Source organism: Pinus tabuliformis, chromosome 3_2, assembly GCF_031772625.1.
Source record: "Pinus tabuliformis cultivar Carrire ecotype Pingquan chromosome 3_2, CPIR1, whole genome shotgun sequence".
NCBI classification, from domain to species: domain Eukaryota; kingdom Viridiplantae; phylum Streptophyta; class Pinopsida; order Pinales; family Pinaceae; genus Pinus; species Pinus tabuliformis.
In genome coordinates this window covers 498,215,218-498,359,396 of record NC_142302.1, presented here as the reverse complement: position 1 = coordinate 498,359,396, position 144,179 = coordinate 498,215,218, and positions in this window count along the sequence as shown.

Genomic DNA, 144,179 nt, shown 5'->3' with positions numbered 1-144,179 from the left:
ACTTCCAGGCCTTGGACTGCACACTACGCGCTACGCCCGCAAGATGGTGGGGTACGCACAAGGGAAGCTTTGATGATTTTCACGAATGTAGGAGGATGATGAGAACATGATTTGGGAAGCCTAAGATGTGACTAAAAGAAAAGTACGATGGGAAGACTGATTCGTGTGCGCATCTGGCCAAATGGACACAGGCTTATGGAGAAAAGCCCCAACCTGAGTGGGTGCACCTGTTTTGTCATACCGTGGATGTTATCCCAATGAATTGGTATATATAAATAGAGCTCTGCCATGGGACAGGTGAATGGGATATCCTACGTGAAGGATTCATGATGACATTCAGTTTTGAGGACGGGTTTGAAAATATTGATGAAGCACTACAAGAGGTGAAAGCAGCTATCTTTAGGATACCGCAGGATCCTTAGACTTGATTCATCCTTAATGGGCTACTCAGCTGAGTCACACACTTGAATGTTATAATATCACTGCTGAAGTAGAGGATGAGGATCCACAAAAGATTAACATTCCAGAAACAGAAGGCCACCACGAGGTTCAAGGACCGCAGATTGAGAACCCTGATATAAATGCGCCAGTGAAAACAAAACAAGTGAACATTAGTACGGAGGCAAAACCTAAATTCGCAAAGATTGGAGACTACTGGGATGACGCAACGATGGATAAGGTCACTGAATTGCTCTACGAATACCAGGACTTATTCCCTACCAAGTTTACGGATTTGAAAGGAATAATCATATACCTAGGAGTGATGAAGATCACATTAAAGCCCGATGTGAAGCTAGTTAAGCAGAGGCCTTACCACCTCAATCCGAAATACAAGGAGAAGGTCCACTTAGAGCTAGACAAGATGCTAGCAGTAGGCATCATTGAGCTTGTGGAAGAATCTGATTGGGTAAGCCCAATGGTGGTGCAAGAGAAGAAGCAAAAGGATGAGATAAGGATATGTGTGGATCTCAGGAAACTGAATGACGCCTATGTGCATTATCCTTTCCCGACTCCGTTCATGGATGAAGTGTTGGATAATGTAGGTGGCCAAGAAGCATATTCCTTCACTGATGGGTTCTCTGGGTACCACCAAATCAAAATCGCACCAGAGGATAGGAGAAAGACAACCTTTGCGACTGAGTGGGGTTGTTTTCAATACATTGTGATGTTGTTTGGAGTGAAGCGCCTGCAATCGTTTTGCGTGTGGTTGTTGCGGCATTCAAGGAATTTATTCATAAGTTCCTGGAGGTATATTTTGATGAATGGATTGTATTTGGGCTAGTTAAGTTCCATGTAGTGAGCTTGCGCTTAATGTTGGATACCTGTCGAAGATACCAGATCGTGCTCAATCTCAAGAAGTGTCTGTTTTGCATTCCTTTTGGGAACCTATTGGGGCATGTGGTTTGAAGAGAAGACTAGTGGTAGACCCTCCAAATATCACATGATACTGAACTTGGAAGCACTGAGGAATGTGAAACATCTGCGCGCTACTTTGGGACATACAGGTTACAAAAAGTTTATCAAAAGCTATGCCCAGATCACCACGTCGATGGAAGTATTTTTGAAGAAGGATGTCACATTCTGCTGGAATGATGACTGTAAGAAAATCATGGATATATTGAAAGAAAATATGGCTACCCTGTCGATTCTAGTCTTCCCAGACTGGAAGAAATAGTTTCATGTACATGTCGAGGCATCAAGTACAGCGCTGGGGGTAGTACTAACACAAGATGGCGGAGAAGGCTTGGACCATCCTATCACATTCGCAAGCCATAGACTATCCAAAGCAGAGAAGAACTATTCTACCACTGAATGCGAGGGGCTAGCTATGGTGTATGTGCTCCAGAAGTATCGACACTACTTGCTAGGAGGCCATTTTAAGATGTATATGGATCACTCCATGCTGAAGTACCTGGTCAATAAGCCTGTGTTGGGGGGGCGAATCTACAGATGGCTCTTATTGTTCCAAGAGTATGATTTTGAAGTTGTTTTGAAGCCTAGACAATTGAACGCGGGACTAGACCATCTGTCGCACATCGAAACAGGGGAGGAACCTACTAACTTGGAAGAAGGATTGTCTGACATGTAGCTATTTGTAGTGCGTGTTGCGGATGGCCATTTTAAGGATATAATACACTTCCTAACAACAAAACTGCACCGGAAGGATACTCTGTCTAGCAAAAGAAGGAATTAGTGGTGTGCGTGGAAGATTTCTCTGTCATTGTTGGGCATCTATACAAGATGGGGACTGATGAGATATTTCGACGGTATGTACCTGAGTTCGAATGAAGCAGCATCCTTATGGATGCTCATGGGGGTGCCACGGGAGGACATTATGCAAGGAGAGAAACCACGTAGAAGATTCTACGCGCAGGGTTGTGGTGGCCAACCCTTCATCAAGATTCAAAAGCATATTACAAGGCATGTGATGTATGTCAAAGAACAGGTAGACCATCGTAGAGAGATGAAATGCCTTTGAATCTAAAAATAATATTGCAACCCTTTGAGAAGTGGGCAATAGATTTTGTAGGACCCATTCAGCCACAAGGGAAGACAAGTGCAAGGTTCATTATCACTGTGATGGAGTATTTCACTCGTTGGACAGAAGTGCAACCGGAGAAGGATTGCACAGGCACGATGGCTGCAAAGTTCTTATTTGAGCGTGTACTAATGCAATTTAGATGTGCAAGGATCCTAATGAGTGATCATGGTACACACTTTCTGAATGAGACGATAAGTGCACTAACGGAGGAATTTCAAGTATATCACCAGAAGAGCACACCCTATAACCCACGGGCTAACAGGACAATGGAGGCGTTCAACAAAGTGCTTGAAAACACCCTGAACAAGGTTTACAATGCTCAACGAAGTGATTGGGACCTACGCATACCTGCAGTATTGTGGGCTTATCGAACAACATCCAAGAAGCTGACAGGACAAACCCCTTTTAGGCTTGTCTATGGTGTGGAAGTCGTAATTCCTATAGAATACATCTTGCCTAGTCTATTCATAGCAGCAATCACGGTTATGATGGATCGCAGAGCCCTGGAAGAGAGGCTCGCACAGCTGGATGAGCTTGAAGAAGAAATATTTTTGGCTGGATTTCACCAACAGGTCCAAAAGCATCAAGAAAAGGCATGGCATGATCAACACATCAAGCTCGCACATTTAAGGTAAATGATCTGGTTTTGTTGTATGATAGTAAGTTTGATTTCCAGGAAAATTCAAGATGCATTCCTTAGTGCCTTATGTTATTAAGGAGATTATCGATGGAGCAGTGGTACAGCTAGTCAAGTTAAATGGAGAACCCTTCCCAGGAAAGGTGAATGGCAGTCGCTTGAAGCCATACACTGGCGGTCCATCTAGGTGACTAGATTAAAGTAGCACAGTCTTAGTACTCCAGGCAACTGAAAGGAGGCGCAGGACTATAAACTACACTGCATAGGTTGGGGAGCTACGCGATTGGAAGATGGTGCGAAGCAAGGACGTGTCACTAGGTCTGTGACAGCACGGAGGGAGTTGCGCTACCTAGGGAGAAATCATGCAGGTCGACTGGAAAGTGACCATTAAAGTCACTGTTCATGAAAAGATGGAAAAAGTGAGGGAAAATGGAGCGGGCGGCCAGCATTTAAGACAAAATTCATGGCTTAGATCCTTGAAAATCTGTCACCATTCCAGCGTTAATGAACCAATTTCGGGGGAAACGGTCGGATTTGAATTCAAATTGCCCTATAAATTACAAGTGGCAGTCTAGCAAGAAACACTTGCATTTTTAGTTTTCAGCTGTTGAGCTCTCAAACGCCAATGGACCCAGAGTTTTTCACAGCTCTCAAATAGACCCCTGCATTTGTGAAATTTCCTGAGATATCACGAGTACTGATAGAGAGTGTTATGTCATCACCCCCAAAAGTTATCAATACATAGCAAGTGGTAGAAGATTTGACACAAGAGATGGAGAAACATGCCGAAGAAGCTGCCCCAAAAGTAGCTAAAGTATTGGCGGAGGTCCCTAAATCTCCGAGAATGCCGAGACCAAAGCCAACCCCAGCCAAGGAGAGCATGAAAGATAAGAAGGACAAGCAGTCTTCCATCATAGTGTGCATGTCACCGAGATGAAACCCAACCAAGCCCACTGCACAAGAGAAAGGCAAGGCTATAAACCTAGAGCCAGAAGAGGAGGATATCGAAGACATCCCCATGGACAATGAGGATGTGGGAGTGGAAATAGAGGAGATTGAAGCCCAGGGTTTGGACCCTATTACACGGTTGTCAGAGTATGTCCCTCTGTGAAAGCCTAAGTCCAAGGTCCCCAAGGACATTGATGAAAGAAAGACTCCCCTGCAAACCCCATTGCTACCAGATGAGATCACTTTTGATGATCCATGTTTAGCATGGGTGTCAATTTTGAAGCTTGAAGAATGGGACTTGGTAGACCATGAGAAGTTCCTGAACTTGGTGCTCAAACATTTGATGCACCATGTCATAGACACATAGATGGGGATGACTGCACTGGAGCGACGAAAGTGGCTCAGAGGAGTAGAGAAGGTGGGATTACTCAACCTCCTTTGGGTGCCGCACTATAACCGCACCCCTGTGACGATTTTAGTCATCAAGCAGCTGTTGTTCTTGGTGCATGATGGGTGTCTGTGGGTGGAGGAGCTGATACCCATCACCAATATGTTGATTCACCACATCACATGCCTGTCGTATATAGACGAAAATCCATCGATGATTTTTAGTGGAAAGGGTGGCGATCTGGTGCTTGCAGAATCGATGAAAGAGAAGTTTAAATTGGTGAAGAAGTCATGCGGGTACGCAATCTCCAGCATCTATGACCCCACTGTGAAGGTGGAAACACAAATCCTTGCAGGGAAGGTGATGTGCAAGTGTCACACCAACGAGGTGTCGGGGCCTGTCATCATGCTCACACAGCATTGCGCAGAAGGAGTCCAATTTAACTGGTCAGACTACCTTTGCAGCGAGTTCTTATCCAACTGCTGCGAAACATAGGAGCAAAGCAAGACGTTCCACTACGCATGGCTCTTGCTCTCGATTATGCTTGTAGCGTGGGAGCTACTGGAAGAAAGAAAATTCCTCTCGGTCGCACCTGACCTCCCTAAAGTGCGAAGTACGCTTTGTTGTGGGAAACAAAGGATGCGGGGCATGTTCACGATAGAAAAATCTTCTAGATCCTAATGGAAATGAATATCAGGATGGCTATCAATCACAAGCCATGATTGTCGCCCACGGTATATGCTAACCTGCAAAGCTATGCCGAATTCAAAGTGGATTTCCATCGGATCTCAATCAGGGCACAAAGGACCCTGTGCAGAAGTGGTACGACTTACCATACCTAGCCATAGATGATGCCATTGATGCAGTGTTGGATAAATGGCCAGCAGAGTGGTGCACCTCCACGGACTTGGCTATGGGTGGAAGCAAGTCTGCCACACAAAATAAGAAGGATGAGGCCAAGTTGAAGATGGTGTAGTTGGTCGAGAAGAGGAAGAAGGAGGCTATTGAGAAGGCTAAGGCAGAGCAGACAGGAAAGGAGGCAAGAAAACAATAAAGAGGCATAGAGTGGGGCTCTGACAAAGGTGTGTGGTTGCCTTCACCTACAACGGAAGAAGAGGACATAGAGCAGCATAGTGTGGACCGTCAGGAGACTTCCGTTCATATTAAGCACCCGAGAGAGCCGGAAAAGGGGGGGTCCAGAAAGAAGTCCAAGGCGACCAAGACCTCGCTGGACCCCATCACATTAACAAAGGGAGACTTATACGACATTGGTGACATAGTCAGAGATGTCACCGCCGAGGCCCTGCAACAATTTGAAAAGCAACAACAGATCGTCCTAAGGGCCATCCAGACTAGACTGCAGGAGTTGCAAGCCCACGCGTCACAAGTTGGTACGACGTCTACCAACTTGGTTATCGTCACATCAGAGGCTACCGATATGCTGCGCATGAAGGCTTCTAATGTACTAGTGCTGCCGAATGGAGCACTGAGAACAGAAAATGAGGCTGACAGGCCCACTGTCAGTGCCTTGAAGGGAGTAGGATTGAACTTGGCAGTGCTCCCACGTGAAGCACTCCACTCCTTACATGATGGAGTAATTGCCAAGTTGAGGGCCCGTGAGCACCGTGCCCTCCAAGTGACCAGCGAGTAGAGGATAAACAATGAGCATATGGCCTTATAGAGGAATTTTGCCATCGTTGAGGATGAGGCGATGAGCTAGAGTAAGAAGATCATATAGATCGTAGAGGAGGCCTGCAGAATGGTCCTAGAATTGGCCATTCCGAAGGAGGAGCCAGTCGAGGTCTGCATCCGTAAATAGGCCATAAGGGTGCGCAAGACACGGACGGAGATGGCACGAGTTCAGTTGGAGCTAAACTACCAGATTACAGAGCTCCGGTTGTGGGCTCAGCCTTCGACACCACCGCAGGTAAAGGAACAATAGGTGGTTGTTGTCATAGAAGCAGTCATGGTAGTGGAGAGTGCAGTAGCAGACTGCACACAATTGTTTGAATAATCATTTGAGGTCCTCACTGACTTGCAAGAGGACCCAAACATCCAGAGGCTCAAGACAGAAGCATGCAAACTCCAACACTGTTGTGACAAAGTTAAGGGCATAGCGTGAACTATCGCACTGACACAGAGGTTAGCCAAGTTGCAGGAAACCAAGCAGCTGAAGGAATAGGTGGACGCAATGCTACATAAGGAAGCAGTGATGAAGGCGCGACTAAAGCCCTAGCTGGAGGAAGCTTATGCAATTACAGGAAACATTGAAGGCAAGCTTTTGACTCTGCAAGCAATGCAACAATAGCTTCAGGCCGACAACGGAGGAGCAGTAACTAAGAATACAGTCGAAGATGCGAAGCAGGCAATAGCTCAATGCACAACCAAATTTGTGGTCATCAAGGTTGAACTAAACGAGCTTTGTGCAAAGATCTTCACACCTACCAAGTGACTCAAGGGCAAGTCATGATGTTTGTGTTGGGGGCCTATTGGGAGCGGGATCCCCCAAGGGCAATTTTGGGGCTAAAAGCCCATGTTTTTGTAATATTATTGTAAATATTCCACGTTTTGTGGTCGCGGAGCACGAAGGTATTATGTGACACAAAGGGTAGTATGCCCTTAGTTTTGTAAAGCAAAGTCGGTTGTAAGAGATCTACACATGGTTCGCGGACCATGGGATTGTATAAAAAGAGCTAAGCTCTAAGTAGTTAGGAGGATAACACGAGGAAGAGAGTCATAGCTTTAGAGCAAGAAGTCTAAGTCCTAGGTTGTAGTGTAGGTAGAGGCTATGCAACTGAGTTTGCCAAGGCCTAGGGTAGAAGTCCACAGCTGAGTGCGCGGACCCCTGCAGCTATGTGTGCAGGGTGAACATATTCTGTAATACTTGGAAGATATTAATAAAAGGAGTTATTCTACAATTTCTTTGTATTTGTTCTGTTGACAGGTTTGGATATTTTGTGTATGAATTTCCATTATTATGCTTATATGATGTGCGAATGAATGCAGTTATACTGAATAATTGAACGCAATCATGAATATATGCTTACGCAGTGATAACTTTAAGTATTTGACAAGATAATAAAATCACTTAGGATAATTGAGGAATCTGCATGGCACATTGCTATAGCAGCACGAGAGTACCTGAACTATAGGTTAAAGCTATGCGAAGTTCGATTGTGTACTTACGCGAAGGTATTGAAAGCCAGAACAAAGGTTTTGTCTCACAAGCCCTAGAGCAAGATCACATGTGCGAAGGCAGGGATATAAGTGATCAAATGACATCACAACCATCTCAAGGGTGTGGAAACTTGGTTCCAGCATCCCCCCATACTGCTTCGGGTGAGACTTCGGTCCACACTCCATGGGCTAATGCCAAAAGGCCTAGTAGTGTAGGGATTTTTTTGGCTAATTAACGTTGAACCCGGGTTAGGCCCCCTCAAGCCAACAGTCACCCCACCCTTTGTTATGAATAGAACCTCATAAATCATAGAACGGGATTTTTGGGAGCCATGCTTTTGGCTAGGCTTAGGCTTAGAAAAGGCTTGGGATTATTGTGACGAGCCATGGCTTCTTCACGGCATAGAGAGAGTATACTTCTTTGGAGGAGTAGGTGTTCTTGACTATAATGTTCCACTATTGGAGCTAATGGTCGTCAATGGTGTATGTATGGATGAAACTTTCACTTATAATAATAATATTAGAACCATCACGTTTTCATGCATATGTTGTTATTGTATTTGGACTATTCTGGTTGCTCTAGAAATGTATGTTGTTTAACTTACACATTTTATTATGAACTACTTTGTATGCAATTGTACAGATCTTGTTGCATGCATGTTGTTGGTTTAATTGATCACTTTAATTTTTGGACTACTCTTCAATTTAGCTTGTGATGTAATTTCTCTCATGTGTTCCTCCCAAGTTGTGTGTTATTACAGGATTCTAAGGGGTGGACTTCCTTTTCCCCTCCGTGTGTTAGAACCTCCATGCATCGCACTTGACTCTCTGTAGGGTCACACACTTTATCTCACCCAAAGTTATCTTAGTTACCTCTGCGAGCTACATGGTCAAAGCATTACACTACCATTGATTGTTGGGACTCCTACTCCAAATCGTTTGAGGTTCTAGTTGGGACTTCATATCCAGGAGATCCCCTAAATGTTGGTGGGTCTAGCACCATCAACACAAAGTAAAATCAAGTCAAAAAGGCAATCGCAAGTATGAAAACAACACTTATGAAAGAGAAAATGTATAAAAGACAAAAATTGAGAAAACTCACCAAAATAGAAGTAGAAATGCAACCAAGTGAGGGAGATTTCCGATGAAATTGTGCATTGACTGTCATCATGAGTTGAAAAATGCACATGAATTATCTCGATTGATGGTGCTATGCCTGTTCAAGGTTGCATAAAGGAAGTGTTCCCATGAAATTGTTAAAGACTATGCATGTGAGTGAAAGTGAATTGACATTTAAAACTTCTAAGAATACTTAAATACTTTACAAAACATCAATCGACCATGGAACGACAAATCGGAGGATCCTCAATAGGTTCAAAAATTCAAGTGAGAGTAAAATTTTGGAGGGTGTTGATCGCAATGACAACAGGATGTTCAACTAACATTTGTAATTTGTATATATTTTCATATGGAAATTTTATTGATACATTCATTATTTCAATGTATGGATTATTATTAATCTTGTTTATGGATGTTCATCAATTTTTGAAGTTTATGGATCTATTAATTACTTCGCTAGTTTAATATTTTTTTCTATTTAGAATAACTTTCTCTAAAAAATATAGAAATTTTTATTTCTATTTTCATAAACTAAGAAAATAAGTACAATCTTAAGCTATGATGCAAGTCACTTTAATACTTAGAATGAACTAAAATATATGATGGTTGAATTAAAAAACACAAATAGGATTGAAATAAGTTTTAAATTCAATTTTAAAAGATGTCTGGTAAACAACAAATAAGCTTTATTCAATTTAATCTCTTTTGAGGTCATCTATATCTATATATCCATCCATCTCTCCTTATTTTCCTCTCTTTCTCACCCCCCAAACACACATGCTCTCTCTCTTCATATCTATCTATCTCTCCCTCCCTCCCTTTATCTTTCTCTTCTTCCCTCTCTTCCCCTTCCATCTATATCTCTACCTCCCTCTACCTCTCCTTCTTTGTCTATTTATATCACCCCACAAACATACACATTGTTTATCCATATATATTTATATCTCCCTCCCTCTCTCTCTTCCCCTTCTCTCCCTCTCTCTCTCTTCCCCTTCTCTCCCTCTATCTCCCCTTCTATCTCTCTCCCCTACGACTCTCCTCTCTCCCTTTCTCTCAATATCCCTTTTCACTCCCTCTCTCTCTCTCTCCAACTTTATCTCTCTATGTCTTTCTTCTTACCTCCCTCTCTCTCCCCATCCAACTCCATCTCTCTCTCCCCCTCCCTCTCTCCTTCTCTCTCTCAATTCCCCTCTCACTTCCTTCATCTCTATCCCTTTCTCTCCCACCTCCCTTTGTCTCTCTCTCTCTCTCTTCGTCCTCCAACTTTGTCACTATATCCCTCCCTCTCTCATTCTCTCTCCCCCGTCTCTCCATCTCTCCCTGTTTGTCTTTCTATCTCACCCCCAAAACATATGCACTCTCTCTCCATCTCTCTCTTATCACTCCCTCTCTCTTTTTATGTCTTTCTCACATATTTCTTCTTCCCTCCCTATCTTTTCCTCCAACTCCATCTTTCTCTCCCTCTCTTTCTCCTCAACTCTCTCCTCGTCTCCCCAGCACCATCAACACAAAGTAAAAGCAAGTCAAAAATACAGTTACGAGTATGAAAACAACACTTGTGAAAAAGAAAATTTCTAAAAGACAACAATTGAGAAAACTCACCAAAATAGAAGTACAAATGCAACCAAGTGAGGGATATTTCCAATGAAAGTGTGCATTGAATGTCGTCATGATTTGAACAATGCACATGAATTATCTTGATGGATGGTGCTATGCCTGTTCAAGCTTGCATAAAGGAAGTGTTCCCATGAAATCATTAAATACTATGCATGTGAGTGCAAGTTAATTGACATTTAAAACTTATAAGAAGACTTAAATACTTTACAAACATAAATAAACCATGGAATGACAAATGGTAGGATCCTCAGTTGGTTCAAAAATTCAAGTGTGAGTAAAATTTTGGAGGGTGTTGATCGTAGTGACAACAGGATGTTCAGCTAACATTTGTAATTTGTATATATTTTCATATGTAAAATTTATTGATACATTCATTATTTCAGTGTATGGATTATTATTAATCTTTTTTATGGATGTTCATTAATTTTTGAAGTTTATGGATCTCTTAATTATTTCGCTTGTTTAACATGTTTTTCTATATAGAATAACTTTCTTTAAAAAATATAACAATTTTGATTTGTAGTTTCATAAACTAAGAAAATAAGTACAATCTTAAGTCATGATGTAAGTCACTTTGATACTTAGAATGAACTAAAATATATGATGGTTGAATTAAAAAACATAAATAGGATTGAAATAAGTTTTAAATTCAATTTTAAGAGATGTCTGGTAAACAAAAAATACGTTTTATTCAATTTAATTTCTTTTGAGGTCATCTATATCTATATATCCATCCATCTCTCCTTCTTTGCCTCGCTATCTCACCCCCCAAAACACACATGCTCTCTCTCTTCATATATATCTATCTCTCCCTCCCTCCCTCTATCTCTCTCCTCTTCCCTCTCTCCCCCTTCCATCTATATCTCTATCTGCCTCTCCTTCTTTGTCTATTTATATCACCCCACAAACATACACATTGTTTATCCATAAATATTTATATCTCTCTCCCTCTCTCTCTTCCCCTTATTTCCCTCTCTCTCTCTCTCTCCACCTTTCTCTCTCTGTCTTTCTTCTTACCTCCCTCTCTCTCCCCATCCAACTCCATCTCTCTCTCTCCCTCCCTCTCTCCTTCTCTCTCTCAATTCCTCTCTCTCTTCCTTCATCTCTATCCCTTTCTCTCCCACCTACCTTTGTCTCTCCCCCTCATCTCTCTCTCTCTCTCTCTCTCTCTCTCTCTCTCTCTCTCTCTCTCTCTCCCCCCCAACCAACTTTGTCACTATATCCCTCCCTCTCTCATTCTCTCTCCCCCATCTCTCCATCTCTCCATGTTTATATTTCTATCTCACCCCAAAACATATGCACTCTCTCTCCATCTCTCTCTTGTCACTCCCTCTTTCTCATTCTTCTTCCCTCCCTATCTTTTCCTCGAACTCCATTTCTCTCTCCCTCTATCTATCCTCCATTCTCTCCTCCTCTCTCCTAATTACTCTCTCTCATTCTTCATCTCTCTTTATTTCTCTCCTGCCTCCCTCTCCCCCCACCCCCTTCCTGAACCTCTCTCTCTCTCTCTCTGCCCTCCAACCCTGTGACTATATCCTCCTTGTCTCCTTGCCCCACCCCCCAAAAAACCTCCATATTTGTGTCTCTGTCTCTGTCTCCTCTCCTTCTCTCTTTCTTCGCTCCTCCTCTTCTCTATCCCTCACTTTATCTCTATCTCTCCCTTTTCACTACCTCTATGTCTCCACCTCTATCACTCTAGGTCTTTTTTCTTCCCTCCCATATATATTTGGAGCTAATATACATCCTAATATATTAATATATATTTTAATATAAATTTTTTTATATTATATTAATCCAAAATTATTAAATTTAATAATATAAATATTATATTTTTATATTAATATCAGATTTCATAGTAATAATAATATTTTTTAAATATTAATATTAGATTTAATGATGTTTTTACATGACATGATAACAAAAATTATAATAAAATTACATCAAATTAATATTTTCAAATATGACAACTTTTATTACAACTTTGACCTGAAAATATTTTGTCTCAAAAGTTTTAATATATCCATAAGAGGTGGTTTTGCCTTTATAAGATTCATCTTATAAAGTTTTAATTAAAAGAAACATTAAAATATTTTGGGGCCATGTTATATAAAACTTAAAGGATTTTTTTATTCTTTGTTATAAATTAACTATTTTCTTTTGACTTAAGAAATAGTATTGACTTTAGTAAAGAGTAGATGTTTAAAATTTTACATAATTTGGAATTTCAATATAGCAAAAACTTTTGTGGAAGGTAAATTTATTATCCATTCATATTCAAGGTATGTGATAAGGTATATTTTGAGCACGAACAGACATACTTATACATTTCCCCCATACTGCGTTGTAGAATATGCTTCTCGACGCAGTAATATAATAAAATTTATAATGTTGTTCATAACCTAGATCTAATTGAATTTCCATTTTAAATAAAATAATATCATATCAACTTGGTTAAATTATTAATGGATTAAATTTTAAATCTTTCTTGATTCTAAATCTATGGGATTCACATAAGGATCTTATCCTTAAAAATAAAACCTCCTTGAAGTTTCGAAAACTTTATTTTTACAAAGGCTCGATTGAGCCTTATAGCTTGATTGAGCACCTGGTTAACCATGTAAACGGATTGATATAGTGTTTCCTAAACCCTTGATCGAGCTATTTGAATTTATAATTTAAGTGCTCAATCAAGTGTTTCAATCACTCAATCGAGCTTCTAACGCCCTAAAATCCACAATTTTTGCACCCCTTCTGCAGATTTCTCTACAAAGCCATTTAGTACCCTAGCAAATTTAGGGAAAAAAATTCCCTTAAGTATTGGAGTTGATCATGTTGGATTCATGAAGGAATCCTCTATCCAATGGCATAGGAGTTTGACATTTTCGAATTCATATAATATTTTTCATCTAATTTATTTTAAACATAATGCTTCAAATTTGTTGGGATAGTTTCAAGGAGGCTGAATTAAAAATCAATAATATAAAATATACACAACAACAACAAAAAATTCAAAAAATACCACTATCTTCATATTGGAGTCCTCTTCAAAATGGTACTCTCAGTTTTTCAATTTATTTAAATAGTTCAAAGAAAACTTACATGAACATGTGTCTTCAAAATTTAATTGAAATATTACTTCGCCAACTTCGAAAAATAATAAAAAAAATATAATTCTGCATAAAAAGTAAATTTTTAATATGAAAAACTTAGTTCTCTCCATGTAGATCATGCTCCACACACGCACGCGCGCGCACACGCACACACATATCAAATTACACATTTTAGACCAAGTTATGTTAGGCAAACACATGCATACCTCTTAAGATGTGCGAAAATTTGCAAGGACAAGCATTTCATTTAATGAAAAATTGACATATTATACGACAGTAAATTTTTTTGCAAAAAATATCACTAGGACAACAATATAATTCTCCACAAACTGTCTTTTTATTCTGAATCAAAATTCACAATGCTTATATGAATTTTGAGGGCTTCAATTCAATAAAAGGGTGAAATTTTGATTTTTTATCGCCAAATTTGACCCAAAAGTGTAACCCATCTTCATGCATTCACCTAGCAGCAAGGGAGAAATGGTAGCTAGAAGGCTCAAACATAGTATCAATCTAGTCTCCAACACAAATGGGCTCTGTTATTCAGAGAAATGAGCTCCAATGATCTCGATTAGATCGTCATATTATTTGTAATCCATCTCAATGCATTCATAGTGGAAGAAGTGGAGGAATCAACTCACACGACTATTTTTACTAGTGGGACCTAGTTTGGAAAATTGGGGTTTGAAACCTTTTGAGAGCATTTTGAGGCATAAAAAAAAATGGGAGGGGGGGGGAAGGGGGGTGTGGTGGTGTGTAAAACGTTTACACTTTAATGCCACATATTATTTTCTTATTCTACACGCAAAGAAATTTCCAATGGCACAAGAATCGCCTCAATTAGAGCCATATGAAAAATTTATGTCACTCAGAAGTTACTTCATATTTTCCCCACATAATTCATGAGGATGCCACATTAGTTTCATTAATCATGGAAAATGGGTTATCCATGTGATAATGATGAATAATACTCTATAAGGGTCCATATTGTAACTCTAGTTAAGAGTTGAAGGAGTCAAACCTAACTAGTAGTCTATCGAGTTGTGTTATAACCGAGCCACTAGGAGGAAAAGGGGTGCAATTCATTTCAAGGGAATTTTTTTCCATAGATGAGCATAGTAACCAATAAGGTTCGGGAAAGAGTACACAAAGAGGATTTGTGCACTATAGTAGTCCACAGGCTATAAGCATTACTTCTGTTACTTGCATTCTTTTTCTATTTAGAAAAGTAGAGCAGAGAAACCTCGCTTTTCAGATGGGTTTTCTCCCAAATGGGTTTCCCAAGATATATCTTGTGCCAACTATGGTTTGTGATATTTTATTTCATTGTTCTCTATTTTCTGCATAATTAATTTGCATTCATACACAATTAACAATGCTTTTTAGGTCCATAAATCTAGAGAGAATAAACTCTCATAGTGTAGATTTTGGATTTCTAAGTATATTTTATCAGATCTATTGTGATGAATCATCTAGTGGAATATCCACAGTAGTTTACATATCATCCAAGAAACTCAAATAGATCATAGATTTTGTAAATACCTATTCCTTCTTTCATAACATTATATGTACACCCCTTTTAATTTATCTATAGAAGGTTTCTTAGGGAGTGAATTTTTGCCAATTACCTCTATGCAAGAATAATTCTAGCTATAAATCACATGTTGGGAGCCCTAAAAATAGTTGAGAAATAAGGAAAATATTTTCCCTAAGCCCATAGTTCCCAATAATACCATGTCCCCCATAGTAGCATGGTACATCCCATTCAATTCCCTTTACTAGCGATCTAAATGGAAAACCACATCCACCAATGATAGTTACCCATGTTATCCACTCATGGTAATTACCCATGGTATTGTAACTCAAAAGGCTATAAAGTTGGGCCTCACATTGTGAAAGGACATATTTGTCCACACAATGTGGTTGTAGTAGTCTCTCTGGTTTAATAAAGAGCCCTCTTCCCATGAATATTGTGTGTTTTCCTTTCTCTTTATGAAGAAATTAAAATCTCTTTGATCTTGGCCTCCCCACGATCTGGATCAGTGGTATCGAAGCAAGTTACGACTTAGTGGGAATCAAGGTTTTATTAAGGTTTCCAAGGTGAATCTGTCGACTTCCTACCCTAAATTGTTTTAATCTGCAAGGTTTTGGAAACCCCTCACCTTCATCATCGTGGTGGTCTATGTATGCTACACCTCGAAGTTCTTGCAATCACTTATTTGCATCTCCTCTACTGCAACAAGTTTGAATTGGTGAGCAATGAAGCGTGAAGTTTCTAGTTTGGGTTTGGAGTTATGGCATAAGTGCTAAATATGATGGCCTTTGATCTATATGATACAATGATTGAACCCCTCGCTCTAGGGATTTTTCTTTGAGACAATTAAAATAAAACAATATACAGAAGCTCAACCACGGGCGGGTGACCGAAGCAGTGTGTTTCTTTTCTCTTCCATGCAAATTGTATTTCGATGGAGCTAGTCAAACCCAATTCGGTCCATTTAGTTCAAGAGGTATCCAAGTTTGAGGGTCTAGCGGGCCAAGTTAATGTGTAGGTTGTGTGAATGGAACAATTATTAGAAGTAACAAAGAATAAAACTACAAGACTTCCACACACTTATTCAAGGTCCATTTCGATGCTTCCTCTCTAATTTATTTGCTATGCCTTGAGCCACAAGTTACCCATGCAAATTTGACCTCTCAAATCTATTTAATTTAGTTCCATAGCCATTTATCACACACAATTAGTCCATTAAACTGTCACTTGCATGTTTGCTTTGAAATGTAAATGAATTCCATGCTTGCTTCAGGAAGCTCTTAGTGTCAATTTCTTAAATAGTCAGCTCACTAGTTTATTGATTTATACTCCTCATGTGGAAAGGAAGAAAAGATGGAGTACACAAGAATGTCAACAGAATGAGAGGACTTGATCCACCAGCAATAGCAAGAAGTAGCAGAAGCATAACACCTCATTGGATAGTGAGGATTTACAAAGATAAGCCACCAGATAAGCCATCATATTTCTACAAGGCAGAGCAAGAAGAAAACTATAAGGTGGAGCAACAAGTAAACTATGTCAAAGTCCATTTTCTAGGTCATACATTGTCAGCATCATAGTTGGCCACAAGCATTACAGGGTATCTCTATCCTCGAATCTTCATTCATCGTGATTACGGGTCAACCACACAAAACCCTTGTCATCGAAGTCCATTCACTATGCTACACATTTTCACTATCACACTTGGCTCACAAGAATTACATGGTATCTCTATCCTCGGATCTTTGTTCATCATGGTTATAGGTCATCCACAAACCCATGGTTATGGATCAACCATGTAAAACCCTTGTCTTCAACAACACTTGGTTATGGGTCCACCACACAAAACCCTTCTCTTCATTGGCTCGTGTTCAATAAAAGCTTTTCAGGAGGGAATTCTACGCAATGGGGACTATTGCTTCCTAAGGAGAGAGGAATGATCTATATGGAAAGCCACATCCACCCATTATAGTTACCCATGGTATTTACTCATGGTATCCGCCCATGATAACTACCCATGGTATTGTAACTCAAAAGGATATAAATTTGTGCCTGACTTTGTAAAATGATGGATTCGCCCACACAATGTAGTTGTAGCAATCTCTCTGGTTTAATAAATATTTTTCTTCCTGTGAATATTGTGTGGTTTCCTTTCTATTCCTGAAGAAATTAAAATATCTTTGATCTTGCACCCCCAATATTTGGATCAATTAGCTACAAAAAAGAGCTACAACTAGCTTATTAATTAACAAAACACCAATCCCCAATATGTCTCTAGCTTATTCTATCCTCATGCCCATGGGTTCACCCTAGCTTATTCTATCCTCATGCTCGTGGATTCACCCTCAATTGTAAGAATGACAAGCATGGATTCCCATACAAAATCTCTCGCAACCATGAGATTCATAATTCACAATGGTTCCATATTGAATGGGATAAAGGAAAAATAAATGAAGCTTTTGTTGTTTCTTGAATTTTTCATTGAAAAAGAAGAATACCAAGACAACTTCAGAGGAAAATTCCCTCCTTTCCTTAAGCTAGTTGAAGGATTCTAGTAGCCATAGTGGGTAACCCTCAAAAGTATTTTTTTATATGAATTTTCTCTTAATAACATGAAAAATGTTATAGAAGTTGAGATATGAAACTTCAGTTGTGAGATTGAATATAGCAAAAATATTTTGTTACTAAAAGGAGAAACTAACTCAAACATGCTTTCTCATTTTCAAAGTGCAGTAAAAAATGTTGGTAATGGAACCATTTTCCTTTCAAAAAATATTTACTAAAGATAAGGAACTTTGTTAGGGAAAATGCAATATAACATAAGATGGAACATAATTAATAATATTTTTATCATAAAAGAGAAATAAAGAAACCATAAACTAGAGGATAAGGATATCATGTTATTATTCATAAGTTGAAACATTCAACAAGTGAATAATTCCATAAAACATATTACTATAGTTGGAAATTGGAATAATTAAAGATAAATATTTAAGGGTAAATCTTTGAAGACTTTCTACAAAGCTTGAAGTATTTACTAAAACAAGTTTTATAGTGAAAATAGATTTAATTTCTCTCATCACTTGGTAGATCTGAAGTTAAGATGGATCTAGGATAGTTTAACTTCCCTGTTTAAATAGGAAATATCCCACATGAATACCATGGGAAAATGTTTACAGTGCATTAAAAGAGAATCTTTTGACAATTTGTAGACTTTGAGACTCTCTTAAAGGACTCTTCCCTCTACATTAATCCTTTTATTTAATTTTATTTTTATTTTTATTTTTATGTAATTTGATTAAGTCAAAATGTTTACCAGACAAAACAAGATAAAACATTACATCTCTTCTATAATGAATTGAACAACCCCTTTTAAACTAACTAGAAAATAGAATACAATGCAAATAAATTCTTAAAACAATATAAAATGTATGATAAATTAAAAAAAAAAAAACCTTTGAGCAATTGCTTGAAATGTTCATTCGAAGCAATTTCTGCACTCATTCGAGAATTGATCCCCACTTTTGCACTAACTCGTTTCTGTATTCATCCAACCGTTTTATATTTAAAGTAACTGTTTCCAAAAATATACAAGAGTGTAAGAGCGGAAGTCATTTTTATGCCTTAAACGATTGATGCATATGCCCAGAGACAAGGTATTATTTTTCTTTTGTTGAAGTGGTGAGGCCAACATGGATGAAGTGATGAAGCCAATATGGATGCTAACAATGGAGATGTTTATATGGATACTAATAATGAAACAATTCTTTAACTTAGAAATTTGTTGTCAATCACTTCTTTTAGCTTAAAATGTGTCTTTCCATGTTGTCATGTTGAATTCTATGTATAAAACATATAATTATTTATGGGAAATTTTATTTTAATGAATAGCAGTTATAAACATAAAGTCGGAAAATTTCATTTTAATGAATAATAGTAATTCTAAGCATAAAGTTTTTAATAATTTTTCATAAAAATATTATGCCTTTAATTCTACCACAGATATTTATAAATTTTTTGTGATTATTTATTTATTTTCAAGATATTCTTAGTATCATTCAATGTTATAGAACCATATTTCTCAATTCCATGGATATGTGGTTGAAGGGAAAGTACCCCTAGAGTCCTTTGGGCTGAGACTCTACCAGACTGAAAATTGCTTATACAAAGAAACACACACACACAGCCATCTTTTTTACTTTTAAGCAAATTCTAATGTTTTAGGGTACATACCTAAGGTCCTACGTCCGAGAAGACCGTTAGGGTGCAAACCCTTCTTGGAGTTCCCTTCTTCTTTCTCTGACCTGCAAGACAAACAAATCAAAGAAATCAACAGTACATGTATAGAAGTTTATGTATAAATCATCTTTATGCTATAAAGTTAGTTATAAATAATCTTTAAGTAACTACTTCCATAAGAATTCAACACAAGAATCTCATAAGCATAAAGAAAGATTATTCGGGAACAAAGACGTGTTTCTTTATATATAAAGGCAAATAAAGTACATATATCGGAAAGATATCACCTGAACACCTTCAGCAGGCTCCAAGCAAGCTTCCTCCCGGATTCGTTCCAGCCTCCAGCCTTCAACAAGAGCTCCTTCCAAGTCTTACTCAATGATGATGTCAAGGATGAATGATCACCAATACACATGGAAACAAGGGTTTCCTATGCAAAATGGGGGAAGTGCAGGATGCACCAAGGACTTCAGACCTGGTCTAAGGGAAAAATCTCAGCATAATAATCTTGCTCTCCTTTCTCTCTCCCCTTGGCCTTCCCTTTGATGTCTTTTTATACCCTCTCCAAAGTAGTTTTTTAGTTAGGAGTTGGTTGGGAACAGTTGGGCCACGGGCACTAACAGGTGATCCAGCAGGTAAACCCGCGATCACCGCCCGAAAAAGAGGAAATTATATTTTTTTAAGTGTTTTAATAGATACACGCGGGTTGGGTATGACAGACCCGCGTGTACACGCGTTTAACACAGGGCAAAGTCGCGTACAGGGAATAAAACACTGTTTTTTAAATTTTTGGACCAGGTCTGGAAGGAGGGGTTGCCCTAGGCCATAAGTGCAGCATCACAAACCATAAGAGTGAGATTTGGAGCTATAACAGATGCCCCCTAATGTATGAGGTCAGAAGGGGAACATGATGGCCGAAATACATTAAGTAAGTACAAGGAAAGGAACTCTGCCGAAAAACCGAGGAGGACTTCACCGGAATTCAGCCTGCCAAGCCACCGAAAGGAGATCAGAAAGAAACACTGTCTGAGGCGGGCATACCCATGCTCAGGAAAAGTAAAGCATGTCCGCATATCAAGTACAAGTGGATCCACTAAGTATACAAGTATAAATGACTGTAAAAATACATAATGGATCATCTGATCATAATGAGTAAGTACATGTCTGAATATCACATATAAAACTGTCAATGATGCTGAAAGATGCAACGGATCACTGAAATCAAAGACTGATCCCATAAGGTACCAACTGAACATGATGGAATAGGATGGTACTACACTGCAAACTCAGGTGCCAGCATATAGAATGTCGCCATGACTGACTGCAACATATAAGGTGGAATGGTATCAACTAGCAGCAACCGGAGCAACTGTCAAGTGAACCAATGAATGCTGATACAACCTGAGGTCTTCACCGACCGCCGTGGTACATTTCTACACCATGGGAATAAATGATCTGAAGTCGACCATGTGAGAAATCGTTTGATTACCGGTCATTGATGTATACCGTTAACAAACGCGAGACTACTCACCGATAATGATAATGAGCGTCAAGGTACCCAGTACAATCTAACAAGTGTGAATAGATGAGCTGAAGTCGAACACCTGTAAGAATCTATCAATCAGGAGACAATGATGGTTTCCCACTGTCGATAGCGAGGAATCTGCCACTAATGACTGCAAACCCCAAGGTACTGCCAAATGGACTCTAGATCCTTGCCCCAGAGCAATGAGTCGGAGTCGATAGGGAAAGATCCGCTAGAAGGAAGGCATTAAGGCATCCTCCATCAATCTAGCGCGAGTGTAACCCGTAGGCCAATAATGTGGAAGGAATCGGACGAAAAAGATGTAGTAACCCAACCGAAAGTACGTTTCCGGCGTACACAAGATGTGGCTAGCGCACGGCAGAAACCCTCTGAACCAACCAATAATGAAAGCTGACACAGAGGCGAGGTATCCACCAATAGGGTCAAATGGAAACCAAGGTACTGCACGAATCCCAATGTGTGATAATGTATGCTGATGTCGAACACAAGGGAAACCACTCAGTCAAAGACCCATGATACTGATCGATGCTGAGCACAAGGTGACCTATCAATAATGAAAATAGGGCCAGGGTGCGGTCTCTAGGTCTGCCCTCAGAGCAATGTGTCGTCGTCGATAAGGACAAGACCCGCCAGCAAGAAGTCAATGAGGACCTTCTCAAACCGGCACGAGTGAAGGACCAATATAACTGATGTGATGATAGACATGACACTGACAACCAGGGATGGCCGACTGAAAAATGAGTCAAGAGACACCGCAGAAAGGCCGACTCAGGCTAACTTCCCTTGAACAAAAGCACGACTCAATGTGACTATGTGGCAGCATATAATGAATCTGTATAAGTTCGTCATGCAGGAGGCACGAACGAACCCTCCATATGATTGGAAGAGATAACCAATCGGGGGAGAACTGACTCGATAACAAGGTTATGGCTTACCTAAGTCAAACTAAATCCCACCCATGCGGAGGAGACTTTGTTTTGAGTGCTTTGTTCAAGGGCGACACGACTGACTCTAGCTGCCAACAATAAATGGAAATAATGTCCCTGTTCCCGCTCTTTTTGGAATATTTAATTTTTTTGTCTTTTTCTAATAAGCCAGAAAAAGAATAAAAGAATGCTATGGTACAGTGGAAAGAACGAGTGTCGGTGAAACAGATGCTCTAGTTCCTGGGAAAGGAACGTTCCTATGCTCAACGCAGGGAGGTGAAAAACTGGTCAGTGACACTCAAAGGTATGTCCCTTCCACGGATCTGGGTATGTCAAGCTGCAGAGGTCAAGGGTATGCAAGGTTGATTTTTTGCAGACGTCATGGTCAAAAGTGGGCTTAAACACGAGTCCAAGTGAAGCCGGCTATAGGCCAAAAGGTGCAAATGGTCAACATGCAATGCAGAAGTACAACTCAACACACATAGGAGCCTCTAGGGTATAAGGCCAGAACAAAGCGAAGAAGCAAAGAAGAATGAGTCTTCAACGCATAAGTCATGGCGGGACTACAGAGGACTCCCGAGCCTACTCAAAACGAAGCAGCATGGGCAACAAATGTCAGTGAGGTGCTAACTAGGATGCCCATGTAAAAGGATGGCTCTACCATCATGTCATGATTTAAAGAATCGGCGAGTGAAAATGGCTTGCGAACCATAACATGATGGGGTCGACCCTACGGCAGATGTATCGGTCAAATGGAGGCTAGTATGCATAATGCAATGGAAAAATGGTGTCCCTAACCTATATGCCAGTGAGAACACGATACCTGCCATGACGGGTCAGCAGTCATGGAACCGCCGCGAATCGTAGAAAAATGTCCAAAATGTCCTGAAAAACACTTCAATCTCGACATTCCAAGCTCCCAAGTTAAAAGTGACATGAAACCAAACAAAATAAAATTTTGAAAAAATTTTGCATTTTCAAAACTTATAAAAAGAAATTTTGGACTTACCATTTTCACCGTTTGACTTGGAGAGCAAATTGTGGAGCAAAAGGAGCAAACTTTCCCCGTGACTTATTCAACCGTTCAAACTTGCCGAAAACTTCCAGGTAAGCACTAAACTTGTCTTGCAATCAATTGTGATAGTTTTCAGGAAGTTTAATTAATGTTTCACCGTTAGATTTTTGCAAAAAATTGCTCTGCGGCATACACGCGGGTTGGATGTATATAAATCGCGTATACGACGGCCCTACACGCGACTGTGTATAGGGTAAACCGCGTGTGCGCAGCGAAAAATTTTTATATAAAAAACTAATGGATGAAATTGATTTTTTCTTCCAGGATGACTCTCACATGGCGTGAAAGAGAGCACTCAGCTGTAGATAATGAAGTTATGGAGAATGATGAGGCATTAGATGCCTTACGGGGATGCGGATTGTTAAAATTCTTTAAGTTGCCGAATATGAAAGCAAATGTGCGTCTGCTCGAGAGACTTATTGATTACTGGGATGTCGAGGAAGAAGCTTTTATGATTGATCAAATGCCACTCAGGATAGAAGTGGAAGATATATATTTCATCACGGGCCTTTCCCGAAGGGGAGAGGTAGTCCACTCCCAGGGCAGGACCCGGAATAGTCTCAGCGTAGACGACTATGTACAACTTTACTGCCCAGGTCATCGGAAGGTCGGGAGTCAGATCTCGATCCCACACGTGGCGAGTTTGTCACTGCGGATAATCCTGTTCACCATAGCTCGAGTGAACGGGTCATCTTCGCTACATCAGGCATCACGAGTAAACATGAGCGTAGCAGTGGACTGTCTCACCACGGTGTTTGACTGGTGTACTCCCCTACTTGCCAACATGAAGGAGCAGCTTGCTTCTATCAGGAAGGGACAGACCAAGAACTTTGGGTATGGGACCATTTTATGCACATTTTTCTTCGAGAAGGTTCCTGCACTCCGTCCCAGGGTAGCAGTTCCCATCAGTAGTCCACGTGATCCACGTATGGGCCGGTGGGCTGACTTGATGAAACGTCTGGGGGGTGGGGAAGTGCCCAGGAATGCATTCGACGACGACTTTTTTGCTTGGTGGGAGCAACAGATCATCGCCATAGACGACTACCCCTATGCTGGACTGGATTTCCGAGGAGATCCTGACCTAGTACTGCCACCAGATGCAGCATGGGGCGAGATCGGTAAGATTTTTTGATTTTTTATGATTTTATGATTTTTAGGATTTTTCAAGCATAATGATGAACTTTGAAAAATATATTTTTTTTGATGAGATTCAAATGACTGATATGATGATCATGTTTCAGACATTGGGCCTGTGCGACCAGATGGATTCCCACGGCACGGACGGCGTGGCCGAGGAGCCGAAGAGGCGGCTGCGGATGCGGAAAGGACCCTCGCCAACGTGCAGCGACACTTGGCGAGATTGAGCTATCAAGTACCGATGGCCGAGATAGAGGACCTTCCTCCAGATATGCAGCGTCATGTGGTTGGGATGCCACGTGACTGGGTTCGCGTTTTTCGGCGCGTGGCCAATGCTATAGTTAGTTATTTAGCTGCTCATCCAGAGCCGAGGCATTAGATATGCCTGACATGATTATGGGCATTTGAGTCCCAATTTTGTATATTTTTGGACACACATATGTACACTCGAGACGCTTTGTGATATATATATATATACAGTTTGATGCATGATTTTATGATGATGAATGATTGATATGCCAGTCTAATGCTTGATTAGCGATAGAATCAGCTAACCAATTTTGAGATCTTGGAATGTGCAAATAATTAATGTAAATAAATGATCTTTGCAACAACCTCACCCTTAAATATTGGCGATATAATGATGGATCTCTAACCCGATAAATGTTATTTAACTGAGACACTATCAATTGAGAATCAAGATACACTACCAACGAGTCGATCCCATAAGAGATTGCCTCGGATAATAAACTGATAACAGCTGTATACTCGGCCATATTGTTTGAAGCAGGACCGATACACACGCCTCTCGATGTCATCAACTGACCAGTTGGGTAATAAAGTACCCAAGCTGCGGAAGCAAGATTCCGAGTGTGCCGACTAGCACCATCGGCGAATCCAAAATAAACCAAATCATCCATCAACACCTGCCAAAGCAGACCAAAAGTGCTGATATCAGAAAAACGCTCGATAAGATATGTACAAATATACATAAAATACAAAGAAGCCATTGCCTGGTAAAACTAAGCAAAATACTTCTTTAAATAGAGCCCATTTCGGGGCTCCACCAGCTTGTTTCCTTCGAAATCAATTAACTCATACGCTCCTTTTTCTAAGACTCGTTTGATAATGAAAGGACCGTACCACATAGGCTTGAATTTGCCTGCCCCCAAGGCGTCCTTATCTTGGTCATAGACCAAGACAAGGTCACCTTCAGAAAAAACACGAGGTCTGACAGACTTATCATACTGAGTTTTGACCCTTTTCTTATGGGCCTCATTCGTCGTGGCGGCATCTCGACGCTGCTCATCGAGATGTTCCAGATGAACTAGGCGCTCCTCGAGACTCGAAGTCTCAGGAAGAAGCTCGACAGCCAATTTCAGAGATGGAATTTCACATTCGACCGGAAAGATAGATTCCACCCCGTAAACTAACTGAAAAGGAGTAAAACCAGTAGCCGTTTTAACGGAGGTTCGGTATGCCCAAAGAGCCGGATATAACATAATGTGCCAATTGGACCGATTTTTATCGATTGTCCGCTGGAGTATCGTCTTAAGAGTTTTATTGACCGCCTCGACCTGTCCATTGGCCTGAGGATAGTAAGGAGACGAATGCTCTTGACGGAAACCTAATTTAAAAACCAATTCGGACATTAGCTGATTTTGGAAATGACTGCCATGGTCAGTGACAATCTCTCTTGGGATACCGAACCTTGAGATAACTTGATTGAAAAGAAACAAAGCTGCCGTGTCACTGTCGTTCTTATAAGTAGGCATGGCTTCAGCCCACTTCGTAAGTAGTCTACAGCCACGATAATGTACTTGTGATTTGCCGCTGAAGGCGGATTACAAGTCGTAAAATCAATACCCCACTTCGTAAAGGGACCGACGGTGACAACGGGAAAAAGGGGAGCTGGATGCGCGCGCATCTTGCGAGTAAAAATTTGACACGGGTGACAGCGTTTTACCGCTTCCACACAGTCCTTAAAGAGTGAAGGCCAAAAGTAGCCGGCACGTAAGATGCGCTGGGCTGTAGCAAGCCCGGATAGATGACCACCACAAGCTCCACTGTGGCAATCATTAAGAACAGACTCTGCTTCCTCTAAGGTTAAACAACGTCGAAGAATTGAATCAACCCCTCGACGGTATAAAGTGTCACCAATGATAACATAGTTTTTAGCCAGGTGACGTAACTTGCGACGTTCATCCTTGGAGGAAGTAGAGGGAAACTTCGAAGTCTGGAGATAAACAATGATATCTCCATACCAAGGGTCTTGTGAAGAGATGAGGAATATATGTTCGTCGGGTAAACTTTCCTCATAAACAACATCCTCTCCACAAAGAAGCTCAGAAATTAGCTCCGCGAAAACCATAGATTTCTTAGACTTGGCGGACAAGAACTCGAGGTCGAATTCTTGTAAAATGACTATCCATCTATTATATTTGCCCCCAATCACTCGCCTACTGAGGACAAATTGGAATGGATTGACCGCCGCTAAGACAAAAGTTTTGCGTAGCAAAATGTAATGACGGAGCCTCTGGACAGCATGGACTGCTGCCAAGGCCAACTTCTCAACAGGAGAATAGCGGAGTTCAGGGCCTATCAAGCCTCGGCTCAAATAATAAATCACGTGCTCGACAAGAGCATCGTCTTCCTGAACTAGAACCATACCAATGGTAGATTCTGCTGCAGCGAGATATAAAAGGAAGTCTCTACCGTAATCCGGTGGACTCAAAAGCGGGGCAGAGACTAATGCCTTTTTCAAAGCATCAAACGACCGCTGCGCAAAGTCGTCCCACAAGAATGGGACTCCTTTCCGTAGCAAACGCATGAACCCTTTAGTGATCTCAGCATAGTTTGCTATAAACCTTCTTAAGAAATTGGCCTTCCCTTGAAGACTTTGAAGTTGACGAATTGAAGACGGGGGAGGCAACTGAACTATTGCCTCAACCTTGAAGGGATCAACCCGAATCCCTTCATTGGAAACTATAAACCCTAACAACCGACCTGATGTAACCGCGAAAACGCACTTATTAGGATTCAACCGGATTTTGTAAAAACGACATCGCTCAAAGACTAATCGAAGATGACTAGGATGATCAGTTCTCTTTCGAGAACGAGCAGCGAGATCATCTAAGTATGCCTCGATGATATGTTTGATGTCGTGGAAAGCGTAAGACATGGCCCGCTGGAAGGTGGCTCCAGCATTTTTAAGACCGAAGGGCATTTTTCGATATGCAAAGGTACCCCAGGGACATATGAAGGCAGTCTTATGCTGATCCTCAGGACGAATAGAGATTTGATTATAACCTGAGAAACCATCCATAAAGGAGAAAATCGCATTACCCGCACACTCGTCAATAATTTGATCAATAAATGGCGTGGGGTAATTGTCTTTTGGACAAGCCTTGTTTAAGTCCCTAAAATCGATGCATACGCGGATTGTTCCTTGCTTTTTGTCCACAGGGACTGGATTCGAAACCCAATCCGTAAGAGGAACAGGGTATATAAAACTCGCCCTTAGCAGCTTCTCAACCTCAGCTTTGATAGCCGCTGCTTTCCTAGGGTTAACCGGCCGAAGCCTTTGACGAATCGGTTTTGCGTTTTCGTACGTCTTGATCTCATGTTGGACGATAGAAGGATCAATGCCGGGCATTTCCTCATAAGACCAAGCAAATACATCACGATATTCCTTGAATAGGTCGGTGTAAATTTGAATTTCTTCAGGGGAACACTCACTTCCGATGAAGATATTCTCGATGATGTTAGGATTTTTAGAGATGTTTATAGGTATCGTTTTTGAGATTACCGACATATTACCTTCAGCACGTGTGTGTGTTGGAGCCAAAGGGTTCGATACCGTACAAACATCACTACCAACGAGCTCGGAGAATCTAGATTCTACTTCCTGCAATGGAGGAAGAAAATATGAGCGATGGTGTAAGTCTTCCCAAGGTCGATCAATACCCATCATAATTTCGAGGATTGCTTCTTCAGAAGGTAGAACCGAATCTAAGCAGTCCAAGGCAGAGTTAGAATCAAAGCTCCAAGCGGGGGCCACATGACCATCTAGCTCCTCTTCGGAAAAGGGAGTAGAATGGTTATCTGCAGAGTCTACGATAGCCTGATATCTAAGCTCAGCTGCAGATATAGGAAACGCCATTCCATTAACTTGCCCTTCAACTAATGTGGTCGTAGGTGAAGGCAAGGTCCAAGGGTCGGAAAAATGATGAGTTCGGAAGAACCCCTCTCGAGAAGATTCCTTGGATGATGAAATAGCATTGATTCTTGCAAAAGGAGAGGGAAGATCAAACGTACCCATCAATGAGGAATACATCCCTACTCCTAAATTCTCAGTCGGCGGGCGAGGGTTATCCACCAAAGGAACAGTAGAGTCGGAGGTTGCTTGAGGATCGATTGGAGCATAGTCCAATTGATCAACCTTAACGATTTTCCCCTCATGAGGAAAGCAAATGACACGAAACAAAGTCGAAACAACGGCTTCCATCTCGTACACCCAGTTCCTTCCTAATAGGAGATTATAGTCTAGGTTAGCATCTACGACTTCAACTTCGATATTAACGACCTTCCCTCCAACACATATAGGAAAGGCCGGGATAATCCCATGCGGCTTGTGAGAATGGCCATCAAATGCAGTTAAGACGGTTGGTGAAGGAACAGCCGAAGGTGAACCGATAGCCTTCCAACAAGACATGGACATGACGCATGTGGAAGCTCCTTCATCTATAACGGTGCGAAAAATATTGATTTTCCGGTATGTTGACTTTACTTGAAAAGCCATATGATGAGGGAGTCTCTTTTTGACATTTGACATGTCAAAAGAGAGCACTAGAGAGTTAGCTGAATCGACTGCTCCAATGGCGGAAAGTAAAGCACTTCTCTGAGACGGACACGACTGGAGAACTTCCAAAGCGGACATAGCACATGGGCTTTGAGCCAAATCCTCCACAATGGAGTAATTTTGAGCAGCTCTAGCATTGGGGTTAATTGTCGCGCGTTTGGCGGAACCTTTCGGTATCCTAGGTACAGTCTCAACAGGAGGTCGCTCAATATGAAGGTCATTACTTCCGGGAACCGTTTTATCCTTAGATGTTTCGGCTTCACCATAATCACGTGACCGAGTAGTCACGTTAACGTTTGAACCCATCATAAAAACATTTGATGCTTTTTCCCCTTCCTGGTTGCCCCCAGAGGAGGTCCCAGGATTCGAATTCGCGCCAGCAAGAAGTTGCTGCCCTTGGGGAAACGGGTTAGTCAACACAGCTTGCGAACTAGAAGTCCCTTGCTGTGCTAACAAGCGCTGAGCGTCTTCGATTTTAGGGCAAAGATGAGTTAGATGGTCTCCACTGCATAACTTGCAAGGAAACTTGACTTTCTTTCTCGACTCACCCTTACCACCACCAGCGTTGTTGCCGGATTTATTTGCATCGGGCTTCCCATCCGAGTTCTTCTTTTTACCACGTCCTTTCTTTTTCCCATCGGAATTTTGATTTCCTTTGGGGTTATTGGATTGGACGGCGTTAATGGAAGAATTTTGGGAAGCAGGAGGACTAGACATTGTGACTTGGTTGTTAGGAGCAGTTTGTAATGACAACTGCTGCAATTGATTTAGCAAGTTCACTGTAGTTGAGTCTACAGACCCCACGATACCATCCGCATGCGGACCTGGCTTTGGCTTAGCTAAATCAACCTTAGATCCAGGAGCATCTGGCAAGTACTTTTGGAGGATCCCAGACTGAGAGTAGATCAGTTCTAACTGCTGGGCCCTGAAAATGGCTTGCTCCTCAGAATAGACCCCGGACATGGAGACATCCTTGGAGATCTCAGGTTGCAAAGACTTCAAAAACCACTCTAGACGGTACTCCGGAGGGATTTCGGCTTTAATGAGCCTTTTTCTCCGTCTCCATTCCTGTATGTGATCAGAAATGTGGGTTGCCTTATCCTGGCGAAAGGTAGCCAGAAGTTCAGTTCCGGCATCATAGCGGACAGGCAACTGAAAGTGATTCAAGAAGATATTAGCTAAGTCTGCGAACGATGTAAAGCTGCCCCCTGGCAACTCTATGTACCATTTAGCCGCATTACCAGTCAAGGTGCGCTGAAAAAGTCTCAACCTAACCGAATCTTCGATGAGGGAGTTAGATGAGCACCACAAATGGAATGTGGTTACATGATCGCCCGGATCTTCACCACTCTTCCCTTCGAATTTTGGGATGTCCGAAGGGAGTTTGGTTGGGACCGGAGGCCAGGCTGGATTGTATCTGATAGGGTCATTCGTTAGCTTAGTGAGATCTGGCAAGTTTAACGTTGCCAGAAATGGAAGCCTAGGAGGACCTAGGGGATTCCACCCAGACTGGGCAGAACTCCCCAAGTTCTGAAAAGATTGTCCTGGGATTTGAGAGGCACCAGGCTGCCCCAAGTGACCAGTAGAACCAGCTGAACCAAAGGGCAAGCCTTGTGGTCCAGCAAAATTCGGAGTTTGACCAACTCCTGCCGTATAAGCTCCATAGCTTGCAAAGTTTCCTCCTATAGAATTGTAAGGAGTCGATAACCCCTGATATGGGTTCCAAGCCGAAGCGAGGGGAGGAATACTTTGAAACATGCTAACCGTGGAATACGGCCTACTTCCTTGTTGACCGATGAATGGATTCGCAGTTCCTGCGTTACTAGCCCCAGGGTTATTCCAACCTTGGAAAGGATTGCTGCTTTGTCCTATTGAAGAAAAAGGCATGGATCCTACCGTTGGGTTGGAATGTGGAATATGACCACTTCCAAAAGGAAAACCCTGAAATGAAGCCGATCCGCCCATCATGGACGTAGCGGCATTGAACGGAACTGACGGAATACCCTGTGATTGGGTGCCAAAAAGGAAGGAACCAGTACTAAAAGCATTGGTTTGGGCATTTCCACTCGTGGACGGAATGGAGGTAGACCCAACCAAAGATGTGCTAGCAAACGATCCGAACAAGGAAGCGGAGGGGATGGAAATGGTTCCTCCCCCTTGCACCGATGTTGGGGTTTGAATAGTCGCAGCACTTGTGGAAGCCATGCTTCCAGTAGTGATCATAAATGGTAAGCGCGTAGCGTAACCTGGACTCGCTGGTCTATATAATGGAGGCCCAACGTATTGCAATACGTCTGGGTAACTAGATGATAGTGGAGAATTTGGAATCACTAATGATTCTGAAAGTTCTTCTACCTCTACGTTATCCTCCGCTTGAAAGCGAACTTGAGAAAAGACTGGAGCGTCCCTCTCTTGTTCAAAAGTACCAGGCCTTGCTTGGCCGCTAATATCCCCGAGAGGAGGATCAATCCCCGATGCGTCAGCCGGCGTGGGACGGACCCCACCGGTAGTATTCCCTCTGCGCCTTCTAGGAGAAGGCTCTAAACTAGGTGGCGAGAGACCACGAAGTCTTCGAGACCGTCTAGGAGACCGGTCAGCCACTTTGAATTTTTTGTTATGATCTTATCTAAAGACTCAAAAAATTAAAAGCTAGGCCAACTAGGAGCACAGAGCACACACTAAAAAGTTCCTAAAGATACAGCCAGTCAAACAACTTTCAAGTATTTCCGCTCCGGGTGATTGAGACCGGACACCAAAATACGAGAAAGTGAATCAAAGGGCCTTCCGAGGATAGTCTGGGATGATGAGGGCCCAGTCCTATCAGCGAAGGTATCAGAGGAAGTTACGCTGACCTCCTAACAACAGTCTGCGCCGGTGCAAGCCCCCAAGCTTCGCAAGGGTGCCCTCCGGAAGTACTGTCGAGAGTGATACAACGTCGACCTCAGGTGCCACGGGATTCCCCTCCGCAGCCACCTATGCAGATCCCTAGGAGAGGCAACTATGGGTACCAACTCGTCGCAGAAGCCAGGCGGAACAGTCGTGAGGTAAGTTCAGACAAGTAGGAGAGGGGGTATCTCTCTTCCCTGTCTTCACAGACCCTCGTGCTTAACTCCCAGATCCGGAGTCTTCCTGGTCTCCCTAACGCTATTGGATTTACTCTCTTTAATCAGACTCTTATGTTTGACGTTTTGTGTGGCCTTGGAGAGTTAACTCTCCACTCGCCTAATCCAAGGCCCTAAAATCCTAAACTTGTTGGTGTAATAACTAAAACAAAAAGTTCTAGTGGATTTTAATTAAGCGCTTGATTTTATTAGGCTGTTCTTTAAGTCAAAGGTAATGGAGGTGAAACTTGTGGTGTTTTATGGACGCAAAAGAAATTAATAAACCCTAGCTACATGCACATGCACTTTTGTTTTCGATGAATAGCAATTTCTATGAGGTTCAGAAGGCACTTGTAATATAAACAAAAAATTTTCCTTTTTCTTTTCAGACTCCACACTCACAAAAACTAACAAAACTAAATATGCCTAAAAAGAGATGCAAATCTTTCCCTAATGCAAGAACTAAATGTGGATGCACAATTCAAAGACTACTCTAAAAACAAAGAAGGAAAGTTGCTGCTTTACCAAATTTTGTCTTGCCACTGAAATGCTTAGATAGAAGATGATTTGTTACTAATCATTTCGTCCAAACAATAAAAACAAGTTTTAAGATAAAAAACAAAGCACTTTCACTTCGCAAAAAAGGAAATCAGATGAGAAGCAAGTTTAAGAAAGCGAAACTCAAAAACTTTCAAAAGATTTTCTTTCAATCAAACCAAAAAGTCTTTTTCAAAGGAAAAAACTCTCAAAAAATACTGACACCATTGATTGATAAACAAACAACCAAACACTTTTGTGAATTGACACCAATGAAATGATGAGAACTCAACAAAAATAAAATGTGTTCGAAGTCGCTTTTGACAATCAAAAGCAGCAATGAAAGTCCAAGAAATCAAAAGACAAGTTTCAAGGAAATGGTAACAAACAACTTTCCCGAAACGAAGGAGCAAATGGTCATAAAAATGATTTCGTTAAGCAAACACAAATGTCATGAAAACAAAATGGACACAAAGATTTTAAGACAATCTTCCCACTCTGCCGAAACAGAGCAATCAAGATTCTTAAACAGAAACCTTGTGTGTCAAAAATCAATGACGCTTGCAATCAACGAAAAACAAGACTAGCACTCCTAGAGAGAGTTCGAAACAAGATGCCCCCTGTTAAACAGAGAACTGTCACTGGGAATTGACTGCTTTAAACTGACCCAAACCACCAGACAGACATTCAGCCAAAAGAAAAATTATAAATCTTGAAAATTATGTGATATACGCGCCTGCAATTATTTGCAGAATGCGTGTACACGCGACTGTAACTAAGGAAACCTGCGTATACGCGGGTTTACTTAGTACAACTTGCGTATATACGCTTCTGTAATCCAGAAAAAGTGCGTATATGAAGTGTTTCAAGAAAAAATAAAAAACACAAACTGAAAAACTGGAACAGCTTGGAGTTCAAGAAAATATCAAACAGTCAGAACCAACAACAGAGGGACTGAGCCTAGATTGGCTTGAGGACTACCCAAACTAGGAACAACAAGAATGTTGTCCCCAGCGGAGTCGCCAATTCTGGTTGAAGGGAAAGTACCCCTAGAGTCCTTTGGGCTGAGACTCTACCAGACTGAAAATTGCTTATACAAAGAAACACACACACACAGCCATCTTTTTTACTTTTAAGCAAATTCTAATGTTTTAGGGTACATACCTAAGGTCCTACGTCCGAGAAGACCGTTAGGGTGCAAACCCTTCTTGGAGTTCCCTTCTTCTTTCTCTGACCTGCAAGACAAACAAATCAAAGAAATCAACAGTACATGTATAGAAGTTTATGTATAAATCATCTTTATGCTATAAAGTTAGTTATAAATAATCTTTAAGTAACTACTTCCATAAGAATTCAACACAAGAATCTCATAAGCATAAAGAAAGATTATTCGGGAACAAAGACGTGTTTCTTTATATATAAAGGCAAATAAAGTACATATATCGGAAAGATATCACCTGAACACCTTCAGCAGGCTCCAAGCAAGCTTCCTCCCGGATTCGTTCCAGCCTCCAGCCTTCAACAAGAGCTCCTTCCAAGTCTTACTCAATGATGATGTCAAGGATGAATGATCACCAATACACATGGAAACAAGGGTTTCCTATGCAAAATGGGGGAAGTGCAGGATGCACCAAGGACTTCAGACCTGGTCTAAGGGAAAAATCTCAGCATAATAATCTTGCTCTCCTTTCTCTCTCCCCTTGGCCTTCCCTTTGATGTCTTTTTATACCCTCTCCAAAGTAGTTTTTTAGTTAGGAGTTGGTTGGGAACAGTTGGGCCACGGGCACTAACAGGTGATCCAGCAGGTAAACCCGCGATCACCGCCCGAAAAAGAGGAAATTATATTTTTTTAAGTGTTTTAATAGATACACGTGGGTTGGGTATGACAGACCCGCGTGTACACGCGTTTAACACAGGGCAAAGTCGCGTACAGGGAATAAAACACTGTTTTTTAAATTTTTGGACCAGGTCTGGAAGGAGGGGTTGCCCTAGGCCATAAGTGCAGCATCACAAACCATAAGAGTGAGATTTGGAGCTATAACAATATGGTAGTCCAAGCTCATATACTTATGAAAATGGAAATTGATTTATAAAATTTTGACTAAAATGAAAAACTACATTACACTTACTTTGAGTTACCATAATTAAATTTTGTTTAGTATGAATTGTGCTTACTTGCATAATCATTGTAATCATTGCTTTGACTCCCAAAATATCTGAATCAACTTGAGTTCTATTATTTAATAGTTTTATAATTTCATAAATTATCTAAACATTATCTCAAAGACATTCCCATGCTTTAACAATTTCAAGCTTCATTATCTTTTCAATACTTTCGTTTCTCGAAGCATATTAACATGAAATCCAAGTTGTTGGGTAATCAATTTGATTTTATTCCAAATCAAGTATTTTGCTTCAATCAAGTATTTCCTTGTAGAATATTTTTTCGAACTTTTTTTTACATTTTCTCAAATTCTAATCTTTTTGATTAATTTCAGCTAAATTTGTATCAGCATGTTCCTCTTGTTTATTGTGTCTACATTTATGTGATCTCTATAGTATTCCATTAAAGACCTATTCTTCTTTCTTCCAAATTTTTCTAAACTACTAACAATTAGTATCCGATTTTTGCTATTTATTCTACTTCTAAACCTTCTTTAAAAACTTCTATATCATGAATTGTAGAATTGAAATTTAAATAGGTTGATAGAGTAGCTTACTTTTCTTCATTAACTTTATGAGTTATTTATCCCCATTCCAACTTTGTTCAATGAGTTTTTCTACTTGGGCACTCAACTACTCTCTTTTTCCAAATCTAATAACAATTTTCAATGTATGTGTTTAGTTGTTGACATTTTCAATTTCACTTTAAAAACCTAGATTTTTTTGTCTATGTCTTGTACTAGAGATATGATTCTACATTGATCTCCTAGATTTGTTTCCAAAGAAACTCAATTTTTTTATAGGTCATTGACTATCATAAAATGAGATTTGTTTTTATTTTTCTCTATCTTTAGTGTTTTTTCTAGATCATTTGTCAATTTATTCACATTTTCTGTAAATTGAACCAAATCTTTAGAAATTATCTTACCTATCTATTTATGCCATTAATCTTATAACCAATTGACATTTCATCTATGTAAATTTTCACTTTTGTAGTTACACATTCATAAGGCTTAATCTCTTTTTTTATATTTATTGATTGGCTATAAAATGGTCATGTCTAGAATACCATTATTATAATTTAATGCTAATAAAAAATCAATTTGGTGAGTGCGGGTCCTTCTTCTCTAATGTCAAAGAACAAATTCTCTTTATACTACTTAAACAACTTCTTAATTGGAATCATCTATTTGAAAATGTTCATTCCTTTTTTAAAAGCTAGAACTTCTTTTGAAAATTCTTCTCCTCAAATTCCTTTGACTATAATTTTCTATTGTTGATCTTGTAATTCTACGATTTGAGTTATCAATATGGTTTAATTTTCAAATAAAATTCCACTCACATTCTTCATCCTACTTGACTCTTCTTTGACTCAAAACTAGGATTTAATCTCATATTTTTTATAGTGGTTCTTGAACATCTTCTTCCCTTGGATCATCTTTTCTTGAAACATTTTTATGGAATTATAACTTTTCACGGGTCTCCATCACAAAATCCATCCCTTTATGTGTATTGTCAACTTCAATTGCAATAATTGTGGTTGACCTGAAACTTTCTTCAATTGTATCTCTCTTAACAATCTTCTTTAGAAGTAACAAGTGACTCTATCGTTGCAAAATTTCTTGAACTTTAGCCCATGTACCTTTGTTTCCTAGTCTTTCAATTTCTACATCGACATGATGAGTGTATTACACAGCTAAAAACAGTTCTAATGTTATAATTCAAATGATAAAGATAATATTGCCACATCTTTCTTCTTCCCAATGAAATGATTTCAATAACGGTTCTACCACCTTAAGTGCAACTTTATGTTTTACTATGAAGGATAAGACTTTTGTAGACAAGATGAAAAAGGCTTTTTGATTTTTTTGAAATAAAATGAATATGATGAAAATTTAATATCTTCCTAATATACTCTAATGAAAAAAAAAATTGTAGGAGTAGAAAATTGGAAGCTTGTAAGGTTTTAATTCTTAACCATAGACTCTTATAATTGTATAATTCTTAAATATGAACTAGCCTCCAAATTTACTGTCTATTATAATTTGAAGAAAGCTTTTGCACACTTTGAACATCCTCGAAGGAATTTAATAATGTATTAATATATAAGTTGTAGGTATGAATTTGCCCAAACATAATTTAAAACCATATTCTTTTGCCAAAATCCCTTACTATTTGAATCAATAAAACACCAAAACAAATCCACCTTGTTGATCAATTCTATTTAATCCCAAATGTTGAAAATAAGTTGTTTGATGATATATCATGAGACATATCAAGTATGACTAGTGTCTAAACATTTCAATTGCTAAAATTGAATGAAATTCTTATGCATAATATGAAATAGAAATATGGAAAAGTTAAACTTGTTTGATAATGTAATTTTTAAATAAACCCTAAAATGATTTCATCAACAATAAAATCAGAATCATTTCCCACAATCAAACAAATCATTGTTATGACCTCCCTGATTGATTCTTTAAACACTGAAGAGGCTAGTGGAAATTTTGTCTATATCAATTTAAAATTTGCTGACAATGTCTTTAGCTAGAAAAAGTGTTTATGTTCCAGTGATTGTGAATTGATATTTTTCTAGGCCTCTTTCCCATTGAATATTACTTGATTCTGGAGTAACAAAATCATTTATGATATGGCATATTAAATAATGAGAAAACAGATACACTTGTCACCTTTGGATTTACAACTGTTGAAGTTAAGTTATATGATTGAGCACATATTAGGAAAAACTTAAGAAAGTGAACAACGACAATTTGCAGCCAGCATAGAGCAACGAGGACCTTCGGTCAAAGCACATTGACCGTTGGCCCATGGGGACTATGCATGGCACAAAAAATGGCAGTTAGGAGACTCAGATCAGAAAACGAAGTTTGTTTTTTATTGCACATCGCTAGGCAAAACCCCTCGAAATGGAAAAGCCCCGAGTACTCGGTCACAAGGGAAGCCAGAGAACCGTGGGAAAAGCACTAAAGCGACAAGTGGGTCCTGCGCTCCAAAACCGGTGGAATATTGGAGGCGTTTCAGGCAGTAAGCGGGTTTGTCAGAGGACCCAGCGATGCCATATAGTGATTGACGCATGTCTGGAAAATGAGAGAGAAAACCATTCTCATCGCGAGCTAATGTCCGAGCAAGTCATCTGTGCAATAAGAACGATAACCATAGGATCTAGAGGCTCTAGATCTAACGGTGAAGATTGCGCCCGATGGGAAACCAGATTCGACAAAGAAAATAAGCTTCAGCACATAAAGGTTGAAGTCCGATTGGACTGCTGAGTTGGCGAATGAATCATTTCACAGAGTAACCGAAGTAACGAACCGTTTGAGGAAGAGCTGGCTCAGCTCGTGAGGAGACAAGTGGCCACCTCTCTGTGAAGCATTACAGTGATGATGACGTAGAGCAGGGGATCCCAAGTGGACATCAGTAGGCGATCCAAAGAGACGGAAGCCGAAACGAATAGTCGGGGAACGGAATGGTTCTAAGCCACGCACAGACAGAGAGTAAAGAGTGGGGGCAGAAAAAGGGAGAGAAGGAGAGAGTAGACCGGGAAGCAGAGCAACCAGAGCCGAGCTCACGGTAATAGGCAGAGCCACCAGAGGTTGGAGGCAGAGCCGTAGAGTGAACAGCAAAAAAAAATGTTGAATGCACAGAGAGTCTAGGGAGCCACTCAGAGGTCGAGTGAAAAGCCAGAGAGCTCAATTGATAGCAGCATATTGGTGTTGGATTTGCTTGGAGGTCAAGCGACTCACAGAGGCATGCAAAGGTTGAGAGAAAGAGCTTAGAGAAGCCAGAGCAGAGAGCCGCGAGCCACAGCCAGAGCCAAGAGCCAGAGCAAGCGCCAGAAGCGAGAGCTAAGAGCTAGAACCAGAGCCAGAGCCAAAGAGCCAGAGCTAGAGTCAGAGCCAAGAGCTAGAGCAAGAGCCAGAGCCAAAGCCAAGAGCCAGATCTGGAAAGCTGAAGAGCTCCGAGAGCCAAGGGATAAGATGGTGTTCTGAGCCCAATGTTCCTATATAAAACATTGGAGTTGAGTGTGTAACTTATAAAAGAACTGTTGCCATAATCCCAGAGAGCCTAATCGAGTTGATTAGAGCTCAAGGAGACGTAGCCCAAGATATCAGGGTGAACTCCATATTATATTGTTGTCTTATATGTTTGTTTTTACTATTGCTTTAACTACTGTTATATGCATTTATATATCAGTTTAAGTACCTTCCCATATTAGCACAAACAACAGATTTTAAAGTAAATAATCAGCTGAAAACAAATACAAGCATATGCCCATGTTTTCAAGCATTTCTTATTTCCGCATTGGTTGATCAAATAGACTTAGGAAAATTTAAAGCTTTGGAAGTGGGAGAGGTTCTTGTAAGTTAGACAAGAAGCCTAAGAGCCCCATTTTCAGATCAGGTGGTATCAGAGCTTAAGATTGATTAACCCCACCTTCAAAGAAGGTTGTATCAGAATGCTTGATTAACAGGGCAAAGGTTGCTTGTCTGAAAGGTGTTTGGATAGTCAAGGATTGATTGCCTCATCGATTGTATGCTTGGTTGCAGACTGACTATTGTTTGAGTTTGCAGAGGTGAAGGGAAAGCTATTGATAGCTCAGTCCAAGAAGGACAAGAAGGAAGAGGAGCTGAAGGCATTTTTCTATCCCAAAGGACCTCAGGGCAATCCTTGAAGCACAAAATGTTGTTGCAAGAGGATACTGGATAAGCTCTTTATTAATCTTGTTTGAAGTTCTTTTGTTCATTGGCATAATGACAAATTCTACAAGTGAGTCCTCAAATTTTTCTTTCTTCACAAGTTCCTTTGATGGAGACATGAAGCAAGACTTGTCCATCGTGATGGATATGGTGAGAGAAATGTATGAGGATGGAAGGAAGAGCAGCCTACTTAGAGAGCAGTTGAATTCTGTGGAGGAAGAGAAACAGTTGCTTTCTGACAAATTGTAGGAAATGGAGAGGCGACTTCATTTTGCGAATATGAACCTGAAAAGGATGCATGAGTTGGAATCACAGCTCTTTGTTGCAAAAGAAGACTTGGCCAAGTATCAACTTGAAGAAGAGGTAAACCATTCATGTTTGTCTTCAAATTCTTCTAAGAATGCTTATATTGTTTCTTTTGAAAAATATACCAGAGGCATAGGTTCCAAGCTGATGTCCAAGATGGGCTATGAAGGAAAAGGATTGGGAAAACATGCACAAGGTATTGTTGATCCAATAATGATTGAGGAAATGCCTAAGTATTTGGGTCTTAGCTATGGACAATCTTATGGAGAGAGTTCCAAAGATGCCATGAAGGCCATTGAAACAGTTCCAAAAAGGAGTTTCATTGCAGGTCCTCTACCTCAGAAGTGTGAGGGTTGTATTCAAGAGGAATGCAATAGCTCGAAACATCATTCGCAAGATGCAGGTGTTCAAAAGCACACACTTGAACCAGAGAGTTGTGGAGACTCTGATAGCCTTGAAGAAAGTGATGGTGTTCCAAAGGGAGTCACTTCTTCATTTGCTTCACCTCCTCATGAAGGCAATAAAGGTGAAAGAGGCAAGTATAAATCTGGTTCTAAACACATTCCTTTTGATTTTGTAGAGCATGGAAAAATAATTGCATGTTCCTTTTGTGCTTTGGATAACCATCATGTTTCTAGATGTTGGAAGAGGATGGCCACATATAGGAAACTTTTGAAGGAAAAGAAGAAAGCAGCCAAAGGTCCACAGGACAAGGAAAATCATGTTGTCAAAAGGATGGACATGTGTTGCACTTACTACCATAAGCAAGGGCATCTTACTGAAGGGTGTTGGACTTTGAACCCAACACTGCTTCCACCAAAGCTGAAGGAGAAGGTGGAAAAAGAAAATGGCAGGGATGGAAATAAAGATTCCATGATTGATGTGTTTCAGGATGATTCACATATTGATGCTGATGTGCAAACAAAGGGGACCTTTGAAATGGATTGGTAAGAAATGGTTAGAATTCTTATCCAATTAAGACTGCATGTCCTTTGATGCATCTGTTTTCATTTCTTTGCGGAATGAGTGCAAGTTGCAGGATCTTACCAAATGGTAAATAGAAATAATTTGAGTAGGAAACTCACTTTATTGCTGCAACAATAAGTTCATTTCAGCTTCGAAAATTATAGTGTACTTAAGTGAAAGTTGATAGATGGAATGCATGCCTAAGCTACATGTGATGTTGGCTTGGGAGAAGTTAACTTGGTCTCCAAAATGGAGATAAGGATGAAGTGTTTCATCTTTTGGAAAAGAGTCCTAAAGGTATTTTTCTACATGCTTGACCTGAAGGGTCATTTGTTTTAAAGGCATGTTTTATTGGCTTGTTATCTAGCCAATCATTTGTATGTAGATATAAGACAAGGAAGGGTTCACGAGATGTGAAATATGTTTCTTTGTTGAAGCAAGAATTAGTCCATGCAGTTGTTGTTTGTATGCCTGTTGTTGTTAACAATTGCTGTTGGCAGCTTTTCAAACAGGTACAAATGAAAGTTTTGTGGAGAAGATGTACTTCACATTTGTTTGAGCCACCTTAGATCAAGGATCAAGGTAAAGAAGTTCAAACTACCTTCTGTAAACTTCACAGCAGAAGTTCTGCATGAAGTCAAGGAGGAAAATAGTTCTTCCCGAGATGACCAACCCATCCAAGAAGGGAAGTGGTCAGAGTTTTTGGTTCGAAGGCACCATGCAAAGGCAAGTGTAGGGAGGCTGAAAGAAGAGGGTGTTGTTACTCTCATTACTGCTTAGATCAGTATATCAATCTTTTGGTGGACCAAAAGTTCTTTTAGTGGGAAGGCATGATCCAAAATTGGATCCTCAAACTCTCTTAAAGCTACCCGAACTCTGTAAAAACTCATACCGAAGTTTAAAGTCCTATGGATGTCGAAGCCTATCAAAAATAACCTATGAACAATGACAATTTGTAGCCAACATAGAGCAACGAGGACCTTTAGTCAAAGTGCGTTGACCGTTGGCCCATGGGGACTGTGCATGGCACAAAAAATGGCAATTAGGAGACTCAGATCAAAAAACGGAGGCTATTTTTAATGCGCAATTAGTGTCGTGCATCGCTAGGCAAAATCCCTCGAAATGGAAAAGCCCCGAGCGCTCGGTCACAAGGGAATCCAGAGAACCGTGGGAAAAGCACTGAAGCGACAAGCGGGTCCCGCGCTCCAAAACCGATGGAATATCGGAGGCATTTCGGGCGATAAGTGGGTTTGTCAGAGGACCTAGTGATGCCATATAGTGATTGACGCGTGTCCGGTGGATGAGGGAGAAAACCACTCTCATCGTGGGCTAACATCCAAGCAATTCATCAGCACGATAAGAGCAATAACCGTAGGATCTAGAGGCCCTAGATCTTACGGTGGAGATTGCGACCGATGGGAAATGGATTCGACGGAGAAAATAAGCTTCAGCACATAAAGGTTGAAGTCCGATTGGACCGTTGAGTTGGCAGATGAATCATTTCACAGAGTAACCGAAGTAACGAACCATTTGAGTAAGAGTTGGCTCAGCTCGTGAGGAGACAAGTGGCGACCTCTCTATGAAGCATTACAGTGATGATGACGTAGAGCAGGGGATCCCAAGTGGACAATAGCAAGAGATCCAAAGACATAGAAGCTGAAACAAATAGTCAGGGAACGGAATGGTTCTAAGCCACACACAGATAGAGAGTAAAGAGTGGGGGTAGAAAAAGGGAGAGAAGGAGAGAGCAGAACGAGAAGAAGAGAAACTAGAGCCGAGCTCACGGTAATAAGCAGAGCCACCAGAGGTTCGAGGTAGAGCCGCGAAGCAAATAGCAAAAAAAAAAATTGAATGCGCAGAGAGTCTGGGGAGCCACTCGGAGGTCGAGTGAAAAGCCAAAGAGCTCAATTGACAGCAACATATTGTTGTTGGAATTTCTTGGAGATCGAGTGACTCACAGAGGCATGCAAAGGCCAAGAGAAAGAGCTTAGAGAAGCCAAAGCAGAGAGTCGCGAGCCACAGCTAGAGCCAAGAGCCAGAGCGAGTGCCAGAAGCGAGAGCTGAGAGCTAGAACTAGAGCCAGAGCTAGAGTCAGAGACAAGAGCCAGAGCTAGAAAGTCGAAGAGCTCCAAGAGCCAAGGGATAAGATGGTGTTCTAAGCCCAATGTTCCTGTGTAAAACATTGGAGTTGAGTGTGGAACTTATAAAAGAACTGTTTCCATAATCCCAGAGAACCTAATCAAGTTGATTAGAGCTAAAGGAGACGTAGCCCAAGATATTAGGGTGAACTCCATATTATATTGTTGTCTTATTTGTTTGTTTCTACTACTACTTTAACTACTGTGATATGCATTTATATATCAGTTTAAGTACCTTCCCATATCAGAACAAACAACAGATTTTAAAGTAAATAACCAGCTGAAAACAAATACAAGCATACGCCCATGTTTTCAAGCATTTCTTATTTCCGCATTGGTTGATCAAATAGATTTGGGAAATTTTAAAGCTTTAGAAGTGGGAGAGGTTCTTGTAAGTTAGACAAGAAGCCTAAGAGCCCCAATTTCAGATCAGCCACTCTTAAGGATGCAACATTAAAATGGTTTATGGGCCTAGGAGTACATTCCATAAGAACATGGGAACAAATGAAAACTACATTCTTAGAGAAATACAAGGATTATTGTATGCCTCATAATATTAAATATGAAGTCTTTAAAATGATGCAAAAAGAAGATGAAAATCTTGAAGACTTCATTGAAAGGCTTATAATGTTAAAAGGGCTAAAATTCATAATCTAGATGAAGAAACTTTGAAAGCTCTCTTACTAAAATCTATTAGAGATTAGTGGATTGATCTTCTCAATATGATGTGTAAAGGAGATATTTATTTGCTATCGTTTGGAGATATTTTTGAATTATGCATACACATTTCAAGAGGTAAAGCAAGAACTGGGAAAAATCCAAGAGATCTTGTTATGTCTAGGATTAATAAATCTGCAGCTGGGACAGTAAGTAGGGCTGAAATAGGAAATTTGCTTGACAACTTTAAAACAAATATTTTGGGGAGTCTTAGTGAGAAAATAGATACCCTTAAAGTACAAAACAAGAAAAAGGCTGAAAATGTTGCATTATCTATCTTTTGTCCAAAATGTAAAAAGAAGCATGCCTTAAGAGAATGCCCTCTTGACTTAAAAAGTGTAGAAACTTGTGTTATATGTGTAGAAAATCATGATATAAATGGATTTCCTTCAATATCAGGTCTTAAAGATGACTATCAAGAGGAAGTAATACCAAATCAAGTAGAACCCCTTTGTTTTATTGCTAAGAGACCATGGAAAATCCACAATCAAATATGACTCAAGGTTTCAACACTCAAGCATATGCACAACCATCACAAAGTAATTGGACTGCACCCATGCCTTAGCAACCTTGGCCTCAAACTTGGGCACAAGGATGGAAAAATCCTTATGGAAAGTATCCTCAATATCCTCAATTTCAACAACCTTATCATGTTTTTCCACCACAATATTTTCCTCAACCTGTTCAACCATCTCAACCTCAAAATTCAAATCCACAACTTTCATTACCATTTCCACAAAGACCAAATCAACTTCCTACCCAGCCACTTCCAAATCCAAATAATAATAAAATTTCATAGCCTGTTTACAATATGGAAGGACAAAATTTCCAAACTTACATGATAACTCCATTAGATCTAAACAATGTTCAACTTAGATCTAGTAGAGTATTGGAAAATAAGTCACCATCTATTGTTATTCAGGAATCTGAAAAATAAAACCTCTCTAAGGAAGAGACATCTCCTCATCAAGAGGAAAATTCTCAAAAACAAACCACCCTTCACATCCTAATGATGTTCCAATAAACTCAACTCCCATCATAGAACAACCTTCAGTTTCTGTTCAAACACCACCTTTTCCTGAAAGATTGAAAATTGATAAAGGGGTAGAAAAATAAATTGTGTTGCCTGATTATGATATGATAGATGAACTGAAGAATTTTTGCATAAAAATTCCTTTGTTACAAGATATCAAAGAAATACCAATATTTGCAAAGACAATTAGGGAGTTAAGTATTAAAAAACCTGGAAGAAAAAGAAAAAAAGTAAAAATAATTCAGTTAGTTGGAAAAATTGCAGATATCATGATGGGAAAAACAACAATTCAGAAATATCTTGATCTAGGAAGTCCCATTGTGAAAACACACATCAATGGTATTGAAATTCCAAATACATTTATTGATTTAGGAGCAGCCATAAACATAATGAGTAAACAAACTATGAATCAGTTGAAACTTCCTAATCTTCAATATACACCTACATTATTACAATTAGCAGATACATCTTTTATCAAACCTCATGGTGTGTTAGAAGATATATTTGTATCCTTAGATTCTTGGGAATATCCTGTTGACTTTATAATCTTGACACCCAAGAATAATTTAGGACACCCATTGATTCTAGGAAAACCATGGTTAGCTACAGTTGATGCTTTTATAATTGTAGATCCAGTTATATGTTTATCTCTTATGGAAGTTCAACAAATAAATTGACATTATATGCTCTTGAAAAAACAACAATAGAGGTAGAAAGTGGAGAATGGATAGATGATGATATTTATATAAAACAAATCTTTGCTACTTCACAAATAACTGAAGAAGATCGGATTTTAAATTTAATGGAAAGTAATCAATCTTCTTCATATTGTGAATCTAGTCAATGTTTTCAAGAACAATGTAATATTTAATATCTATCGTCTCGTCAAATGTCTTTACATTCTATGGAGAAATTTGGCTATTCTTTAATAGAAATTTTTCCAGGGAAAACTTTAAATATTAATGATAATATCGAAGAATCTCAAAGAGAAGAATTGATAAAGATGTTAAAAGAAGATTCCTCTGCTTATGCATGGGAATACATTGATATGAAAGGAATTAATCCTAACATTTATATACATCATATCTATATTGAGGAAAATTCTAAACCAATCTGACAACCCCAGAGAAGAATGAATCCAAATTTAAGGGAAATTGTTAAAGAGGAATTACAAAAATTGTTAAATGTGAATTTCATTTATCCAATATCTGATAGCTAGTGGGTTTCACCATTAGTAATTGTTTCGAAAAAGAATCGAAAATGGAGAATATGCATTGATTATAGGGAATTGAATAAAGCTACTTTAAAAGTTCACTTTCCACTTCCTTTTATAGATCAAGTTTTAGATACATTGGCAGATGGTTTTAGTGGATATAACCAGATCCAAGTAGCTCTAGAAGATCAAGATAAAAGCACTTTTACATGTCCATGGGGACCCTATGCTTACCGAGTACTTCCTTTTGGGTTATGTAATACACTTGCGACATTGCAAAGGGCAGTTTTAGGCATTTTCTTTGATCTAATTCATGATTGTGTAGAAGTTTACATGGATGATTTTACTGTCTATGGAAATTCTTTTGAAGAAGCTCTTAAAAATTTGGAAAAAGTTATCATTAGATGTAAAGAAGAAAATCTCTCATTAAGTCATGAAAAATGTTTTAGGGTGTTTACTAAGGGAATTATTTTAGGAAACCATATTTCAAGAAATGGAATTAGAGTGGATAAATATAAAGTGGAATTTATTTCTAAATTATCAATTCCAACCTATTAAAGAGATGTTAGAATTTTTCTTGGTTTTACTAGTTATTATGGAAGATTTATAGAAAACTTTACAAAAATAGTCTCTCCACTTTTCAAATTGTTCACAAAAGATTGTGAATTCATCTAGAATTCTCACTGCCAAAAAGATTTTGAAACTTTGAAAGAATAGATCTCTGAAGCACCCATTTTAAGAGCACTAAATTGGAAACTACCATTTCACATTTCAACTAATGCCTCAGATATAGCTTTAGAAGTTGTATTAGGATAGAAGGATTTAACTCCTTATGCCATTTACTACACCAATAAAAATTTGACTCCTGCAGAGTTAAATTACACTAATAGAAAATGATTTTTTAGTTGTTGTACATGCCATCAATAAATTTAGACATTACATCACTGGTTATGAAACCTTCATACACACAGATCATTTTGCAATTAGATATCTAATGAATAAACCAATTACTAATGGCATAATTACAAGATGGCTATTGTTATTACAAGAATTCAATATTACTATTTTGGATAGACCTGGAAAACAAAACACAGTTGCTGACTTTCTATCTAGAATCCAAAATGATAATAATTGTGTTCCTCTAGAGGATAATTTTCCTGATGAATATATTTTTGTAGTATCTATTAAATCTCCTTGTTTTGCAGATATTGCTAATTATTTGGCTACAGGGAAGTTACCATCATACTTGTCTCCTCAAGAGAAAAATAAGGTTATTCAAACTAGTGCAACCTATTCCTAGATAAATGAAGAATTGTACAAGACAAGACCTTACCTAATCATTCGAAGATGTGTTAGAGAAGATGAAGTACCATAAATATTGAAGGCTTGTCATGATGAACCATGTGGAGGACATTTCGTTGATAAAATAATTGCTTATAAAATCCTTCTCTTAGGATATTATTGGCTTTCTCTTTTTAAGGATGCCAAGGAACATGTTAAGAGATGTGACAGTTGTCAGAGAATGGGAAAAAATGTTCCTTCGGATGAAATACCTTTATAGCCTTGGGTACTTATTGAACCTTTTGAAAATTGAGCTCTGGATTTTTTTGGTCCAGTCAATCCTCCACCAAGACGAAAAAGTTATATTCTTATTTGTACAGATTATGTCACAAAATGGGTAGAAGCTAAAGAACTTTCTTCTGCTACTGAAAATGTTGTATTTTCATTTATTTTTTAGGATATTTTCACTCGTTTTGGTGTTCCAAGGGAAATTGTGACAGATCAAGGCACTCAATTCACATCCAAGCTGGTATAGAAGATAATGGAGGAATACAAATTCAAAAATATAAATTCAACTCCATATCATCCACAAGCCAACGGACAAGTTGAATCTACCAACAAAGTAATTGAAGCAATTCTTACCAAAATTATGCATTTTCATAGAAGGGATTAGGTAAAAAAGATTCCAGAAGCTTTGTGGGCATATCGTACCACATGGAGAAATACAACTAGACACACTCCTTATGAATGTGTTTATGGAAAACAAGTCTTGTTTCATATTGAGTTCTAGATAACGACTTTTAAAACAATAGCCAAATTGGGCCTTGATTTAACAGAAGCCCAAAGACAAATAATGGGGCAATTGAATGAACATGATGAGATGTGACAAGATGTTATTCAAAGAACCAATATAGTCCAGCAACAAAAATCTAGGTGGCATGATAAGTTTATCAAAGAAATAAAATTTCAGCCTGGTCATTGGGCATTGCTTTTTGATTCAAAATTTAAATATTTTCAAGGGAAACTTCAAACTCATTGACTTGCTCCATATGCGATTGAAATTGTCTTTGATAATGGAGCAGTCAGAATCAAAACTATTGATGAAGAGAAGGTGACCTTACTTGTAAATGGAAATACATTACGAATATATCATAAACCATTAACAAGGGAGGAATTCATAAGAAATTTACAAGACAATCTTGATTTGAAGTTTTTCAAGGAAGACTCTTCTTCCTCTCCAACTTAGTATATTACTTTCTTTTTCAAAATATATATCTATATGTATGTATGTATGTATGTATAGACATGAAAAGAAACATTGTTGGCATGTTTATACAGAAAATCCAAGTTGAAAACCAAGAGTTTTTGGAAGCTTAGGTTTTATTTTCCCTATTCTAATCCCATTTTCTTTCTATTCCTCTTTTTCTCCTTTGAAATAATGCAGCTACAGAATTGTCAAAAATCTACAGCTCTAACAAAATTTTGCAACTGAATTGGCAAATTGTGACTAGAGAAAATGGAAATGATGATAAAAGAAAAATCCAATGAAGATTGCAGCTGAAGCAACTAGACAACCTACAAAAGAAAAATCAAAAGCAGTAAGATAAAGGAGCAAAGGTATGTAAATATTGAGTTATATAATAAAGGTTAAACATTTGAATTATGAAATAAAAAGATGAGTAACCATTGCTACTACCATATTGAATAATGATTACCCTTAATTGTTTTCACATGACTTTGGTTTAATGAAATATCAATGTCTTGTCAACCAAGTTAGGGTTTAACTATGATATAATTCAAAAATCACCCTCACCTCTCCATTCATCATTCCTCTTCATGTCGAACACTTCCATTTCACTCAACCCTGTTTTAGCGCTAAGACTGCTCTCGCCTAAAACTCTATTTTCCTAACTCGTTTCATACTAAAATTCCTTCCCATTCCTTAAACCTGTCAAAAGAGAGATTGTGGGTTAGACTTCCTCTGCCATGGGGATCATTGTAAGGTCAGAGTCGAATGGAATTAGGTTTTTGGAGGGATATCCACAGGTCAAACAAATGTTGCAGCAAGCTCGGTGGCTAGAATTTGTGGAGAAATTCGATGGCCATGAGAAGGAGGTAACAAAATCTTTTGCTAGGGCATATGATGGCATTGAAGTACAAATTGGGGACATGAAGCTGGTGTTGATAGAATCCTTCATAGCAAAAGTGACAGGATTGCCAAGAATTAGAGAAAGTTGGTTTAAGAACAGAAGAATTGAAGAAAGAGAATGGAGGGTTTTTCTCAAGAATCCAGGTATGAATATTTTTGAGTTTAAAAAGGGAATACTAGTCATGACTTTGAAGAATAAATGGAGAAACATGCTGCTAATCATTCAAAAGTTTATAACTTGTGAAGGAATATTTGGTAATATGTTCTTTTATCATGCAAGATTAACAATGAATTTTATATATGGGAATGAAATTAACCTAACATGTTTTTTACTTCAAAACTTAAGAAAAATGGTTGGTAGAATTCAAAGAAAAATTCAATCTATTGATAGTGCTCTATATCACCATGGTCTAATAAAAATATTGATTAAAGAACATCTTAGAAACATTGGACACAATTGGGAAGATTTATTAGTTAGAAATATTTTCAAGGAAACAGAAATAGAAGAGCCCATTGATAAAACAAAGAGAACTAGAAGGAAGCTACCCATAAAAGATAATTCACCTCTAGAACAAGAGAAACATTTAGAAGATGAGACTCCTCTCGCAGATATGTAAGTAAATATTAAAAAGACAAATCTTAAGAGAAACGTAACTAGCACTAAGGAAGGAAGTTCATCGAAAGAGAAAATAGAGCAAGGAAAGGTTAAGAAGTAGCCACTTATTACTAAATTGTCATCTAATCCATCATCTTCCATAAGAATAAGTGAAAGGCTCAATAAAAAAATGCATGAACAACCTTGAAAGTGTTGGCATTATGATGCGTGTGTTGTACTTGATGGCAACCCACTCGTAGAAGAACAACTCACTTATATATAAATAGATGAATCTACAGAAGAGATATCAGATGTGACAGAATACATGGGATGCAGGACAGCTCAAAGGAATCAGATGACAGTTCTCAGTATGACAAGTTAGCTTTGCCATCAAGTCCAAAGGGGGAGATTGTTGGCATTATGATACAAGTGTTTTCCTTGATGGCAACTCACACAGATGACAAATCATAGTGCAGCAAGTCAATGGCAAAGGGTTGATGATCAGACTACAAATAATGAAGAAAGAAGAGTATATACACAAGTTCACTATGTACCAAGTCGCGTACATATGCAGGTTATACTCAAGTTCACTATGTACCAAGTCGCGTATATACGTAGGTTTGCTATATACCAAGTAGGGTATACACGCAAGTTATACACACAGATTCATTATATACAAAGACGCGTATACACACGGGATTGCTGATCAAAAGTCACGTATGCGTATGCACGCACTTTCATGCACGGAAAAGCGCGTACATGTGGGAAATCTTATTTTTGGTCTGTGGTATTTAAACCTATGGTTTTGGTCCTTGGTATTGCGTCTGAAGTGTTGAACCCAGGTATTGGGTCCCTAGTATTGGTTCTCAATGGTTTTGGACCATGGTATTGAGTAAGGCCTAAGATTATAAAAGGAGAAGAAGATCATTAGGCAAAGGCATTGAGAAAGTCTTGAATATTTGATGAAGTATGAGATCTAGTATGTAGGTTATGGGTTCATGATGCTTTGCTTGATCTGAGCTAAGGAGAAATCTCAGTGGTGGATGGAGAACAAGATCTAAGGATAGATCAGGATCAAATGGTTTCGAATGAATCATCTCTATATGGTTTGATCATGCTTGTTCTAGATCTATATACTGACGGATGTAATGTTCTGATCTGGGTATAAATTAAGTTTGAAATAGCTGCAAATCATGAATGAATATTTACAGATGTATACGCTAGTTGACTATGATAAAGGAGCGTACATACACAAGTTAGATACATCTAAGTAGTGTATACCATATGAGCTATGATGTTCGAAGTTACAGGTGTTGATGAGTTCTGATGATTGTTTACTCGTGTCAGTATTCTGCATATTCAGATTGGTTGATTATGTTTAACTTCAGTATTGATGGATGAGATCTATAATGGATCAGGATCAGAATGACTTATCTTTACGTGATCTGATGAACTAGATCTGGTTGCTAACATACATATTATCTTTGTATATGTAATGATCTGGGTATGTCTGAAGTCAGGAAGTGGAGCAAAGTTATAAGTAAGTAATTAATGACATATACGCTGGTTCGCCTTGGTGAAGTTGCGTATACATGTTGGTTCGGCACTTCCAAGTAGCATATGCACTCTAATGCATGATTTTTGATGATACAGTTGGTTCTGAATATTGTTGCAGAGTTCAGTGTTCTGCTCTGTGTTCTAGTGACTGCATTTTGTTGACAGGGTTTCAGTGATTCAGTATTGGGTGATTCAAAGATTGATGATGCTAGTGTTGATTGATTGTGTGCTTCAATGCTATTGATGGGTCCAGTATGAAAATTAGGTGAAAAGTGGCCTTCAGATTATGATGTTGTGGTCCATGAGTATCCAGTCTAAAAATTTATGAAACGTGGTACCTGGAGGAAGAAAGAGAAGGTTGTAGCCTTCTCTAGGTCAGCACCTACGTACTAGTACATTAGCTAGTACAAGAGCTAAGGGGGTGATAGCTCCCTTCCAGTAGCAACTGGAAAAAGATTAAAGGTTGGAGCATTTTAGTAGGCTGGCACCTACGTACTAGTAAATGGATTGACTAGTACAAGAGCTAAGGGGGTTGTAGCTCCCTTCCAGGAGAGTCTAGAGAATGAGAGAAGGTTGTAGCCTTCTATAGGTAGAAGCCTGCATACTGGTATAAGACTGCACCAGTACCGAACCATTGTAAAAGAAGTTTCTTATTAAAAATAAGATTGAGACGACTTGCAACAGGTGGTTTTCACCCAATGTGTGCTTCTTGTGTGTGATGATCTATTCTATTTTACTGCTCCTTTTTACTGTTCATATGGTTAATAATGTTCTGATGCACTCATTAAGGATCAACTAACTGAATCATAAGTTTACTGGATATATGCTTGTTGCATTACACAGTTGCGTATACACGCGGTTTGCCTTAACTGAAGTAGCGTATATGAATCTTAATATGGAAATGAAAACGTTATATTGATTTAATAATATTGATTCACCCACCTCCCTCCCTCAGTATTATTTCCAATAGAAAGTCCCCAGAATTTGTTGATTTAGAGAAATAAGAAATGGAACCTATGGTTACATCATCACCAATACCATCACCTACATTTCCATCATCATAGATGCCATCACCCACAGTTGTTAGTCTAGTTAGAAGAACAACTCTAGAGATTGATCATGCGCAACATGAAATTTATGACTATATAGGGTTTTTGGAAAGAAAAGATACAGGTAAAATCATTGCATCATCCTCAAACCAAGGAGAAAGTGAAGTAGTCCATTCTAATATCTCAGGAGCACATCAAGTTGAAGAAATCCTCAAACAAGAAATTTTTGAATTAGAAATACTGAATATACATCTAAAGCAGGAGAATGAAGTAGTAAAATAAAAAAATGAAATCCACAGAACTCAAAATGACAATATCCTGCTACACCTTGGTTTGTGGTATAAGAAAAACAAGAAATTGACAGCTCAGAACAAATTTCTTAAGAGGAAGATTATGGGCCTGTAACACAGAATTCTGATGAAAAAGTTGAGGATGACAATCACTACTAAGGAATCAAGGAGGAGTAACTCAGATGTCCTTTTTCATGTATCTGAGGAGGTTCAGTAACAATAAAAACTCATAAATTTTGAAATTTTGCATGAGGACATGCAATGTCTTCCATGTGGGGGAATGTTGAACCCTAGAATTGCTTATTTTTTACAATCCTTATTCACTCAAATCCTTCCTTTTTGACCTTCATAACTACAATTTGGGTATCAATTTATAAGGTTGAAAGCATAGAAGGTACATAATCATCTTATATTTCATAAATTTCATTTTTATTTATTATTTAACTTAATATCTACTTGAGCTACCAAATTACATCGATTTTGCAGATGATGAATGTTTCTGCAGCTAAGTCCAAGGTTCGATAGAATACAGTGTCAGCCGAGAAACAGGGCACATGGGTAGTTGAAAATTAGTTGGGACAATGATTCATTCCTATTTGCAGAAGTTGGATTGATGAATAAGGAACTCTATCAGTTCGTTCAAAGGATAATTCAACCATCATGAAAGGTGAATCAAGCAAGCGAGATGCATATTTTCTGCCTCATGCTTTGTTGCATTGATAGAAAATCATGAGAAAGATTATGATATCTTATATCTTCAGTTAACTATAGCCAATGTCAATTATCATAAGCGTAAAGCTCTGAAAACATTTATTGCATAAGGGTTTTATAAATATGCTTCTCAGCATGGCTAAAGGAGACTTGAATTTTATTTGTAAGCACTATGTTTTGATATATAAAAACTATGTTTCTATTCCATCTTGTTGTGTGATATCAATGCATGGATAATTAACTTGTGAAAGATTGATAGTGCTACCTACTTCTCATAGGAGGCCCCCCTTGAGATATTAGGGTATTCGTTCATTAACAATTAGCATTTTAGTTTTTATTTCCTGAAGATTTTTATCAATCCATTTGAGTAATTGAGTTTTGATTATTAGATACAAATTTGAGATTTTTTTTGCTAATCATTTTATTGTTCAGGTGAAGAGAGATTTTAGGCACACATGGATAGAGTAAAATCTAACATAACAGTATAAGTATAAGCTTTACATTGTAGTGATTTTCAATTACAAAACTAATCCTTCTTTAAGTTAGAACAAATTGGTTTGCAAATGTGATTTTATTGCAGAGAATGATTTGATTCGAGTACAAGTGTGATTTATATTTAAGCAAGTGTCTTTTTGAGAATGATTTACATTTCAAAACTTATGGTTTTCAAGAGCGATTTTCATTCAAGCAACTGTGATTTATATTTAAGCAAGTATCAGTTTCAAGAGTGAATTTTCATTTAAGAAAGTGTGATTTTAAGAGCAAGAGTTGTTTTATTTTAAAGCAAGTGTGAGTGTGATCATTATTCAAGCAAGTAAAGTACAATTGATTTCATTTTGTATAAGTTACATTAGCTATAGAATAACATGTGCATTTTGATAACTCAAATTAAATTAGGAATTGAATGAGTGACAAAGACTCTTAGCACATACAGTGCATATACACTTCATCCATTTACTAGCCCTGGTTGAAAATTCATGCGAGTATTTTAACATCAATTAAATTACCAAACAATGATTATGAATTAGAATTCATTATACCACACTAAATAATATTTCGACAAAGCTTGATGGCAGTAGGAGTTGACCCAAGATTCCCTTAACTGGCTTCAAGGCTTTTATCACACTGAGGTGATAGGTCCACTTTTAAGAGCTGTCGGTCGGATAAGTCATTCTTGCGGGCAAGACCGACCTCCCTAGTATCTAATGATATCTAGCGACAAGCAAACAAAACAAATTCTATCTTTCTCTAAGTATGCAATTTATAGATAAAGGCAAACAAGTATTTTAGGCCTACCTTGGGTCCAGTGCAAGTTTGTGGAAGCCACGCTCCGTTGATCCAAATGAGCTCCCTTGTAAAGAATCTGCAAACACAAACAAGCACACACATTAAATAGCACCTAAAAAGCCAATATAATAAAGCATACTTATCATGATGATCAAGGAATTCATGAAACAAATCACATAAGACAACTTGTTGAGAAAAATGAATCTGATTGTATTAACTTTAATCAAAGAAGAACTTTACAACCTTGGTGCCTTGATGTTGTACAAGCTCCTCCCAGGGTCCAGCAAGAATCTCCTCTACTTTGACAAGTTTCACTCTCTTCCCAATGAAGCCAAAAGGTATGTAATCTCTCCTCTCAAGCTTAACTAGGAAGTCTCAATTCCAACAGCATTTATCCTCAAAAATGTTCAGCTTCTAACCTCTCTAGCAACCATCCTAATGCCTTAATTTATAGTGCAATGGAGGGAAGTTACTAGGTCCACCTTGAAAGGGATAAAGCCCTCCTTCAAAGGGACAAGCTCCTCTCATCAAGGGATTATCTCCTTTAGCTTTGGGATGCATGAACCACCTAGGAGCGAACCATCCACGTCAAGATTCCTTCTAGAATCATCCAGAATTAACCACAAGTGAGTTTTTAAGAATAAACTTGCGCCTTTTTTACTTTCACGTGGGTTTGCACCCACTCCTTTAGAGATAGAGCAGGCAGGTCCGTAGGTAACATGACCATGGGGTGCAAGACCGCAGGTAACAGTAAGAGAAAGTACGGAACCAGAGATTTATTGATTTTTAAGGACTTTTTCTCATTTTCAAAGCTTGACATGAAGAGCTGAGGTTTGAGACTTGCTAAGGAGGACAGTATGAATGATGATAGACCCATACTGACTGCAAATAGTCATGGTGACAATATTTTGTGTAACATATTGCCCCCTAAAGTGCGAAGTCTGTAGTAGATGAGGATTTCATTTATCATCTAAGAAGAGTGAAGTACTTTATCATTTCGAGGATCATCTTGTGGAGAGCCCGGTTGGAACCTGTAAAAACATTCAATGCAAAATATATATATGAGATCATATCATCGCTGAGGTCGGCATTCCCATACTCAGATCAAAACTGACTAGAAAACTAACTACTTCTCTGATATAGGAATGATCTTATAATACATCACAAATATAGACACATGTAGACAAGTATGCACACAGCCATCTGTTTATGAATAGTCCATTGTATAATGAATACGAAATTCCTCACAGCCTAGATGGTGGAAACTAGATCCAGGGTCTTGATTTCTACTTCCCAAAATAGTACGATTCTATCCATGTGAATGAATGAGTTGAAGTCGAACATGGTAGAAACCACTTGATTACCAGTCAATGATGTAAATTGTTAACAAGTGTGAGAGAAACCACCAGTAATGTCAATGGCTCTCAAAGTACTCAGTACAATCCATGAGATGTGAATAGATGTGTTGATGTCGAACATGTCACGGAATCCTTTGATCGAAGGTCAATGATGCAACCTATCATCGAAGGCGAGAAACCTACCATTGAGGCATGCAGATCCCAAGGTATTGACGATTTCTAGATCATCTTTCTAGATAATGAGCTAAAGTCGATAGAAAGCGATCCGTCGTAGGCAAGCCCACAACACGAAATCATAGATCAAGTTTGAAGAAATTTAGTTGCAAGGACTGACTCAGGGATGGTCAAGATGGATGATAGATATTTTGCAGATGAATGGTTTATTTGCACTGACCTCTTGAACACATAACGACACAGTAGATGGTTTGGTGACAATTGACCCAAAGTTAATACCCAGAAACCGGCTGAAGACTTTCAATATGGTTTGATCAACTGTTAGGCAAAGGATTTCCCAACCTAGGTGAATAAAAAATGTCATGTTCAAGAGTGGTTACAAAGTATGACAAACAGGCTCATTTTTCTCTCTTTTCCCCCACCATTTCTGGCAAGTACCTCTTTATTTTTGACAAGCTTGAGGAGGATAACGTTTTCTTGATTATAAGCTCATCCTTCGGATGAGTCCAACTTAGTTTAAATTCGAACCCTAAGAAGGAGTGGTCCGTTCCTGTTTGTAATTGAATAGGTCCTTTACTGTTAAATTTTAACGAGTCCAGTATAGGAGAAACTCAGCGTTTTTCAATTTTAGACAGTCTGAAAAAACTTAAGAAAACTCCATGGTTCTCCTTTTTCATAAATTTGTGTCTCCCAAGCCCAAAAAAGTATAAAATAATACTTGAGAGAACCGCTTGATCATTATGACCAAGGATTACTTTTCATAATTAGTTCCTCTGATCCGAAAAAGTAAAAAAGCGATCAATGACACGTCGTTTTATAACCAATATCGAATTTGAAACGCCAAAAATCTGGCAATCTTTTCATGTTTTTACGGTCAGAAAAGAGTTGTAAGTGGACTGTCTTTTTAGTTTCGTTTTAACAAGCTCAAAAAGAAAAACTCGCCAATATTTTCTTGTTTTAGGAGTCAGAAAAGAGCTTAATGGTGACGCTAATGTTTTTTGTCGAAAATGACCAATTTTGCCTAAAAAATCCGTTATCCTGCACAAAAACTCAAACATTACTCATACCTATTTAAAATGGATAAAAATGCTTCAAAATTTACCTCTTTAAAGTGAAAAATAAACAAATTAAAAACTCATTTATTCAAAAAATCTTATAAAAAGGGCTTTTGTAAATTCATTTTTACCGTTTGAATTCAGAGTGAGAAAAGAGAGCTTTTGGTCAGAAACTTCCCGTGAAGATTGCGGAAAATCTGTTCGTTGGAATCGAACACCATCTCCTCCAGGTAATCCACATCATCATACTCTTTCATTTCATCCGTTTGAAAATTGTATTTAGGGCTTTATTTTGTTCTTTAGGAAATTTCTAGGTTAAAAACCCGTGCGCGGGGGTCCGCAGGCATAGCATAGGAAACCTATGGACCCCGAATTTTTCGTAAAAGGAAAAAATTCAGGGGTCCACACCTGCCGTGAAGGCAAAGTGCGGACCCACGCACTGTCTCTAACAGAGAGGGTGCGGTCCCCGCAGCAAAGGTTTTTAAACCTAAATTTTTCAAATTCCACCCAAAAATTTTGATTTTAAATATTCTAATCCGCCTTTTTATTGAATGTAGGGTATACATCATGCTTGATTGGCGGGAATGGGAGCACGAGGATGTGGATCTCGCCGCGATTAATCATCAACCTTCGATTGATGCATTGAAGGCATGCGGTTTATACAAATTCTAGGCCATACCTGGCATGAGGGCCCAGGTGGACTTTTTGCAGTGGCTGGTAGACAGATGGAATATACAGGAGCAGTGCTTCTTTATTGGTGGCCACCAGCTTGAAATGGAGTCGGAAGAAATTTACTTTTTGACTGGATTGCCTAAGAGAGGTGAACATTTGACTCTATTCGGGACTAGGCCAGGTGGCCAGTGTGTCGATAGCCTCCGGTTAGAGTTCTGTAACGACCAAACTAGAGACAAAGGGATTGATATAAAAACCATCTCCTGTCCTGAGTTCAAAGTGATTGCGTTTACTGTTACCAGGCTCTGCGGAAGCACAACACTACATATAGCCACTAGATCCCAAATGCGGATGGTAGTAGACTGCTTTCGAGGCACCATCTTCAACTGGTGCAAGGCTGTGTTGGCTAATATAAAAGGCCAACTGACTAGAGCAAAGAACGGACAACTGAAGACCTTTGGATATGGTGTTTTAGTTGTGAGCTTTGGTCTCGAGAGGGTCCCAATGTTGGTCCCATAGCATCTTACCGTTGGATCTGGACTTCCCCAAGAACCCAAACTGATGCGTTGGGTTGCAGTTATGGCTCGTCATCCTTAGGAGGGAACAAAAGTCGTTTGATTCACTCCTGAGTATTTTCATTGGTTGGAGAACCAAGTATTTTCCATTCAGGACTTTCCTTATGCTGGGATAGATTATCGTGGTGACCCAGACATGGATCTTCCACCAGGAGAGCAATGGGATGACTCAAGTAAAATCATTTTCAACATTTTCTAATTTAATTTTTTTTTTTTATCTCGTCCCAAAATTGATAGTAAAAGTTTCAAATTCAAATGTAGGTCCATGGCAACCAGCCACTCTCCGGCCTTATGAGAGGAAACAGCCAGCTGCAGCAGCACTAGCCCCACAGGACGAATCTACAGAGACCTTAGCCGAATTGGAGAGTCATCTAGAGCGTTTGAAAGCAGACATTCTGGAGACTAGCATAGATGACATTCCTCTTAGGCTACAGTGCTATGTGATTGGGGTCCCAAGACCTTTCAGGAGGTTCCTTTGTAGGGTGGCCCGTACAATGGTTTCTTATCGTGATCATCACCAGTGATAAGATGATTGCCTGCTGTAGACACATATGACATTTTTTGCTTTTTGTACTATCATTTTTGCCGATCATAAGGTGTTTTTCAACCTATGGTCGAAGATGATGTATATTTGACACACTTTTATGCTATACTATATCACTATTACCGGCTTATTTTGTAAAACATGTTATGGAATGTTTTTAAATTTACTTGTATGATTATTGCAAATGTCTACTTAACATTCGAGAAGCAATTTCATCGGCTAATGTATTTAAATATCTTGGAATATGCTGATATTCAATATAGTCAAATTCACGTTCCAAGAGACGAACTCTCAAAAATAATCTCAATAACACTGGATTTCTAATGGCATATACTCTATTAAGTTGTTATACAATGAGTTCAGAATCTAACCTCACTATCAAACTCCAAATCCCAAATGAGATAGATTCAGATAATAGCTCAATCACTGCACTATATTTGGTAATGTTGTTCGTTGTTTGACCGAGGCTTACCCCATGCATAGATACCAACTCGTCAAAGGGCGAATAGATAACCCAAGCTACGGAAGAAATGTTCCGTGTATTACGAGATGCACCATCAGCAAAACCAACGTATGTTTGGAGAGGCGTCGACATCTGCAATATCAAGAGTAAAATCAAGATAAGCAGGAATAATGACAAAAAACACTCTCTAAGCTAAGCACACTTTTTAATCTAAAACACACCAGCTAGAAAGAAAACTATCCTAACTAAAAATCTCCACAGCCAGATTTAAGCATAATATCTCTTTAGGTAAAGACCATTTCTGGGTTTACCTAAAGAGACCCCGTCAAAGTCTACCAATTCATAGGCCCCTTTTTCCAGCTTTCGCTTAACAAAATAAGGACCATGCCACATGGGTACGAATTTTCCAGCGCCTAATTTATCATTTGCTTGATCGTACAATAAGACTAGGTCTCCTTCTGAAAAATTACGAGGGGTAACATTTCGATCATACTGAGCTTTAATACATTTGGCATGAGTTTCGATTGCTAATGCAGCATCACGTCGATTCTCATCTAGCTAAGCCAAGTACAATAAACGTTTTTCCTCTTCGGAAGTGGTTGGAAGTAATTCGATGGCCATTTGCAATGACGGGATTTCGCATTCAATGGGTAACATAGCTTCCAGACCATAAACTAGTTGGAAAGGAGTGAAACCAGTTGACGTTTTTACTGAGGTTCGATATGCCCAAAGCGCTGAAAAAAGCATGTTATGCCAATTCGACCTATCAATCCCAATGATTCGTCGGATCATGATGACTAGAACTTTGTTGATGGCTTCAACCAGACCATTAGCCTATGGATAATATGGAGTTGAACTATCGTGACGCAAGCCAAGTTGGTCTGTAAGTTTAGTCATCATAATATTTCGAAAATGACACCCATGATCAGTGATAATCGCTTGTGGAACACCAAACCTAGCAATTATATGATTGAACACGAAAATCGCAATAGTTTTGCCGTCTGCCTCAAATGTAGGCATCGTCTCGGCCCACTTGGTAAAATAATCTACCGCAAGGATGATATAGCATGCCCCCCGGCCGAGTGAGGGTTACATGTAATAAAGTTGATACCCCATTTAGCAAAAGGACCGATGGCAATTATAGGGTGGATAGGAGCATGTGGAGCGCGCATCTTTCGATCAAAAATTTGGCAGTTGTGGCATTTTCAGGCCACGTTAATACAATCTTTAAACAAAGACGGCCAGAAATAGCCAGCGCGCAATATCTTTTGGGCTGTGGAAAACCCAGACATATGACCACCACACGCTCCAGAGTGACAGTCATTTAGAACCCTTTCAGCTTCTTCATGAGTTAAACAACGTCAGAAAACAGAGTCTGCCCCATGACGATAAAGTGTATCTCCAATAATTTTGAATTCTTGGGACTGGAATCGTATTTTCCGATGTTCTGATCTTGAAATTTCTGGCCGAAAAGATTGGGCTGGAGATAAACGATGATATCCCCATACCATGGATCTAAAGTGCTGATTAGAAACAAGGATTCATTTGCAATGGGCTCCTCCACCACAGTTTCCGTGTCAGCACGCAGGAAGTCACACATCAACTCCGCAAAAACTAAAGATTTCTTTGACTTAGACTTTTCAAATTCTAAGTCAAACTCCTGCAGGATCACAATCCATTTGGAGTACTTGTCCCCTAGCAATTTTTTGGTCAAAATATAGATCATAGGGTTGCAATCGGAAATTATTGTTGTTTTGCGTAATAAAATGTAATGACGAAAATGTTGGACAGCTTGAACAGCTGCCAATGCCAATTTCTCCACATGTGAATATTTTAGCTCAGTTGGATTTAAAGTGCGACTAAGGTAATATATCACATGTTCACTACCGAATTCATCTTCCTGAACTAACACCATTCCAATGGTGGAATGAGAGGCGACGAGATATAAGAAGTAGTCCTAGTTGTAGTTGGGAGGATGCAATAAAAGTGCATGGGTCAACGCATGTTTTAGTGCATCAAAAGATTTGTCAGCTATCTCATCCCAAAAGAATGGAGTATTCTGTTTCAACAACCAGGTAAAACCCTTTGTGATCTCAGCATAGTTAGGAATGAATCGACGTAAAAAGTTTGCTTTCCCTTGCAAACTTTGGAGTTGGCGAAGACTCGAAGGAGGAGGAAATTTGACAATAGCTTCAACCTTCGAGGGATCGACGCGAATAGCGACTTTCGAAACAATGAACCCCAGTAACTGACTCATTTCTATACAGAAAACACACTTGTGCGGATTCAACCTAATTCGATAATGCCTACACCTCATAAATATTGCTCGTAAATTGATGAGATGATCAGCTCGATGTAATGAATGAGCGGGTAAATCATCGAGATAGGGTTGCACAATGTGCTTGATGTCATGAAACGCGTAAGACATGGCTCTTTGAAAAGTTGCCCCGGCGTTCTTAAGCCCAAAAGGTGATTTGCAATAAGAAAATGTCCCCCATGGACAAATGAAAGCCGTTTTTGGTTGATCAGCAAGTAGAATATTTATTTGATTGTATCGTGAAAAACCATCCTTGAAGGAGAATATTTCACTGTTGGCACAATCATCAATGATTTGATCGATATAGAGAGTTGGGTAACTGTCTTTTGGACAGGCTCGATTAATATCCCTATAATCGATACATATTCTTATTGTTCCGTGTTTTTTGTTAACAGGAACAATATTCGATACCCAATCCGTTAATGGAATTGGATAAATGAAACCTGCTTTAAGTAAATTTTCAACTTCTGCTTTAATAGCAGCAACTTTTTGCGGGTGGATCTGACGCAAACGTTGCCAGACTAGTTTAGCATCCGGGTAAGTTTTGATTTCATGAACAACAATTGCTGGGTCTATTCCTGGCATTTCCTCATATGACCAGGAAAACACGTCGTGGAATTCTTGAAATAGGGCCTTATATGTTTGAATTTCATCTTCGATACAAGAGGCACCTATGTGAATGTTTTCAACAATTCCGGGCTTAACCGAAATATCAATAGGAATAGTTCGAGAAATTTTTCCCAAGTTTAACTCAGAATCGGGATTTTTCATTGGATTCTGAGGTTCCTTGACATATTCAGTCTGCGAAACTAGAGATTCTGGGTTCGATCCCCAGTGGAGTCGCCATTTTGTCAGCCAGATAAGTCATTCTTGCGGACAAGACTGACCTCCCCAGTATCTAATGATATCTAGCGACAAGCAAACCAAACAAATTCTATATTTCTCTAAATATGCAATTTATAGATAAAGGAAAACAAGTGTTTTAGGCCTACCTTGGGTCCAGTGAAAGTTTGTGGAAGCCACGCTCCGTTGATCCAAATGAGCTCCCTTGTAAAGAATCTGCAAACACAAACAAGCACACACATTAAATAGCACCTGAAAAGCCAATATAAAAAAGCATACTTATCATGATCATCAAGGAATTCATGAAACAAATCACATAAGACAATTTGTTGAGAAAAATGAATCTGATTGTATTAACTTTAATCAAAGAAGAACTCTACAACCTTGGTGCCTTGATGATGTACAAGCTCCTCCCAGGGTCCAGCAAGAATCTCCTCTACTTTGACAAGTTTCACTCTCTTCCCAATGAAGCCAAAAGGTATGTAATTCTCCTCTCAAGCTTAACTAGGAAGTCTTAATTCCAACAGCATTTACCCTCAAAAATTTTCAGCTTCTAACCTCTCTAGCAACCAGCCCAATGCCTTAATTTATAGTGCAATGGAGGGAAGTTACTAGGTCCACTTTCAAAGGGATAAAGCCCTCCTTCAAAGGGATAAGCTCCTCCCATCAAGGGATTAGCTCCTTTAGCTTTGGGATGCATGAACCACCTAGGAGCAAACCATCCACGTCAAGATTCCTTCTAGAATCATCCAGAATTAACCACAAGTGAGTTTTTAAGAATAAACTTGTGCCTTTTTTACTTTCACAGGGGTCCGCACCCACTCCTTTAGAGACAGAGCAGGCAGGTCCGCAGGTAACATGACCATGGGGTGCGGGACCACAGGTAACAGTAAGAGAAAGTGCAGAACCAGAGATTTATTGATTTTTAAGGACTTTCTCTCATTTTCAAAGCTTGACATGAAGAGCTGAGGTTTGAGACTTGCTAAGGAGGACAGTATGAATGATGATAGATCCATACTGACTGCAAATAGTCATGGTGACAATATTTTGTGTAACAAGAGCCTTAAAATATAGACTCAAGCTTAGATACAAACATAATATCCATGCAAATCAGATGGACCAACAGAGGGGATTAAATAGATCTTAGGAGAAGAATAAAGGAGATAGCTCCACCACCATAGAACTAGAGATCTGCAAAAAGCTCCAGGAGAGAAGAAAGAAAGAACTCTTGGGTTAACTAGTGGAGCATAAAACCATCGCAAAAGACTCCAATTAAATTCCAAAGAGCTGGGATAAAAGATTGTATATCTGGAATTTCCATCTAAACCAAATTGGGTGTGGAGAACAAAGTTGAAAATAGGAAACTAAGAAATACATTCGAGAATTGGAGTCTGGAGCATACTTAAGGTAACAGAGAAAGGAAACCCAAGCTCTACCAAGGTGGCCTCCGAACCAGAAAGCCTTGAGCACTAGAATTCCCACGAGCATGAGTTCCTTACCCACACAATCATCGCCCAATTGAGAAGCAATTGAAGTATGAAGCGGAGCTCTTCACAGAGTTTTTGAAATATTGGTTGCCTTAATTCCATAATTAAGACTAGAGGTTGAACAAAAAAAAAATCCATAGACTCTTGTGGAGACAATGTACTCAAAGGAATGATCACAAGAATGTATGGAGCTGAATCGAGGCACCATACCAATTTAACACCGCTTCCCCTATTACTCCACATGATTTTCATCTTTAGAACATTAAATTTCCCTATACATCATCAAAGAAGATCCATCATTATTTTGATTGAAGGGAAAATCTAAGGCTTGGGCAGTTAAATTTTTTTAATTTGAGCATGCAAGGCAGGAAGAAATGTCTTTGCATGATTGTGAATTACATATCTTGACATGTTTTGACATGAGATATTACCATCATAAAACCTCACCAAAGATTGATTAAACTCATTGCAATGATTATAAGGGATGGAGCATGAGAGGGTAGAGGGAGTGTAAGGGAGGGGGGAAACATTTACAATGTTTCTAATTAAAACCATAATCCAATAATTAAGGAACTTAGGAAATATCCAAAATCTTGGAATCATATAGCCAACCAGTGGATCAAAAATATGCTATTATGATCATTGATTTGAAGCTTGGCTTCTTCCAGGGAGCAAGTTTGATTCGCTTTCATATGAGCTTCCACATTGTTTTTCCCAAATCAGCTTCCACATTATTGTTTCTAAGTATGTGATAAAATATTCTTGAGTGAAAAAGTACCATTATACTTCTAATTCTCTGGAGCACCATAGCAAGGGAGTTGTCTTTCGAACTATTTTCATTGTTCAGATACTGGATCGTGAGCAGAGAATCTCCTAAGATGATAATGTCTTCCACACCTCTATCTTTGACAATGTATAGGCCTTGCAATCGCCCATAAATATCATCTTGGTCGTTAGTTTTTATTCTAAGGCCCCATGATAATTTTACTTATGTTATTCCATCAAGATCAATTAAAATCCCTCTTTGTCCTACCACCCCTAAAAGTTCACTTTAATTTAATAATGTTGTAAGATAATTTCAATTTAATTTGAGTGTTATTGTACCTAGCATACTCACCCCATGATTATACCCACTTCAAAAGATCGCACCATCTCATGCATTCAATGTATTTCCTTTCCATTACAATGCATTTTCATTTTTCTTTACACTTGAAGAATTAATATAAACATAGCTTCTAAGGGCCCAATTTGGGTTGCTATAGTGCATTTCCTCTTTCTTTCAAAAATTAGATAAAGTTCACTCTAGTCTTTGTTTCTTGACAATTATATGTTTCTTTTTCTTCTTCTATCTTTGTTTAGGATTCTCCTTTTGCATCCCCACACTATTGAGTGTCCAATTCTTAAATTCTTCTTCTAAATTCATCCAATTCTCTACTCACCGATCCTCTTCCTCCTCCATGTGCCATACCAAGGATGACAAATCTCTATAAATGATAAGTTTTAAGTCCCTCCATATTGTAAATATATCACAACACCAATAAAAAGAAATTACCCCCAATGTTCTCTCACTAGAATTACTTTCCTTCACCATGATCCTACCTAACAATTTCATTTATTTGAATAAGGTTCAAATGCAAGGATCAAACTTACTCATATAAAAATCGATCCAATGCCTAGTGAATGCTTATCAAAGTACACAATGGAGGTTCCAAAACTAACATACAATGGGCATACATGAGGTTTAATGTATATGTTATAAATTTATATATTATGGTCTAAATTTTTAAAATATCATAAAAATCCAAAAGCATACACTATGTTCACAAATCTGATCATGGAGCACAACTCTAAGATAGATAATAGAGATTAATTACATAATAACTTCTAAAATAATAGAACCTCCTCCAAAATACTCTAATACTCTCATGCATCTAAATCAGATGTAGTCCATAATGACTACATGATATTTATATATCATATATTCACACATTACACATGTGTACCCCTTTATTATTAGACCAACCACTATTACATATTCATTTAACTCCATATATATCCCCCCTTAAGGTCATATCATAGTACCCTCCTTCAAAAATATTTGTCCTTGAAGTTTTACAATTAAGGGTGTTACATGTGATGAAACCAAGTAATGTGATTTTCTTATTTTCCTACTTTCTCCTTTGCATTGATAACGATCAATCCATTCAAACTCAATTCTTTTTTGTCTTGTTCCTTATGGTTGGTTGTCACATAATTTTTTTTCTTCTAATTCCATGCATTCTTGTTGTAAATTTTCCCATTTGTAGTAATTGTTAGTATTAGATAATATCCTAATTAATAATGCTTTTGTAATGCCCCATTCCCTAAATATAGATGAGTATTCCATCTTCTTCCATGATAATGTTAATATAGATATTCTTTTCTTCCTTGAAATATTTATACCCAATTACATTTATACATATAAATCACATTTTCTCCATAATGACTAAATGATCTCTATATATGCTTTCATGCATTACACATGTGACCCATTTATCATAAGATTACCACTATTGCATATGCATATAACCATTACATGTTCATTTAACCTCATATATTATTAAGCCCTAGATAAAGCATCATGTTAAGCATAAAGCCCCATGTAAAGTCATAGATATTGAGCTATATTTGTATTGTTATATTATTGTTATTGGCTACACATTTTAATTATAATTGTACTATGTCTCATATATATACTAAGGGGACTTAGTTTTAGAACCAGCTCATCTCATTCGTGTACATTTATTCTATTGTAAAAGTATATTTCCCCTCAAAATAGGCTTTTATTTCATTCATATATCTATTTATTATGGTGTGGAACTTCTTCTATTTATATTTTAAGGTATTTTTGTATTTATATCCTAACATTTGGTATTAGATACTACAATTCTAGGGTTTTCCTACGTCAATCAACACATCTTAGCATTTTCACTTTAAAAAAATTTCCATAAAGTTTTGAATGGTGATATTTTGAGCAAAATGAGGCAAAATATCAATGTCTAGATGGCCAAAATTTCAAGTTCTAGTTCGTCATAATTTTGAAGATATAGAATTTGGAAGATACGGTTTGTGACTAATTCTAAATATCATTTTAAACGAGTCATCTTGGAATGTTCGCTATAACTTTTTTCATAGAAGTTTCAAATTGTGAAATATTGAATAAAATAGGGCGAAATATTAGGGTACAAGTGGACAAAATTTAATATTCTCACTCATTATATAATTTTGGAGATATATTTTATGGAAAATACAGTTTATGACTAATCCTGAAATTGGTTTTAATGGATTCATTAATGGGTTTTCACTATAACTTTCTTTTAATCTCAAATTTTAAGAATCGTAAGGAGACAAAGAATTATGTGCATTGCGGAAGTTAGAAATTTTTACTAATCCTAAAATCAACCTCAAATGGATAATTTGATCAGTCTTGCTATAAATTTTCTTAGTAAATTTTTAGTAGTTTAAGAAAATATATCAAAGTATGAGAGGGTAAAATTTCGATTTCATAAGAGCTCAAATTTTAGAGAGACATCATGAAAAATATCAACCATCCAAACACTCTCCAAACTAGACTTTCAAAGGTACACAATTTACAATTGACATTACTTTTGATTGGAAGACATATTTTTAATGATTCAAATTTTGTGATAAAGATGAAAATGAGAAATATTATTATTTTTCACATTGTTCCAAAGGGTTCTCCAAAATTTACTTCACCATATAAACCTCCAAAGAGCTCAAATATGATTGAAGAAAAAAGAGAAGGAAATTTTCACCAAATATAACAATTAGAAAAAAAATATGGGTGCAAAGATGGAAGAATCGAAAAAATCCATGTTTTTCATCTTCTTACATACCCTAGATGAGATACTCCCTAAAGAAGATATCAAGACACATCAAAAAAATCATGAAAATGTGGAGGAAATAAACATTGAATATCGTGACCATGATTATTTATCCTCTCCAAATCCACGTCATCAAGGATTTAATGTGCCACCAAGGAATATTTAATTCCAAAGATTGACATGAAAAGGTTTGATGGAAAACATTTTGTAACATGGATATTCCAAATGGAGTAATATTTTGATCTACGCCAACTATCAATCTTACAAAAGTTAAATCCCACATCCTTGTATTTTAAAAATGATCAATTTGTGTTAATTTTTTTGAAACTCTGCAACTAATTAGATGAATTGTAGAAAACAAGGCAACTGAAAACTGAAACCAAATTTACTTTCACCAAGGTAGAAAGTTTCTTAACATTCTATAAGCAATGGAAAAACACCATTGATAAAAACACATACACACAAAATTGAACACACTTTCTTAATGTATCTTCATTTTTTATCAATGTGGGTCTTCTCAGAAGTATGCATAATGGGTACTCGTTAGATGTGGAATTTAATTTTTCATCCAACACGTGTCTAATCTTGAAATTTGAGTAAAACTATAAGGATATAAGCCAAAAATAGAATAAAAAAGTATTTTTCTTCTTTTCCCACCAAAATTCATAACTTTTATTTTATTATTTTAACTATTATTTTATTATTTTTCTTTGGGATGCCACTTTTAGGCTGAAATTTCCTCTAATGTAAAAACACATGCATACAAAAATTGAAACACATGTTTTACCCAGGAAATCAAAAAGGGAAAACATGCTTTCTTTGTTGTGGTACTTTATTGATTGTTCTTTGAGCAATATAGATCTATTACAACTCACATTGCTACTACAACCAACAATTTGTCTCTGAGAAATAGTCTCGACCTACCCTGAGAATCTTGATCCCTTTTCCACAGTCCTTGCACACTTGAGCTCCCTAAATCCTTGTGTACTAGGCACATATTTGCTTGTGCACTTGAGCCCTATTTCCTTATGCAGTTGGGCCTATTTATTTTGTGCACTAGCTCCTATTTCCTAGTGCACTTGGCCTCCTCAATCCTGGCACATAATTGTTACTCAATTATGTGCACTCCACATGTTGGGTGTGTGTTGGGCAGACCCAAGGATGGGGGCGGACCTACCCATGTTTTTGTGCATGGTTTTTGCACATGGTTTTGGGCATGATGGTTTTATGCCCATGGTATTTTGTATATCCGGTCAAGGGAACTACAGTTATGTTATAATATAGGGTTAATGGATTGAGGTTTATGAATGCTTTGACATGTATATATATGTATTGTAACATTGAAAGGAATATAATGAAAAATCAATCTAGTAGTCTCGGTTTTGAGATCCATGGAAAAATCTCTATGTATATTTGTTTTATGTTCTTGCCATTTTATATTTTTCTATCTAAAGATTCGCTTGTAGGTAATTTTTGTATGTGGGTAAAACCTACATTTGGTATCAGAGTTCTTTCGACTTCAAGGGGACACCTTTGATGCTGAGGGGTTTTGCTCAGGCCTGTGGTAGACCCTATTACAGTGGGAGATCTATGGGATCGATTCTTGCAGTGAAAGAAGATGTCAAATAGTGGAAAGATAGAGATCGTGATCCAATATTGAAAAAGTTATTACAGACTAGTGTGAAGTTTCCTATGTTACTTAGTGCAATGGATCGAAAATATTTCAAATAACATAAACACTTAAATAATTAGAAAACACATTCATAACACATCAACACAACAAAATTTAATAAAGGAGTTCACCAAACTTCCTGGCTATGTCTTCTCGTCCTTTCGCTTCCAGTGTTGACCTCTTAATTATGTCTTCAAATAGTTGTTACAGGTGTGAGCTCAAAAACAGAGTCTCAAACATGAAAAAGGATCTCGCCATTGTGTTCAACTTGAATCTTCGAGTCGAAACGAGTATACACTCAACTGTACTTGGTCACTATGACCTCCAGACCCCTTAGAACGGTTCGCAACACACTCTATCAAATTTCTCTGTGTTATGGTATTTATATACCATGTTTAGTTACAAACTACACTAATCACGGCATAATACATTTACATTAAAAATACAGTATTAACCAAAGGACCGGTAGGTGCGAGGTGGACCCCGACTGTCCAGCCTTTTCCCGACACTGATCTCGAGATCAAACAATCTGACAGCTATCGTCTCCTACTCATCAACTAATCTGGACGTTCTGCACCGTTGATCTGTCCTGTGGGATCTGACGGTTGTCGCATGATCTCACGCTCCAACTAGCATGTCTTCTAATTCCCCGAAGGCATGCAAGAAAGCGGTTTCAGGATGCTACATGTCGACCGCTAAGTGGAATCGTGTAGATTTCTGAAAAATCATTTCCTACCTTGAAGGCATGTGATAAACCACTTACCGCTTCCCTGCTGGAACTCAAAGGAGTTTAACTTCTTTTGCATAATTTTATCGCGTCCATTTTCCAGGATAACCTGCTTGCATGTTTCAACGTGATATGCGTTGATCTCCTTTGATCAGACGATCTCCGCTCTTGTTCACTGATCCCATCGCATGTGGTATGAACCAATCGCAGACTGCCACATCACCTTCTGCGCTGACATCATCAAGAACCTATGACTCTTTCCCGGGTTGCCACATGTCCTACTGATGTAGGCATTGACTTTTTGGCCTAAATCTTTAATTGGCTCTAATTTCTTCATCTGAACTCGGATTTACACACTGTTTGCACCATTGGCTTCGTATTAATGAGCACTTCAACATGATTCCACTTTCACCTATATTTGAAGACTTTTGATCTGGAGGCTTTACTGAATCCATTTTGGATCACTCCTCCCCACTGGAAGCTTTTGGTCCACCAAAAGTTGGTTTAGCTATCGAGTAAGTGAGGATAAAGTTCCTTCACTTTTCCAATCTCTATCCATCATGCTTTACTTGGATTTGTACCTTTGATTCCAACTCGAAGATACTCAACGTTCCCCCGTCGCGAAGTTCTTATCCTCCTGTCAAGAACTATGTCCTCTTGTAACTCATTGAGATACTTGGGCAACAGATCCTCAATGGAAGGTAGCTGACCTTGCTCTTCAGGATCTTCAATCAATGAAGGTTCATACAACCGCAAGTTTTCAACATTTACGACTGAATAGATTTGCATATAAGCTGGTAGATCTAGGCGGAAAGCATTTTCACCAATTTTATCAAGTATTTTGAAAGGACCATATCTAATTGGTTTCAACTTCTTACCTTCCCCTTTGTTGTGGGGAAAAATGCCTATGCAGGACGATCCCATCCACCTAAGGTGTGACAGTGCCTTAGCAACAAACAGAGACAACTATTCTAGTATTCTTCCTTTATGAATTAAGAATGAAGAGAGATAGATGGACTAACCGGTGTCTTCCGTTTGTCCCTCGATCCGGTCTCTCTTCTCTTTGAGAGTTCTCAGCTACTTGCCTTCTCGCTCGCCCAGCTTCAAGAGGTTTCTGCAAGATCACAAGAAGAGAACACTACACAAGACATGGATTCATATTCATAACTAGTTCAGGATTAGACATAAACTAAACATACTAATGCAATCATACATCAAAGATACATCAGTATATAGGAGAAACCAAGATAGCTTTATTGATGAATAACAAGGTTCAGGAAGAGATACAACCCAGAGTGCTCCAATCCAGCATCTCCTTCCCAGCAAATGGAATTCCTATCTTCACCCCCTTCAAAGCATTAAGCACCCAATGATTCAAATCTCAAACCAACAACAATTCTTTGCAATAACAAAATTCCAGCCTCTAGATCTCATGGAGGAGAGATCCATATATAGATGTTTGGAGAGAGGATGAGTCAGCTTGAGATCTGACTAGTGTCCTCTCCCTCTGTCAGTTCTTGATTCCACTTGGAGGTTCTTGCTTCTACTTGGAGATTGGGAACCTCTTACTCATCACTAGTCAAATTCACTGAGGCAAGTGTGATTGAGGAAGATTCTGGAAGCTTCCTGGGTCTTGACACCTCTTGGAATGAACTTGCCATTTGGCAATTCTCGCTCAACGCACCCTGGTAGTGCTTCTACCTGCGTTGCAGTGCAGGTAGCCAGTGTTGGCTTTGACATTCAGCGCAGACAGCTAGTGGAGCCATTGAATTGATCCTAAATTGACTTGTTTATGAGCAGTTTTTGGTGGAGAACTTCTGTGAATTGCTGTGGTTTGTTGGCCTTGTTCCTCTAGGGGTAGGAACAACATGTTTAGGGACTTTGGATCCCTTAGATTATGGACATTTCATGCTCAATGCTATAAGGCACAAAAATGTCTATAACAGTTGCCCCCTAAAGTATGAGGTCGTTTATCGGGTGAAATGCTTTATCAGGGGGATCCGAAGTTCATCCAATGCTGGGAGGAAACCTGTAATAAGATACAATACAATACATTATTTTTCATACTGCTTTCATGATCTAGCTGAGGCGGGCATTCCCATGCTCAACTTTATAAATTCATTTTTTTGTACATAGAACAGATAATCGTCTGGTGGTAGACTGATAATTTTGATGAAATTATCATCCTTTGGGTAGGATGATTATCTGCTGCAATGATGTACATGTCAATGTCTTTATTTTTCCTGAATATATATCGCAGCCCGGATGGATGAAACTAGATCTGGGGTCTTCAAACTCGTTCGATCTTCACTCTAAGTACAAGTCGATCCATGTGAGAAATGTTCTGAAGTCGAACATGGAAATACATCGCTTGATTACCGGTCAATGAGGTAAACCGTTAACAAGCGTGAGAGGAATCATCGATAATGATAATGACCCTCAAGGTACTGCAGTACAGTTCACGTGGTGTGAATAAAGGACTTGGCGTCGAACACCACGCAAAATATTTCGGTCGAAGGTCATTGATGTATACCTGTCGCCGGAAGTGAGAAACTTGCCATTGAGGCATGCAAGCTTCAAAGTACTGAAGGGGTTGTTCCTAGATCAACTTCTTGGATAATGAGCTGATGTCGACAAGAAGCGATCCATCAAAGGAGGGCCTTAATGAATCCCACATCAATGACGTGGAACGGAGCTAATGATTTTGATGGAGGTGAAAACGATCTGTGACATATGATTCAGGGTGGCGGTCATGAAAGGATGAAGGATAATGTACGGCAGTGGATGGGACACGGTTGACTTTTCTGAATGACTTCTCTTGAACATATGGTGACACTGATGCGATGGATCGGTAGCATTACCCCAAATATGGATGGTACGGCGAGACCATGGTGATGTGACCGGTGAATGAAACAACCCAACCCGATTGTGGTACGGAGGAAAAGTGTCATGTTCAAGAGCGACTTGCTACCATCAAAGTTTTCTTGAGTTTCTCCCAATTTTTCCCCAGTCATTGCTGACCAGTACCTCTTTATTTTTGTCAAGCTTGAGGAGGATAACATATGCTTGTTTTATAACCTGCCCTTCGGGCAAGCCCATCGCTATGTTTTAACGAGCCTAGCGATAGTGAAACTCGTTCTCGTCTAAAGACAAGTTTGTCGCTATTTAACGCATTTAACGAGTCTAACGACAAGGATAACTCGGTCCTTTTCATTTTTAGAGAGTCTAAAAAGGTACATAAAGTTAACTCCAAAAGTCCTTTTTCGTCATCTAATCCCTTAAGTCCGAAAAAGTATAAAACAATACAGAAGGGATGAGTTTTCAATAGTTTTAACAAGCTGAACGAAACAAGCGCTCGATCTTTTTGTGCAATAATCCCTCAGGTCCAAAAAGATTAAAATCTAGAGGAGGGATAGCTCTTCCTGTCCCTTTAACGAGCTGGAAGGCCAAGGACTCGGCAATCTTTTCATATTTTACGAGTCAAATGAAAAGAGCTTAAAGAAGACTCGTCTTTTGAGGAACGAGTGATAAAACGGGTTAGCAGCTGATTCCAGGTACAGGTTGGAATTTTCCAATCACGACAGTGTCCCAAGGATGGCTAGTGAAATCACTCTTCGCAGCTGTTCCTCAAAATGGGTAAACAAACATATGGAGGTGAACGATCGGCCAATGGAAAAGTGGAGGTGACGGTGCAAACACGACCAAGGCTTTAATGGCTGATGATGTTACATTCACGGTGGTTATTTACCGGGATAGTTCATTTTTTAACGAGCTTAAACGCGGGTCGAAACACTTGCTCGATCTTATGTTTATTTTTTAACGAGCATGAACTATGTGCTAAAACTGCTCGGATCTTGCATTTATTTTTTAACGAGCATGAACTGTGTGCTAAAACTTCTCGATTAATCCAGTCATAAGATAAGAATGTCTCATGTAAAATGGCAACATTTAGATTTTGCCCCACATCCTTTCTTCATGCAAGTTAGGAAACGACTAACCCAAAAAACAGATAAATAACCGCTCTTTGCTTGCACTCCAAAAGGTTCGCATGCCCCCAGGTATAAAGTATGATTTCAAGGTTACCCCTACTTCACTTCTGCCAAAACATTTGTTTTACTGAGAGAGGCCTACCTCTTTCAGGTTACCCAAAGATTGTTCTATTAATCTTTCAAACAAAACACTTCTTCGGCGATGTCTACCAAGATAAACAAAGGCGAGCGACGATGCCCGTCAACTCACATAACTTTGAAAAAAGAATCTTATTCTAGAATAACCCCTCTTCCTAGATGGATGGGGTACAGACTAGTCATATTCTCCCACAGAAACCTACCCTATACCCAAGGTTTTCCTGCCGAAGCAGACCAGGACGCATGCCCCCTGGGTTCTAGTCATATCCTCCCGGATTACGCGCGCTCATCAGGAGGACGGACCGTGGGTTGAGACATTTCTTGCGTGAAGAGACCATTTAGGGATGGTACATGACTATTTGCGATGCGTGATCCGGGAAATGAAAGTTGTTCCACGAGCTTGACCATTCTTCCTTCATGCGGAAAACACATTACTCTAAAGAGTGAGGAGACGATGGCTCCCATGCAATATATATAGTCTCGTCCAAGGAGTAGGTTATAATCCAAGGGTCCTTGAACGACCATTACGTTCATTTGAACGGTCTTCCCTTTGAATGTAATGGGCACATTGGGGAGGATCCCTAAAGGTCGACTGGTTCCTTTATCAAAGCCTGATAGATTTCTCATTTCAGGCAAAAGCGCTAGTGAACCAAGCGCTTTCCAAGCAATAGAGGAAAGGATACTCACAGATGCCCCCTCATCAATGATAGTGCTAGCCATTACCATTCTGTATATTTGAACGATAATCCTGAATGGTATGCTTGCTAGCAAACGGGGTCTGCCTAGTTGGTTACAGTCGAACGAGACAACTAGGTTGCTTGGTGGTGGGACCGAATAGACGGCCAGGTATGACTCTGACGAAGTTCCTTCCTACGATAAAGGAATGGGCAAATTGCCCCCTTGTTCGTCGGAGTCTGTGTTGATGAAGAGAATTCGGACGGTGTCGTCTTTATTCTCCTCTGTGATGGTATCATTCGAAGATAGAGCCTCTGAAGGCAAAACCGGGTCAACTGCCGCTTCAACCTTTTGACTTTCGTCAGGTATGGAATCAGACGGTTCATCTTCAACGATAGGTGCTTCGGCTGACCACCTGGGCGGGCCATCCGGGTTCTCAACTGGTGAAGGACTTGGCAGGAGTTTTTGATATCCAGGAGGAAGTTGCGCTCGTAAAATCGGGCGATCTTCCAAAACTCTTTTAGCCTCGTCTAAGAAGGGACAACGGTGGATGGCATGGTCGCCTTCACACAGTTTGCAGGGAAATTTGGTTTTCCCTCTCTGCCCTGTGACTTCACTTTCACTAGTTGACGGTGAGCTGTCAACATGGCTATCAGAGGTTGACGCTACCGAATTGTGCAAACGGGGAGACCAGTCCCTTAGTATTCGAGGGATGCAGGGACAATCTCTGTGTAAGTGGTCTCCCTTGCATATGACACATGGCGATTTAGGCCTAGTCAGTGTTGTGTGTGGATTTTTGTCAGACGACACTTGTTTGCCCCCAGTCGCTTTTGGCTCCTTCTTCTTCTTCTCTTTCTTCTTCTTTTCCTTCTTCTCCTTAGGAACTTGGTTTTTTGCTTTACCAGCTCCGTCAAGTGAAGAGGAAGGAGGAGAGGAAGAATTAGATGAAGTAGAAGGCTGGTGGGCAACTCTGGTCTAGTCTAACTGTTGATTCAACTTTTCAGGAATAGTGGTGTTTTGAACAACATTAGTTGAGAAGAGCCAGACCGGCAAGCCAATTGTCAGTCCTGGAAGCGACAATGTGGCCATGTGGGGCGCACCAACATCTCCCCAAGAGGAGAAGGGACTAGGATTTCCACCAAGGGGAATTCCTTGGTTGGTGTGTTCCATTTTCTCAACTTAAAGATCAACGCAGGAAGAAGGGGTGATTGTTCCGTTTAAAATAAATTTTAACGACGCTTTAGACACAACTTGCTTTTTCAATTTTAAAGAGTCGAGAAAAAGCTAAAGATGACTCTAGTCTCCTTCGATGTTTTAACGAGCCCGAAGTGACAAATGCTCAAATGGACTTTTTCCGTTATAGAGTCTAAAAAAGGCCAAAAGGAACTGCTCTGGAGTTCTAGGCAGAGGGTGTGCCAAACTTTTCGCAAAACCGCAGAATACTTTTTAGGGTACGGGCGGTCGATCTTCCTGAATGCTGTGTTCAGTGCATTGCGATCAGTAGGGCGGCCGACACGGCTTCCTAAGGATAAAGGTTTTATGCCTATAGGGGTCTCCCAATATATACGCGACGGTACGTGGGAGCACAATCCGTACTGGCGCTATTGTCCCTCAGGAGGAATCACCCACCATCAACGAGATCGATAGTCACCAGGCTTTACGACGCCGGAACACGTCTCTAGCGTAGACCTCTATGTTGTGCGTTATGTTGCAAAGCGTTGTTAAGTTCATTCAATTTATTTTAGGTTGATCTTTTCAGAAGTTTGCCTTTTGAGGTTCACCACGAGATGTATGATACAAATTCCTAAATGCAGTCTAAAGATGATAAGCAAGCTTTATATCTTTTCAACTTATGAAAATCCTAGCTACAAAGGGAAAAGAAAGACACCATCTTTTCTCAAAGAGCAATCAACACACTCTAATGCACTTTTCCTAAATCAAGCATGCAAACTATCAAGATGCAAATGTACAATGCAGGTGTTTGTTTTCCACTTTCTTAGTATTGATGCCTACAAAGAAACCTTTTTGCACAACTTCGAATTTGCTTTTAAATGACAAATACAAATAAGTTTACTTTTTCGAAATCAGAAAGGGTAGAAGAGATTACAGCACTTAACGATTTTCGAAATAAACTCTTGTTTCGACACTTTAAAAGAGACAAAATCAAACCAAAAGCAAGAATGAAGTATAATCAACTGTAAACAGCCAATGAACTCTCTCCTAAGATCATAATCAACAGATCTGAATCAAGGGCTACAGGATGACTATTTCACTCTTGCAAAGGAAAATTGTAAATGATGCCACAAACACATAAAACACTCACAGTCCTTTTTGTACAAAAGGAGGCGGAATTTAAGCAGAGAAAAGGAGTTATCAGACTGGTACCTATGCTGGTTACAGGCTGCAAAAATCAGAGATCAAAACAAGGCAAAATAGAGCAGAGAACCCCAGCTGCACAAAGCCTAACTGGATCAGCGCAACCTCAACAAAGGGGTTTTGACATTCAGCGCAGGTAGCCTTCACAGGACCTGCGTTGAAATGCAGAACCTCTTCACAGGGGTCGCGCTGAAGGAGAAACGAGAGTTTCTCACTGGGTTCTGGGTCACAGATTGCTGATTAATCTACTGTTTCAGGCCAAATCAAAGCGACAAGAAAGGTACAATCAAAGGGATGCTTTGAGGGGATACTAAGATCTATCACAAAGGATCATCAGATCATTTTTGAGTCCATTGTTCAGATCATAGACAAATCCAGTGATTGGATCAAAGCAGCAACCGTCTACTTTGCATCTGAGAATAGCAGATACAGTTCGATTGTTGCTATTGAGTCTATGAAACAAACAATGATAGAAACACAAATAAAATGACTAAACAAATCTCCCCAGTGGAGTCGCCAATTTGTTGTGGGGGAAAATGCCTATGCAGGACGATCCTATCCACCTAAGGTGTGACAGTGCCTTAGCAACAAACAGAGACAGCTATTCTAGTATTCTTCCTTTATGAATTAAGAATGAAGAGATATAGATGGACTAACTGGTGTCTTCCATTTGTCCCTCGATCCGGTCTCTCTTCTCTTTGAGAGTTCTCAGCTACTTGCCTGCTCGCTCGCCCAGCTTCAAGAGGTTTCTGCAAGATCACAAGAAGAGAACACTACACAAGACATGGATTCATATTCATAACTAGTTCAGGATTAGACATAAACTAAACATACTAATGCAATCATACATCAAAGATATATTAGTATATAGGAGAAACCAAGATAGCTTTATTGATGAATAACAAGGTTCAGGAAGAGATACAACCCAGAGGGCTCCAATCCAGCATCTCCTTCCCAGCAAATGGAATCCCTATCTTCACCCCCTTCAAATCATTAAGCACCCAATGATTCAAATCTCAAACCAACAGCAATTCTTTGCAATAACAAAATTCCAGCCTCTAGATCTCATGGAGGAGAGATCCATATATAGATGTTTGGAGAGAGGATGAGTCAGCTTGAGATCTGACTGGTGTCCTCTCCCTCAGTCAGTTCTTGATTCCACTTGGAGGTTCTTGCTTCCACTTGGAGATTGGGAACCTCTTACTCATCACCAGTCGAATTCACTGAGGCAAGTATCATTGAGGAAGATTCTGGAAGCTTCTTGGGTCTTGACACCTCTTGGAATGAACTTGCCATTTGGCAATTCTCGCTCAACGCACCTTGGTAGTGCTTCTACCTGCGTTGCAGTGCAGGTAGCCAGTGTTGGCTTTGACATTCAGCGCAGACAGCTAGTGGAGCCATTGAATTGATCCTGAATTGACTTGTTTTTGAGCAGTTTTTGGTGGAGAACTTCTGTGAATTGTTGTGGTTTGTTGGCCTTGTTCCTCTAGGGGTAGGAACAACATGTTTAGGGACTTTGGATCCCTTAGATTATGGACATTTCATGCTCAATGCTGTAAGGCACAAAAATGTCTATAACACCCTTAAAGTCTTTCTTTGTTGATGTACAACCAGACTTGATCACTAACTTGAAAACTATGCTCAACTCGATGATCGCCATGTCGTGCCTTATACTTTCCTTGGCTTCTTTCCAGTTGTTCCTATACTACCTGGGGAATTTCCTGGATTTGTTCAATGAACTTGGTTGCTTTTTCCACATCACTGTGTCCAGCAACTGCTATGTCTTTACCAAAGACAAAATCCAAGGGAGACTTTGGTATAAAACCAGAACAAGAAAATGAGATCTCTAAGTAGAAGAATGTTTTGCATGGTTGTAAGCATGTTTCACATAACACAAATGCTCATCCCAAAGTTTGGGATGCTTGTTGTAATATCCTTGAAGCGGTTGTATTACTGTCTTGTTGACCACTTCTGTTTTACCATCTGTTTGTGGATGAAATGTTGTGCTCTTCTTTAACTTTGTGTCCATTAAATCTCATATACTTGACCAAAATTTCCCAACAAATCGAGAATCTCAATCAGATACAATAGAAGTGGGTAACCCAAAATGAACCCCCACATTTTGAAAGAAAAAAATTGCAGCTTGTTCAGCTGTGACCTGTTTATTTTATGGTATCAAAATACACATCTTACTGAACCTATCCACAACTGCATACAAATAATCATGACCCTTTCTAGACTTTGGAAATCCTCCAACAAAATCCATGGAAATACTTTCCCAAGTACGAGAAGGAATTGGAAGTGGAGTATACAAGCCTAATTTTAGATAGAGGAGGAATGACCTGTTACAGAGTTTTGTGAACCCAACGTTTCGGACTGCCAAGTGAGTCCATCATCAGGGGATGTGACAATAGATATTCTTCAACCTTAATGATGAATCCATGAGCTATGTTTAGGGTATATATATAGGTTATTAAGGAATGATATGAGGAATTAGGTCGGCCATTTATTTATTTATTATTTATTTATTAATTATTGTTATTTATTTATTTATTTATTTATTATTATTATTATTATTATTATTATTATTATTTTCAAATACCCTATATTATTATTTCTATTAATATTACTATTATTATTATTAATTAATTAATTAATTATTTTTAATTTATTATTTATTATTGTGTTTAATTGCTATTATTAAGTTAGGTAGGTGGATTAATTCCTTTAATAAATAGGTTAAAGGGATAAATAGATTAATTAATTAATTTTATATTTTATATTTTATAGGTTTAATTATTATGTTTACTAATTTATTTATATCAAATTAATTATTTTGAATAATGATTTACTTAATTTATTAATGTGTTTTAAATTAATTATTTATTTATTTAATTGTTTTATTTATTTATTTATTATTGTTATTATTTATTTATTTATTTTAAAGAAGTGGCCCAATTCCAGCAAGATGACCTGCATCCATGGACTTGGTAGCAGCGTGGTAGACTATGTTATTTCCAATCTCCCATTATCTATATATATATATATATATATATAATTTTATATTTTTTATTAAAATAATTGATTAAATAATATATATATATATAGATATAGATAGATATTTATGCGATTTATTAATTTGATTAAATAAATAATTAATTGATGAGATATAAATTTATTGCTTAATTTTATTATTTATTGATTTAATTATTATATTAATTACTTAATTTTATTATTTATTGGTTTAATAATTGTATTTATTACTTTTATGTAAAAATTATCAATTACTTAACCACTGTATTTGATTTAATTAATAAAAATTAACTTATTTTAATATTTACTAATATTTATTTATTTTCTTACCAATTAAAGTATTTATATTTGGTTAGTTGGTTTTATTTAATTTATTTATTCAATTAATTAATTTAATTAAATAATTAATCTTATAGGATTGGTGAGATATTTTTATAGTATTATCTATAATTCCTAGGGTTAATTTTTAATTGTTTAAATTTACAACTATATGTATTTTATTGGTTGTGTTTTAATGTTATCAAGTTTTATGAGAAGTAACCTATTACTGATTTATGTTTAAATTAGTCCAATGATTTAATGTTTAAGGAGGATGATTAAGGAAAATTACTGACTTTTAAGAGAGGAGGGAAGGTTAATATAAGGGATAAGAGCTGATTATTGTTTTTTTAAGATTTCAAGTAAAGGTTTCCAAGTGTTACTTAGTTTTAATCCATCATCCTGGTTAAAGTTGTTTTTCCTTTTTTCTATTTCAATGGCTTCTTTAATTTTCCTTTTAAGATAGTGTTCTTTTTTAACAAGTTTGGCTTCTTCCATGCAGATGTAATGAGAGGAAGAGTGAACATGTTCAGCTAAGGCTGATTTAGAAATTCTTTCCCTCTTAAGTCAGCAGTGTGTTTTTTAATTCTAATATTAAGCGACCTACCTGTTTCACCTATGTATTCCTTACCGCATGAGCAAGGAATCACATAAACACCTTTCTGAAGGTTAGGGTTTATGGGATCTTTAACAGAGTTGAATAATTGTCTGATGGTGTTAGCAGGGGTGAATGCTACATTAATGTTATGTTTATTGAGAACTTTAGTAATTTTATCAGTGGTACCTTTTATGTATGGAAGGGAGACCTTAGGAGTTGATAAATTTTGATCATTAATATTATTGATATTTTTCTTTAGGGATAGTTGCATGGCTTTCTTGATGGTATTTCTATTATATCCATTTAGCTCAAACACTTTGTGAAGATGGCTGAGTTCATCATTTAAATGGTCAGGATCAGATATTCTGATGGCCCTAGTGGTTAAGGTCCTAATGATGCCTATCTTTTGTTTAGGGTGGTGATGGGAATTAGCATGAAGATATCTTTCTGTATGAGTTTTCTTTCTATAGACCTGGAAACCAAGCGACCCTTCTCTTTTAGTTAGAAGGACATCAAGAAAGGGAAGCTGGTTGTTGTTTTCAATTTCAATGGTGAATTTTATATGGTCAGAGAGGCTATTTAAGTGATTGAGGAATAGGTCAAGTTTTTCTTTTCCATGACTCCACTTAGCAAATATGTCGTCCACAAACCTTTTCCATTCTTCAGGGGTGTATGGAAATGACCTAAGAGCCTTCTGTTCAAAGTGCTCCATAAAGATGTTGGCAATTATGGGGGATAGAGGAGAACCCATAGCCACACCATGAGTTTGCTCATAAATTATTCCTTTGAAACTAAGGAAAAACAACTTTAACCGGGATGATGGATTAAAACTAAGGAAAAACAACTTTAACTGGGATGATGGATTAAAACTAAGGAAAAACAACTTTAACCGGGGTGATGGATTAAAACTAAGGAAAAACAACTTTAACCGGGATGATGGATTAAAACTAAGTAACACTTGGAAACCTTTACTTGAAATCTTAAAAAAACAATAATCAGTTCTTATCCCTTATATTAACCTTCCCTCCTCTCTTAAAAATCAGTAAAAAAAAAAAAAATTACCTTAATCATCCTCCTTAAACATTAAATCATTGGACTAATTTAAACATAAATCAGTAATAGATTACTTCTCATAAAACTTGATAACATTAAAACACAACCAATAAAATACATATAGTTGTAAATTTAAACAATTAAAAATTAACCCTAGGAATTATAGATAATACTATAACTATCATTTGCACCAAATGTTGCAAAGAAAACGTCGTAAGGTATAAATTCGAAAAGAATAGTGAGATATAGAAGATCATTGAATATAAAAAATAGTAAACAAAATATAATAAATTGTCGGGGAAATTCTGTAAAGTCTTTACAAACAAATTCATTGTTTTTGTAAGCCATAATCACCCTCTTCAGGTAAGGTATGAAATATTTTTTATGAGGAGAGGGACACTGAAAATTTTGAAGAGACATCTATGAAATTGCCTAATGTACTTGCAGTGAGCCAGACACCGAATTATATAATACAAATACTCTTTCCAGTTAAAAAAATAAGAGTGGCAATGTGTGCTCCTGTAGACTTTTGTAACAACCTTGCACAATTTTAATTGAAGAAGACTTTCTCAAGGATGAAATGCAACTTTACAAGGAGTAAGTAGAGGGTAAAACAATAGCATGCCCTTATGACCTATGGCATCAAATTTGCAAAGGAAGCGAATTAATACCAATGAATTACTATCGAGATTTCCCAAAATATTTACTGATTTGCAAAAATGAAGGATCATAAGAAATGAAATTGATTAGCACACCATTAAAATGCAGAACTAAGTAAACTGTGAATTCAAGAAAATTGACACGTACTTTAATATCTCAATGCTACTGTGTGTCAAACCAAAAATACAGTGCAAGAAAGATAGCAATAACACCCGACACAGAAACAAAAATTTACCCTTGAAACTAAATGCTAGAAAACCACCAACAGTAGAAGGGTTGTTCAGCTCTTCGTGAATTCAGAAAATCTAGACTACATGATTTGTCTATATCTATAGCTACTCCTAAGTGGGAACTTGAACAACTACCTGGTGTATGATCTCTTTCACTCTTATTGAATTGAGGCTTCTGTGATCCATAATAGTTGTTGAAAGCAGAACTTCGGCAGAAATCACATGAGGAAAGACCTTTGTCGACGCGTTTCGAACCAACCAGTGTGGTTCATCGTCAGGATGATGAACCACAGTGGTTGGTTCGAAACGCGTCGACAAAGGTATTTCCTCATGTGATTTCCGCCGAAGCTCTTTCACTTTGCTAGTGAAACTCTTGTCCTTTTGGATCAATCGATCTAGGTTAGGTTCATCATGTCTAGAACAATATACTTGGTAGTGTTTGTTGGGCTAACGGAATTCAAAAGCATCAAAATACTTGTCGCGTCGAGGGAATCAAGAGAAATCAACTAACATAGTGAATAAAAAAGAAGCAAACTAAACAACTGGCAAAGATTTCAATTTTAGAGCACCTACCTAGTTTTTTTATAAATTAATTTAATTGGGCGTTCAGTCTCTCTCTTTATATATATATGAAGTGCATACACACATACACAATGAGTTCTGTAAGTGTCATTTTTCTATAAAATGCGCGATGTACCTATTAAAAATCCTGGGTAGATGATGAAACTGTCCCAGGATCGAAATCTCAACCCATCTCGTAAAGGGTACCACAAAAATTTTATTTTGTTTCTAACACATCTTAATCCATACCAAGTGCATTTGGATCCGTCGTTTAGCATTGGAAGCCAAGGGCACGCAAAATCCGGAAATGATGGAGTCATGAAAGGCATGAAGCAACCCTTACAATCGCAGCTATCAAAGCAGTACCAGAAAAACAATATGTATATTTACTAAGAAATTAGTAAGTACCAGTATGTGTGGTAAAGGGTGTCATTGAGAGCCCATCTAGCAATAGCACCCACAACAAGAAACATGTAGAAATTCAACAGCAACAGAAAACTTGCAAGAGACTTCACCACTTTGAATGCCATTATAATTATAAAACTATGACTGCTTAACAAACTATAAGTACCGACCAAATGGGGCTTAATTTGGAAATGACAAATTACGAATCTATACCATACACTAGATTCTTAATTTGTAGAGGATGAGATCAAGGTGACAACAATGGTGGCTGGAGATTTTCCGGACTGCCTATTAGTGTGAGAACATGTGAAAATGGTCATGAACTTTCTGGCATTGTAGATTCCATTAGAAGTGATGTCTATGTCCAACATTTGCCAAAAACTCAATATTTTTCCTCCACATTAGCTGCAAAAATAAATATGAAGAAATGATGAAACTCAGATTTCCTTTGTAGTAAAAATCAATCAGCTTGTGAAGTTAATTTTGACACTTTGAATAATCCAGACAAAAGCTTGAAAAAAAACTTCAATGGGCAGTTCTCTGCTTAGCAGTCAATGTAGGGATATTTATATACAAAATAGTACAAGGATTTGTAAAAAATGTGGATAGTGGCAACAACTAATATACCCTGACACCATGAACATATCCTCATGTGCTTCCAAACCACCTGAAAGAAAGCATTGAAATTTCTACCTCGTCGGACTACTCTTTTAATTAATATAATTGACACCGGATGAGCCATCGATCTCACAACATTAATGCCAAACATATATATTTTTTGGCATACAGAACATGTGGGCCTGCCAGGCTGAGCGAGTTATGGAACGGACAAACACAAACATGGGCATGAATACTATAAATCAATTCCAAACACCAAAACTCTAGAGTCCAGAGGCCAGAGTTAGTGATGGGACATATTTGTAATAGAAAATTTCCTGGAAATAAGTCAAAAAAGCATGCTTAAACACTGCAAAACGTCAGATGATTATGCTTAGTGATCGTTATATATTAGGAAAGCTAGAACACTATCCACATTGCAGAAAGTTGTTCCATTCCACTAGCCAAGCTTAGGGAACCCTTGAATTGTGTATAGTTATCAGATGTTGGTTTTCAGCATTCAAATCTTGTTGAAGTTATTGTGCTAATCAAGCTCAAAATTTCTGAGTAGGTACAGGAATGGCTTCAGCAAAGCCTGTTAATTAAGGAAAGTGTAATGAGAATGGCTATCTCAGGCTAATTGTCAAGAACAATTTGACATTTGGGTACCAACCTGCAGTAGGGAAGTTAGGTCCCCACACGAGTTTTGCCTGTTCTTTTGGGCATTGTGTTTCATTCAAGACTGCCATCTAGTGGGAAGTTTCATGCCCCTTTGCTGAATTTGGAGATTATGTTGCTGTTAATTGATAGGAATGGCAGTTTTGCTTTAGTTTAAGAAGTTTTGGGTACCCTTTAGGCTCACCACTGTGATGAAAATGGATGGGCTAGGGAGCTGCATGCAATTAAAACAAGCGTGCATTATGCCCCTGAATTTGAGTGCTACTATTCAAAAGAATGCTAATACACCCATTGCATATTTAGATATAGATGAGCTTGTCTTAAAATTAGGAAGGGAAAATGAGTATGATTTAGAAAGTGATATTACAGTCACTGAAGTAGAGGCTCCGCCATTCCTAGCGTTGATCAATTTTTTTTGTTGGAAAAATAAGGTATAGGTTAAGCTTAACATTATTAGTTAATGCATTAGAAGATGACAATGCAGGGAACAATACACTTCAATGTGGGGTTGTCCAGGAGACAAATGCTAAGTTGGGTTTTTCATCTCATCACAATATAGTGAAGGAGTCCACTATTACTACGGATACAAACCAATCTGAAGATATGGGTCTTGCAAAAGGCATGGATACCCTTTCTGGATATTCGGAGAAGGAAAATGATGGGAATGTAAACCGTAACCTGAAATCCAGTTGGAAAAAACCTCCAAGTCCTCCAAGAAGAGCCAGGGATGCTTCCAGGGAAAGGTATATGAATAGTATTTCTGATACATCTTTGCGAAGAAAAGCAAGGCTAGAAAGAATGAAATCTATAAGAAACCGCAAGTTTGCAAAGCCTTCTTCAGAAAAAACAAGCTTTTGGGCCCTGTTTGTTACTCTTTCCTTCGGTGTTATTATGATAACTAAAGGTAGTCACTTCTCTTTTGCTTCACAATTGTCTCCTTTGAAGTTAAAGATAAATACTTTTATTAATTAGAGGATCACGACTCTATATTGTTCTTAACCTAAAAGAAAAGAAACTCTAGCCCACAGGCAGTGTATCCATTAGATTGATGTCATTGCAAGGATCATAGAGTTCTGCATGTTGGTTTTGTTTCATCATCTTATTCTGAATGTAAAATGTGATTCTCCATTTTCCTTTTTCCACTCTGGCAATTTGATTTTAAGGTTTTGTGCTGGCAAACGTCAGGGACCAAACATAACTCCATGCTTATTATTCACCCATGATCTTACTTGTATTTGGAATAATTGTTAGAGTAGTTTCCATGACAAGTTTCTGATTTCACTCTCTGTTAGGCATATTCACCAAAGCTTATTCTCTAGTCAATAGTGTCATAGCTTGAAATAGGATTTTGCAATCCTATCGAAATCTTTAAGTAAATTTTGCTATAAGGATTGATATTTTGCAAGCCCTATTTTTACTTCTGTTATGTCTGCCTGATGAATTGGATCAGTGGGAGAAGATTATGTTTTCTTCCCATGTTGCTTTTCAGGTATGTTTTCACAAGGCACCGGTACCCTGCAAAATTTATCCCCAAAATCACGACAAGCAAGTCAATTGTCTATGCACAATTTCACAAGTCCTGTCTCAAATAATGAATCAGCACCGGCCAGTGTAAGCCTCTCCTACCCGCCATTGCTTTAATTCCTCAAATTCCTATTTTGTTGATATCAAAATAAGTGGGGCCAGAGATTAAACTAGGACTAGGCCAAGGAAAATAAGAATTTTTCTGCTACTAGAGATTCAATGATCCTTAATATGGGAATTCTCATGCTCGTTACTTTTAGGTAGTATTCTTACAGTAAACATATTATGTTAGAAAAACTGAAGACATTCTCTCAGGAATTGGATGCTATCAAATTCATAATCAATGAACCACCTATAGTTGGTTGTTCTTACGTTGTCTGTAGTTTTGGTTAGCTCTTATAGTTTGCATCATTAATTGGTTAAAAAACATGGAATCTGCTGTTTTTTTTTCTTCTTCAACTAATACATAATAATCTCATTTGCCACATTAATGATGACGTGGACATTTTAGGTGGGGCAGTGGTGATGCCTACAAGTCTGGCCAATCTTACACAGTTCACACTTTCTCAAGAGCATCAACAGTCATTTATTATCATGTGTCCCAACCATAGTATCCAAGTATCGAGACCACATTTCATTGATAATCACATAAGCAACCATATTAACATAATTCATTCCATGCATTCTAATTAGTTCCATAGACAGGATTACAGACAACATCTCATCAAACTCAGATTTCCTTTGTAGTAAAAATCAATCAGCTACAGAAAGGTATTTTTGGTTGCTCCAGCTTGTGAAGTTAATTTTGACACTTTGAATAATCCAGACAAAAGCTTGAAAAAAATCTTCAATGAGCAGTTCTCTGCTTAGCAGTCAATGTGGGGATATTTATATAAAAAATAGTACAAGGATTTGTAAAAACTATGGATAGTGGCAACAACTAATATATCCTAACACCATGAACATGTCCTCATGTGCTTCCAAACCACCCGAAAGAAACCACTAAAATTTCTACCTCGTTAGACTACTCTTTTAATTAATATAATCGACACCGGATGAGCCATCAATCTCACAACATTAATGCCAAACATATCTTTTGGCATACAGAACATGCGGGTCTACCAGGCCGAGCGAGTTATGGAACAAACAAACACTGGTAGGACTACTGTAAATCAATTCCAAACACCAAAACTCTAGAGGCCGGAGTTAGTGATGGGACAGATTTGTAATAAAAAAATTCCTGGAAATAAGTCAAAAAAGCATGCTTAAACGCTGCAAAACGTCAGATGATTATGCTCTACGATCGTTATATATTAGGAAATCCAGAACACTATCCACATTGTAGAAATTTGTTCCATTCCATTGGCCAAGCTCAAGGAACCGTTGAATTGTGTATAGTTATCAGATGTTAGTTTTCACTGTTCAGCATTCAAATCTTGTTGAATTTATTGTGCTAATCAAGCTCAAAATTGCTGAGTAGGTACAAGAATGGTTTCAGCAAAGCCTATTAATTAAAGAAAGTGTAATGAGAATGGCTATCTCAGGCTAATTCTCAAGAACAATTTGACATTTGGGTACCAACCTGCAGTAGGGAATTTAGGTCCCCACATGAGTTTTGCATGTTCTTTTGGGCATTGGGTTTCATTCAAGATTGTCATCTAGTGGGAAGTTTCATGCCCCTTTGCTGAATTTGGAGATTATGTTGTTGTCAATTGATAGGAATGGCGGTTTTGCTTTAGTTTAAGAAGTTTTGGGTACCCTTTAGGCTCACTACTGTGATGCAAATGGATGGGCTGGGGAGCTACATGCAATTAAAACAAGCGTGCATTATGCCCTTGAGTTTGAGTGCTACTGTTCAAAATAATGCTAATATACTCATTGCGTATTTAGATATAGATGGGCTTGTCTTAAAATCAGGAAGGGAAAATTAGTATGATTTAGAAAGTGATATTACAGTCACTGAAGCAGAGGCTCCACCATTCCTAGCATTGATCAAAACGTTTTTTGGAAAAATAAGGTATAGGTTAAGCTTAACATTAGTAGTTAATGCATCAGAAGATGACAAGGCAAGGAAGAAAATACTTCAATGTGGGGTTGTCCAGGAGACAAATGCTAAGTTGTTTTTTTCATCTCATCACAATACAGTGAAGGAGTCCACTGTTACTGCGGTTACAAACCAGTCTGAAGATATGGGTCTTGCAAGAGGCATGGATACCCTTTCTGGATGTTCGGAGAAGGAAAATGATGGGAATGTAAACAGTAACCTGAAATCCAGTTGGAAAAAACCTCCAAGGCCTCCAAGAAGAGCATGTTCACCAAATCTTATTCTCTAGTCAATTGTTTCATAGCTTGAAATAGGATTTGGCAATCCTACCGAAATCTTTAGGTAAATTTTGCTATAAGGATTGAAATTTTGCAAGACCTATTTTTACTTATGTTATGTCAGCTTGATGAATTGGATTAGTGGGAGAAGCGTATGTTTGCTTCCCTGGTTTCTTTTCAAGTATGTTTTCACAAGGCACCGGTACCCTGCAAAATTTATCACCAAAATCAGGACAAACAAGTCAATTTTCTATGCACAATTTCACAAGTCCTGTCTCAAATAATGAATCAACACTGGCCAGTGTAAGCCTCTCCTACCTTCCATTGCTTTAATTCCTCAAATTCCTATTTTGTTGATATCAAAATAACTAGGGCCATAGCTTAAACTAGGACTAGGCCAAGGACAATAATTTTTTTTCTGCTACTAGAGATTCAGTGATCCTTAATATGGGAATTCTCATGCCCGTTACTTTTAGGTAGTATTCTTACAGTAAACATATTATGTTAGAAAAACTGAAGACATTCTCTCAGAAATTGGAGGCTATCAAATTCATAATCAATGAACCACCTATAGTTGGTTGTTCTTATGATGTCTGTAGTTTTGGTTAGCTCTTATAGTTTGCATCATTAATTGGTTAAAATAAATGGAATTTGTTGTTTGTTTTTCTTCTTGAAATAATACATAATAATACAATTTTCCACATTAATGATGACGTGGACAATTTAGGTGGGCAGTGGTGATTCCTGCAAGTCTGGCCAATCTTACACAGTTCACACTTTCTCAAGAGCATCAACAGTGATTTATTATCATATGTCCCAACCATAGTATCCAACTATTGAGACCACATTTCATTGATAATCACATAAGCAACCATATCGACATCATTCATTCCATGCATTCTAATTAGTTTGACAGACAAGATTACAAACAATATCTCATCATAACACACATGTATATATACATAAGTAGTCTGTTCAATAGCCAAAACAGTGCATAGAATTATTAGTTCCCATGCCATAGATAAGACAAGTCATCATGCTGACCAAGGATAGACATCCTGATCATATGCAAAACAAAGCTAGGCAAAATGGAGCATTACTGATGAAGTTGCCCACTTGCAGGCCTCTCTTGCTAAGCTTTGTGAAGAAGTTTCCCCTCTTCAAGAAGATAATAACTATTTGATGAGTATAAGGCATTGAAAGAATATTATGACTCCTTGCTGCTGCATCTGACTAAGAAGGATCGAACGATTCAAGGATTGTTGGTTTGTAGACATGACCTTGAGTAAGAAGTCGGTTGATTGTAGCATTCTGAGAAGAAGAGTATTGAGCTACCAGGATCATCGACTATTGATTGTAAGACTACTAATGTCGATGTTTTAGTTTCACATCATGTTTTAGTTTCACAGCTAGGGGAGTTGATTTCAGAGGGGAACACCTTACGGCGTAATAATAATTTTCTTCTTAATACAGCCCTATATTTCACGTTTCTTTTTGCATTTTGGATTCAATAAATCCCAAATTTAGTAAGGCCAATGATTGTAAAGTATAAATAATAATTTTAGTTTCTTTTTACATTTCTACATTTTACAATTTTAAGTACAATTCTACATTTTACGTTTCTTTTTACATTTTAGCAGCTTTGGACCATGGCCCAACATTTTAACATATAGCCAACTTTTAACTTAAAACAGGTAATAGACTGCAACTCATAGGCAAGTCTTTTCTCCTAATTTGTAACCTAAAAATAATAAAGCCAACTTTAATCCGGCCTATGATTGTAATGCTCCTTTTGAAAAGCCTGCCGCATAAAGATGATAATGTATAAAATAACAAAATATACAAAATACCAAACCATTTGATCCAATAGGTTTCTTTTTAAATGACACTGAATTATATTAACCATTAAAAAAGGATTACAAAACGCCACACGAAATAGACCTACATGTACAGTAGTATCCATCTTCCTTTGCAGCTGGTTCATTAATATTATCTTTACACATAGATGTATGGTACATTTCATCTTCTGTTCTCCTTTTACAACTCTCTTCTCGAACAAAACCAGACTTACATACTGGATCAACAGTTGTATGTACACCTTTCTGTAGATAAACATGATCACTATGTTGCCTGATGAAATCCCTACTTCGATGGTCATGTTCCTTCCTTACAAATGCAAGGTCACTTTCATCATGAGATGAAATAACCACTGTTTCAGGCAGTACTTCTAGTGGACCTACATCACAGTCAAATTGTTCATGTCTGGATGCACACACATCAATATGCACCTTCTTCATCAGTTGCTCTGGAGGACCATTCAGGTCTTTAAAACTATCAAACGGTTCCTTTCTCTTGATAGGCTTCATAGATGAAGTTGTCAAGCAATAGGATTTTAATGCATCAATATCAACACTTTTGAATTCCCCAATTTTACTATTCACTGCTCCAAGTGAAACTCTAGGTGTTTGCAGCCCATTGCTTCCAAGGTGTTTGACAGGTAGCTCATCCCCATATACATCCTTACCAATTTCTTCAACATTCTGCAACATCTGATCTTGAATTCCATATTCATCTCTAAAGCAGTCAAGGGGTTCCTTGATGGTTTCTTCTAGAGGACCACTCAATTATTTAAATCTATCAAACAGATCCTTTCCCTTGATAGGTTTCAAAGAAGAATCTGTCAAGCAACTGGATTTTAATGTGTCAATAGCATCATTTATGAATTCAACATTTTTATTGTCCACTCCTCCAAGGGAAACTTTATGTGTTTGCATCTTATTGCTTCTGAGATGTTTGATAGATAGTTCGTCCTCATATACTCCATTTCCAATCTGCTCTACACTCTGCAAAGGCTGACCTTGAATTCCACATTTGTCTCCATAGTAGTCAAGAGGTTCCTTTGTATTGTGATGTTTTGAAGGTAAAGTTGTCAAACTTGATTGTAAAGGATCAACTCCATCAGAACCATTGGTAAGTTGAAAAAATATCTTTAAAATTTTTGTACCTTCACTTTCCTGGCTCTCATGCTGAACTGGCCTTTCACTAATAAACATTTCATTTCCAAACTTGTGTCGTTTACCCCTACCACAAGCAGAAGGAAATTGTCTTTCGCACTCTTATCCTCTGTAATTTCCCGACCCTTCTGATTCTCTCTGATTGCCAATTGATTGTTTTTTCTTCCACTGTTGTCAATGATATTGCGAACTACATTGTAATCTGTACATTCCTCAATAAGGTTGTCACAATCCTCTGCCTCAAGCCAACCGCTATGACATGGCTTTACATTTTCTGCCTCAAACCAACCACTATGACATGTTCTTGAATTTTCAATAATCACTGCACTATTATCCAACTCCCAATTTTTTTTATTTGTTGTACTCACATTTCTACCAGCAGTATCGATACGCTTGTAGCAGATGACAGAGAGTCATTGCATGGATCCATTGGATGAATTTCAAGGTAAAATGTGCAGAGCAGACCTTTCACATGATCCCAAGTAAACGGATTTAGCTGAACGTCGAGCAAAAATGTGCACAGCAGACCTTCCAAATCTTTGCTCAGAAAACCTGTAAATTTAATCTGTTGAAAGAGCTACTTCGTTCACAAATAATCAATAGAAGCAACACGTGAGGCCACAGGTTCCAATCTCGTAAAGCACCAGTAAAACCCTTTTCTTGAGAATTCATGCCTTCTGCTACAAGTACTCAGACTTAGAGAAAATAATTGAGGGAGAAAATTTTTCAAAACACAGTTGCAATCGTCTAACATATAATCGTGTGGCTTACAAAATGACAGGTAGGCAGAGAGGGTAGTTGATGTCAGAGGGAACGCCACTGTGTAAAAATATCTCACCAATCCTATAAGATTAATTATTTAATTAAATTAATTAATTGAATAAATAAATTAAATAAAACCAACTAACCAAATATAAATACTTTAATTGGTAAGAAAATAAATAAATATTAGTAAATATTAAAATAAGTTAATTTTTATTGATTAAATCAAATACAGTAGTTAAGTAATTGATAATTTTTACATAAAAGTGATAAATACAATTATTAAACCAATAAATAATAAAATTAAGTAATTAATATAATAATTAAATCAATAAATAATAAAATTAAGTAATTAATTTATATCTAATTAATTAATTATTTATTTAATCAAATTAATAAATCAGTAAGCATATATATATATATTATTTAATCAACTATTTTAATAAAAAAAAATATAAAATAAAATATATATATATATGATGATGATGATGGTGGTTAACGTCCACTGAGACCAAATTGGTCTATCGGACCTACAATTTAATTTTTACTTGTCTGGCTCCTCGTCTTTCTTGGCGAGATTGGTGTTGTAGCTTTCTTTTTTTTCTCTACGGTCTTCCAACTTCCTTTATCTTGCATCTCCTTCATCTCTTCTGGTTCTTGGAACATTGGTGTCTTAGCTTCGCGATCTATTGTGTTCGTTCTTTTGAAGATAGTCGGAGAAGAAGTTTGGTCTGGGAGATCTGCTTTGCTGTTAAATGAAGATTTATTTTCTGAGTTATTCGAATCCTCATAACTGTTGATTTGCTGGGGCGGGATTTCTTCTTGCTTGTCTTGAGAGTTGTTTATTTCTTCCCTGCTTTCTTGTGACTCAGAGTTTTCTCTAGAATATTCTTCTTTGATGACAGTGTAGTGTTCTTTTTGTGCTCCTTCCCACCATGTAGATCTGTGGTGGTTTTTTCTAGCAAAATTTTTCTCAGAGGCTTTTGGGCAATTTTTTGCTAGATGCCCTGTCTCAAAGCAACATCGACATCTGAAGAGGACACTTTCATAATCAAGTTTCTGGTTCCACACATAGTCTTTACTTGTTAGGTTTATTTCAGCTGGGAATCCGGCGCTGAAGTCCATTTCCACACAGATGCGTGCATAGGTGGTTCTGGCATATTCCTCTGTTTCTGGGCACCTGCAGTAAAATTTCCCAATTGCATTTCCGATGGCTTTTAGTGAGGAGAGATTCCAGAGATGCAAGGGTAGGCTTGGCAATCTCACCCAAACTGGTGTTGAGGTTATCACTGCTGTAGAAGGATCGAATGATGGGTCCCATGGCTTCATGAATAGGCCTGATTTTTCCCAAAACCAAGGGCCGGAATCTAGAATACATTGTCTGCTTTCAGGATTTTCAAAATCTACTATAAAGAAACCCCTAGCACAAGGGTAGATATTAATTTCATCAGAAATGACAGGCTTCCATACCTCTGAAATCCAATTGTGGAGTGCTATCAGCCGCGGCCAAAAACCATTGAACCGACAAATTAGGGCACTTTCGGAAAACTTAAAAGCTTCATCGATCGAGGCCTGGACCACTTGGATAGTGGGAGCTGGGGCTTCACTGACGATATGGGCAGGAGATTGCCCTCCAGAGGCGGGTGAGCCACCAGTGATTTTTGCGAAGCTCGGAGCCATATTTTACTTGCCCGTAGAACCCAGCCTTAGAGAAGATAAGATCTAGATCTAGATCTAGATCTAGATCTGGCCGCAAAAAATGAGCAGCCTAGATCTAGATCTAACCATAAAAAATTAGATCTAAGTATATATATATATATATACTTATAGACGCCTGGAGACCTGGAGAAGGACGCAGATACCTGGAGAAAGACGCGGAGATCTGATTTAATAAGACCTGGAGAAGAGGTCTGATTTAATAAGATCTCATTTAATAAGAGCCGCAGCCGCAGAGAGACCTGGAGACCTGGAGCCGCAGAGAGATGCCCGTAATAATTAACGCATGAGATCTATGAACCCTGGAGAAGAGATCTGATTTAATAAGACCTGGAGAAAGACGCGGAGGTCTGATTTAATAAGATCTCATTTAATAAGAGCCGCAGCCGCAGAGAGACCTGGAGACCTGGAGCCGCAGAGAGATGCCCGTAATAATTAACGCAAGATATATATATATATATATATATATATATATATATATATATATATATAACATAAAATAAAATAAATAAATAATAACAATAATAAATAAATAATTAATTTAAAAAGCATTAATAAATTAATTAAATCATTATTCAAAATAAATAATTTGATATAAATAAATTAGTAAACGTAATAATTAAACCTATAAAATATAAAATTAATTAATTAATCTATTTATCCTTTTAACCTATTTATTAAAGGAATTAATCCACCTACCTAACTTAATAATAGCAATTAAACATAATAATAAATAATAAATTAAAAATAATTAATTAATTAATAATAATAATAGTAATAATAATAGGAATAATAATATAGGGTATTTGAAAAAAAAAAAATAATAATAAATAATAATAATAATAATAATAATAATAATAATAATAAATAAATAAATAACAATAATTAATAAATAAATAATAAATAAAAAAATGGCCGACCTAATTTCTCACATCATTCCTTAATAACCTATATATATACCCTAAACATAGCTCATGGATTCATCATTAAGGTTGAAGAATATCTATTGTCGCATCCCCTAATGATGGACTCACTTGGCAGTCCGAAACGTTGGGTTCACAAAACTCTGTAACACGTCATTCCTCCTCTATCTAAAACCATCATCACCTGTATGGATTCATTATTTAAAAGCCTAATTTTCTATTACTTGGCTTGCTTGTAGCACACGTAGTACATCCTTTAATATATCTAGAAATTGTCTCATTCATTAGTGGCCAATAACAAAACCTTTGTAATTGTACAACTATTTTACTTACACCAAAATGACCTGATATGAGAGAAGTATGTGCTTCTCGAATTATGTTAACTCTTTCAGTTTTTGGAATGCATAACTTTCCCAAATCATATAAGAGGTTGTCCTTTATGTAATAATCCAATTCTTCTACCTTCTTGCCATGACTTAAAGTTTCATATACATCCTTAAAATCTATGTCTTGAGCATATTGTTCAATGTAACTTTCATGAATTACTGAATTATTCTTAAGTATTGTGGATGCATTTATAATTGGTCTTGATAACACGTCTACAACCTTATTATGTATGCCCTTCTTATATCTCATAACAAGATGAAATTTTTGTAGAAAACCCATCCACCTGTAATTTCTTGATTGTTGCAATTTATTTTGTAAGTGTAAATATTGAAGTGGTTGATGATCTATGTGTATGATTGTTTCTTTACCCATTATGTAATTTTTCCACTTTTTAACACTCTAAACTAATGCATAAAATTCTTTATCATATGTAGGATAGTTAACTACTGCCGATGTAAATGTCTCAGAATGAAAGCATATAGGCTTCATGTGCTGCATCAACACTGCCCCCATGGCATATTCACTTGCATCTTTCTCAATCTCAAATGGATGCTGAAGATCTAGCAATGCTAGTACTGGAGCTGTACTGATCCTTTATTTCAATGTTTCGAAGGATTTTTGTTGTTTGCCTCCCCACTGAAACATCTGTTTCACACTTGTTAAAGCATGTAAAGGAGCTACAATCAAAGAAAAGTTAGCGATAAACTTTCTCCAATATTGTTGCTCCTAAGAAACGTCTAACTTCTGTAGCAGTATTGGGTTTGGGCCAGTTTACAACGACTTCGACCTTAGAGGGATCTATCTTCAATTCACCACCCCCTACAATATAACCCAAATAATTCAAATATGTTCTGCCAAATTCACATTTTGACAGTTTCACATAGAGATTTTCTCTTTTTAAAACATCTAAAATCTGCTTTACATGCTTTACATGTTCATCCCATGTCCTACTAAAAACAAGAATATCATCTAAATAGACTATTACAAAATCATCAATAAATGGTCTAAATACATCATTCATGACTCGCATAAACGTAGCAAGAGCATTAGTTAAGCCAAAAGGCATAACCAACCATTCATAAATTCCTTGCTTCGTCTTGAAAGCAGTTTTCCATACATCCTGTTCTGCAACTCTGATCTGATGGTAGCCACTTCGCAAGTCTAATTTAGAGAAGTAAACTGCATCTTTTAACTAATCTAATAAATCATCAATATGAGGAAGAGGATAATGATTCTTTATTGTGATTTTATTTAGTGCTCTAAAATCAATGCACATTCTCCACGAACCATCTTTCTTCTTTATCTCTACATTCTCTAGAGCTGATAACTCATACATTCCAATGTTAGGTAGTGGAGCATCTTGCTGCAAATAAATATCATGTTCTATCTCTCGCTTGGATGGAAGCCCTTTAAGCTCTTGAAACAGAATATCATAATTGGAAACAACTTTAACTAGATCTGCTTTATGTTTAGGATTACAGCCTTGGAATGCATCGAAATTATCAAGATCCCTTGCTTTTATAATCATAAGTAAAAATTGTTTACTTGAATTTACAATTCTTTTCATCTGTCCTGAATTTATGAGAGAGAAGTTATCTTTGAGTTTATGAGCCCTTACAATATATTCAATTCCGTCCTTAGTGAGTTGATGCTTATTTTTAGCTCGATCGAAGATAGCTTTTCTATCATACAAGTATGGACTTCCTAATACAATTCCACATATGTCCAATGGGACTATGTCTAACTCAACCTCATCTACAAATGTTGGCCCAATAGCAAAACGAAGTTTACATTGTTTCGTGACTTGTATTTTGTTTTATCTGACACCCAACCTAATGGATATGGCTTTTTATGAGGTTTTGTTTCTAGACCCAACTTCTTTACAATTGTTTCAGAAATCAAATTAACTTGTGACCCACTATCAAATAAAGTATCAATTTTAGTGTGCTTGGAAATGACTCTAATATGAAATAGCTCATTTCTTTTCCTCTCATAACTTTCATTATCAACAGAATGTGAAGAATTACTTGTAGATGCTTCATAATCTTTACCTTTTATACCTGTAGTTGTAACCGTTGTCTTGTCACCTAAGTTTGATCCCAAGTCCTTTTGAATAGTAGCAACATTCTTTCATTCTTTACTCCTGAACTTCTTAGGCTTTAATTCTGGATGCAAAGACCAGCAGTGTGCCTCATCGTGTCCTTCCTTCTTACAATGAGTGCATGAAGGTTTATCCTTCTTCACAATGTTTGTTTTCCTCTCCTTCCATTTCAGTTTCTTCTTGCCTTTATTCTTACTTTCAATAGATTTGGATGACTTCCCAACATCTGGGGTTACATTTTTACCTCTAGCCTCTAGATGAGTTGCTTGGACTGATACATCATCTAAGCTAGTTGGATTAAACATAAGTATAGTATGCTTCAAATAACTATGAAGACCACCTATGTATATTAACGATGTCTCTGGTGAGTCCAATGATATTTCTAATGTTAAAGCTCTCTTACGAAATTCCTAAGTATAACTTTGAACACTTTGACCCTTCAATTGATGTAGTGTTTTCCAACTCATCATTACTTGTTGCATATAAGCCAAAGGATAAAATTGCTTTTTAATGGCAAAAACAAATTCATTCCAAGTTGAAATGATTTTACCATGCTTTTGGAGATCTGCTTGTGTCTTGCCTTCCCACCACACAAGTGCAGTTCCTCCAAGTCGAAGACTAGCCAGTTGGATCTTCTTCCTTTCTCAATCAACTTTCTGCACCCTGAAATATACATCAATTTTCCTTATCCAATTATCAAACTTTTCAGCATTAATTTCCCCATCATAAATTGGCAAATCAAATTTTACATCTAATTTGATCAACACTGCCCCCATGACATATTCACTTGCATCTTTCTCGATCTCAAATGGATGCTGAAGATCTAGCAATGCTAGTACTGGAGCTATACTGATCTTTTATTTCAATGTTTCGAAGGCTTTCTGTTGTTTTCCTCCCCACTAAAACACTTGTTTCACACTTGTTAAAGCATGTGAAGGAGCTGCAATCAAAGGAAAGTTAGCAATAAATTTTCTTCAATATTGTGTTGCTCCTAAGAAACTTCTAACTTTTGTAGCAGTATTGGGTTTAGGCCAGGTTACAATGACTTCGACCTCAGAGGGATCTACCTTCAATTCACCACCCCCTACAATATAACCCAAATAATTCAAAGATGTTTTGCCAAATTCACATTTTGACAATTTCACATAGAGATTTTCTCTTTTTAAAACATCTAAAATATGCTTTACATGCTTTACATGTTCATCCCATGTCCTACTAAAAACAAGAATATCATCTAAATAGACTATTACAAAATCATCAATAAATGGTCTAAATACATCATTCATGACTCACATAAACGTAGTTGGAGCATTAGTTAAGCCAAAAGGCATAACCAACCATTCATAAATTTCTTGCTTCGTCTTGAAAGAAGTTTTCCATACATCCTGTTCTACAACTCTAATCTGATGGTATTCGCTTCACAAGTCTAATTTAGGGAAGTAAACTGCATATTTTAACTCATCTAATAAATCATCAATACGAGGAAGAGGATAACGATTGTTTATTGTGATTTTATTTAGTGCTCTAAAATCAACGCACATTCTCCATGAACCGTCTTTCTTTCACACCAACACAATAGGTGATCCGCACGGTGATGTGCTTCGTCGAATAAACCCTTTATCAAGCAACTCATGTACCTGCTTCTTTATCTCTGCATTCCCTAGAGTTGATAACCTATACATTCCAATGTTAGGTAGTGGAGGATCTTGCTGCAAATAAATCTCATGTTCTATCTCTTGCTTGGGTGGAAGCCCTATAGGCTCTTGAAACAGAATATCATAATCGGAAACAACTTTAACTAGATCTACTCTCTGTTTAGGATTACAGCCTTGGAATGCATCGGATTTATGAAGATCCCTTGCTTTTACAATCATAAGTAAAAATTGTTTACTTGAATTTACAATTCTTTTCATCTGTCCTGAATTTATGAGAGAGAAGTTATCTTTGAGTTTATGAGCCCTTACAATATATTCAATTCCATCCTTAATGAGTTGATTCTTATTTTCAGCTCGATAGAAGATATATTTTCTATCATACAAGTATGGACTTCCTAATACAATTCCACATATGTCCAATGGGACTATGTCTAACTCAACCTCATCTACAAACATTGACCCAATAGCAAAATGAAGTTTACATTGTTTCGTGACTTTTAGTTTTGTTTTATCACACAACAAACCTAATGGATATGGCTTTTTACGAGGTTTTGTTTCTAGACCCAACTTATTTACAATTGCTTCAAAAATCAAATTAACTTATGACCTACTATCAACTAAAGTATCAATTTTAGTGTGCTTGGAAATGACTCTAATATGAAATAGCTCATTTCTTTTCCTCTCATAACTTTCATTATCAACAGAATGCGAAGAATTACTTGTAGATGTTTCAGAATCTTTACCTTCTATACCTATAGTTGTAACCGTTGTCTCATCACCTGAGTCTAATCCCAAGTCCTTTTGAATAACAGCAGCATTCTTTCATTCTTTACTCCTGAACTTCTTAGGCTTCAATTATGGATGCAAAGACCAGCAGCGTACCTCATCGTGTCCTTCCTTCTTACAATTAGTGCATGAAGGTTTATCCTTCTTCATAGTGTTTGTTTTCCTCTCCTTCTATTTTAGTTTATGCTTGCCTTTATTCTTGCTTTCAATAGATTTGGATGATTTCCCAACATCTCGGGTTACATTTTTACCTCTAGCCTCTAGATGAGTTACTTGGACTGATACATCATCTAAGCTAGTTGGATTAAAAATAAGTATAGTATGCTTCAAATAACTATGAATACTACCTATGTATTTTAACAATGTCTCTAGTGAGTCCAATGATATGCCTAATGTTAAAGCTCTCTTATGAAATTCCTGAGTATAACTTTGAACACTTTGACCCTTCAATTGATGTAGTGTTTTCCAACTCATCATTGCTTGTTGCATATAAGCCAAAGGATAAAATTTCTTTTTAATGGCAGAAACAAATTCATTCCAAGTTGAAATTATTTTACCATGCTTTTGGAGATCTGCTTGTGTCTTGCCTTCCCACCACACAAGTGCGGTTCCTCCAAGTCGAAGGCTAGCCAGCTGGATCTTCTTCCTTTCTGAATCAACTTTCTGCACCCTGCAATATACATCAATTTTCCTTATCCAATTATCAAGCTTTTCAGCATTAATTTCTCCATCATAAATTGGAAAATCAAATTTTACATCTAATTTGATCAAAGAGGATTTCTTTTTCTTCTTCTTAGAAGAACTAGTTTTATGAGAAGTAGACGATGATGACGACGATGATGGTGATGATGGAGGAGATGGTGGAGGCTGCATTCCTCCTTTTCCTTTATCTTCTTTATCTTCTTTATCTGGAGGGACAAAAAGAAAAGGTTCCTCTGCTCCTTTGTCTGGTCTAGGTGATGAAGTACCTTCACCTTTTCCCTTTTTAAACTCATGATACATCTCTTCCACCATTGCACGTATCGTCATGAAACTATCCAAGAACTAGGATTCTAACCCAAGTGGAGTTTCATCTACCATCCTTCTTTGTGAAAAGACCCTTCCAATCTCTGGATTCGCCTCAACAAGTTCACCTTCACCTCATCTAAGCCTCAACCTAGTAAGCATTCAAATCTCCACACAAACTTGTCAAACCTTAAAAACCTTAAGCTTTGATACCACTTGATCCGATATTGAAAAAGGTATTACAGACTATGTGTGAAGTTGCCTATGTTACTTAGTGCAATGGATCGAAAAGATTGCAAATAACATAAACACTTAAACAATCAGAAAACACATTCATAACACATCAACACAGCAAAATTTAATAAAGGAGTTCACCAAACTTCCTGGCTATGTCTCCTTGTCCTTTCGCTTCCAGTGTTGACTTCTTAATTATGTCTTCAAATAGTTGTTATAGGTGTGAGCTCAAAAACAAAGTCTCAAACACGAAAAAGGATCTCACCGCTGTGTTCAGCTCGAATCTTTGAGTCGAAACAAGTATACACTTGACCATACTTGGTCACTATGACCTCCAGACCCCCTGGAATAGTTCACAACACACTCTATCAACTTCCTCTATGTTATGGTATTTATATACCATGTTTAGTTACAAACTGTGCTAATCACGGCATAATACGTTTACATTAAAAATAGAGTATTAACCAAAGGATCGGTGGGCGCGGGGTGGACCCTGACTGTCCGACCTTTTCCTGGCGCTAATATAGAGATAAAACAATCTAACAGCTATCACGTCCCTCTCATCAACTAATCTGAACGTTCCACACCATTGATCTATCCTATAGGATCCAACGGTTGTCGCACGATCTCGTGCTCCAACTAGCACATCTGCTAATTCCCCGAAGGCACACGAGAAAGTGATTTCGGGATGCTACGTGTCGACCGCTAAGTGGAATTGTGTAGATTTCTGAAAAATTGTTTCCTACCTTGAAGGCACATGATAAACCACTTACCGCTTCCCTACCAAAACTCAAAGGAGTTTAACTTCTTTTGCATAATTTTATCGTGTCTGTTTTCCAGGATAACCTGCTTGCATGTTTCGACGCGATATGTGTCGATCTCCTTTGATCGGACGATCTCCACTCTTGTTCACTGATCCCATCGCCTGTGGTATGAACCAATCATAGACTACCACATCACCTTCTACACTAACATCATCAAGAACCTGTGACTCTTTCCCAGGTTGCCACATGTCCTGCTGACATAGGCATTGACTTTTTGGCCTAAATCTTTAATTGGCTCTAATTTCTTCATCCGAACTCGGATTTACACACTGTTTGCACTGTTGGCTTCGTATTAACGAGCACTTCAACATGATTCCACTTTCACCTGTATTTGAAGTATTTTGATCTGGAAGCTTTACTGAATCCATTTTGGATCAGATCAAGAAATTTAATAGACAAAGTTTTGAGTTGTGGAAGATCAATATGGAGGGTCCGTTGGTGGATAAATATCAGTGGATTGCAGTAGATCCAAGTACTACACCAACGAAAATGTCAGTAGAAGACTGGGTGAAGTTGGATCGGAAGGCAAAGAGCACAATATGGTTGTGTATCTTAGATTTAGTATTTTTTAATGTATCAGGGGAAGCTACGATGAAGGCTTTGTGTGAAAAGTTAGGGACTTTGTACCAATCTAACTCTCTAGTGAACAAATTTTTCCTACATAAAAAAACGTATAACCTGAGTATGAAGGATGGAAACTTGGTAACAAAGCATCTAAATGCCTTTAATATTGTGGTAATCCAATTGTTATCTGTTGATATAAAAATTTCAGATGAAGATAAGTGCATCAGTTTGTTGTGTTCTCTAGCCGATTTGTGGGATAGTCTGGTTGTTGTTATAGGTAGAAATACAAATACCTTGAAATTTTATGAAATAGTAACATCCTTGTTGTCAGAAGAGATGAGATGGAACAATATGGAGAGCCAAAATGGAGATGCCCTATTTGTACGAGAACGGACCCATAACAGAAATAAAAATACTTCCTTGAGTAGGAGATCTAAATCTAGAGGGAGATATAAATCTCTAGGAAAACCTATAAAGGTGTGCTGGAAATGGAGAAAGTAAGGGCACTACAAAAAGGACTGTATATCTAAAGCTCATGATAAAGGAAAGGGATCTGATGATTCTCCTTCTACAGAGACGAAACCCGCCTCAGATGAAGGTGGGGATGTGTACTTGGTGTTAGGCCTAGATTTGCCTCAGGCTGAAAAGGCAAGGTTCTAGGTCCACATCAAACCACGCTCAGCCTCGTAGCTAGCCCTACGAGGACAGGAGAGGGCTCTCTTCGGGTCAATCTTAGTGAAAGATAATCAATCGGGCTTGAGATGACTGATTTAACAACTGATTTTAGGCTAGGTATTAAGTGCAAGGATTTAATTTGAGTTTTTGGGGTTTTGTTGGAAAAAAGGGACAGGCAAATTTTGGGTCCGGGGATGAGGCCTAGTTTTTGCAGAGTTCTGATTGGGGCAAGAAAGGCAATTGTTTTGATGCTTTGGATCGAATGAATGGATGGATCAAACCGGTGAGAAGCTAAGGAGGGCAAGAGGGTCTCTGAGTCCTCCTCAAACAGATGAAAACATGAAGAATTAAACAAAATATCCAGGCAGAGCATAGCAGTCCAATGAATTCTACCTTAATCATTCATTTGTTTAATTGCAGAAGACAAGAGAAGGGAAAATGATACACATAAACATCATTGAACTTACAAGTACATAAAGAAACACACCATCAAAACATAGAGCCACATGGATCCCAACAAGTGCTGCAAAACCCTGGTCTTTCCTTTGCCAAAATTGCAGAAATGAAATGTACAATAGAATGCCAAGCAATCCCAAGTGTCCAACCTTCTACCAAAATGCAACCCCTAAACTATGAAATTCATAAAATATATACATTTTCTCATCCTTCTACTAAGGGATTGAGCTCAACCATTTTCTTCAAAATAGAATTAGTTACATTAAACTTGGGTCGAATGTCTGAAAATAGGTGTTGAATATGACCTCGTATCTCCTAAAAAATAGCACCTGTTACAAAAATGAAAGAGGTTTTTGTATATAAGGTCACTATGTAGAAAAACCTCTTTCAAATTTTGGAAATTCGTTTCCAGTAGCTCGTAATCTATTCCACAAAATCATCTCTAAAACAGAAAATCATTAAAAATTTAAATCTGTGAAAATGAGCTGTAAAGATCTAGTCACATATCCCAATCCATGACACCTATGAATAAACTGAAAGAGTTTTTCATTATATGGTTCGTGATTAACAGAAATATCCTTGGGTTTTTCAAAATTACTTTCCATCTGTTGTAAAATGTCCCTACACTAAAATGACTAAAACAGTAAAAAATATGAAAAATTTGCTTTGTTTTAATGTAGGCTCCAAATATCACTGTATATCTCCCACATAGTAGCACCTGTGCATAAACTGAAGGAGGTTTTTGTTATTTGGTATGTGATGAACAAAAAAATCTTTCACTTTTGAAAAATTCCTTACCATTATTTTAAAAACTGATTTTGTACTAAACTTGTCATTGTGTGCAGCAACTGACCTCAAAACATGCATAACCAAGAATCACTCATTCATTTCTTCTAATCTAGGAACCGGTTATGGGAGTGTGATATACCGTTGGAAATATTTTTCCGAGATTCTTCTGATGGACACACTTGTGACATGTTTTGTGCTGAACATCATGTGCAAAACATCTAACAAAACCAGACATAGTAAGAGCTCATGTTGATCCCTGGTGACAGGCTGCGAAGACTGGAACTAACATCGGCTCCAATGGGGATGGTAGCTCCTTGGAGGTGCCAAGAACTATAGATCTCTGGAAAGTAGACAGTGCCTCTTCCATTGGGCATGGATGGTCAAACAACTGCAAACCCAAAACAACTCATACCAATCCAAAAACATATACATACTGCAACTTGTACATAAACAAATACCGAAAACTGAAATGTTTCCTTGGGTAGCTTATTTATGTACAAATCTAACCCAATTTGCTGCAAAATTGATAGATCAAGTAATGTTGTAATGCCATATCAACCAATCAAGTAACTGTGACAAGGATGCTGCTTGAAAGTGCTTCAACCAGGACACAAATGTAAACGCTAACAACCATACATGCACATAACAAGTCTGGTTATGTCAAAGACAATCTGACTTATCATTCAAACTGAAAAAATACTCCATATATGCGATAGTAGGATCAAAGAAACCGGACTCTGTTTGCTACCCTAACTCCTTAACACAGACCGCCAACTGCAAACTGTCAATGCAAACATCCACGGGCAGCTCTATTGTTTCTTGTTTTGAAGGAGGGAGAGTTTCCAAGAACTTTTTGGGATCTCGGAATTCATATGATTGGATCTGATCATTTAAATACTGAATCTCCTTCTCAAATTTTCCAACAACTAACTCAAAGAAACCAGTTTTAGCTTTAGGAGGAAACTTCAGAGATCTCAAACATTGAAGCACGACAATGAAAAATGCTTCATCAATTTCAAAATCCACTAACTGATCTCTAACTTCTTTTACAACTTCACAAAGTGCAGGGTCTGCCACATACCCTACCATTGCATGAATGGATCAGTGAGCACTGGAATCTCTGGGTTGAGTTGGAGTCGCCAGGTGAATGTTTCAGCCTTCATATGTCTGATCATTGTCCACCATCAACAATCAGATCTGAACTTGATACATGTACTGGGGCGATTTATAAGTTAAGTGTTACGATTACAAGCTAAACCGGAGATTGACTGAAGCAGCATTTATCTACTTGCACTAATGCAAAGAAAAAGCGTTTCAAAGGCTACCTGGCATAACTTCAGGCTCCGTCTGTAGCTTATAAAACAAATAACACTAACAAGCAAACCATTTTCTCCCTAGTATGGTCACCACTATGTTAGGCCTAGATTTGCCTCAGGCTGAAAAGGCAAGGTTCCAGGTCCACATCAAACCACGCTCAGCCTCGTAGCTAGCCCTACGAGGATGGGAGAGGGCTCTCTCCAGGTCAATCTCAGCAAAATATAATCGATATGGCTTGATATGACTGATTTAACAATTGATTTTAGGCTAGGTATTAACTGCAAGGATTTAATTTGAGTTTTTGGGGTTTTGTTGGAAAAAGGGACAGGCAAATTTTGGGTCCGGGGATGAGGCCTAGTTTTTGCAGAGTTCTGATTTGGGCAAGAAAGGCAATCGTTTTGATGCTTTGGATGAATGAATGGATGGATCATACCGGTGAGAAGCTAAGGAGGGCAAGAGGGTCTCAAGAGTCCTCCTCAAACAAATGAAAACATGAAGAATTAAACAAAATATCTAGGCAGAGCATAGCAGTCCAATGAATTCTACCTTAATCACTCATTTATTTAATTGCAGAAGACAAGAGAAGGGAAAATGATACACATAAACATCAGTGAACTTATAAGTACATAGAGAAACACACCATCAAAACATAGAGCCACATGGATCCCAACAAGTGCTGCAAAACCCTGGTCTTTCCTTTGCCAAAATTGCAGAAATGAAATGTACAATAGAGTGCCAATCAATCCCAAGTGTCCAACCTTATACCAAAATCCAAACCCTAAACTATGAAATTCATAAAATATATACATTTTTTCATCCTTCTACTAAGGGATTGAGCTCAACCATTTTCTTCAAAATAGAATTAGTTACATTAAACTTGGGCCGAATTTCTGAAAATAGGTGTTGAAGATTACCTCGTATCTCCTAAAAAATAGTACCTGTTACAAAAATAAAAGAGGTTTTTGTATATAAGGTCATTATGGAGAAAAACCTCTTTCAAATTTTGGAAATCCATTTCCAGTAGCTCGCAATCTGTTCCACAAAATCATCTCTAAAACATAAAATCATTAAAAATTTAAATCTGTGAAAATGAGCTGTAAATATCTAGTCACATATCCCAATCCATGACACCTGTGAATAAAATGAAAGATTTTTTTGTTATATGGTTCGTTCTTAATAGAAATCTCCTTGGGTTTTTCAAAATTACTTTCCATCTGTTGTAAAATGGCCCCGCACTAAAATGACTAAAACAGTAAAAAATATGAAAAATTTGCTTTGTTTTAATGTAGGCTCCAAATATCACTGTATATCTCCCACATAGTAGCACCTGTGCATAAACGGAAGGAGGTTTTTGTTATTTGGTATGTGATGAACAAAAACCTCTTTCACTTTTGAAAAATTCCTTACCATTATTTTAGAAACTGATTTTTTACTAAACTTGTCATTGTGTGCAGCAACTGACCTCAAAACATGCATAACCAAGAATCACTCATTCATTTCTTCTAATCCAGGAACCGGTTACGGGAGTGTGATATACCGTTGGAAATATTTTTCCAAGATTCTTCTGATGGACACACTTGTGACATGTTTTTTTCTGAACATCATGTGCAAAACATCTAACAAAACCAGACATAGTAAGAGCTCATGTTGATCCCTGGTGACAGGCTGCGAAGACTGGAACTAACACTTGGCTTCTTCTTCAAGTACACATGTATATCATGAGGCATGGTTGATTGACTCAGGTGCATCCATTCACTTCATTTCCCATCGGGAATGGTTCTACAAGTACGAGAAATATGATGGTGGTCATGTCTTCTTAGGGGATGACAAGAAGGCTAGAATCATCCGACATGGAAAATTGATGATGAAGTTGCAAGGTGGAAGGATTAAAACACTTCTTGTTTTCTACGTATTCCTGCATTAGCTATAAATCTGATTTTTGTAAGCAAGATGGATGATGCGGGTGTAAAAATAGTGTTCGAGCAATATCCCTAAAATATTGTTCGTGGAGCACCGATATTGACGTGGGGAGTTTGGATTGGAATTTTGTACAATATTCTACGTAGCATTGTTATTAATTGGTGCAACATTTCTATGGTTCCTAAAAGTGGAGTAGAAAACATAGTGGTCTCTAGAGGAAATACCATATTGTGCCATCAAAGGCTTGGACATATTGGATACAAGGGCCTTCGAATATTGCATGGTAATGGTATGGTAGATGGTATGTCTAATTTCTCTCTATATTGCAATTTTTGTGAACATTATATATATGGGAAGCAAAATCAAGTGAGTTTCCCCTCTAGTGCTAAGAGGGCGAAAGAGATATTAGAGCTTGTGCATAGTTATGTGTTTGGACCTGTGTCAGTCCCATCACTAGGTAAGTTTGTGCACTATGTCCCATTTATATATGACTTCTCAAGGAATACATGGATATATTTTTTCAGGAAGAAATATGAATTATTTGATAGGTTTAAATAATTTAAGGCTTTGGTGGAAAATTAGACAGAGAAGAAGATCAACGTGTTGAGGACCGATAATAGTGGATAGTTCTACAAGTAGGAATTTGAATAGTTCTGTAAGAAGTGTGGTATAGCACAGCAGAAGACTACTCCATACACACCTCAAAAAAATGGAGTTGCGAGAAGAATGAAGAGGACATTGATGGAAAATAAAAGAAACATGCTTAGTGGTGCTAGGATAGGACAGGAATCATGGATAGAGGCAGTGGATAATGCATGTTACCTTGTTAACAGATCACCTTCATCAACATTGGAGGATAATACTCCACATGAGTTATCGACTGTTAATAAACCATCTTTTTCACATCTGAGGGTCTTTGGTTGTCATGCATATGTACACATTCCAAAGGAGAAAAGAACCAAGTTGGATAGTAAATCTGAAAGGTTCATCTTTATTGGGTATAAGGATGGTTTAGATGGTTATAAGCTTTGGAACCCAGAAATAAGGAAGTTTGTTTACAACTGAGATGTGTTGTTTAGAGAGGTGAAATATGTTATTAAACATGAAGTCCTACCAAATTAGCATGAAAAGATAGAGTTTGAGCTAAAGGAGGAAGAATCAGACTCTACAACAGAACATGAATCAAAGGAGGAAGAATCAGACTCTACAGCAGAACATGAATCAAAGGAGAAAGACCCACAAACTCTAGTTTTGAGAAGCTAAGTTCGAGAAAGAAGGCAACCAAAAAGGTATAGTCCATCTTCTTTCTATTCAAATATTTCCTTATATATTATTCATGATGATCCCAAAACTGTCAGGGAGGCAGTGGATTCAGAGGATGGAAAACTTTGGAAAAAGGGCATGGTTGATGAAACAAAATCTTTGGACAAAAATAAGGTTTGGGTTCTGTTGGATTTTTCGGCTAGAAGGAAACCCATTGGAAACAAATGGGTGTTTAAGAATAAGATGAATGTAGAAGGCAAGGTGGAGAAATACAAATCTTAGTTGGTAGAAAAAGGTTATTCCTAGGTGTTGGGAATTGATTTTGGTGATATTTTTTCCCTTGTTTCCAACTTAGCTTCTATTAGATTACTTTTATCTCTTGTTGCTACTTTTGATTTTGAGGTAGAATAGATGGATGTGAAGACAACATTTCTTCACAACAATCTGGAAGAAGAGATCTACAAGAAGCAACCTGTTGAGGCCCCGAAAATCGGGTCGACAACAAGGGGGATACCCACCCGGTCCGGACCTTGGTTGGAAGCTCCTTATCCGTTTGGTATAGCGGGTCTGACTGGGGATAATAGGACCAGTTTCCCAATCTAAGGGTGTATGTGTGTGTGTGCAGAGTTGGATGTTGCTGATCTAAGAATACTTAAAGCTAATTTAATTCAAACTTTTAAACTAACTCTATGCTATTGTAATCTAATGAGAAACAACACATCTAAGCTATGCTAACCCGGGGTGTATTTCTTCTATTATGCGATCTAAAGAGATTTCAAACAATAACTGATAATAAAGATCATTTAGCTATCATAAGAATAGAAATCAATTAAGATAAACCACTTTGCATAAAAAGTTAGGCAAAACACTTGTGAACAGCATATCGCATAATAATTTATTCATATATCAGACATAAATAAATGGCTCCACCGTACAGAAGTGCCAAATGGTAACTCATATATTCATGCAGTAACATATAAACAACTGAAAACTGTATATCACTTTAAGAATATAAGTAGAAATGGTCAAGAGATAAAAGTACCATTTATGACTAATCCTACTCATAAGCTTCAAGCAAAAAACGATTTATCTCTACTTGTTCTAACATCTACTAAGAGTACAAAAGTGCAACATCAGTAGCAGACCTCAAATGCAAACATTAATAAATCTCAATCCATCCATTCATCAAAACCTCCTCTGAGGGTGCAGAAGTGCATGTTCCGAGGACAAGTTTTTGACAAATTTCTGGACCCCTCTCCAAATGCAATGAGAAGGGTTAAAATACTACTTCTTAATTCTAATAATAGTGTATTTACAAAATTTAGGATGCAGTTTTCAAAAGACCGTCCTTTTTCTAATCTAATTTTAAAGAAAAAACAACATTCTAAAATAAGGCTACTTCTGAATTTGGTCTTTAAAGCTGCAAGTGTTCATCATGGGCTTGAGGAGAGTCGGCTGGCTAACTTCTGCACTGAGCTGGGTTGCGAAAACAGAATCTATGAGAGCTGGCACTACTTTTTCGGCCGCGTTTATGATGCATTTCACAGTCATCCATTGACTATGCGGCTTGACCAAGTATGCCCAGTAACACTCCCAATTTAACATGTTTAATGCTTGGATCGCTTTTCCCTTTTCCTGCGCCTTCTGCTTCCATTCTGCTTCCAGTCGTAGTTTATTTGGTAGGTACCCCGGGGTGGTCTCTTCGATTAAATTGGCCCTGTGTAAATTCTCATTTACACAGTCGATAAGAATGCTTGCTTGCGTGGCCGCTGTCTCCACTGCTTGTTCCGCCTGCCTGATTTGATCATCCCATTTATTAAAGAGCAATTCTTTATGATTCTCGTTTATTCTGGGTGCACTTGCTCTTTTCCCTTCATCTTCATCCTGCCAAGCTAAGTATTCCATCACTCGTCTGTCACTCTAATCATAGTCACTCTGCAAGTCTACCACTTGATTGGTGATTTTATCGCTCAGCTCGCAATAGTGACTCCACTGTGATATCTTACGTCCCAACTCTTCCTGTTGCTGCAGTAGTTGCTCATTTAAGCCAATAGATTCTGAAATAAATTCCACAAGCTTAGGCTCATCTTTATGCATTTCTTGTAAAATTTGCAATTGTTTTCCTTTCTCGTCTAGACTTCTTTGATAGCCTATCTGCATCTGCTGAAAGTCTTCCTGCAACTTCTCGAGCTGTTTGGAAGCTTCAATATTAGCATTGGCTTGTTGCAATTGTCGTTGTAGTAGTTGTATTTGATCTTCTTGTTCTTTCAACAGTTGCTGAACTTCTGATGCCTTGTCAATAGTTGCAGAAGCATATGCTCCTGCGATCTGAGACAACTTAGTGAGATTTTCAGTTGGGTTATTTTTGGGGTCTTTCCATAAGACGTCCAAATGTTCAGCATCTTGTGACAGTGTATTTTCTAGTTTTCTTTTCTTCCTCTATATCCTTACAACTGCTTTATGTTGGGGACTATAGAATACGTCCAGTGGGGGAATTTCTTCTACATTAAGTAGAAGCTCGGAAGGTGGAGCGATAGGAATGTGCTCCGTTTCTGTGACACTGCTGACTATGGTCGAAACCACTTCTTGCACTACCTATGTATTGTTCATAGGTGTTCTTGGGGCTTGCCCTTCAAGATTGATCAGCTCATTGAAGTTTTCCCATTCTTTGTCCAGTTCTGTTGTGATGGGTGGCGCTTCAATGACAAGAGGGGGGACATCTCTTGGCGGGGAGGCGATAACCTGCTGTTGCGACATTGCACTTGACTAAGCCGTATCCTTAGTTGTTTCTTCGTTCTTTCCTTGGTTGCTTCCAGACCCTTTAGAATATTCAGGCACTCCTTGCGCAGTGTTAGATTTAGATCTGGAAGTGCTAGAGTTTCCACTGAGGCTAACGCTTGGAGTTGGTTCTCTGGTAGGCAGTCGCAACTTCTCTAGAGGAACACTGGCCAGCCTTCTTTCCCTGTATAACATGAATCTTTGGAGATCATCTGGAGACAACTTCAACTGAGCTTCCCGCAAAATTTCCTGGAGTGAGCTTTTACTCTGAAATAAATCATTAAACAAATCTTTCTTTCCAACGAATACTTTTATTTGGATGTTCATTGTGAAATCTTGGGCAACTTCATTTGGGTCAAATGGCCTTGCTGGGAATTTAAATAATTGTAGACACGTCACATTCTCCACTTTGGTGAAAGCGTGACCTACATCGAACAATGAAAAGGCCCCACAAGCTACAGGAAACTGAGGCCATATGGCCTTCTTTTTGTCTTTAGGTCTTTGGTCAGGCCGCCTTCTGAACAGGTTTGATATGCAATTTCCCGAGCCAAAAGTTTATCGAGGATATACAGAGGCAGGACATGAGGAGGTACAGTGCTTCCAAACACTCTAATATAGGTGAACCATTCTTCCCCAAACCATCTTGCGATGGGGATGATATCTATCTGTGCCTCGGGTGAGCACCTCGGGGGTCTTCATCATACATCATTCTATACAAGGGTAAGATAAGCTCGTGACAAATCTGGTAGAAGTGTGGGACGAACTGAGAATCCCATAACATCTTATGATAAACATGGATAGGTAATGGGTCCTGGGTAGTCCATTTCCAACCCATAGTGGGAAATTTAGACACATAACAAATAGAATCCATAACATATGCGGACAGATAAAAAGGAGGATAGATCCTTTGAGACAAGGATCTTTTAGACCGGTAATTGATAATAGCCGTGTATAGATTATCAGAAAAGATCTTGGCCCAATCCATATTATCGGCATTTTTGGCAGCATCTATTAATGGTAGCCATTCAGACGAAAACTTATTGATATCCGGCATCCCAAATAATCTACAAAGCATGGCCGCAGCAAAACAATACGGAGAGGTGAGGGAACCAGTGCTGTACATACCGTTTTTGTCTTTTTTGAGCAGCTCCTCCTTTCTGGACCAATCTTTGGTGGTCTCTGCTAGGTTTGGGTTCTTTGCCACAAATTTCTTAACGAATTGTGCATTGTAAGTCGCTTGTGGTTCATGAAGATGATACATAAGCTTTAAATCTTGTGCAGCTAATGATCCGATGAGCCCATGTCCTTGAATCTTGAATTTTCTGTTGTTCATCTCTGCGTTGTCAAGTATCCACTTGATCATATCCGTATATGGTATAATTTTGGGTCTTGCTACTATCCGGTGAAGAAATGAACATGCTAGCTCCTCTAAGGACACCTCGGAAGAGCGTTGTGAGCCCGCGACAGCAGCAACCTTCATTATTCTGGGATTCTCTTCTTCAAGCAGTCTGTACATGCTTTCCCATGTCGATATCCCTGCGTCTCTCTTACAGGATGTGTCTGTATACAAAGGCGCCATCTCCTTCGTCTTTTCCTTCGCCTCAGAGCCTTGAGCTTTATTTTTCTTTCCCATTTTTTCCTGCGTTTGGCTTTGAATCGTCTTTAGTTCTTCATTCCTGCAGCTTACGAGTGAAATGGAAATGACTGATCAAGAAAGGTGATGGGAGAGTTTTAAATGCAACAGATATATCAAATATGCCACCTTACGTGAAGTAATTCTTTACAAAAGCACGCGTCTTCATTTCATTTAATAGCTGACAACTAATTCCTTTACTATCATTAAAAGCGCATGATCTTGAGTCAGATTATGGTAAGTGGCTTTTCTTTGAATAGCGTGCCCAAAGGATTCGTGATGAAATGATTTATGATTTTCTTATGTAACAACGCAGATCGCACCATCGCAGATCACGCAAACATACGAATATAATATCGCAACATCGCACGTCACGCCATCACAAATCGCACCATCGCAGATCGCGAAAACATACGAATATAATATCGCAGCGATCGCAACATCGCAGGTCGTAGAAGTTTAATGTTTTCCGAATCTTGTCAGCTCATTTCTGCGATATGCGATCTTGCGATCGGTGTTATCGCAGATCGGTAAATCTTGAAGTTTTTTCCTTATGAGTATTACTTTATTGCGATGCGATATTATGCTTAACACGAGAGTCTTGTGCATACCGATATTATAGAGAAATGGAGGCATTTCCTATATTTTTTGCAACGCGGCTTTAAAGATATTTCCCTTATCATAGACTTAGGTTAAAAAATATTCAAAAGACCTTGCTAAGCTTACGATGGTAACCTTATTTTGAAGAAAGGAAACTCTTGTTTTTTTTTTTTTAAATTTAACTAAGGGTCCCCATTCATTTAGTAATTTGGACAACACTTAAATGAACAAGGAGGGGGTGTTGCTAGCCACAACAATTGGCGATTCACTTGGGAGAACCAGTTATCTCTGATCTTCTATTGACGTTTTCAAACTTCCGAAACAAAAAAATTTCTCAGAAAACTTAAACTTTATTATAAAAAGATAAAGCATATTATACTTCAAATTGTCAATGATATTTTGTTTCAACCTCTTTCTATTTTAATTACTTGTATCCTCAGCTTGTCCTTGCATTTACATCAGCCATTACCTGGCCTTGTAAAAAATAAAATAAAGTCTTCCCTGTGTAGCAGCCTTTTAAATATGTTCCTTTGTCACAGGTAGAGCCTCTGCTGCCAGCAGGCGTCCATAGCCTCAACAGGGTTACCTATTACCCAGTAATGATCCTTTATCTTGCTTAAGGTGATCTACAACTCTTAAAGAAAAAACCCAGATTGATACTTTTTCCTTTTTTTATTCTTAAAGAACAATGTCTTGGTTTGGTAGCCAAATTATGACACAGTCATTCACTTGATTTACACTTTTGCTGAACAAGCTGGCTCGCGATGAGACCCCTTGTATTGTGATTTCAATAATCTTAATTCGTTGCCCTGTTTTGGTGGACAGTAATGGCAAAGTCAACAAGTTATAATAGTTGTGATCATGATAAGCCGGCTCGTGATGAGACCTCTTATTCTTCAAGATATAGTGTATCCTTGGGTCTTTTTCTAAATGCTGCGGTTTTCTTTAGCAGGGAGGAAGTCAATTTTTTTCCTTAAGAAAGTTCTGGACGACAATAATAGAGCTTTTTGGAAATGGTTGTTTCTACAGGGAATCCTTATTTTGTTATTGATACCTTTCATTGTACTGACATAAAACAATTTCTTCACTAAGATTTCTTTCTTCAAATTTCTTGGAGTTGAAACTAGTATCATATATGGGTTAAAGTTCTATTGATAATAAAGATCAAGTTTCCAAAAGATTTGCTATTTATAGAAGCAGAAGTTCAAAATCTTGATAGAGAAAAGGTGTCTTTAGTAAATGTCAAATGCTGTTAACCATAGCAAATTTTATTATGGAGAAAAATATTTAACGAAATGAGAGGTAGACATTCCCTAGGATTATGTTGAGAATAGGGATAATCTCTTCTCTTATTTTGCCTACCAACTATTAAAAGTAAATTATAAACCTAATAACCTAGCTAAATTACTCCTACTCCTATTCTAACTATATATAGAAAATTAACTAGGTGAAATGATATTTCCAGTGGAACCATCTTTTCATTTTTATTCCTACATGTATGTAACTTTCAAACATCAGTGTTAAGAACAAAACTTTTCTTGGACTGTTAATGTTGGATGTGGAATAAGAATGTGTAACTTCAGTTGGAATTCTGTCTGAAATTTCTTTCTTATGAAAACTTCTTTCCAACTGGACACCTATTGGATCATAAAAATTAGGATGAATTTCTGTTATGGATTGATGATCTCATAATAGGAAAGATGACAAGCCAGGTTGCGAATATGATTTTTCAATTTTAATGGCCTATAACATACTGAGCGTTAAAGTCAAGCTTTTAGCAATTTCTTGTAAAAGGAAAGTTTCCATATATAAATCACTAAATAAATCAATGAGGAATAGATGGAAATTTCTGGAAAGAGATTTATCAATTGGCGTGAATTGCCGACAAGTTTCGAAAGGTACTTTCCTTTGTTGATGGTGTTTTGGATGCCAAAGAAGTTTTTTAAGGAAGTCTGATATTGATTGATCTTGGAATTGAAAAAGTTCTATACTTCCTTGACACAGCTTATTTTTCCAAAATGGTAGCACATCTTTCGAATGTTCTTTGATAAGGTGCTCAACATACCATAGTAATCTATCAAAAGTCTGAAAATTTAAAACGAAATCCGATTTTGTACAAAATGAGTGCAAGTGAGAAAGAAAGAAATGATTATCTATACAAATAATGTTACAGCACAACTGGGATTGACTTGGAATATCTTGTTTTTCACAAGAACTGGCCAGAATTATGGGATCCAAGCAATTTCGAATTCTGTCTTGTGAATCAGAAGACAAGTTATGATTGTGAATAGGCATGGGGGTTTCCTCATGATATGAATCATAGATCGGGGTATTGTCTTGGATAGTAAAATCATGCAAATGATCTTTTACTTTGAAATGAGGATTGACTGATATGATTCCTGAATTAGAATATCTCTCATTATCTGAGCTTTGTTGAGTTACTTGGGATAAATCAACAACATCATCGTTGTCAAAGTAACTATCATAAATGATTTTACAGGTTTCCCTAGATTTCTCTTTTTCGTCATATATTTTCAGACAAGGAAGGTCAAGTGGTTCTTGTTTGAAAATGATCAAAGGATGTTCTATAGCTGTCTTTTTATATTGAAAACCTAATGATGACTCATTTGAATAATCCTCTGTACTTTTTGAGATATCTTTAATATTGAGAGGGGAAAAATTATCATCACTAAAAACATCAGGATAAAGAGAAAAATGTGATTCTGGAACAATGCATTTGAAAATATCATCATGGAAAAATCTTTGTTCATCAGATTCATCATAGACATCAGGCTTTAGATCATACCTTTGTGTACTGATACTTTTTGAAAGAGAAATAGTTTGTTGTTCTAACCTTGGCATCTGCATTTGTTGATTTGCAACGATATTATCTGACCTTGTATCAAAGTCATCTCCTGGTTCCAAGGCAGGCTTTCCTCCAGCATTCTCGATTTTGTCTTCTTGCATTAGAGCATGCATGTCTCCTAGGCTTTGGAAACTTTCTTCATCATGGCTGATTTGTATATTCAAATTGGAATTCTCATTCACATTAGAAGAAAATGAGACAAAGCGGACTAATTTCTGCTTGATCAGACATAGGAGGCAGGGAATGCTCAGCATAATCTGAAGATTCTTCATCCATGAGTTCACTTTCAAGATCATACTTTAGACAATTAAGATGAAATCGCATATTAAAATCCCTAGCAGATTCATCTCGTTTCCGTAGATAATCAATTTCATCATATACCTGGTCATAGTCATAACAATCAAATTCACAAATGAAAGTCTTGACGAATTGGTCCCAGCTATGAATTGAGGCAACTGGGAGGGTTCTGCACCATTTTCTAGCTTCCGCCGTGAATGTAAGAGTAAAAATTCTGCATAAAACGCCTTCATCAATTCTTTGAACATCCGAACTTGAAACTCTTTGAATAAATTGAAGAGCATGATTAAAAGCAGAAGAATTATTCTTACCATTGAATTTTACCTGAGACAAGAGTCTTACCACTTCAAGTGGAGTGTTGGAAGAGGTAGGAACATGGATGCAACTCCAAATGGGAAGTTTGTGAGCAGCCATCCTGATTCAAATGTTACAATTGAAAATCATTCCAACAAACACTATGTTCAGGCCCTCCTTCTAGCGCCAAATATGTTGAGGCCCCGAAAATCGGGTCGACAACAAGGGGGATACCCACCCGGTCCGGACCTTGGTTGGCAACTCCTTATCCGTTTGGTATAGCAGGTCCGACTGGGGATAATGGGACCAGTTTCCCAATCTAAGGGTGTATGTGTGTGTGTGCAGAGTTGGATGTTGCTGATCTAAGAATACTTAAAGCTAATTTAATTCAAACTTTTAAACTAACTCTATGCTATTGTAATCTAATGAGAAACAACACATCTAAGCTATGCTAACCCAGGGTGTATTTCTTCTATTATGCGATCTAAAGAGATTTCAAACAATAACTGATAATAAAGATCATTCAGCTATCATAAGAATAGAAATCAATTAAGATAAACCACTTTGCATAAAAAGTTAGGCAAAACAGTTGTGAACAGCATATCGCATAATAAGTTATTCATATATCAGACATAAATAAATGGCTCCACCGTACAGAAGTGCCAAATGGTAACTCATACATTCATGCAATAACATATAAACAACTGAAAACTGTATATCACTTTAAGAATATAAGCAGAAATGGCCAAGAGATAAAAGTACCATTTATGACTAATCCTACTCATAAGCTTCAAGCAAAAAACGATTTATCTCTACTTGTTCTAACATCTACTAAGAGTACAAAAGTGCAACATCAGTAGCAGACATCAAATGCAAACATTAATAAATCTCGATCCATCCATTCATCAAAACCTCCTCTGAGGGTGTAGAAGTGCATGTTCCGAGGACAAGTTTCTGACAAATTTCTGGACCCCTCTCCAAATGCAATGAGAAGGGTTAAAATACTACTTCCTAATTCTAATAATAGTGTATTTACAAAATTTAGGATGTGGTTTTCAAACAACCGTCCTTTTTCTAATCTAATTTTAAAGAAAAAACAACATTCTAAAATAAGGCTACTTCTGAATTTGGTCTTTAAAGCTGCAAGTGTTCATCATGGGCTTGAGGAGAGTCGGCTGGCTGACTTCTGTGCTGAGCTGGGCTGCGAAAACAGAATCTATGAGAGCTGGCACTACTTTTTCGGCCGCGTTTATGATGCATTTCACAGTCATCCATTGACTATGCGGCTTGACCAAGTATGCCCAGTAACACTCCCAATTTAACCTGTTTAATGCTTGGATCGCTTTTCCCTTTTCTTGCGCCTTCTGCTTCCAGTCGTAGTTTATTTGGTAGGTACCCCGGGGTGGTCTCTTCAATTAAATTGGCCCTATGTAAATTCTCATTTACACAGTCGATAAGAATGCTTGCTTGCGTGGCCGCTGTCTCCGCTGCTTGTTCTGCCTGCCTGATTTGATCATCCCATTTATTAAAGAGCAATTCTTTATGATTCTCTTTTATTCTGGGTGCACTTTCTCTTTTCCCTTCATCTTCATCCTGCCAAGCTAAGTATTCTGTCACTCGTCTGTCACTCTTATCATAGTCACTCCGCAAGTCTACCACTTGATTGGTGATTTTATCGCTCAGCTCGCAATGGTGACTCCACTGTGATATCTTACGTCCCAACTCTTCCTGTTGCTGCAGTAGTTGCTCATTTAAGCCAATAGATTCTGAAATAAATTACGCAAGTTTAGGCTCATCTTTATGCATTTCTTGTAAAATTTGCAATTATTTTCCTTTCTCGTCTAGACTTCTTTCATAGCCTATCTGCATCTGCTGAAAGTCTTCCTGCAACTTCTCAAGCTATTTGGAAGCTTCAATATTAGCATTGGCTTGTTGCAATTGTCGTTGTAGTAGCTGTATTTGATCTTCTTGTTCTTTCAACAGTTGCTGAACTTCCGATGCCTTGTCAATAGTTGCAGAAGCATATGCTCCTGCGATCTGAGACAACTTAGTGAGATTTTCAGTTGGGTTATTGTTGGGGTCTTTCCATAAGACATCCAAATGTTTAGCATCTTGTGACAGTGTATTTTCTAGTTTTCTTTTCTTCCTATGTCTCCTTACAACTGCTTTATGTTGGGGATTATAGAATACGTCCAGTGGGGGAATTTCTTCTACATTAAGTAGAAGCTCTGAAGTTGGAGCGTTAGGAATGTGCTCCGTTTCTGTGACACTGCTGACTATGGTCGAAACCACTTCTTGCGCTACCTGTGTATTGTTCACAGGTGTTCTTGGGGCTTTCCCTTCAATATTAATCAGCTCATTGAAGGTTTCCCATTCTTTGTCCAGTTCTGTTGTGACAGGTGGCGCTTCAATGACAAGAGGGGGGACATCCCTTGGCGGGGAGGCGATAACCTGCTGTTGCGACATTGCACTTGACTAAGCCATATCCTTAGCTATTTCTTCGTTCTTTCCTTGGTCGCTTCCAGACCCTTTAGAATGTTCAGGCACTCCTTGCGCAATGTTAGATTTAGATCTGGAAGTGCTAGAGTTTCCACTGAGGCTAACGCTTGGAGTTGGTTCTCTGGCAGGCAGTCGCAGCTTCTCTAGAGGAACACTGGCCAGCCTTCTTTCCCTGTATAACATGAATCTTTGGAGGTCATCTGGAGATAAATTCGACTGAGCTTCCCGCAAAATTTCCTGGAGTGAGCTTTTACTCTGAAATAAATCATCAAACAAATATTTCTTTCCAACGAATACTTTTATTTTGACGTTCGTTGTGAAATCTTGGTCAACTTCATTTGGGTCAAATGGCCTTGCTGGGAATTTAAATAATTGTAGACACGTCACATTCTCCACTTCAGTGAAAGCATGACCTACATCGAACAATGAAAAGGCCCCACAAGCTACAGGAAATTGAGGCCATATGGCCTTCTTTTTGTCTTTTAGGTCTTTGGTCAGGCCGCCTTCTGAATAGGTTTGATATGCAATTTCCTGAGCCAAAAGTTTAGCGGGGATATACAGAGGCAGGACATGAGGAGGTATAGTGCTTCCAAACACTCTAATATAGGTGAACCATTCTTCCCCAAACCATCTTGCGATGGGGATGATATCTATCTGTGCCTCGGGTGAGCACCTCGGGGGGTCTTCATCATACATCATTCTATACAAGGGTAAGATAAGCCCGTGACAAATCTGGTAGAAGTGTGGGACGAACTGAGAATCCCATAACATCTTATGATAAACATGGATAGGTAATGGGTCCTGGGTAGTCCATTTCCAACCCATAGTGGGAAATTTAGACACATAACAAATAGAATCCATAACATATGCGGACAGATAAAAAGGAGGATAGATCCTTTGAGACAAGGATCTTTTAGACCGGTAATTGATAATAGCCGTGTATAGATTATCAGAAAAGATCTTGGACCAATCCATAATATCGGCATTTGTGGCAGCATCTATTAATGGTATCCATTCAGACGAAAACTTATTGATATCCGACATCCCAAATAATCTACAAAGCATGGCCGCAGCAAAACAATACGGAGAGGTGAGGGAACCAGTGCTGTACATATCGTTTTTGTCTTTTTTGAGCGTCTCCTCTTTTCTGGACCAATCTTTGGTGGTCTCTGCTAGGTTTGGGTTCTTTGCCACAAATTTCTTAACGAATTGTGCATTGTAAGTCGCCTGCGGTTCAGGAAGATGATACATAAGCTTTAAATCTTGTGCAGCGAATGATCCGATGAGCCCATGTCCTTGAATCTTGAATTGTCTGTTGTTCATCTCTGCATTGTCAAGTATCCACTTGATCATATCCGTATATGGTAGAATTTTGGGCCTTGCTGCTATCCAGTGAAGAAAAGAACATGCTAGCTCCTCTAAGAACGCCTCGGAAGAGCGTTGTGAACCCGCGACAGCAACAACCTTCATTATTCTGGGATTCTCTTCTTCAAGCAGTCTGTACATGCTTTCCCATGTTGATATCCCTGCGTCTCTATTACAGGATGTGTCTATATACAAAGGCGCCATCTACTTCGTCTTTTCCTTCGCCTCAGAGCCTTGAGCTTTATTTTTCTTTCCCATTTCTTCCTGCATTTGGCTTTGAATCGTCTTTAGTTCTTCATTCCTGCAACTTACGAGTGAAATGGAAATGACTGATCAAGAAAGGTGATGGGAGAGTTTTAAATGCAACAGATATATCAAATATGCCACCTTACGTGAAGTAATTCTTTACAAAAGCACGCGTCTTCATTTCATTTAATAGCTGACAACTAATTCCTTTACTATCATTAAAATCGCATGATCTTGAGTCAGATTATGGTAAGTGGCTTTTCTTTGAATAGCGTGCCCGAAGGATTCGTGATGAAGTGATTTATGATTTGCTTACGTAACAACGCAGATTGCGCCATCGCAAATCGCACCATTGCAGGTTACGCAAACATATGAATATAATATCGCAGCGATCGCAACATCGCAGGTCGCGCCATCGCAAATCGCACCATCGCAGATCACGCAAACATACGAATATAATATCGCGGCGATCGCAACATCGCAGGTCACAGAAGTTTAATGTTTTCTGAATCTTGTCATCTCATTTCTGCGATATGCGATCTTGCGATCGGTGTTATCGCAGATCGGTAAATCTTGAAGTCTTTTCCTTATGAGTATTACTCTATTCAATTGCAGTGTCACAACCCTTAATGACACCCTTAGTGAGGTTATTACTAAAAGCAGGAGTTATGTACGAGACCAGAGACAAATTTATAACAACCCATAGATAGGGAGATGCCATACTATCCCATGGGCCTTGTAAATTGTCCCACATGTGGAGGTAACTTTAGCTTATGGGAAAATGACAGTGCCCTAAGCTTCAGTATTACTCATGGCTACAAAATCCATAATAATTCTTGTAATCTTGTAATTCCAGTAAATAGTTATAGTCAATAAGATAACTCAAAGTGGGCATTGGGGTGAGGCTCATAATTTTCCTCCCAACCATTGGAAAGTTGCCAACTGTGCAGTTTCCACCCCCTAGCTGATGAAACATGTCCCAATGTCTAGATATTCATGGATTCCAAAGGTCTAATCCAACCTCCACCCTTCTAGCATAATAGTGTTAAAGTATAGGGAATTTAGAGATCTAATCCAACCTCCACCCTTCTGGCATAGCAACACAGGGACTCCATAGATCTAAACCGATCTCCAACCTTCTGGCATAATAGTATAGGGACTCCAGAGATCTAATCCAATCTGTGCCTATTTGGCATAAGAGTACAGGGACTCAAGAGATAAAATTCGATCTCCACCCTTATGGCATAAGAGTATAGGGACTCCAAAGATCCAATCCAGTCTCCACCCATCTGGCATAAGAGTATAGGGACTCCAAATATCTAATCTAATCTCCACCCTTCTAGCATAATAGTATAGGGACTCCAGAGATTTAATCCAACCTCCACCCATCTAGCATAAGAGTACGAACTCCAGATATTTGATTCGATCTCCACCCTTCTAGCATAATATTACAAGGACTCCATATATCTAATATGATCTCCACCCTTCTGTTATAATAGTACAGGGACTCCAGAGATATAATCCAATCTCCACACTTTTTGGCATATCAGCATTATATTTTGCATAGATATTAATGAAAAATAAGTTACTATTGTGATTATCACACATTAGTAATGCCTAGAGAAGAGTCATTGTGGATCACAGCCCATAAATAAATATCCTATTTGACTCATAAAATATTTTACAGCACCGAGATTTCATATTTCTTGGCGATCTAAGCTCGTTGAGGCCTAAGGCATTGTGACCAGTTTACTAAGAAGAAATAACTCTGGCATATAGTTTACAACCTATACTCATTCATGATTCACAAGATACCTTGGATCACCCTCTACCATGTTAGTAGGTTCTATCATTCTTTTCTAGTGTACCTTCCAAGTGGTTCACATTTGTTTAATTTATGTGTAGACTAGGTTGGTTCAGGAATGAGGTCCTTAACTCTCCTCCCAGCCACTAACAATTTTCCAACACAACAACTACCACCCCCTAGCTTAGGACCATACCAGGGATTCCAGAGGCCTTTTCCACCTCCACCCTACTAAGATTCCAGAGGAAATTTTCCCTCACCCTCCAACCATTGAAGGAATTCCAAAGACAACAATTTCTCCACCTTCATCTGATTCAAGGATTCCAGATATTTTCTCCACCCTTCTAGGAATCCATATAATTTCTCCACCCTGAATTTACATCTTTAGTACCTCCATCTCTTGTTGGGAATCCAGCTAATACTAAATCTGACTATCTGGCAAAGGAAAAATAGTGTAGACCTTCACCCAAGCCTCCACTCATTTAAAGCTGAGGAACTCTAGAGTGTAATTCCCCATCCTCAATTTAGTCATGAACCCTGAAGAACTAAACATTAGGTTTCCTTAATGAAGCCAAGGATTTTAAAGTTATTTCACAATGTTATGAAGGCCATCTCAGATATTTTCTATCATACATGACTTGTCACCAGAATGGCTGCAAATTCCCTATCCTAGGAAAATTTATATTATTCTAGTCATAGCACAGTAGAGCATATGATAGCCTTATTGTTAACAATTCCTTTCTCACATAGTAAGTTTCAAGGTTCCATTTCCCAATTGTACAAATACCCATAACTATGCCCAAAATAACATAAGCAATTCAGGTTACGACAGGGTTTCATTATTCATTCTCATAGTATGTATAAGTAACATGGACAACATGAATACTTTACCAAAACAACACAAGAAAAAAATATTACAGGTAGGGATTTCATTCTCCCTTTGATTATGCTAAGTATAATACAAATAAACGATATCACAGGTAAAGTTTCATTCTCCCTTGGCTATGCCACATATAATATAAACACATGATTTCTTAGGCAGAGTTTTCATTTATGTGAGAGAGCGTAAATGGTTCTAGCTCACTTCTATGTTGTGTTTCCCCAAGTTTCTATAAAATTCCACGTAAGGGAACTACCAATTATTTTCTTTAAAATTCTAAGTTTGAATAAAGTTTTCATTGGGGCTTATCCTCAAATAGTTTGTAGGTTAAGTGTTGTAGGTGTAATTTTCTCCCTATAATTGACACATAACTGAATGGTTGCCCTCACATACCATTATAATGAAAATTAACTCTTTTATGAAATTCATGCTATTTTTATGCATCAAATAACAATCATAATGAATTATTTTCTTTCATTAAAACAACCTAGAAATTATGATAGTTGTGAGAAGACCAATACATAGTCATTTGAGTAATATTACAAAGCATAAAAGAATTTAGTTATGAACCTCGTAATCACTTCTGAAAGGTAGTCCTCAGTGAAACGCTTGGTCCTGTTTTGAAATAATAAATTGAATAGCTTCTTGAAGGAATCAAACCAGTGAGCCTTTCCCAACTGTGAAAGTTCTAGTGTCCCCCTCCCTTTTTTTTAAGCAATGATAATGTAGCTCCTTAAGGTGATACGTAGGTCTGAAATGTATGGTTAAATTACTTATATTTCTTTCCTATGATTAGTTCTAGGTGTTGCATTCAATAGTGACTGGTAACTCTTCAAATCAAATCCTTTATGGAGTAAGTTGTAACCAATCAAGCGCCAAAAGAGATACGACCCTATTCTAATTCCAACTTGGTCTTCTTATGAGTTAATCTCAGTCTACACATGAATAGTCGCTCCTCCCTTGATTACTTCAAGCTCCTCTGTGTCCCATTGTGTTCTTCCCCCTCCCCTTACCCCCTTACTACATTCATTATCCTCTTGATTGTTCGCTCCCCTGCCCCTGGTTAGTTAGGGCCTGCCTATTTGAATTTTTCCTTTCCTGCCAATTGGCCTCTTCCCAGGTCAGCAAGGTGTGTGGGAGGAAAAAAAAATTGTTCATGGTTTTCAAAATATTTGTCGGCTATTGTTGGCTACGTTCAGTGTTGTCCCTACAATTCCTGTGAGCACCTATCTCCGCTAGAGTCTTTGGTTGAATTCTACATGCCTTGAATTATAGTTGAACGATATACACCCTTGTTCATTTGATTAATAAAATTCCCTTATAACCTTATGTCTTGCCCCTTGTTTAAAGACTTATGTCTTGACTATTTTTGGTTTGATTCAAACTTCGATTATTATGCTCACCTATATTTTATTGAGGTTCCACATACTCCCCCTTATTAATGGAATGAGTTACCATCTGATGTATTGTGAGTCATAAAAATGTGAAATTCATAGTTGTAACCGCCTTAAAGAAGGACCACTAGTTGAAACCCCATTAATGGAGGTTTGGTCAATGATTCAGGTTTTGACTCAATTAGTGTTGGGTGTGTGTTATATTCTTTCCATGATTAGTCGCATGCACATGGGGGCGAAAGCTCCCACTTTTTGTTATGCTGGGTGCAGCATGGGGGTCACGGGGGGGTTTTCAAGTGGGTAGTAGCCCCCCTGCATAGGGTCTAGGGCAGCACCCCTGGAAAAAAGAAATGGACCCTATATTAGGTAGGCATACCTACCTATGGTTTTGTGCATGGATTTTGCAGATGGTTTTGGGCATGATGGCTTTCTTCCCATGGTATTTTGTAGATCCAGTCAAGGGAACTAGAGTTATGTTCTAATCTAGGGTTAATGGATTAGGGTTTATGAATGCTTCAGCATGTATACATATGTATTATAACATTGAAAGGAACATAATGAAAAATCAATCTGGTAGTCCTAGTTTTTGGATCTAAAGGAAAATCTCCATGTATTTTTTTTATGTTTCTATCCATTGTATATTTTTTGTTTTTAAGAATTCATTTGCAAGTAATTTTTGCACAGGGTTAAAACCTACATTTGGTATCAGAGTTGTTGCAGCTTCAAGGGGACGCCTTTGCTGCTAATGGGTTTTTCTCGGGCCTGTGGTAGACCATGTTCAGTGGGATATCTGCAAGATCAATTCTTGTGGTGAAAGAAGATGGTGAGCAGTGGAAAGATAGAGATCGAGAAATTTAATGGTCATAGTTTTGAGTTGTGGAAGCTCAAGATGGAGGATCTGTTGGTGGATAAAGATCAATGGATCGCAATAGATCCAAGTACTAAACCAATGGAAATGTCAGTAAAATATTGGGTAAAATTGGATCGGAACACAAAGAGCACAATACGGTTATGTATCTTAGATTTAGTATTGTTGAATGTATCAGGGGAATCTACAGCGAAGGATTTGTGGGTCAAGTTATGGACTTTGTACCAATCTAAGTCTTTGGTGAACAAATTGTTCCTACAAAAAAAGTTGTATAACCTGAGGATGAAGGATGGAGACTCAGTGACAGAGCATCTGAATACCTTTAATATTGTGGTAAGCATGTTGTTATATTTTGATATAAAACTTTCAGATGAAGATAAGTGCATCAGTTTATTGTGTTCTCTACTAGATTTGTGGGATAATCTATTTATTTCTATAAGTAGCAATACAACTACCTTGAAGTTTGATGAAATAGTCTTATCCTTGTTGCTAGAGGAGATGAGACGAAAAAAATTGAGAGCCATAATGGATATGCCTTGTCTGTATGAGGACGGTCCCAGAATAGAAACAAAAGTGAGTCCTCGAGTGGGAGATCTAAATATATAGGGAGATCTAAATCTCCATAAAAACATGTAAAGGTGTGTTGGAAATGTGAAAAGGAATGGCACCAAGAAAATGACTATAGATATAAAGCTCCTAAGAAAGGAAAGGGATCAATGATGCTCCTTCTACAGAGGTGAAAACCACCTCAAATGAAGGTGGGGATGTGTACTTAGCTTCTTCTTCAAGAACACATATAGATCATGAGGCATGGTTGATTGATTTAGGTATATCCTTTCACTTCACTCCCCATAGGGAGTGTTTCTGTGAGTATGGGAGATAAGATGGTGGTGATGTCTTCTTATTGGATGATATGAAGGCTAGAATCGTCAGACGTGGAAAATTCAAGTTGAAGCTACAAGGTGGAAGGATTAGAACACTTCTAGGTGTCCTACATATTCCTGCATTAGCCAGAAATCTAATTTCTGTAAGCAAGATGGATGATGCAGGTGTAAAAAAATTGTTCCAGAAAGATGCCTCTAAGATGGTTTAGGAAGCACTGGTATTGATGTAGGGAGTTCGGATTGGAACACTGTATCGGCTTCTGGGTAGTATTTTTATCGATGGGTGCAACAATTCTATGGTTCCTAAAAGTGGAGTAGAAAATATATTGGTCTCTGAAGAAAAGACCATGCTATGGCATCAAAGGCTTGGACATATTGGAAATAAGGGCTTTCAAATACTTCATGGTAATGGTATGAAAGTATGTATGTCTAATTTTTCTATGGATTTCTATTTCTGTGAACATTTGTATATGGGAAGCATAATCGGGTGAGTTTCCCCTCTGGTGCTAAGAGAGCGAAAGGGATATTAGAGCTTGTGCACAGTGATGTATTTGGACCTTCATCAGTTCCATCACTGGGTAATTCTATGTACTATGTATCATTTATAGATGAATTCTCAAGGAATACATAGATATACTTCCTCAGGAATAAATTTGAAGTCTTTGACAGGTTTAAAAAATTTAAGGCTCTAGTGGAAAACCTAACACAAAAAAAATATAAAGGTGTTGATTACAGATAATGGTGGAGAGTTCTACAAGAAGGAATTTGAAGAGTTCTGTAAGAAGTGTGGTATAGCATGGCAAAATACTAATCCATACACACCTCAGCAAAACAAAGTTGCAGAAAGAATGAACAGGATGTTGATGGAAAAGGCAAGAAGCATGCTTAGTGGTGTCGGGTTAGGACAGGAATTATGGGCAAAGACGGTGGAGACTACATGTTACCTGGTTAATAGATCACCTTCATCGACGTTAGAGGATAAGAATCCACATGAGGTATGGACTGGTAAGAAACCCTCTCTTTCACATTTGAGGGTAGTTGGTTGCAATGCATATGTACATGTTCCAAAGGAGAAAAGAACCAAGTTGGATAGTAAATCTAAAATGTGCATCTTTATTGGGTATAAGGATGGTTTAAAAGGTTATAAGGTTTGGAACCCAGAAACAAGGAAAGTTGTGTACATCTGAGATGTGGTGTTTAGAGATGTGAAAGAAGTTATTAAATATGAATTACTATCAAAGGAACATGAGAAGATAGAGTTTGAGCTAAAGGAGTGTTAGCACCTAAATCTGCCTTAGGTTGAAGGAAGGCAAAAATTAGGGTAACCACAAACCACGCTCAGTCTGGTAGCTAGACCTACCAGAACAGGAGAGGGCTCTCTCCAAGTCACGCTCAGTGAATATATAATCGAAAATGGTCTGAGATGACTTACAATGAAATATTTACCTTAGGCTAGTAAGTGAATAAGGATTCGGGAAACAATTTTCATGAATGACCGAGCTTCTGGGATGTTATGGGACCGACGCTCAGCAAAGAACAAAGAATTTAATACAAAGGCACAGATTATTCCGTGAGGCAAGGTAGGCGGAAAATGTAATAATTTAGTTTGAGGTACCGCGGCATGAATAGATTGCTGAAGAAAGTGAAAAGAGCATAGTGACATGAATCCTTTTCAACATAAGAATAACACTGAACATGAAATTTTCTCACAGGTAGAGCAATAAAATTGAATTCTACCTAATCTCACTCAGAAAATTTCACTGGAAATGACGATGAATTGAATTATGAAACATAATGAAATACATATGAAAACATAAGAGACACATTTGCTACACTCACAACCACAAGAATCTCATGAAACAGAGCCGTTGCCTTTCATTAATTCTCTGTCAAAAATACACAGTGAAGAAACAAAGTTTCTTTCCCACAGTCTCCCAGAAGTTACAAGCCAACCAACCCTTTGCAAATAGCTTGCATACAATGTATATAATGTGTAAGGAAGAGATAGAACGCCCAAGGGTTGGGGAGTTACTCGAATCATTACAAAATGGAGATGGAGAGCCAACCATCAGCTACAGGTGCAGCGCTACAAACATGACATTTGGCTTGGGGTGATTGTTTGCCTTCCTTCGCCACTTGGATAAAAGCCAATATGGAGAAAAAACACTTTAAATGCCACCTTTGGTGCCAAAAAACCCAAGTGTAGATGAGCCGGCCCACTTGGAGAAGTAACGAACCGAAATTTCGCGAAACAGAAGCAAATTGGCAATTTTTCCTATGTGCACCGCGCCATTTTCTCTATGCGTCGCGCTACTTTGGGGCCTATTTTGGGGCACTTTTAGGTGTCAAAAATGTGCCCAAGTGGGCGTGTTAGAAATCCTATCCTGTCTACTTTCTAACCCCACTGGAATTTTTGAATTTGGTTCTCATTTTCCCCTCCAAATCTTAATTCTCCCAAGACTGCTCCCTGTGTGTCAAAAAAGTGGCAGAGAGGCCATTTTTGGGTGTTTTTTGACCTTTTGGAGACTCATACCTTGCCCAAATTTCTTGCCCGGATACCAGTAGTCGTAATTTTCCATGCTAAATCCAAAATTGCAAGCCATTCCTCATTTGGAGCTCTAGAATTTTAGCGTCGCGCCGCACTGGGAGAAAATCCCTGTTTTTTGCCCAAAAAATTACCATGTGACCAAAAATTCCCCAAATTTTTTGAAATTTTGGCTGGAGGTTCCCTATGGGGTGATATGCTAAGCCAAGGAAGCCTCAGCCAAGATTCAAAGCTGATATTTCTCTTTTGCCTCTTTTGCCTTTCTTGTTGCTTTCCTCAATTTCACTTTCAAACTCCTTATTCGAGCATGTGCACTCATGTTTCGCACCCTATAACAAAAAGCCATGTGTCTCAGTAGAGAAAGGTCCTAGTCGGCCTTGTCCAGCAGCCTCTCCAAATACATGTTGACCCTCTCAAGGTTGGCCTCCTGATCCTCATTGATTTCTTGCTCCAAAGATGTGAGCTCAACCCTTCTTCTTTGAGCAGCTTGGCAATGCTCACGAATGTTTTGCAGCTCCATGATCGCCTACTGATCCTCTAGCTGCTTGTTTCTCTATTCCGAGTATTTCATGTTCCATTTTTCCCTCTCCAAGTCAAGGGATAAGGCCTCAATCTCTGATTGTTTCTCCTGGATGATCTCTTTGAGCTCTGCATGTGTTGGCTCTGTGTCTGTCTCATCATCATTGAAGGAGAATGAGTTCAGTCTCTTGTTCACCTAACGGCCCTCTCGTCATGCATAGGTTTCTTTTCCTTGTCTTGTATTGCATTTAAGGGAAGCATCAACAAGAAAATACAACTTAACCTTTCTCTTTTTGCCTGATTAGGGTTTCCTGGAGTATTTTCTTCAACTGCTTGATTTTGACTTTGGAGACCTGACTCCTTGTGTAGCAATGAGTAGCCATGTGTCTTTGAAATTTTTTGTCTCTTTTGGCCTTCTTAAGAAGATTGTTTAAATGGAAATTTACTTTGTCAAGCCAAAACTCCCTATTTTCATTGATTTCTCTTGCAATTAGGTCAACTGAAGACATCTTCTCCCTTTGTTGTTGTAGTTCCCTTTTGAGTCCTCTAGTCTTTGGATTCTTCCTTGTCACTTGCTCTTGATGCTCATCTGAATCATCTATGTCAACTAATTATTTTCCCTTTACATCTTCTTTGCTAACATCAACCTTATGCTTATTCAAGAGTAGTTGGTTTACCTTCAATTGCTTATTATCCTGCTCTAGGAATCAAACCATGAAATTGGCCTTAGAAAAATTGTCCCTAAGCTCTTTGATCTTAGCATCTTTCTCCATGATGACCTAATCTACTATCTTATGCTATTCATTAACATTCAAGTTTACTATATCAGTGTAAAGATGGAATTGCTCATCATCTTGCAAAGGTGCCTTATGTTGTGATGGTGATCCCTGTTCTGCTGATGTAGGCTTGGATCCTTTCACAATGTTTGGAGAAAACAATGATTTTTTAAACCCTTGCAGCAACAAAACAATGGCACAACCCTAGAAAAATGCCCCTTTGTGTTTCTTGTGGTTTCTTTATGAGTTTTGTTACATTTCAATCATAGGCATAAAACCACCATATCTTTTATCAAATTTGATGAACAAGTAATGTTATAGAGCCTACCTTGCAATTTGATGGGCTTCACAGGAAACTTGAGGCAATTTGGCACAATTTCAGGCCTTTTAGCTCTGTGCACCACGCTCTCTATGTGTGCCGCGCCAGTGTAAATTTACACTGGAAATCTTCTCCCAGTGCGCCACGCTCCTTCTGTGCGCCATGCCCTTTTCCAGACGACTTTTGGAGGCCTTTCCGGTGTCCAAATTGGGTGCAGGATAGCTCTTTGGAAATATATTTGAGTCTACTTTCCAACCCAACTGGAATTTTTCAATTTGGAGTTCATTTGCCCTGTAAAAAATCAAATCTCCCAAGACTAGTCAAAATTGCCAAATGAGACCACCTCAAGGCAGAGTGCTGTTGCAGTCAACTTTTGAATGCCTTCCTCAACTCCAAATTGAGCTCATGATAGCTCATGGGAAATATATTTGTGTATAGTTATCATTTGACTCATCAAGCAAGTCATTTTTCCAACTGAGCGAGGAGAAAATTTGATTTTCCCAAGGTCACTTCAGAGGTGCATCAATTCTCCCAAGGCAACTATATTTTTAAATTTCTCCAAAACCATGACACCTGTGTAAAACGTGAAGGAGGTTTTTCTTCCTTGGCATGTTTTGGACAAAAACCTCTCTATGTTGTCCCAAATTCATCTTTTATTGCTCAAAAACCTCATTTGAGTGAAACCTATCCCAATGTGTGGAACAAGGGATTTGTCGAAATGAAGCGAAATGAAGGGGATAGGGAGTTTCTAAATTCTTGAGGAAATTTTGGGAAGTAGGGAGAGATGTTAGGAAGTAGGGGAAAGTTTAGTTTCAGAGATTGAGTAAGGGGAAGGGGTCCAAAAAGGCAAAACACAAGTCCAACCTAGAAAATTGCCAAGTTGTAGCAAGAAACTAGGGTTTGTGCGAAAATGAGGAATTTGGGGGATCTCAGTGATGGGAAGTGTTTTATAAGGTACTTTAAGGATAGGGGAAGGTGTATGAACATCAGGATACAAGTTTTGCCGATGATTTGGCTGTCCAAGAGAAATTGCCTTCAAAACCCTAGGAGAGGGAAATGACCTTACCTAGGCGCAACTGAAGCATGAACAAGGTGTAAAATGACCCAGTGGGACTTGACATGATAATGAAAACTCTCTGAATGATGGTACACTCAGCTGAACGGTGACATGGACCGACATTTGGACAACTTTGACAAGGGTAAAATCAAACCCTAGACCTAATGCCTAGTGACCAAATTTTGCTTGAAGACTCACTGAAATGACAAAATTTGACCTTGACACCTTAAAATCACTTTGTAAGAGCATGTTTGATCACTGGAGGAAGGCTGCAAAGACTGACACTAACAAGGAGGAAGAACCAGACTCTACAATAAAATAAGAATCAGAAGATGAAGAGCCACAAACTCTAGCAGTGAGAAGATCGGTTCGAGAAAGAAGGAAAATAGAAACATATAGTCCATCTGCTTTCTATTCCAATTTTGCTTTATCTATTACTGATGATGATCCTAGAACTATCAAGGAGGTAGTAGATTCAGAGGATGGAAAACTCTAGAAAGAGGCCATGGTTGATGAAATGGCATCTTTGGACAAATATTAGGCTTGGGATCTAGTGCAGTTGCTAGCTAGAAGGAAACCCATTGGAAGAAAATTGGTGTTTAAGAAGAAAATGAATGCAGAAGGAAAGGTGGAGAAATAAAAAGCTCGGTTGGTAGAAAAAGATTATTCCTAGGTGTCGGGAATTGATTTTAGTGATATTGTTTCTCCTAATGTCAAGATAGCTTCTATTAGATTACTTTTATCTATTACTATTTTTATTGGTTTTGAGGTAGAACAGATGGATGTGAAGACAACATTTCTTCACGGGGATATGGAAGAAGAGATCTACATGAAGAAACCTTAAGGCTTTACGGTGAAGGGAAATAAAGAACTCGTATGCCAGTTAAAAATGTCTTTGTATGGGTTAAAAAACTCACCAAGGATGTGGTATTAGAAGTTTGATACATATATATGGGGACTTGGCTCCACCAAAAGCAAAGCAGATCACTTTGTGTATTTTAAATTAATTGGCGACCGTGTTATTTATTTGGTCTTATATGTGGATGATATGTCCCTGATTTGAAATGACAAAGAACTTATACAAGATTTGAAGACCCAATTGTCCTCCAAATTTTACATGAAGGATCTTGGTGCTGCAAACTATATTTTGAGCATGGAAATTAAATGAGATCAGGCAAAGAGGAAGCTCTGGCTAAACCATAGGAAGTAAACCGGTGAAGGTTCCTATTCTTGTAGGTGTAAAGTTATCTGTTAAACAGTGTCCCAAGACACAAGAAGAGTAAGAGGACATGTCCCGTGTTCCATACGCAAGTGCAGTCGGTAGCCTGATGTATACAATGGTTTGTATTAGACCATACATTGCACATGCTGTGGGATTATTGAGTAGGTTTATGTTAAAACCAGTGAAGGAGAATTAGACAACAATGAAACGGGTTTTTAGTTATTTGTGTGGCACTAGTGATTATGGTATGTGCTACCAAGGAAGACCAAGATTGGATAGAGTTTTGGACATCCATGGCTTTGTTGATGCAGACTCGGCTAGAGATTTGGATTAGAGAAGATCTACAAGTGGATATGTGTTTAACCTATTTGGAGGTGCAGTCAATTGGATGAGCAAGAGACAGTTTGTAGTGGCACTTTCAACTACAGAGACAGTTTACATTGTAGCAACTCATGCAAGCAAGGAAGAAGTTTGATTGCTGAGATCGTGTTAAAGTATTGTGTTAGTACAACAGGCTATAAGAATAGATTGTGACAGCCAAAGTGCAATTTTCTTCGCAAAGACCCCTACTTATCATTCAAAGACAAAGCACATTAATGTTTAGTATCACTTTGTAAGGGATATGGTTGAGGATAAAAAGGTGTTGCTGCTAAAGGTGGACACTTTGAAGAATGTTGTAGATGCATTGACGAAGTCAGTGAGAACTGAGAAGTTTTCTTGGTATAGAGAAACAATGGGTGTTGCAGGGGTGGACCAATGACTAAGGTCTCTTGTGACCCCCTATGTGGAAAGAAAACAACATCTGGGAGAATGTTGGGTGTGTGTTATATTCTTTCCATGACTAGTCGCACGCGCGAGGGGGGCGAAAGTTTCTCTTGTTCGTTTCTCTGAGCGCACTAGGGGTCACAAGGGAGGTGAAATCACCCCTATCGAGGGGTTTTAGGGGGGCGATAGCCCCCCCGCACAAGATCCAGGGAAGCATTCCAGGAAAATGAATTTATACCCTATATTAGGTGGGAGGACCTACATGGGTTTTGCACATGGTTTTGGGCATGATGGTTTTCTTCCCATGGTGTTTTGTAGATCCGATCAAGAGAACTATAATTATGTTCTAATCCAGGGTTAACGGATTTGGGCTTATGAATTCTTTGTAATGTATATATATGTATTGTAACATTGAAAGGAACATAATGAAAAATCAATCTAGTAGTCTCGGTTTTGGGATCTAGGGGAAAATATTTGTGTATTTGTTTTTTTTCCTCACCATTGTCTATTTTTTGTTTTTAATAATTTGTTTGCGGGTAATTTCTGTATAGGGTTAAAACCTACAATTAGGAATTATTCGTTTTTATATTTTTAGGCATAGTGTACTTATGATATTCCCCTTGTACATAAGATAGCTGGGAGGTGTTTTCCATGTGCATCATAATAACAACAAAATATTTACCATATCTATTCAAATACAAGGTGACCGAGGAAACATTTACATTATATTCACGAATGTACCAAGATCGGGACCATTAGTTCCATAACTACATATTTACCACATAAGTGGGGTCATTACAACCTCTCCCCCTTGAGGGGAAAATTTTCCCTGATGTTCATAATATCTAGAAGGTAACCTTCTAATAAATAACTGCTAAAATGGAACAATACAAATAGTTTGTGAGTGACAATGGATTGAAGAAATTAAAGTTTCTTTTTGCAAAGATGGGCTTTGTTTTTATCGAATGCCAATGGAAATTTCAATATGCGAGGAATGATATGAAGCGAAGAGTCAAGGAGGTGTTTGAGAGGTTTTTTCCCTCGCTCAGAAAGGAAAGTGACAAAAAAAGAATGCTCAACAAAAATCCATTGTACTAAAAATGAATGTGCTTGAGGATAAGCAGACTAGATGACCAGACAATGGAAATGTAAAATAACCTTTGCTTCTCCAAACTTGGTTTCCTCCAGCATCTCCAGAGAGAGATGCAGGACAACTTCAGAGAGAGATGTAGGATATGTTAGTCTTGGATTATGACTTGGAACTTCTTCTGAGTAGCCAAAGTTCATTTTCCTTGGAAGTAATGAAGCAAATTAATTGCACAAGACTAGAGAGCATCTGGAAGCCCAAGACTAGAGGCATCTGGTAGGTCTTGGGAATCATGTAGCCCAAGACTATAGGCATCTGGTATTAGTGAAATCCTACCCCTAGTGAAAAGTTATCCCTTATGGATGGCCACCACCAATTTTGAATAGTAGACAATGATAGCCATAAGGCCACCATCAGTTGTGAATGGTAGATAGCGATGGTTGTTCACTGGTTGTCCCTGTTGATGGTGTTGTTTATTCACTAGTTGTCTCTACTGATAGTGATGGTTGTTCACTAGTTGTCCCTGCTACTTTGAAAACCTACTTAAGTTCTAAGTTACGATAAATTTCCCACTTAAAAAAATGTACTTTTAATCTCATACTTGTAACATCTTTCTATGCCTAGTCTGAAAGATGACACTTTCATTTAGTTGGTTAAAAGGAAATAATATGGTATGCAGTTTTAATGTCATACTTCTAATATCTTGTGAGAGGTGAATTATTTTATACGCCTAGTTTGAAAAGTGATACTTCTATTTTATTTCAGTAGTTAAGGATGGGGTGTAGGTATCATTTTGTACAAGTTCAACTTCGTTATTTAACATTATCTACATTGTTGTTGCAATTGCAATTTTGATGTATGGAATGAGAATTCTCAATTCCAATTAATATTTCATTCCTTAAAAATAAATACCCCTGAGAAATTTTCAAAGATAGATCAGTGTAAGAAACCCATTTCCCAATCTTTTATATTTTCCTCCAGCAAATCAAAAACTAATGCAAGGTAAGGGAGACTATTGTTGTTTCAAAAACTAGTGCAGCTAATGAATTGTTTGATACCCTCATCCTCATGATAATATAGTAGTGAAATGGTTGGTTTGGCATGTTTTGATTAGGCCTATTTCTTAAGTGTTATAGAGTTTGGTAAATCAATATTTCATCTTATGGTGCACAACTAACAATTGGAGTAAATATTCTTACCTTTGTAACAATTGGAGTAAATCTTTAATGTTGTTCCTTTTCCTACATTGTTTTAGTATTCTTGAAAATGTAGGTATATAAACAACTAGAAGGGGTTCTCTAAAATATGTATGTACAATTTTTTTCTTATAGGCCTAAAGTTACTTAGTGACTTTAGCATACGTAACCTATATGAGAACCACAACATTGGTTAGGATCAATCCTACCCTGTATTACCAATCCAATTTTTGAAATGGCCTTTGTAAATATTTCACCAAACAATTGGTCAAGGATCGAATCATCATCCATGCTGGCTCGGAAAATAACTTGTCCTTCATAAGGGGTTAGTTGCACCATTTCCACAATGATAATTCTCTACATGTGTTGTCGTCTTCCATGATTTGGTCAGTGCACAAGACTCAATTAAATTCTTATAGTAATAGAACTTAGAAGGAAACTTTGTGCATTCATTTGGTCTACGATCATTCTAGATGGAAAAAACAAAGAGCTTCGTAAACATGAAGCTACTAAAGAGCTCGATTCTTTTGATCTTGTGGTATTCATAACGTAGGAAAACACCCAAAAGGAACTATCAACATATTTAGATATAGGATGAATATAATGCATTCAGAAAAGTGTCCTTTTATCAATTGGGTCAACCCCCAAGTCCAATGAGTATACCATGAATCATAATGGCTGCAATACAACCAATTTTGTCCTAAATTTGTTGTAAGAGTGATTGCTAAATTCCAAATTTTGGAGATCTATGCTTATAGAAATTGTTTTAAAGAAGAGTTGGTTCAAATTATGTGTCCACTTAATACTCTTGGGATAGCGCAACTCTGAACTATATTCATCCTTTGGGGGCTTATCTATCAAATTTCAATTTTCCTTTCATATGCAATTTATCAGTTCATCAAACTTTTGCAATGACAACAGGAACATTCCTTAAGCACATTAAATATGGTCAAATGAAATGGATATTTTCTCAAATTAGGACACTTCTACTTGCACACTGAAGAGTTTTTCTACATATGCACAAAACATTGTTGTTTATAACCCAAAGCTCAAATGGGTAAGGTTTTACCAACGCATCTTGACAATTACATTGAAGCTCAAAGGTCACAAGAGGGTATACTTAAATAACACGGTTCATTGGTATGAAATTATGAATATCCAATGGTAGAATATGGTTTTTTTGTCCTAGAGCGATGTTTTAAGTTCACAAGTAGAATTGGGAAAATGAGAAAGAATGCCTACAAATGTCATTTTGGTAGCAAGACTGGGATGATGGTAGTTGCAACACAGGTTTCCATATGTTTTTGAATATATATTTTTTGAGCATCATGCTAAGAGTAACAATTCCAATGTAAGTAAGGAAACCCCACCCCCTCCTCCCCATATGTGCTAAGTAATCATTAGGACTTGGAAACTGAGCCTTCAGTTTGGACTCCCATGTCACTTCAACCATATTTATACTTATTTCAAATTCCCACATAAGAGAGATCAGTCATGGCCCATGACACCAATAGACTCAAAGTTGTTTTCAAACAATACAAATTATGGATCAAGTTCCTAATTACTTCATCAACCTTTCACAGTGTAAGCATATAAGGAAAGCATGAGAAGTCACTTCCACTGTTAAGAGGTATTATTTCCAATTTCATAATCATTTTAATCAAATCCGAAGTCCTAGTAGGGTATATAACATTTTATTCCTTTTGCAAATACAATGCTTCTTCATTATTTTATATACTGTAAAAAAACCACAAAAACAACAAAAAAGAGAATAGTAATTGAGGGTTCCTCCACCTCTTGTTGGGAATATATAGAATACTAAATTTGATTATCTAGAAAAGGAAAAACAGTGTAGACCTTCACCCAGGCCTCACCTCCACTCATTTAAAGCTGAGGGACCCTAAAGTGTAATTATCCATCCTAAATTTAGTCATGAACCCTGGATAACTAAGAAATAGTTTCGCTTAATGAAGCAAAGGATTCTAAAGTTATTTCTCATTGTTATGAAGGTTATCTCAGATATTTTCTATCATACATGATTGGTCACCAGAATGGATGCAAATTACATGTCCTGGGAAAATTTATGTTATTCCAATGATAGCACAATAGGTCATATGATAACCTTATTGTTAAAAATTCCTTTCTCACATAGCACGTTTCAGGGTTCCATTTCCAAATTGTACAAATATCCAAAACTATGTCCAAAATAACATAAGAAACTGAGGTTACGACAGGGTTTCATTCTTCATTCCCATAGAAATATAAGTAACATGGACAACGTGAATACTTTACCAAAATAACACAAGAAAAAGAGATTACAGGTAGGGATTTAATTCTCCCTTTCACTATGGCAAGTATAAAACAAATAAACAATATCACAAGTAAAGTTTCATTCTCCCTTGGTTATCGACTATGATACAAACACACGAATTCTCAGATGACGTTTTCATTTATTCGAGAGAACTTGAATGGTTATGGCTCACTTTTGTGTTGCATTTGCCCAAGTTTTTGTAAAATTCTACCTAAGGGAATTGCCAATTATTTTCTTTAAAAATTCTAAGTTTGAATAAAGTTTTCATTGGGGCTTCTCCTCAAACAGTTTGTAGGTTAAGTGTTGTAGGTGTAATTTTCTCCCTATAATTGACACAGAACTGAATGGTTACCCTCACATGGCATTATAATGACAATTAACTCTTTTATGAAAATCACAATATTGTTATGCATTAAATAAAAATCATAATGAATTCTTTTCTTTCATTAAAACAACCCAAAAATTATGATAACAGTGAAAAGACCAATACATAGTCATTTGAGTAAGATTACAAAGCATAAAAAAAATTAGTTTTGAACCTGGTAATTACTTCTAGAAGGCAATGCTTAGTGAAATTCTTGCACCTGGGTTGAAATAAGAAACTGAATAGCTCCTTAAAGGAATCTAACTAGTGAGCCTTTCCCAACTGTGAAAGTTCCAGCGTCCCCTCCCTTTTTTTTAAGGAATGATAATGCAGCTCCTTAAGGCAATATGAAAGTCTGAAATGTATGGTTATGACTGATACTTCTCTCCAATGATTACTTCCAGGTGTTGCGTTCAACAATGGCTAGGAACTCTTCAAATTGAATCCTTTATGGAGTGAGTTGTACCCAATCAGGCGAAAAAAGAGATACGACCCTCTTCAGATTCCAACACGGTATTATTATGAGCTAATCTCAGTCTACATAGGAATGGCAGTTTGTCCCTTGATTACTTCAATCTCCTTTGTGTCTCGATGCCTTCTCCCAACCGCCCACTTCGTTCATTCTCCTCTCGATTTTTCACTCCCCTACGCCTAGTTAGTCAGGGCCTGCCTATTTGGCTTTTTCCTTTCCTGCCAATTGGCCGCTTACCAAGTTGGCAAGGTGTGTGGGAGGAAAGAATCTTGTTCATGATTTGCAAAATATCTGCTAGCCATTGTTGGCTACGTTCAGTCATGTCCCTCCAATGCCTGCGAGCACCTCTCTCCTCTAGAGTCTTGTGTTGAATTCTATGCGCCTTGAATTATAGTTGAACGATATACACCCTTGTTCATTTGATTAATAAAATTCCCTTATAACCTTATGCCTTTCCCCTTGTGTAAAGACTTATGTCTTCGTTATTTTTGGTCTAAGTTGAACTTCAGTTATTATCCTCACCTAGATTTTATTGAGGTTCCACCTGCTCCCCATAGTTAATGGAATGAGTTATCATCTGTTTATTATGAGTCCAAGAAATGTGAAATCCATATTTGTAACTACCTTAAAGAAGGACCACTAGTTGAAACCCCATTAATGGAGGTTTGGTCAATGGTTCAGGTTTTGACTCAATTAGACACTATTCGTTTTTATATTTGTGGGCATAGTGTACTTATGATCTTCCCCTTGTACACAAATATAGCTAAGAGATGTTTTCCATGTGCATCAGAATAACAACAAAATATTTATTGTATCTATTCAAATACAAGGTGACCAGGGAAATATTTACATTATATTCATGAATGTACTAAGATTGGGACCATTAGTGCCATATCTATATATTTACCACATAACTAGGTTCATTACAACATCTGTGAAACCCTCAAGCCTCACTCCATTAACCTATTTGTACCATAATCCATAATTTTCCATGCCTCTAAGATATCTCAAAACATGATTCACAGCAACCCAATGAACTCTGGTAGGATCCATCATGAACTGACTCAACTTGTTCACTGCAAAACATATGCCAGGCCATGTGTTGACTAAGTAAATCAATGACCTGATGAGATACATGTACAATGTAGCATCTACTCGCCTTGCTCTGCTAGCATCCACCTTCCTCCAATTTGTGACTAGAGGCGTGGTCATGGCCCTGCAATCCTACATATGAAACCTCCTAAGGATTTTTGTAGTGTACTTCCCTTACCCTAAGAATATTTTCTCATCACTCTGCCATACCTCCAAACCAAGTAAATAGTGCATAAGCCCTGTGTACTTCATCTCAAACTCTCTTGAAAGATCTTCCTTACAATCTTGAATCAAGTTGTCTGCTATAGTCAAGATAAGATTTTCAGCATAGAGCACTAGAATGAGCAGAAGCCCTCCAATCGTGATTTAGTACAAGTTGGCATATGCCTCACTCTTAGTGAATCTCAATCCCTAAAGGTAGCTATAAATGTGAGTGTACCATGCTCTCGATGCCTATTTGATCTCGTAAAGGGCTCTCTTCAGCAAACAGACATGATTGTCCCTCCTGAAAGTCTCAAACCCCTCTGGCTACTCCATATAAATCTCTTCCTCAACCACCCCATTGAGGAATGTTGTCTTCACGTCCATCTAGTGGATCTTCCACCCCATATAAGCTGCAAGTGCTAGAATCATCCTAATGTATGAATAATGAGCCACTGGAGAAAATGTCTCATCATATTCGATGTCCTTAACCTATGAGAATCCCTTGGCCACAAACCTATACTTGTACTTCTCCACACTCCCATTTGCCCCATGCTTCACCTTGTACACCCAATGTGATCCTACTACTGATTTTCCCTTTGGTTGTGGCACAATCTCCCACACATCATTCTTCATGATGGACGAATATTCCTCTACCATGGCATCCCGCCAAACTTGCTAAGATGCTACCTCCTCATAACAAGAAGGTTATGTGTCGAATAACTCAGTCATCAACACCATATATCTAGTGTACCTTTGTGGTTTCTTGTTTTGCCTAAACATATACCTATGGGTCTCAACTCGCTCATGGGCCTCCTAAATCAACCTCTTGTCCCACTTGCCTCTCTTCCTCCCTGTTTTGGGAGTCACTGACTCCACTTGACCTAGTCTCTCCTCCTCATCCTACAATGACTCCTGGCCATCCTGTTGTGTAGCCCACTTGCCACTTGGTTGAGACTCAATCTGATCTAGGTGGATATTGGTGGTCATCCATCTATTCCACTTGCACTCTCAACACTGCTTCTTTCAGTTTCTATAGTTGTAGCATAGTTTACTATTTTTGGCAGCTTTTGTGTCCTGAACTTTTGGAGCCCTTTTGAGTCCCTAAACGATATTTTTTTGGAAAAGGGGCAAATGTATAGTCTGTGGCAGGGCTTTGTAGTCGAAATTTGTAGTCCCAAAGTTATGACCCCGGGAAGTTGGTGTACCAGCTAACCCCAAAGGGAGCCACAAACTTTTGGTGCTTCATCTCCTAGGGTCAGGTTTTTGGATGTTTGGGGTTTTCTCTTGTTTCTCAGTGATAAAAAGGCCCACAAACCTCATTGTAACACATTTCAAAGGTATGTAGTCGCTACATCTCTTCTCAGAGATAAGCTACCATTGCCCGAGATAGTTTATTTCCATTTTGCATGTAAATAGTTTTTAGTATTTTGTTATTAATGAATTGAAGTTTAGTTGTCATTGTAGCTCTATGTTTATATTTAAATATGTATATCATTTCATTCCTACTTAAATATGGATTAGTGGTATCAGAGCGGACTGCTCTTCCTCTATTTTTTTGTGTATGTCCCCAACAAGGACGGGATATAAGGAGTTTGGACTTAAACTGATTAAACCTTTGCATGACCGACCTCGCAGACCCCGATGGCCTCCCATGGTGCAAGAAAAGAAAGATGAGAAAATAGGAGATCCTTTCAAAATATTGCTCAAAGAAGCCCTTGAGTGACAAAGGAACGATATGATGGACAACTTTGCCCAGATCCTTCAACGGATGCCCATGGGAGACGCATCTTCATCCAGTAGCCACCCTAGAGGCACCACTCCCTTTAAGCTACAAGTCAACTTTGACATTCTCATAT